Source organism: Taudactylus pleione, unplaced genomic scaffold (assembly GCF_031769625.1).
Source record: "Taudactylus pleione unplaced genomic scaffold, aTauple2 ptg000473l, whole genome shotgun sequence".
Taxonomy (NCBI): domain Eukaryota; kingdom Metazoa; phylum Chordata; class Amphibia; order Anura; family Myobatrachidae; genus Taudactylus; species Taudactylus pleione.
Window position 1 is genome coordinate 4,697,430 of NW_028284875.1, and position 144,179 is coordinate 4,841,608.

Consider the following 144,179-nt stretch of genomic DNA (forward strand, 5'->3'; position numbering starts at 1 on the left):
TAAAAGCAGACATTTATCCTAATGACATTGTGGATTAGTTTTCTGAAAAGTTTACTATCACCTGGGACAGTGGCTTCAAGTCCCATCTAGGATGCATGTTCCTTTGTTGCTCATTCTCATTCTAGAAGTTATGCTTTTTTTCAATTCAGGTGACTGTCTTAATGGTATTGCAGAAAATCCATATATACCAAAACATACCTATTAAGTTTTAATTGCAATTTAATATCAGAGTGGCTACAAAATAACAATTTCTATTGCAATTGCTGATGGGTTTCTTGAAGTCCTTTCATCCATTTCATCAAAAGGGTAATTTTCTGCCTTTTATATTTCTTTGGACACTGACTTTACTGACAATTTAGGTGCTTCAGACCAAAAAAACAATGTTTACCTTTAAATATAGAGCACAAGTGAGATTTAACTTATTTTTATTTAAAGATACTGCATTTTTTGGTATTAGAGTGTATATTTTCCCTATGCAACATTAAAGTTACATATATCTATACCAAATATTATTTAAGATAAATAAACAGGAATTATTTTACAATTTTGATAATATTGTACTGTACAACAATGGCATGAATTCATTGCAATATACACCTATGGATACATAAAACTGGGCAATAACACAAATGCACAATATAATTGATTACCTTATGATTAGAATATTACTTTTATTAGGTACTTTAGTATTGGGTGCAGTAGTTTAGTGGATTTAAAAAGTAACTAATTTAAAATTAATAAACCAAGTTAATTTACTTAGTCAACTAGATGCTAAAATCACTCAACTAATAATAATGCGCTTTGACCATGTCCTCCTGTGGCGCAATCGGTCTGTGCGCTGGACTTATAAGACAGTATCTGTTGAGCAATGCTGAGGTTGTGAGTTCAAGCCTCACCTGGAGCAAATGTAATTTTTTTTCTAATGTCATCAGTTAATGATTATCATCTGCTTCCTGAACATCCTGATATGAAGGCAGAAAAAAAACACAAACATGACTGTTTTTAAGGTACCAGTACACACAGCTGCTTTGGTTCATATGCACTGTAAACATTACTTTAGTTAGTCAACAAAATGGAATGCAAAAGACTACCTCTTTATTGGTAAAAGAGTTGCATCAATCTGTTTTGCTGCAATGTAACATGAGGGTCCACACTATTAGGTCTGGATAGTACAATCACATTTCATGCTGGGATTTGTAAAGCAAAGAACACAAATAAATGGCTTTCCTATATCGCAACAATTAATGATTATACTAATGAAAAAATCAATTTCACTCAAAGATGTTACTAAGCCCCAGTGGCCTAATGGATTGTGGGTTCAAGTCCCATCTGGGGTGATAGGCTTTATTTCATTAAAATAATATTGGAGATGTTCCTTTCATTCTTGCTTCATACTGCACAAATGGCTCCACCAGAAACTTTAATCTGCTTAACAATCTGGAACTGTTCAGCTTGCAAAATTATGGCCCAGTATCTAAAAGCAGACATTTATCCTAATGACATTGTGGATTAGTTTCCTGAAAAGTTTACTATCACCTGGGACAGTGGCTTCAAGTCCCATCTAGGATGCATGTCCCTTTGTTGCTCATACTCATTCTAGAAGTTATGCTTTTTTTCAATGCAGGTGACTGTCTTAATGGTATTGCAGAAAATCCATATATACCAAAACATACCTATTAAGTTTTAATTGCAATTTAATATCAGAGTGGCTACAAAATAACAATGTCTATTGCAATTGCTGATGGGTTTCTTGAAGTCCTTTCATCCTTGTCATCAAAAGGGTAATTTTCTGCTTTTTATATTTCTTTGGACACTGACTTTACTGACAATTTAGGTGCTACAGACCAAAAAAACAATGTTTACCTTTAGATATAGAGCACAAGTGAGATTTAACTTATTTTTATTTAAAGATACTGCATTTTTGGTAGTATAGTGTATATTTTCCCTATGCAACATTAAAGTTACATATATCTATACCAAATATTATTTAAGATAAATAAACAGGAATTATTTTACAATTTTGATAATATTGAACTGTACAACAATGGCATGAATTCATTGCAATATACACCTATGGATACATAAAACTGGGCAATAACACAAATGCACAATATAATTGATTACCTTATGATTAGAATATTACTTTTATTAGGTACTTTAGTATTGGGTGCAGTAGTTTAGTGGATTTAAAAAGTAACTAATTTAAAATTAATAAACCAAGTTAATTTACTTAGTCAACTCGATGCTAAAATCACTTAACTAAAAATAATGCGCTTTGACCATGTCCTCCTGTGGCGCAATCGGTCTGTGCACTGGACTTATAAGACAGTATCTGTTGAGCAATGCTGAGGTTGTGAGTTCAAGCCTCACCTGGAGCAAATGTAATTTTTTTTCTAATGTCATCAGTTAATGATTATCATCTGCTTCCTGAACATCCTGATATGAAGGCAGAAAAAAAACACAAACATGACTGTTTTTAAGGTACCAGTACACACAGCTGCTTTGGTTCATATGCACTGTAAACATTACTTTAGTTAGTCAACAAAATGGAATGCAAAAGACTACCTCTTTATTGGTAAAAGAGTTGCATCAATCTGTTTTGCTGCAATGTAACATGAGGGTCAACACTATTAGGTCTGGATAGTACAATCACATTTCATGTTGGGATTTGTAAAGCAAAGAACACAAATAAACGGCTTTCCTATATCGCAACAATTAATGATTATACTAATGAAAAAATCAGTTTCACTCAAAGATGTTACTAAGCCCCAGTGGCCTAATGGATTGTGGGTTCAAGTCCCATCTGGGGTGATAGGCTTTATTTCATTAAAATAATATTGGAGATGTTCCTTTCATTCTTGCTTCATACTGCACAAATGGCTCCACCAGAAACTTTAATCTGCTTAACAATCTGGAACTGTTCAGCTTGCAAAATTATGGCCCAGTATCTAAAAGCAGACATTTATCCTAATGACATTGTGGATTAGTTTCCGGATAAGTTTACTATCACCTGGGACAGTGGCTTCAAGTCCCATCTAGGATGCATGTTCCTTTGTTGCTCATTCTCATTCTAGAAGTTATGCTTTTTTTCAATACAGGTGACTGTCTTAATGGTATTGCAGAAAATCCATATATACCAAAACATACCTATTAAGTTTTAATTGCAATTTAATATCAGAGTGGCTACAAAATAACAATGTCTATTGCAATTGCTGATGGGTTTCTTGAAGTCCTTTCATCCTTGTCATCAAAAGGGTAATTTTCTGCTTTTTATATTTCTTTGGACACTGACTTTACTGACAATTTAAGTGCTACAGACCAAAAAAACAATGTTTACCTTTAAATATAGAGCACAAGTGAGATTTAACTTATTTTTAATTAAAGATACTGCACATTTTGGTAATATAGTGTATATTTTCCATATGCAACATTAAAGTTACATATATCTATACAAATATTATTTAAGATAAATAAACACTAATTATTTTACAATTTTGATAATATTGAACTGTACAACAATGGCATGAATTCATTGCAATATACACCTATGGATACATAAAACTGGGCAATAACACAAATGCACAATATAATTGATTACCTTATGATTAGAATATTACTTTTATTAGGTACTTTAGTATTGGGTGCAGTAGTTTAGTGGATTTAAAAAGTAACTAATTTAAAATTAATAAACCAAGTTAATTTACTTAGTCAACTCGATGCTAAAATCACTCAACTAAAAATAATGCGCTTTGACCATGTGCTCCTGTGGCGCAATCGGTCTGTGCGCAGGACTTATAAGACAGTATCGGTTGAGCAATTCTGAGGTTGTGAGTTCAAGCCTCACCTGGAGCAAACGTAATTTTTTTTCTTATGTCATCAGTTAATGATTATCATCTGCTTCCTGAACATCCTGATATGAAGGCAGAAAGAAAACACAAACATGACTGTTTTTAAGTACCAGTACACACAGCTGCTTTGGTTCATATGCACTGTAAACATTACTTTAGTTAGTCAACAAAATGGAATGCAAAAGACTACCTCTTTATTGGTAAAAGAGTTGCATCAATCTGTTTTGCTGCACTGTAACATGAGGGTCCACACTATCAGGTCTGGATAGTACAATCACATTTCATGCTGGGATTTGTAAAGCAAAGAAAACACATAAACGGCTTTCCTATATCGCAACAATTAATGATTATACTAATGAAAAAATCAGTTTCACTCAAAGATGTTACTAAGCCCCAGTGGCCTAATGGATATGGCACTGGCCTCCTAAACCAGGGATTGTGGGTTCAAGTCCCATCTGGGGTGATAGGCTTTATTTCATTAAAATAATTTTGGAGATGTTCCTTTTATTCTTGCTTCATACTGCACAAATGGCTCCACCAGAAACTTTTATCTGCTTATCAATCCGAAACTGTTCAGCTTGCAAAATTATGGCCCAGTATCTAAAAGCAGACATTTATCCTAATGACATTGTGGATTAGTTTTCTGAAAAGTTTACTATCACCTGGGACAGTGGCTTCAAGTCCCATCTAGGATGCATGTTCCTTTGTTGCTCATTCTCATTCTAGAAGTTATGCTTTTTTTCAATTCAGGTGACTGTCTTAATGGTATTGCAGAAAATCCATATATACCAAAACATACCTATTAAGTTTTAATTGCAATTTAATATCAGAGTGGCTACAAAATAACAATTTCTATTGCAATTGCTGATGGGTTTCTTGAAGTCCTTTCATCCATTTCATCAAAAGGGTAATTTTCTGCCTTTTATATTTCTTTGGACACTGACTTTACTGACAATTTAGGTGCTTCAGACCAAAAAAACAATGTTTACCTTTAAATATAGAGCACAAGTGAGATTTAACTTATTTTTATTTAAAGATACTGCATTTTTTGGTATTAGAGTGTATATTTTCCCTATGCAACATTAAAGTTACATATATCTATACCAAATATTATTTAAGATAAATAAACAGGAATTATTTTACAATTTTGATAATATTGTACTGTACAACAATGGCATGAATTCATTGCAATATACACCTATGGATACATAAAACTGGGCAATAACACAAATGCACAATATAATTGATTACCTTATGATTAGAATATTACTTTTATTAGGTACTTTAGTATTGGGTGCAGTAGTTTAGTGGATTTAAAAAGTAACTAATTTAAAATTAATAAACCAAGTTAATTTACTTAGTCAACTCGATGCTAAAATCACTCAAGTAAAAATAAAGCGCTTTGTCCATGTGCTCCTGTGGTGCAATCGGTCTGTGCGCGGTACTTATAAGACAGTATCTGTTGAGCAATTCTGAGGTTGTGAATTCAAGCCTCACCTGGAGCAAATGTAATTTTTTTTCTAATGTCAACAGTTAATGATTATCATCTGCTTCCTTAGCATCCTGATAGGAAGGCAGAAAAAAAACACAAACATGACTGTTTTTAAGGTACCAGTACACACAGCTGCTTTGGTTCATATGCACTGTAAACATTACTTTAGTTAGTCAACAAAATGGAATGCAAAAGACTACCTCTTTATTGGTAAAAGAGTTGCATCAATCTGTTTTGCTGCAATGTAACATGAGGGTCCACACTATTAGGTCTGGATAGTACAATCACATTTCATGCTGGGATTTGAAAAGCAAAGAACACAAATAAACGGCTTTCCTATATCGCAACAATTAATGATTATACTAATGAAAAAATCAGTTTCACTCAAAGATGTTGCTAAGCCCCAGTTGCCTAATGGATAAGACACTGGCCTCCTAAGCCAGGGATTGTGGGTTCAAGTCCCATCTGGGGAGACAGGTTTATTTCATTAAAATAATTTTGGAGATGTTCCTTTTATTCTTGCTTCATACTGCACAAATGGCTCCACCAGAAACTTTAATCTGTTTAACAATCTGGAACTGTTCAGCTTGCAAAATTATGGCCCAGTATCTAAAAGCAGACATTTATCCTAATGACATTGTGGATTAGTTTCCTGAAAAGTTTACTATCACCTGGGACAGTGGCTTCAAGTCCCATCTAGGATGCATGTCCCTTTGTTGCTCATACTCATTCTAGAAGTTATGCTTTTTTTCAATGCAGGTGACTGTCTTAATGGTATTGCAGAAAATCCATATATACCAAAACATACCTATTAAGTTTTAATTGCAATTTAATATCAGAGTGGCTACAAAATAACAATGTCTATTGCAATTGCTGATGGGTTTCTTGAAGTCCTTTCATCCTTGTCATCAAAAGGGTAATTTTCTGCTTTTTATATTTCTTTGGACACTGACTTTACTGACAATTTAGGTGCTACAGACCAAAAACACAATGTTTACCTTTAAATATAGAGCACAAGTGAGATTTAACTTATTTTTAATTAAAGATACTGCACTTTTTGGTAATATAGTGTATATTTTCCATATGCAACATTAAAGTTACATATATCTATACCAAATATTATTTAAGATAAATAAACACTAATTATTTTACAATTTTGATAATATTGAACTGTACAACAATGGCATGAATTCATTGCAATATACACCTATGGATACATAAAACTGGGCAATAACACAAATGCACAATATAATTGATTACCTTATGATTAGAATATTACTTTTATTAGGTACTTTAGTATTGGGTGCAGTAGTTTAGTGGATTTAAAAAGTAACTAATTTAAAATTAATAAACCAAGTTAATTTACTTAGTCAACTCGATGCTAAAATCACTCAACTAAAAATAATGCGCTTTGACCATGTCCTCCTGTGGCGCAATCGGTCTGTGCACTGGACTTATAAGACAGTATCTGTTGAGCAATGCTGAGGTTGTGAGTTCAAGCCTCACCTGGAGCAAATGTAATTTTTTTTCTAATGTCATCAGTTAATGATTATCATCTGCTTCCTGAACATCCTGATATGAAGGCAGAAAAAAAACACAAACATGACTGTTTTTAAGGTACCAGTACACACAGCTGCTTTGGTTCATATGCACTGTAAACATTACTTTAGTTAGTCAACAAAATGGAATGCAAAAGACTACCTCTTTATTGGTAAAAGAGTTGCATCAATCTGTTTTGCTGCAATGTAACATGAGGGTCAACACTATTAGGTCTGGATAGTACAATCACATTTCATGTTGGGATTTGTAAAGCAAAGAACACAAATAAACGGCTTTCCTATATCGCAACAATTAATGATTATACTAATGAAAAAATCAGTTTCACTCAAAGATGTTACTAAGCCCCAGTGGCCTAATGGATTGTGGGTTCAAGTCCCATCTGGGGTGATAGGCTTTATTTCATTAAAATAATATTGGAGATGTTCCTTTCATTCTTGCTTCATACTGCACAAATGGCTCCACCAGAAACTTTAATCTGCTTAACAATCTGGAACTGTTCAGCTTGCAAAATTATGGCCCAGTGTCTAAAAGCAGACATTTATCCTAATGACATTGTGGATTAGTTTCCGGATAAGTTTACTATCACCTGGGACAGTGGCTTCAAGTCCCATCTAGGATGCATGTTCCTTTGTTGCTCATTCTCATTCTAGAAGTTATGCTTTTTTTCAATACAGGTGACTGTCTTAATGGTATTGCAGAAAATCCATATATACCAAAACATACCTATTAAGTTTTAATTGCAATTTAATATCAGAGTGGCTACAAAATAACAATGTCTATTGCAATTGCTGATGGGTTTCTTGAAGTCCTTTCATCCTTGTCATCAAAAGGGTAATTTTCTGCTTTTTATATTTCTTTGGACACTGACTTTACTGACAATTTAAGTGCTACAGACCAAAAAAACAATGTTTACCTTTAAATATAGAGCACAAGTGAGATTTAACTTATTTTTAATTAAAGATACTGCACATTTTGGTAATATAGTGTATATTTTCCATATGCAACATTAAAGTTACATATATCTATACAAATATTATTTAAGATAAATAAACACTAATTATTTTACAATTTTGATAATATTGAACTGTACAACAATGGCATGAATTCATTGCAATATACACCTATGGATACATAAAACTGGGCAATAACACAAATGCACAATATAATTGATTACCTTATGATTAGAATATTACTTTTATTAGGTACTTTAGTATTGGGTGCAGTAGTTTAGTGGATTTAAAAAGTAACTAATTTAAAATTAATAAACCAAGTTAATTTACTTAGTCAACTAGATGCTAAAATCACTCAACTAATAATAATGCGCTTTGACCATGTCCTCCTGTGGCGCAATCGGTCTGTGCGCAGGACTTATAAGACAGTATCTGTTGAGCAATGCTGAGGTTGTGAGTTCAAGCCTCACCTGGAGCAAATGTAATTTTTTTTCTAATGTCATCAGTTAATGATTATCATCTGCTTCCTGAACATCCTGATATGAAGGCAGAAAAAAAACACAAACATGACTGTTTTTAAGGTACCAGTACACACAGCTGCTTTGGTTCATATGCACTGTAAACATTACTTTAGTTAGTCAACAAAATGGAATGCAAAAGACTACCTCTTTATTGGTAAAAGAGTTGCATCAATCTGTTTTGCTGCAATGTAACATGAGGGTCCACACTATTAGGTCTGGATAGTACAATCACATTTCATGCTGGGATTTGTAAAGCAAAGAACACAAATAAATGGCTTTCCTATATCGCAACAATTAATGATTATACTAATGAAAAAATCAATTTCACTCAAAGATGTTACTAAGCCCCAGTGGCCTAATGGATTGTGGGTTCAAGTCCCATCTGGGGTGATAGGCTTTATTTCATTAAAATAATATTGGAGATGTTCCTTTCATTCTTGCTTCATACTGCACAAATGGCTCCACCAGAAACTTTAATCTGCTTAACAATCTGGAACTGTTCAGCTTGCAAAATTATGGCCCAGTATCTAAAAGCAGACATTTATCCTAATGACATTGTGGATTAGTTTCCTGAAAAGTTTACTATCACCTGGGACAGTGGCTTCAAGTCCCATCTAGGATGCATGTCCCTTTGTTGCTCATACTCATTCTAGAAGTTATGCTTTTTTTCAATGCAGGTGACTGTCTTAATGGTATTGCAGAAAATCCATATATACCAAAACATACCTATTAAGTTTTAATTGCAATTTAATATCAGAGTGGCTACAAAATAACAATGTCTATTGCAATTGCTGATGGGTTTCTTGAAGTCCTTTCATCCTTGTCATCAAAAGGGTAATTTTCTGCTTTTTATATTTCTTTGGACACTGACTTTACTGACAATTTAGGTGCTACAGACCAAAAAAACAATGTTTACCTTTAAATATAGAGCACAAGTGAGATTTAACTTATTTTTATTTAAAGATACTGCATTTTTGGTAGTATAGTGTATATTTTCCCTATGCAACATTAAAGTTACATATATCTATACCAAATATTATTTAAGATAAATAAACAGGAATTATTTTACAATTTTGATAATATTGAACTGTACAACAATGGCATGAATTCATTGCAATATACACCTATGGATACATAAAACTGGGCAATAACACAAATGCACAATATAATTGATTACCTTATGATTAGAATATTACTTTTATTAGGTACTTTAGTATTGGGTGCAGTAGTTTAGTGGATTTAAAAAGTAACTAATTTAAAATTAATAAACCAAGTTAATTTACTTAGTCAACTCGATGCTAAAATCACTTAACTAAAAATAATGCGCTTTGACCATGTCCTCCTGTGGCGCAATCGGTCTGTGCACTGGACTTATAAGACAGTATCTGTTGAGCAATGCTGAGGTTGTGAGTTCAAGCCTCACCTGGAGCAAATGTAATTTTTTTTCTAATGTCATCAGTTAATGATTATCATCTGCTTCCTGAACATCCTGATATGAAGGCAGAAAAAAAACACAAACATGACTGTTTTTAAGGTACCAGTACACACAGCTGCTTTGGTTCATATGCACTGTAAACATTACTTTAGTTAGTCAACAAAATGGAATGCAAAAGACTACCTCTTTATTGGTAAAAGAGTTGCATCAATCTGTTTTGCTGCAATGTAACATGAGGGTCAACACTATTAGGTCTGGATAGTACAATCACATTTCATGTTGGGATTTGTAAAGCAAAGAACACAAATAAACGGCTTTCCTATATCGCAACAATTAATGATTATACTAATGAAAAAATCAGTTTCACTCAAAGATGTTACTAAGCCCCAGTGGCCTAATGGATTGTGGGTTCAAGTCCCATCTGGGGTGATAGGCTTTATTTCATTAAAATAATATTGGAGATGTTCCTTTCATTCTTGCTTCATACTGCACAAATGGCTCCACCAGAAACTTTAATCTGCTTAACAATCTGGAACTGTTCAGCTTGCAAAATTATGGCCCAGTATCTAAAAGCAGACATTTATCCTAATGACATTGTGGATTAGTTTCCGGATAAGTTTACTATCACCTGGGACAGTGGCTTCAAGTCCCATCTAGGATGCATGTTCCTTTGTTGCTCATTCTCATTCTAGAAGTTATGCTTTTTTTCAATACAGGTGACTGTCTTAATGGTATTGCAGAAAATCCATATATACCAAAACATACCTATTAAGTTTTAATTGCAATTTAATATCAGAGTGGCTACAAAATAACAATGTCTATTGCAATTGCTGATGGGTTTCTTGAAGTCCTTTCATCCTTGTCATCAAAAGGGTAATTTTCTGCTTTTTATATTTCTTTGGACATTGACTTTACTGACAATTTAAGTGCTACAGACCAAAAAAACAATGTTTACCTTTAAATATAGAGCACAAGTGAGATTTAACTTATTTTTAATTAAAGATACTGCACATTTTGGTAATATAGTGTATATTTTCCATATGCAACATTAAAGTTACATATATCTATACAAATATTATTTAAGATAAATAAACACTAATTATTTTACAATTTTGATAATATTGAACTGTACAACAATGGCATGAATTCATTGCAATATACACCTATGGATACATAAAACTGGGCAATAACACAAATGCACAATATAATTGATTACCTTATGATTAGAATATTACTTTTATTAGGTACTTTAGTATTGGGTGCAGTAGTTTAGTGGATTTAAAAAGTAACTAATTTAAAATTAATAAACCAAGTTAATTTACTTAGTCAACTCGATGCTAAAATCACTCAACTAAAAATAATGCGCTTTGACCATGTGCTCCTGTGGCGCAATCGGTCTGTGCGCAGGACTTATAAGACAGTATCGGTTGAGCAATTCTGAGGTTGTGAGTTCAAGCCTCACCTGGAGCAAACGTAATTTTTTTTCTTATGTCATCAGTTAATGATTATCATCTGCTTCCTGAACATCCTGATATGAAGGCAGAAAGAAAACACAAACATGACTGTTTTTAAGTACCAGTACACACAGCTGCTTTGGTTCATATGCACTGTAAACATTACTTTAGTTAGTCAACAAAATGGAATGCAAAAGACTACCTCTTTATTGGTAAAAGAGTTGCATCAATCTGTTTTGCTGCACTGTAACATGAGGGTCCACACTATCAGGTCTGGATAGTACAATCACATTTCATGCTGGGATTTGTAAAGCAAAGAAAACACATAAACGGCTTTCCTATATCGCAACAATTAATGATTATACTAATGAAAAAATCAGTTTCACTCAAAGATGTTACTAAGCCCCAGTGGCCTAATGGATATGGCACTGGCCTCCTAAACCAGGGATTGTGGGTTCAAGTCCCATCTGGGGTGATAGGCTTTATTTCATTAAAATAATTTTGGAGATGTTCCTTTTATTCTTGCTTCATACTGCACAAATGGCTCCACCAGAAACTTTTATCTGCTTATCAATCCGAAACTGTTCAGCTTGCAAAATTATGGCCCAGTATCTAAAAGCAGACATTTATCCTAATGACATTGTGGATTAGTTTTCTGAAAAGTTTACTATCACCTGGGACAGTGGCTTCAAGTCCCATCTAGGATGCATGTTCCTTTGTTGCTCATTCTCATTCTAGAAGTTATGCTTTTTTTCAATTCAGGTGACTGTCTTAATGGTATTGCAGAAAATCCATATATACCAAAACATACCTATTAAGTTTTAATTGCAATTTAATATCAGAGTGGCTACAAAATAACAATTTCTATTGCAATTGCTGATGGGTTTCTTGAAGTCCTTTCATCCATTTCATCAAAAGGGTAATTTTCTGCCTTTTATATTTCTTTGGACACTGACTTTACTGACAATTTAGGTGCTTCAGACCAAAAAAACAATGTTTACCTTTAAATATAGAGCACAAGTGAGATTTAACTTATTTTTATTTAAAGATACTGCATTTTTTGGTATTAGAGTGTATATTTTCCCTATGCAACATTAAAGTTACATATATCTATACCAAATATTATTTAAGATAAATAAACAGGAATTATTTTACAATTTTGATAATATTGTACTGTACAACAATGGCATGAATTCATTGCAATATACACCTATGGATACATAAAACTGGGCAATAACACAAATGCACAATAAAATTGATTACCTTATGATTAGAATATTACTTTTATTAGGTACTTTAGTATTGGGTGCAGTAGTTTAGTGGATTTAAAAAGTAACTAATTTAAAATTAATAAACCAAGTTAATTTACTTAGTCAACTCGATGCTAAAATCACTCAAGTAAAAATAAAGCGCTTTGTCCATGTGCTCCTGTGGCGCAATCGGTCTGTGCGCGGTACTTATAAGACAGTATCTGTTGAGCAATTCTGAGGTTGTGAATTCAAGCCTCACCTGGAGCAAATGTAATTTTTTTTCTAATGTCAACAGTTAATGATTATCATCTGCTTCCTTAGCATCCTGATAGGAAGGCAGAAAAAAAACACAAACATGACTGTTTTTAAGGTACCAGTACACACAGCTGCTTTGGTTCATATGCACTGTAAACATTACTTTAGTTAGTCAACAAAATGGAATGCAAAAGACTACCTCTTTATTGGTAAAAGAGTTGCATCAATCTGTTTTGCTGCAATGTAACATGAGGGTCCACACTATTAGGTCTGGATAGTACAATCACATTTCATGCTGGGATTTGAAAAGCAAAGAACACAAATAAACGGCTTTCCTATATCGCAACAATTAATGATTATACTAATGAAAAAATCAGTTTCACTCAAAGATGTTGCTAAGCCCCAGTTGCCTAATGGATAAGACACTGGCCTCCTAAGCCAGGGATTGTGGGTTCAAGTCCCATCTGGGGAGACAGGTTTATTTCATTAAAATAATTTTGGAGATGTTCCTTTTATTCTTGCTTCATACTGCACAAATGGCTCCACCAGAAACTTTAATCTGTTTAACAATCTGGAACTGTTCAGCTTGCAAAATTATGGCCCAGTATCTAAAAGCAGACATTTATCCTAATGACATTGTGGATTAGTTTCCTGAAAAGTTTACTATCACCTGGGACAGTGGCTTCAAGTCCCATCTAGGATGCATGTCCCTTTGTTGCTCATACTCATTCTAGAAGTTATGCTTTTTTTCAATGCAGGTGACTGTCTTAATGGTATTGCAGAAAATCCATATATACCAAAACATACCTATTAAGTTTTAATTGCAATTTAATATCAGAGTGGCTACAAAATAACAATGTCTATTGCAATTGCTGATGGGTTTCTTGAAGTCCTTTCATCCTTGTCATCAAAAGGGTAATTTTCTGCTTTTTATATTTCTTTGGACACTGACTTTACTGACAATTTAGGTGCTACAGACCAAAAAAACAATGTTTACCTTTAAATATAGAGCACAAGTGAGATTTAACTTATTTTTAATTAAAGATACTGCACTTTTTGGTAATATAGTGTATATTTTCCATATGCAACATTAAAGTTACATATATCTATACCAATTATTATTTAAGATAAATAAACACTAATTATTTTACAATTTTGATAATATTGAACTGTACAACAATGGCATGAATTCATTGCAATATACACCTATGGATACATAAAACTGGGCAATAACACAAATGCACAATATAATTGATTACCTTATGATTAGAATATTACTTTTATTAGGTACTTTAGTATTGGGTGCAGTAGTTTAGTGGATTTAAAAAGTAACTAATTTAAAATTAATAAACCAAGTTAATTTACTTAGTCAACTCGATGCTAAAATCACTCAACTAAAAATAATGCGCTTTGACCATGTCCTCCTGTGGCGCAATCGGTCTGTGCGCAGGACTTATAAGACAGTATCTGTTGAGCAATGCTGAGGTTGTGAGTTCAAGCCGCACCTGGAGTAAATGTATTTTTTTTTCTAATGTCATCAGTTAATGATTATCATCTGCTTCCTGAACATCCTGATATGAAGGCAGAAAAAAAACACAAACATGACTGTTTTTAAGGTACCAGTACACACAGCTGCTTTGGTTCATATGCACTGTAAACATTACTTTAGTTAGTCAACAAAATGGAATGCAAAAGACTACCTCTTTATTGGTAAAAGAGTTGCATCAATCTGTTTTGCTGCAATGTAACATGAGGGTCCACACTATTAGGTCTGGATAGTACAATCACATTTCATGCTGGGATTTGTAAAGCAAAGAACACAAATAAATGGCTTTCCTATATCGCAACAATTAATGATTATACTAATGAAAAAATCAGTTTCACTCAAAGATGTTACTAAGCCCCAGTGGCCTAATGGATTGTGGGTTCAAGTCCCATCTGGGGTGATAGGCTTTATTTCATTAAAATAATATTGGAGATGTTCCTTTCATTCTTGCTTCATACTGCACAAATGGCTCCACCAGAAACTTTAATCTGCTTAACAATCTGGAACTGTTCATCTTGTAAAATTATGGCCCAGTATCTAAAAGCAGACATTTATCCTAATGACATTGTGGATTAGTTTTCTGAAAAGTTTACTATCACCTGGGACAGTGGCTTCAAGTCCCATCTAGGATGCATGTTCCTTTGTTGCTCATACTCATTCTAGAAGTTATGCTTTTTTTCAATGCAGGTGACTGTCTTAATGGTATTGCAGAAAATCCATATATACCAAAACATACCTATTAAGTTTTAATTGCAATTTAATATCAGAGTGGCTACAAAATAACAATGTCTATTGCAATTGCTGATGGGTTTCTTGAAGTCCTTTCATCCTTGTCATCAAAAGGGTAATTTTCTGCTTTTTATATTTCTTTGGACACTGACTTTACTGACAATTTAGGTGCTACAGACCAAAAAAACAATGTTTACCTTTAAATATAGAGCACAAGTGAGATTTAACTTATTTTTAATTAAAGATACTGCACTTTTTGGTAATATAGTGTATATTTTCCATATGCAACATTAAAGTTACATATATCTATACCAAATATTATTTAAGATAAATAAACACTAATTATTTTACAATTTTGATAATATTGAACTGTACAACAATGGCATGAATTCATTGCAATATACACCTATGGATACATAAAACTGGGCAATAACACAAATGCACAATATAATTGATTACCTTATGATTAGAATATTACTTTTATTAGGTACTTTAGTATTGGGTGCAGTAGTTTAGTGGATTTAAAAAGTAACTAATTTAAAATTAATAAACCAAGTTAATTTACTTAGTCAACTCGATGCTAAAATCACTCAACTAAAAATAATGCGCTTTGACCATGTCCTCCTGTGGCGCAATCGGTCTGTGCGCTGGACTTATAAGACAGTATCTGTTGAGCAAAGCTGAGGTTGTGAGTTCAAGCCTCACCTGGAGCAAATGTAATTTTTTTTCTAATGTCATCAGTTAATGATTATCATCTGCTTCCTGAACATCCTGATATGAAGGCAGAAAAAAAACACAAACATGACTGTTTTTAAAGTACCAGTACACACAGCTGCTTTGGTTCATATGCACTGTAAACATTACTTTAGTTAGTCAACAAAATGGAATGCAAAAGACTACCTCTTTATTGGTAAAAGAGTTGCATCAATCTGTTTTGCTGCAATGTAACATGAGGGTCCACACTATTAGGTCTGGATAGTACAATCACATTTCATGTTGGGATTTGTAAAGCAAAGAACACAAATAAACGGCTTTCCTATATCGCAACAATTAATGATTATACTAATGTAAAAATCAGTTTCACTCAAAGATGTTACTAAGCCCCAGTGGCCTAATGGATTGTGGGTTCAAGTCCCATCTGGGGTGATAGGCTTTATTTCATTAAAATAATATTGGAGATGTTCCTTTCATTCTTGCTTCATACTGCACAAATGGCTCCACCAGAAACTTTAATCTGCTTAACAATCTGGAACTGTTCAGCTTGCAAAATTATGGCCCAGTATCTAAAAGCAGACATTTATCCTAATGACATTGTGGATTAGTTTCCGGATAAGTTTACTATCACCTGGGACAGTGGCTTCAAGTCCCATCTAGGATGCATGTTCCTTTGTTGCTCATTCTCATTCTAGAAGTTATGCTTTTTTTCAATGCAGGTGACTGTCTTAATGGTATTGCAGAAAATCCATATATACCAAAACATACCTATTAAGTTTTAATTGCAATTTAATATCAGAGTGGCTACAAAATAACAATGTCTATTGCAATTGCTGATGGGTTTCTTGAAGTCCTTTCATCCTTGTCATCAAAAGGGTAATTTTCTGCTTTTTATATTTCTTTGGACACTGACTTTACTGACAATTTAAGTGCTACAGACCAAAAAAACAATGTTTACCTTTAAATATAGAGCACAAGTGAGATTTAACTTATTTTTAATTAAAGATACTGCACTTTTTGGTAATATAGTGTATATTTTCCATATGCAACATTAAAGTTACATATATCTATACCAAATATTATTTAAGATAAATAAACACTAATTATTTTACAATTTTGATAATATTGAACTGTACAACAATGGCATGAATTCATTGCAATATACACCTATGGATACATAAAACTGGGCAATAACACAAATGCACAATATAATTGATTACCTTATGATTAGAATATTACTTTTATTAGGTACTTTAGTATTGGGTGCAGTAGTTTAGTGGATTTAAAAAGTAACTAATTTAAAATTAATAAACCAAGTTAATTTACTTAGTCAACTCGATGCTAAAATCACTCAACTAAAAATAATGTGCTTTAACCATGTCCTCCTGTGGCGCAATCGGTCTGTGCGCTGGACTTATAATACAGTATCTGTTGAGCAATGCTGAGGTTGTGAGTTCAAGCCTCACCTGGAGCAAATGTAATTTTTTTTCTAATGTCATCAGTTAATGATTATCATCTGCTTCCTGAACATCCTGATATGAAGGCAGAAAAAAAACACAAACATGACTGTTTTTAAAGTACCAGTACACACAGCTGCTTTGGTTCATATGCACTGTAAACATTACTTTAGTTAGTCAACAAAATGGAATGCAAAAGACTACCTCTTTATTGGTAAAAGAGTTGCATCAATCTGTTTTGCTGCAATGTAACATGAGGGTCCACACTATTAGGTCTGGATAGTACAATCACATTTCATGTTGGGATTTGTAAAGCAAAGAACACAAATAAATGGCTTTCCTATATCGCAACAATTAATGATTATACTAATGTAAAAATCAGTTTCACTCAAAGATGTTACTAAGCCCCAGTGGCCTAATGGATTGTGGGTTCAAGTCCCATCTGGGGTGATAGGCTTTATTTCATTAAAATAATATTGGAGATGTTCCTTTCATTCTTGCTTCATACTGCACAAATGGCTCCACCAGAAACTTTAATCTGCTTAACAATCTGGAACTGTTCAGCTTGCAAAATTATGGCCCAGTATCTAAAAGCAGACATTTATCCTAATGACATTGTGGATTAGTTTCCGGATAAGTTTACTATCACCTGGGACAGTGGCTTCAAGTCCCATCTAGGATGCATGTTCCTTTGTTGCTCATTCTCATTCTAGAAGTTATGCTTTTTTTCAATGCAGGTGACTGTCTTAATGGTATTGCAGAAAATCCATATATACCAAAACATACCTATTAAGTTTTAATTGCAATTTAATATCAGAGTGGCTACAAAATAACAATGTCTATTGCAATTGCTGATGGGTTTCTTGAAGTCCTTTCATCCTTGTCATCAAAAGGGTAATTTTCTGCTTTTTATATTTCTTTGGACACTGACTTTACTGACAATTTAAGTGCTACAGACCAAAAAAACAATGTTTAATTTAAATATAGAGCACAAGTGAGATTTAACTTATTTTTAATTAAAGATACTGCACTTTTTGGTAATATAGTGTATATTTTCCATATGCAACATTAAAGTTACATATATCTATACCAAATATTATTTAAGATAAATAAACACTAATTATTTTACAATTTTGATAATATTGAACTGTACAACAATGGCATGAATTCATTGCAATATACACCTATGGATACATAAAACTGGGCAATAACACAAATGCACAATATAATTGATTACCTTATGATTAGAATATTACTTTTATTAGGTACTTTAGTATTGGGTGCAGTAGTTTAGTGGATTTAAAAAGTAACTAATTTAAAATTAATAAACCAAGTTAATTTACTTAGTCAACTCGATGCTAAAATCACTCAACTAAAAATAATGCGCTTTGACCATGTCCTCCTGTGGCGCAATCTGTCTGTGCGCTGGACTTATAAGACAGTATCTGTTGAGCAATGCTGAGGTTGTGAGTTCAAGCCTCACCTGGAGCAAATGTAATTTTTTTTCTAATGTCATCAGTTAATGATTATCATCTGCTTCCTGAACATCCTGATATGAAGGCAGAAAAAAAACACAAACATGACTGTTTTTAAAGTACCAGTACACACAGCTGCTTTGGTTCATATGCACTGTAAACATTACTTTAGTTAGTCAACAAAATGGAATGCAAAAGACTACTTCTTTATTGGTAAAAGAGTTGCATCAATCTGTTTTGCTGCAATGTAACATGAGGGTCCACACTATTAGGTCTGGATAGTACAATCACATTTCATGTTGGGATTTGTAAAGCAAAGAACACAAATAAACGGCTTTCCTATATCGCAACAATTAATGATTATACTAATGTAAAAATCAGTTTCACTCAAAGATGTTACTAAGCCCCAGTGGCCTAATGGATTGTGGGTTCAAGTCCCATCTGGGGTGATAGGCTTTATTTCATTAAAATAATATTGGAGATGTTCCTTTCATTCTTGCTTCATACTGCACAAATGGCTCCACCAGAAACTTTAATCTGCTTAACAATCTGGAACTGTTCAGCTTGCAAATTTATGGCCCAGTATCTAAAAGCAGACATTTATCCTAATGACATTGTGGATTAGTTTCCGGATAAGTTTACTATCACCTGGGACAGTGGCTTCAAGTCCCATCTAGGATGCATGTTCCTTTGTTGCTCATTCTCATTCTAGAAGTTATGCTTTTTTTCAATGCAGGTGACTGTCTTAATGGTATTGCAGAAAATCCATATATACCAAAACATACCTATTAAGTTTTAATTGCAATTTAATATCAGAGTGGCTACAAAATAACAATGTCTATTGCAATTGCTGATGGGTTTCTTGAAGTCCTTTCATCCTTGTCATCAAAAGGGTAATTTTCTGCTTTTTATATTTCTTTGGACACTGACTTTACTGACAATTTAAGTGCTACAGACCAAAAAAACAATGTTTAATTTAAATATAGAGCACAAGTGAGATTTAACTTATTTTTAATTAAAGATACTGCACTTTTTGGTAATATAGTGTATATTTTCCATATGCAACATTAAAGTTACATATATCTATACCAAATATTATTTAAGATAAATAAACACTAATTATTTTACAATTTTGATAATATTGAACTGTACAACAATGGCATGAATTCATTGCAATATACACCTATGGATACATAAAACTGGGCAATAACACAAATGCACAATATAATTGATTACCTTATGATTAGAATATTACTTTTATTAGGTACTTTAGTATTGGGTGCAGTAGTTTAGTGGATTTAAAAAGTAACTAATTTAAAATTAATAAACCAAGTTAATTTACTTAGTCAACTCGATGCTAAAATCACTCAACTAAAAATAATGCGCTTTGACCATGTCCTCCTGTGGCGCAATCTGTCTGTGCGCTGGACTTATAAGACAGTATCTGTTGAGCAATGCTGAGGTTGTGAGTTCAAGCCTCACCTGGAGCAAATGTAATTTTTTTTCTAATGTCATCAGTTAATGATTATCATCTGCTTCCTGAACATCCTGATATGAAGGCAGAAAAAAAACACAAACATGACTGTTTTTAAAGTACCAGTACACACAGCTGCTTTGGTTCATATGCACTGTAAACATTACTTTAGTTAGTCAACAAAATGGAATGCAAAAGACTACCTCTTTATTGGTAAAAGAGTTGCATCAATCTGTTTTGCTGCAATGTAACATGAGGGTCCACACTATTAGGTCTGGATAGTACAATCACATTTCATGTTGGGATTTGTAAAGCAAAGAACACAAATAAACGGCTTTCCTATATCGCAACAATTAATGATTATACTAATGTAAAAATCAGTTTCACTCAAAGATGTTACTAAGCCCCAGTGGCCTAATGGATTGTGGGTTCAAGTCCCATCTGGGGTGATAGGCTTTATTTCATTAAAATAATATTGGAGATGTTCCTTTCATTCTTGCTTCATACTGCACAAATGGCTCCACCAGAAACTTTAATCTGCTTAACAATCTGGAACTGTTCAGCTTGCAAATTTATGGCCCAGTATCTAAAAGCAGACATTTATCCTAATGACATTGTGGATTAGTTTCCGGATAAGTTTACTATCACCTGGGACAGTGGCTTCAAGTCCCATCTAGGATGCATGTTCCTTTGTTGCTCATTCTCATTCTAGAAGTTATGCTTTTTTTCAATGCAGGTGACTGTCTTAATGGTATTGCAGAAAATCCATATATACCAAAACATACCTATTAAGTTTTAATTGCAATTTAATATCAGAGTGGCTACAAAATAACAATGTCTATTGCAATTGCTGATGGGTTTCTTGAAGTCCTTTCATCCTTGTCATCAAAAGGGTAATTTTCTGCTTTTTATATTTCTTTGGACACTGACTTTACTGACAATTTAAGTGCTACAGACCAAAAAAACAATGTTTAATTTAAATATAGAGCACAAGTGAGATTTAACTTATTTTTAATTAAAGATACTGCACTTTTTGGTAATATAGTGTATATTTTCCATATGCAACATTAAAGTTACATATATCTATACCAAATATTATTTAAGATAAATAAACACTAATTATTTTACAATTTTGATAATATTGAACTGTACAACAATGGCATGAATTCATTGCAATATACACCTATGGATACATAAAACTGGGCAATAACACAAATGCACAATATAATTGATTACCTTATGATTAGAATATTACTTTTATTAGGTACTTTAGTATTGGGTGCAGTAGTTTAGTGGATTTAAAAAGTAACTAATTTAAAATTAATAAACCAAGTTAATTTACTTAGTCAACTCGATGCTAAAATCACTCAACTAAAAATAATGTGCTTTGACCATGTCCTCCTGTGGCGCAATCTGTCTGTGCGCTGGACTTATAAGACAGTATCTGTTGAGCAATGCTGAGGTTGTGAGTTCAAGCCTCACCTGGAGCAAATGTAATTTTTTTTCTAATGTCATCAGTTAATGATTATCATCTGCTTCCTGAACATCCTGATATGAAGGCAGAAAAAAAACACAAACATGACTGTTTTTAAAGTACCAGTACACACAGCTGCTTTGGTTCATATGCACTGTAAACATTACTTTAGTTAGTCAACAAAATGGAATGCAAAAGACTACCTCTTTATTGGTAAAAGAGTTGCATCAATCTGTTTTGCTGCAATGTAACATGAGGGTCCACACTATTAGGTCTGGATAGTACAATCGCATTTCATGTTGGGATTTGTAAAGCAAAGAACACAAATAAACAGCTTTCCTATATCGCAACAATTAATGATTATACTAATGTAAAAATCAGTTTCACTCAAAGATGTTACTAAGCCCCAGTGGCCTAATGGATTGTGGGTTCAAGTCCCATCTGGGGTGATAGGCTTTATTTCATTAAAATAATATTGGAGATGTTCCTTTCATTCTTACTTCATACTGCACAAATGGCTCCACCAGAAACTTTAATCTGCTTAACAATCTGGAACTGTTCAGCTTGCAAAATTATGGCCCAGTATCTAAAAGCAGACATTTATCCTAATGACATTGTGGATTAGTTTCCGGATAAGTTTACTATCACCTGGGACAGTGGCTTCAAGTCCCATCTAGGATGCATGTTCCTTTGTTGCTCATTCTCATTCTAGAAGTTATGCTTTTTTTCAATGCAGGTGACTGTCTTAATGGTATTGCAGAAAATCCATATATACCAAAACATACCTATTAAGTTTTAATTGCAATTTAATATCAGAGTGGCTACAAAATAACAATGTCTATTGCAATTGCTGATGGGTTTCTTGAAGTCCTTTCATCCTTGTCATCAAAAGGGTAATTTTCTGCTTTTTATATTTCTTTGGACACTGACTTTACTGACAATTTAAGTGCTACAGACCAAAAAAACAATGTTTACCTTTAAATATAGAGCACAAGTGAGATTTAACTTATTTTTAATTAAAGATACTGCACTTTTTGGTAATATAGTGTATATTATCCATATGCAACATTAAAGTTACATATATCTATACAAATATTATTTAAGATAAATAAACACTAATTATTTTACAATTTTGATAATATTGAACTGTACAACAATGGCATGAATTCATTGCAATATACACCTATGGATACATAAAACTGGGCAATAACACAAATGCACAATATAATTGATTACCTTATGATTAGAATATTACTTTTATTAGGTACTTTAGTATTGGGTGCAGTAGTTTAGTGGATTTAAAAAGTAACTAATTTAAAATTAATAAACCAAGTTAATTTACTTAGTCAACTCGATGCTAAAATCACTCAACTAAAAATAATGCGCTTTGACCATGTGCTCCTGTGGCGCAATCGGTCTGTGCGCAGGACTTATAAGACAGTATCGGTTGAGCAATGCTGAGGTTGTGAGTTCAAGCCTCACCTGGAGCAAATGTAATTTTTTTTCTTATGTCATCAGTTAATGATTATCATCTGCTTCCTGAACATCCTGATATGAAGGCAGAAAAAAAACACAAACATGACTGTTTTTAAGTACCAGTACACACAGCTGCTTTGGTTCATATGCACTGTAAACATTACTTTAGTTAGTCAACAAAATGGAATGCAAAAGACTACCTCTTTATTGGTAAAAGAGTTGCATCAATCTGTTTTGCTGCACTGTAACATGAGGGTCCACACTATTAGGTCTGGATAGTACAATCACATTTCATGCTGGGATTTGTAAAGCAAAGAAAACACATAAACGGCTTTCCTATATCGCAACAATTAATGATTATACTAATGAAAAAATCAGTTTCACTCAAAGATGTTACTAAGCCCCAGTGGCCTAATGGATAAGCCAGAGATTGTGGGTTCAAGTCCCATCTGGGGTGATAGGCTTTATTTCATTAAAATAATTTTGGAGATGTTCCTTTTATTCTTGCTTCATACTGCACAAATGGCTCCACCAGAAACTTTTATCTGCTTATCAATCCGGAACTGTTCAGCTTGCAAAATTATGGCCCAGTATCTAAAAGCAGACATTTATCCTAATGACATTGTGGATTAGTTTTCTGAAAAGTTTACTATCACCTGGGACAGTGGCTTCAAGTGCCATCTAGGATGCATGTTCCTTTGTTGCTCATTCTCATTCTAGAAGTTATGCTTTTTTTCAATTCAGGTGACTGTCTTAATGGTATTGCAGAAAATCCATATATACCAAAACATACCTATTAAGTTTTAATTGCAATTTAATATCAGAGTGGCTACAAAATAACAATTTCTATTGCAATTGCTGATGGGTTTCTTGAAGTCCTTTCATCCATGTCATCAAAAGGGTAATTTTCTGCCTTTTATATTTCTTTGGACACTGACTTTACTGACAATTTAGGTGCTTCAGACCAAAAAAACAATGTTTACCTTTAAATATAGAGCACAAGTGAGATTTAACTTATTTTTATTTAAAGATACTGCATTTTTTGGTATTAGAGTGTATATTTTCCCTATGCAACATTAAAGTTACATATATCTATACCAAATATTATTTAAGATAAATAAACAGGAATTATTTTACAATTTTGATAATATTGTACTGTACAACAATGGCATGAATTCATTGCAATATACACCTATGGATACATAAAACTGGGCAATAACACAAATGCACAATATAATTGATTACTTTATGATTAGAATATTACTTTTATTAGGTACTTTAGTATTGGGTGCAGTAGTTTAGTGGATTTAAAAAGTAACTAATTTAAAATTAATAAACCAAGTTAATTTACTTAGTCAACTCGATGCTAAAATCACTCAACTAAAAATAATGCGCTTTGACCATGTGCTCCTGTGGCGCAATCGGTCTGTGCGCAGGACTTATAAGACAGTATCGGTTGAGCAATGCTGAGGTTGTGAGTTCAAGCCTCACCTGGAGCAAATGTAATTTTTTTTCTTATGTCATCAGTTAATGATTATCATCTGCTTCCTGAACATCCTGATATGAAGGCAGAAAAAAAACACAAACATGACTGTTTTTAAGTTCCAGTACACACAGCTGCTTTGGTTCATATGCACTGTAAACATTACTTTAGTTAGTCAACAAAATGGAATGCAAAAGACTACCTCTTTATTGGTAAAAGAGTTGCATCAATCTGTTTTGCTGCACTGTAACATGAGGGTCCACACTATTAGGTCTGGATAGTACAATCACATTTCATGCTGGGATTTGTAAAGCAAAGAAAACACATAAACGGCTTTCCTATATCGCAACAATTAATGATTATACTAATGAAAAAATCAGTTTCACTCAAAGATGTTACTAAGCCCCAGTGGCCTAATGTTACAGCCAGGGATTGTGGGTTCAAGTCCCATCTGGGGTGATAGGCTTTATTTCATTAAAATAATTTTGGAGATGTTCCTTTTATTCTTGCTTCATACTGCACAAATGGCTCCACCAGAAACTTTTATCTGCTTATCAATCCGGAACTGTTCAGCTTGCAAAATTATGGCCCAGTATCTAAAAGCAGACATTTATCCTAATGACATTGTGGATTAGTTTTCTGAAAAGTTTACTATCACCTGGGACAGTGGCTTCAAGTGCCATCTAGGATGCATGTTCCTTTGTTGCTCATTCTCATTCTAGAAGTTATGCTTTTTTTCAATTCAGGTGACTGTCTTAATGGTATTGCAGAAAATCCATATATACCAAAACATACCTATTAAGTTTTAATTGCAATTTAATATCAGAGTGGCTACAAAATAACAATTTCTATTGCAATTGCTGATGGGTTTCTTGAAGTCCTTTCATCCATGTCATCAAAAGGGTAATTTTCTGCCTTTTATATTTCTTTGGACACTGACTTTACTGACAATTTAGGTGCTTCAGACCAAAAAAACAATGTTTACCTTTAAATATAGAGCACAAGTGAGATTTAACTTATTTTTATTTAAAGATACTGCATTTTTTGGTATTAGAGTGTATATTTTCCCTATGCAACATTAAAGTTACATATATCTATACCAAATATTATTTAAGATAAATAAACAGGAATTATTTTACAATTTTGATAATATTGTACTGTACAACAATGGCATGAATTCATTGCAATATACACCTATGGATACATAAAACTGGGCAATAACACAAATGCACAATATAATTGATTACCTTATGATTAGAATATTACCTTTATTAGGTACTTTAGTATTGGGTGCAGTAGTTTAGTGGATTTAAAAAGTAACTAATTTAAAATTAATAAACCAAGTTAATTTACTTAGTCAACTCGATGCTAAAATCACTCAACTAAAAATAAAGCGCTTTGTCCATGTGCTCCTGTGGCGCAATCGGTCTGTGCGCGGTACTTATAAGACAGTATCTGTTGAGCAATCCTGAGGTTGTGAATTCAAGCCTCACCTGGAGCAAATGTAATTTTTTTTCTAATGTCAACAGTTAATGATTATCATCTGCTTCCTGAGCATCCTGATATGAAGGCAGAAAAAAAACACAAACGTGACTGTTTTTAAGTACCAGTACACACAGCTGCTTTGGTTCATATGCACTGTAAACATTACTTTAGTTAGTCAACAAAATGGAATGCAAAAGACTACCTCTTTATTGGTAAAAGAGTTGCATCAATCTGTTTTGCTGCACTGTAACATGAGGGTCCACACTATTAGGTCTGGATAGTACAATCACATTTCATGCTGGGATTTGTAAAGCAAAGAACACAAATAAACGGCTTTCCTATATCGCAACAATTAATGATTATACTAATGAAAAAATCAGTTTCACTCAAAGATGTTACTAAGCCCCAGTGGCCTAATGGATAAGGCACTGGCATCCTAAGCCAGGGATTGTGGGTTCAAGTCCCATCTGGGGTGAAAGGCTTTATTTCATTAAAATAATTTTGGAGATGTTCCTTTTATTCTTGCTTCATACTGCACAAATGGCTCCACCAGAAACTTTTATCTGCTTATCAATCCGGAACTGTTCAGATTGCAAAATTATGGCCCAGTATCTAAAAGCAGACATGTATCCTAATGACATTGTGGATTAGTTTTCTGAAAAGTTTACTATCACTTCGGACAGTGGCTTCAAGTCCCATCTAGGATGCATGTTCCTTTGTTGCTCATTCTCATTCTAGAAGTTATGCTTTTTTTCAATTCAGGTGACTGTCTTAATGGTATTGCAGAAAATCCATATATACCAAAACATACCTATTAAGTTTTAATTGCAATTTAATATCAGAGTGGCTACAAAATAACAATTTCTATTGCAATTGCTGATGGGTTTCTTGAAGTCCTTTCATCCATGTCATCAAAAGGGTAATTTTCTGCCTTTTATATTTCTTTGGACACTGACTTTACTGACAATTTAGGTGCTTCAGACCAAAAAAACAATGTTTACCTTTAAATATAGAGCACAAGTGAGATTTAACTTATTTTTATTTAAAGATACTGCATTTTTTGGTATTAGAGTGTATATTTTCCCTATGCAACATTAAAGTTACATATATCTATACCAAATATTATTTAAGATAAATAAACAGGAATTATTTTACAATTTTGATAATATTGTACTGTACAACAATGGCATGAATTCATTGCAATATACACCTATGGATATATAAAACTGGGCAATAACACAAATGCACAATATAATTGATTACCTTATGATTAGAATATTACTTTTATTAGGTACTTTAGTACTGGGTGCAGTAGTTTAGTGGATTTAAAAAGTAACTAATTTAAAATTAATAAACCAAGTTAATTTACTTAGTCAACTCGATGCTAAAATCACTCAACTAAAAATAAAGCGCTTTGTCCATGTGCTCCTGTGGCGCAATCGGTCTGTGCGCGGTACTTATAAGACAGTATCTGTTGAGCAATGCTGAGGTTGTGAATTCAAGCCTCACCTGGAGCAAATGTAATTTTTTTTCTAATGTCAACAGTTAATGATTATCATCTGCTTCCTGAGCATCCTTATATGAAGGCAGGAAAAAAACACAAACATGACTGTTTTTAAGGTACCAGTACACACAGCTGCTTTGGTTCATATGCACTGTAAACATTACTTTAGTTAGTCAACAAAATGGAATGCAAAAGACTACCTCTTTATTGGTAAAAGAGTTGCATCAATCTGTTTTGCTACAATGTAACATGAGGGTCCACACTATTAGGTCTGGATAGTACAATCACATTTCATGCTGGGATTTGAAAAGCAAAGAACACAAATAAAAGGCTTTCCTATATCGCAACAAATAATGATTATACTAATGAAAAAATCAGTTTCACTCAAAGATGTTACTAAGCCCCAGTGGCCTAATGGATAAGACACTGCCCTCCTAAGCCACGGATTATGGGTTCAAGTCCCATCTGGGGTGATAGGCTTTATTTCATTAAAATAAATTTGGAGATGTTCCTTTTATTCTTGCTTCATACTGCACAAATGGCTCCACCAGAAACTTTTATCTGCTTATCAATCCGGAACTGTTCAGCTTGCAAAATTATGGCCCAGTATCTAAAAGCAGACATTTATCCTAATGACATTGTGGATTAGTTTTCTGAAAAGTTTACTATCACTTGGGACAGTGGCTTCAAGTCCCATCTAGGATGCATGTTCCTTTGTTGCTCATTCTCATTCTAGAAGTTATGCTTTTTTTCAATTCAGGTGACTGTCTTAATGGTATTGCAGAAAATCCATATATACCAAAACATACCTATTAAGTTTTAATTGCAATTTAATATCAGAGTGGCTACAAAATAACAATTTCTATTGCAATTGCTGATGGGTTTCTTGAAGTCCTTTCATCCATGTCATCAAAAGGGTAATTTTCTGCCTTTTATATTTCTTTGGACACTGACTTTACTGACAATTTAGGTGCTTCAGACCAAAAAAACAATGTTTACCTTTAAATATAGAGCACAAGTGAGATTTAACTTATTTTTATTTAAAGATACTGCATTTTTTGGTATTAGAGTGTATATTTTCCCTATGCAACATTAAAGTTACATATATCTATACCAAATATTATTTAAGATAAATAAACAGGAATTATTTTACAATTTTGATAATATTGTACTGTACAACAATGGCATGAATTCATTGCAATATACACCTATGGATACATAAAACTGGGCAATAACACAAATGCACAATATAATTGATTACCTTATGATTAGAATATTACTTTTATTAGGTACTTTAGTATTGGGTGCAGTAGTTTAGTGGATTTAAAAAGTAACTAATTTAAAATTAATAAACCAAGTTAATTTACTTAGTCAACTCGATGCTAAAATCACTCAACTAAAAATAATGCGCTTTGACCATGTGCTCCTGTGGCGCAATCGGTCTGTGCGCAGGACTTATAAGACAGTATCTGTTGAGCAATGCTGAGGTTGTGAGTTCAAGCCTCACCTGGAGCAAATGTAATTTTTTTTCTAATGTCATCAGTTAATGATTATCATCTGCTTCCTGAACATCCTGATATGAGGGCATAAAAAAAACACAAACATGACTGTTTTTAAGTACCAGTACACACAGCTGCTTTGGTTCATATGCACTGTAAAAATTACTTTAGTTAGTCAACAAAATGGAATGCAAAAGACTACCTTGGTAAAAGAGTTGCATCAATCTGTTTTGCTGCAATGAAACATGAGGGTCTACACTATTAGGTCTGGATAGTACAATCACATTTCATGCTGGGATTTGAAAAGCAAAGAACACAAATAAATGGCTTTCCTATATCGCAACAATTAATGATTATACTAATGAAAAAATCAGTTTCACTCAAAGATGTTACTGAGCCCCGGTGGCCTAAAGGATAAGACACTGGCCTCCTAAGCCAGGGATTGTGGGTTCAAGTCCCATCTGGGGAGATAGGTTTATTTCATTAAAATAATATTGGAGATGTTCCTTTCATACTGCACAAATGGCTCCACCAGAAACTTTAATCTGCTTAACAATCTGGAACTGTTCAGCTTGCAAAATTATGGCCCAGTATCTAAAAGCAGACATTTATCCTAATGACATTGTGGATTAGTTTTCTGAAAAGTTTACTATCACCTGGGACAGTGGCTTCAAGTCCCATCTAGGATGCATGTTCCTTTGTTGCTCATACTCATTCTAGAAGTTATGCTTTTTTTCAATGCAGGTGACTGTCTTAATGGTATTGCAGAAAATCCATATATACCAAAACATACCTATTAAGTTTTAATTGCAATTTAATATCAGAGTGGCTACAAAATAACAATGTCTATTGCAATTGCTGATGGGTTTCTTGAAGTCCTTTCATCCTTGTCATCAAAAGGGTAATTTTCTGCTTTTTATATTTCTTTGGACACTGACTTTACTGACAATTTAGGTGCTACAGACCAAAAAAACAATGTTTACCTTTAAATATAGAGCACAAGTGAGATTTAACTTATTTTTAATTAAAGATACTGCACTTTTTGGTAATATAGTGTATATTTTCCATATGCAACATTAAAGTTACATATATCTATACCAAATATTATTTAAGATAAATAAACACTAATTATTTTACAATTTTGATAATATTGAACTGTACAACAATGGCATGAATTCATTGCAATATACACCTATGGATACATAAAACTGGGCAATAACACAAATGCACAATATAATTGATTACCTTATGATTAGAATATTACTTTTATTAGGTACTTTAGTATTGGGTGCAGTAGTTTAGTGGATTTAAAAAGTAACTAATTTAAAATTAATAAACCAAGTTAATTTACTTAGTCAACTCGATGCTAAAATCACTCAACTAAAAATAATGCACTTTGACCATGTCCTCCTGTGGCGCAATCGGTCTGTGCGCTGGACTTATAAGACAGTATCTGTTGAGCAATGCTGAGGTTATGAGTTCAAGCCTCACCTGGAGCAAATGTAATTTTTTTTCTAATGTCATCAGTTAATGATTATCATCTGCTTCCTGAACATCCTGATATGAAGGCAGAAAAAAAACACAAACATGACTGTTTTTAAGGTACCAGTACACACAGCTGCTTTGGTTCATATGCACTGTAAACATTACTTTAGTTAGTCAACAAAATGGAATGCAAAAGACTACCTCTTTATTGGTAAAAGAGTTGCATCAATCTGTTTTGCTGCAATGTAACATGAGGGTCCACACTATTAGGTCTGGATAGTACAATCACATTTCATGCTGGGATTTGAAAAGCAAAAAACACAAATAAACGGCTTTCCTATATCGCAACAATTAATGATTATACTAATGAAAAAATCAGTTTCACTCAAAGATGTTACTAAGCCCCAGTTGCCTAATGGATAAGACACTGGCCTCCTAAGCCAGGGATTGTGGGTTCAAGTCCCATCTGGGGAGACAGGTTTATTTCATTAAAATAATTTTGGAGATGTTCCTTTTATTCTTGCTTCATACTGCACAAATGGCTCTACCAGAAACTTTTATCTGCTTATCAATCCGAAACTGTTCAGCTTGCAAAATTATGGCCCAGTATCTAAAAGCAGACATTTATCCTAATGACATTGTGGATTAGTTTTCTGAAAAGTTTACTATCACCTGGGACAGTGGCTTCAAGTCCCATCTAGGATGCATGTTCCTTTGTTGCTCATTCTCATTCTAGAAGTTATGCTTTTTTTCAATTCAGGTGACTGTCTTAATGGTATTGCAGAAAATCCATATAAACCAAGACATACCTATTAAGTTTTAATTGCAATTTAATATCAGAGTGGCTACAAAATAACAATTTCTATTGCAATTGCTGATGGGTTTCTTGAAGTCCTTTCATCCATGTCATCAAAAGGGTAATTTTCTGCCTTTTATATTTCTTTGGACACTGACTTTACTGACAATTTAGGTGCTTCAGACCAAAAAAACAATGTTTACCTTTAAATATAGAGCACAAGTGAGATTTAACTTATTTTTATTTAAAGATACTGCATTTTTTGGTATTAGAGTGTATATTTTCCCTATGCAACATTAAAGTTACATATATCTATACCAAATATTATTTAAGATAAATAAACAGGAATTATTTTACAATTTTGATAATATTGTACTGTACAACAATGGCATGAATTCATTGCAATATACACCTATGGATACATAAAACTGGGCAATAACACAAATGCACAATATAATTGATTACCTTATGATTAGAATATTACTTTTATTAGGTACTTTAGTATTGGGTGCAGTAGTTTAGTGGATTTAAAAAGTAACTAATTTAAAATTAATAAACCAAGTTAATTTACTTAGTCAACTCGATGCTAAAATCACTCAACTAAAAATAAAGCGCTTTGTCCATGTGCTCCTGTGGCGCAATCGGTCTGTGCGCGGTACTTATAAGACAGTATCTGTTGAGCAATCCTGAGGTTGTGAATTCAAGCCTCACCTGGAGCAAATGTAATTTTTTTTCTAATGTCAACAGTTAATGATTATCATCTGCTTCCTGAGCATCCTGATATGAAGGCAGAAAAAAAACACAAACATGACTGTTTTTAAGGTACCAGTACACACAGCTGCTTTGGTTCATATGCACTGTAAACATTACTTTAGTTAGTCAACAAAATGGAATGCAAAAGACTACCTCTTTATTGGTAAAAGAGTTGCATCAATCTGTTTTGCTGCAATGTAACATGAGGGTCCACACTATTAGGTCTGGATAGTACAATCACATTTCATGCTGGGATTTGAAAAGCAAAGAACACAAATAAACGGCTTTCCTATATCGCAACAATTAATGATTATACTAATGAAAAAATCAGTTTCACTCAAAGATGTTACTAAGCCCCAGTTGCCTAATGGATAAGACACTGGCCTCCTAAGCCAGGGATTGTGGGTTCAAGTCCCATCTGGGGAGACAGGTTTATTTCATTAAAATAATTTTGGAGATGTTCCTTTTATTCTTGCTTCATACTGCACAAATGGCTCCACCAGAAACTTTAATCTGTTTAACAATCTGTAACTGTTCAGCTTGCAAAATTATGGCCCAATATCTAAAAGCAGACATTTATCCTAATGACATTGTGGATTAGTTTCCTGAAAAGTTTACTATCACCTGGGACAGTGGCTTCAAGTCCCATCTAGGATGCATGTCCCTTTGTTGCTCATACTCATTCTAGAAGTTATGCTTTTTTTCAATGCAGGTGACTGTCTTAATGGTATTGCAGAAAATCCATATATACCAAAACATACCTATTAAGTTTTAATTGCAATTTAATATCAGAGTGGCTACAAAATAACAATGTCTATTGCAATTGCTGATGGGTTTCTTGAAGTCCTTTCATCCTTGTCATCAAAAGGGTAATTTTCTGCTTTTTATATTTCTTTGGACACTGACTTTACTGACAATTTAGGTGCTACAGACCAAAAAAACAATGTTTACCTTTAAATATAGAGCACAAGTGAGATTTAACTTATTTTTAATTAAAGATACTGCACTTTTTGGTAATATAGTGTATATTTTCCATATGCAACATTAAAGTTACATATATCTATACAAATATTATTTAAGATAAATAAACACTAATTATTTTACAATTTTGATAATATTGAACTGTACAACAATGGCATGAATTCATTGCAATATACAGCTATGGATACATAAAACTGGGCAATAACACAAATGCACAATATAATTGATTACCTTATGATTAGAATATTACTTTTATTAGGTACTTTAGTATTGGGTGCAGTAGTTTAGTGGATTTAAAAAGTAACTAATTTAAAATTAATAAACCAAGTTAATTTACTTATTCAACTTGATGCTAAAATCACTCAACTAAAAATAATGCGCTTTGACCATGTGCTCCTGTGGCACAATCGGTCTGTGCGCAGGACTTATAAGACAGTATCGGTTGAGCAATGCTGAGGTTGTGAGTTCAAGCCTCAACTGGAACAAATGCAATTTTTTTTCTTATGTCATCAGTTAATGATTATCATCTGCTTCCTGAACATCCTGATATGAAGGCAGAAAAAAAACACAAACATGACTGTTTTTAAGTACCAGTACACACAGCTGCTTTGGTTCATATGCACTGTAAACATTACTTTAGTTAGTCAACAAAATGGAATGCAAAAGACTACCTCTTTATTGGTAAAAGAGTTGCATCAATCTGTTTTGCTGCACTGTAACATGAGGGTCCACACTATTAGGTCTGGATAGTACAATCACATTTCATGCTGGGATTTGTAAAGCAAAGAACACAAATAAACGGCTTTCCTGTATCGCAACAATTAATGATTATACTAATGAAAAAATCAGTTTCACTCAGTTTCACTCAAAGATGTTACTAAGCCCCAGTGGCCTAATGGATATGGCACTGGCCTCCTAAGCCAGTGATTGTGGGTTCAAGTCCCATCTGGGGAGATAGGTTTATTTCATTAAAATAATATTGGAGATGTTCCTTTCATACTGCACAAATGGCTCCAACAGAAACTTTAATCTGCTTAACAATCTGGAACTGTTCAGCTTGCAAAATTATGGCCCAGTATCTAAAAGCAGACATTTATCATAATGACATTGTGGATTAGTTTTCTGAAAAGTTTACTATCACCTGGGACAGTGGCTTCAAGTCCCATCTAGGATGCATGTTCCTTTGTTGCTCATACTCATTCTAGAAGTTATGCTTTTTTTCAATTCAGGTGACTGTCTTAATGGTATTGCAGAAAATCCATATATACCAAAACATACCTATTAAGTTTTAATTGCAATTTAATATCAGAGTGGCTACAAAATAACAATTTCTATTGCAATTGCTGATGGGTTTCTTGAAGTCCTTTCATCCATGTCATCAAAAGGGTAATTTTCTGCCTTTTATATTTCTTTGGACACTGACTTTACTGACAATTTAGGTGCTTCAGACCAAAAAAACAATGTTTACCTTTAAATATAGAGCACAAGTGAGATTTAACTTATTATTATTTAAAGATACTGCATTTTTTGGTATTAGAGTGTATATTTTCCCTATGCAACATTAAAGTTACATATATCTATACCAAATATTATTTAAGATAAATAAACAGGAATTATTTTACAATTTTGATAATATTCTACTGTACAACAATGGCATGAATTCATTGCAATATACACCTATGGATACATAAAACTGGGCAATAACACAAATGCACAATATAATTGATTACCTTATGATTAGAATATTACTTTTATTAGGTACTTTAGTATTGGGTGCAGTAGTTTAGTGGATTTAAAAAGTAACTAATTTAAAATTAATAAACCAAGTTAATTTACTTAGTCAACTCGATGCTAAAATCACTCAACTAAAAATAAAGCGCTTTGTCCATGTGCTCCTGTGGCGCAATCGGTCTGTGCGCGGTACTTATAAGACAGTATCTGTTGAGCAATCCTGAGGTTGTGAATTCAAGCCTCACCTGGAGCAAATGTAATTTTTTTTCTAATGTCAACAGTTAATGATTATCATCTGCTTCCTGAGCATCCTGATATGAAGGCAGAAAAAAAACACAAACATGACTGTTTTTAAGTACCAGTACACACAGCTGCTTTGGTTCATATGCACTGTAAACATTACTTTAGTTAGTCAACAAAATGGAATGCAAAAGACTACCTCTTTATTGGTAAAAGAGTTGCATCAATCTGTTTTGCTGCACTGTAACATGAGGGTCCACACTATTAGGTCTGGATAGTACAATCACATTTCATGCTGGGATTTGTAAAGCAAAGAACACAAATAAACGGCTTTCCTATATCGCAACAATTAATGATTATACTAATGAAAAAATCAGTTTCACTCAAAGATGTTACTAAGCCCCAGTGGCCTAATGGATAAGGCACTGGCCTCCTAAGCCAGGGATTGTGGGTTCAAGTCCCATCTGGGGTGAAAGGCTTTATTTCATTAAAATAATTTTGGAGATGTTCCTTTTATTCTTGCTTCATACTGCACAAATGGCTCCACCAGAAACTTTTATCTGCTTATCAATCCGGAACTGTTCAGCTTGCAAAATTATGGCCCAGTATCTAAAAGCAGACATTTATCCTAATGACATTGTGGATTAGTTTTCTGAAAAGTTTACTATCACCTAGGACAGTGGCTTCAAGTCCCATCTAGGATGCATGTTCCTTTGTTGCTCATTCTCATTCTTGAAGTTATGCTTTTTTTCAATTCAGGTGACTGTCTTAATGGTATTGCAGAAAATCCATATATACCAAAACATACCTATTAAGTTTTAATTGCAATTTAATATCAGAGTGGCTACAAAATAACAATTTCTATTGCAATTGCTGATGGGTTTCTTGAAGTCCTTTCATCCATGTCATCAAAAGGGTAATTTTCTGCCTTTTATATTTCTTTGGACACTGACTTTACTGACAATTTAGGTGCTACAGACCAAAAAAACAATGTTTACCTTTAAATATAGAGCACAAGTGAGATTTAACTTATTTTTAATTAAAGATACTGCACTTTTTGGTAATATAGTGTATATTTTCCATATGCAACATTAAAGTTACATATATCTATACAAATATTATTTAAGATAAATAAACACTAATTATTTTACAATTTTGATAATATTGAACTGTACAACAATGGCATGAATTCATTGCAATATACACCTATGGATACATAAAACTGGGCAATAACACAAATGCACAATATAATTGATTACCTTATGATTAGAATATTACTTTTATTAGGTACTTTAGTATTGGGTGCAGTAGTTTAGTGGATTTAAAAAGTAACTAATTTAAAATTAATAAACCAAGTTAATTTACTTAGTCAACTCGATGCTAAAATCACTCAACTAAAAATAATGCGTTTTGACCATGTGCTCCAGTGGCGCAATCGGTCTGTGCGCAGGACTTATAAGACAGTATCGGTTGAGCAATGCTGAGGTTGTGAGTTCAAGCCTCACCTGGAGCAAATGTAATTTTTTTTCTTATGTCATCAGTTAATGATTATCATCTGCTTCCTGAACATCCTGATATGAAGGCAGAAAAAAAACACAAACATGACTGTTTTTAAGTACCAGTACACACAGCTGCTTTGGTTCATATGCACTGTAAACATTACTTTAGTTAGTCAACAAAATGGAATGCAAAAGACTACCTCTTTATTGGTAAAAGAGTTGCATCAATCTGTTTTACTGCAATGTAACATGAGGGTCCACACTATTAGGTCTGGATAGTACAATCACATTTCATGCTGGGATTTGTAAAGCAAAGAACACAAATAAACGGCTTTCCTGTATCGCAACAATTAATGATTATACTAATGAAAAAATCAGTTTCACTCAAAGATGTTACTAAGCCCCAGTTGCCTAATGGATATGGCACTGGCCTCCTAAGCCAGGGATTGTGGGTTCAAGTCCCATCTGGGGTGATAGGCTTTATTTCATTAAAATAATTTTGGAGATGTTCCTTTTATTCTTGCTTCATACTGCACAAATGGCTCCACCAGAAACTTTTATCTGCTTATCAATCCGGAACTGTTCAGCTTGCAAAATTATGGCCCAGTATCTAAAAGCAGACATTTATCCTAATGACATTGTGGATTAGTTTTCTGAAAAGTTTACTATCACCTGGGACAGTGGCTTCAAGTCCCATCTAGGATGCATGTTCCTTTGTTGCTCATTCTCATTCTAGAAGTTATGCTTTTTTTCAATTCAGGTGACTGTCTTAATGGTATTGCAGAAAATCCATATATACCAAACCATACCTATTAAGTTTTAATTGCAATTTAATATCAGAGTGGCTACAAAATAACAATTTCTATTGCAATTGCTGATGGGTTTCTTGAAGTCCTTTCATCCATGTCATCAAAAGGGTAATTTTCTGCCTTTTATATTTCTTTGGACACTGACTTTACTGACAATTTAGGTGCTTCAGACCAAAAAAACAATGTTTACCTTTAAATATAGAGCACAAGTGAGATTTAACTTATTTTTATTTAAAGATACTGCATTTTTTGGTATTAGAGTGTATATTTTCCCTATGCAACATTAAAGTTACATATATCTATACCAAATATTATTTAAGATAAATAAACACTAATTATTTTACAATTTTGATAATATTGTACTGTACAACAATGGCATGAATTCATTGCAATATACACCTATGGATACATAAAACTGGGCAATAACACAAATGCACAATATAATTGATTACCTTATGATTAGAATATTACTTTTATTAGGTACTTTAGTATTGGGTGCAGTAGTTTAGTGGATTTAAAAAGTAACTAATTTAAAATTAATAAACCAAGTTAATTTACTTAGTCAACTCGATGCTACAATCACTCAACTAAAAATAAAGCGCTTTGTCCAAGTGCTCCTGTGGCGCAATCGGTCTGTGCGCGGTACTTATAAGACAGTATCTGTTGAGCAATCCTGAGGTTGTGAATTCAAGCCTCACCTGGAGCAAATGTAATTTTTTTTCTAATGTCAACAGTTAATGATTATCATCTGCTTCCTGAGCATCCTGATATGAAGGCAGAAAAAAAACACAAACATGACTGTTTTTAAAGTACCAGTACACACAGCTGCTTTGGTTCATATGCACTGTAAACATTACTTTAGTTAGTCAACAAAATGGAATGCAAAAGACTACCTCTTTATTGGTAAAAGAGTTGCATCAATCTGTTTTGCTGCAATGTAACATGAGGGTCCACACTATTAGGTCTGGATAGTACAATCACATTTCATGCTGGGATTTGTAAAGCAAAGAACACAAATAAATGGCTTTCCTGTATCGCAACAATTAATGATTATACTAATGAAAAAATCAGTTTCACTCAAAGATGTTACTAAGCCCCAGTTGCCTAATGGATATGGCACTGGCCTCCTAAGCCAGGGATTGTGGGTTCAAGTCCCATCTGGGGTGATAGGCTTTATTTCATTAAAATAATTTTGGAGATGTTCCTTTTATTCTTGCTTCATACTGCACAAATGGCTCCACCAGAAACTTTTATCTGCTTATCAATCCGGAACTGTTCAGCTTGCAAAATTATGGCCCAGTATCTAAAAGCAGACATTTATCCTAATGACATTGTGGATTAGTTTTCTGAAAAGTTTACTATCACCTGGGACAGTGGCTTCAAGTCCCATCTAGGATGCATGTTCCTTTGTTGCTCATTCTCATTCTAGAAGTTATGCTTTTTTTCAATTCAGGTGACTGTCTTAATGGTATTGCAGAAAATCCATATATACCAAACCATACCTATTAAGTTTTAATTGCAATTTAATATCAGAGTGGCTACAAAATAACAATTTCTATTGCAATTGCTGATGGGTTTCTTGAAGTCCTTTCATCCATGTCATCAAAAGGGTAATTTTCTGCCTTTTATATTTCTTTGGACACTGACTTTACTGACAATTTAGGTGCTTCAGACCAAAAAAACAATGTTTACCTTTAAATATAGAGCACAAGTGAGATTTAACTTATTTTTATTTAAAGATACTGCATTTTTTGGTATTAGAGTGTATATTTTCCCTATGCAACATTAAAGTTACATATATCTATACCAAATATTATTTAAGATAAATAAACACTAATTATTTTACAATTTTGATAATATTGTACTGTACAACAATGGCATGAATTCATTGCAATATACACCTATGGATACATAAAACTGGGCAATAACACAAATGCACAATATAATTGATTACCTTATGATTAGAATATTACTTTTATTAGGTACTTTAGTATTGGGTGCAGTAGTTTAGTGGATTTAAAAAGTAACTAATTTAAAATTAATAAACCAAGTTAATTTACTTAGTCAACTCGATGCTAAAATCACTCAACTAAAAATAAAGCGCTTTGTCCAAGTGCTCCTGTGGCGCAATCGGTCTGTGCGCGGTACTTATAAGACAGTATCTGTTGAGCAATCCTGAGGTTGTGAATTCAAGCCTCACCTGGAGCAAATGTAATTTTTTTTCTAATGTCAACAGTTAATGATTATCATCTGCTTCCTGAGCATCCTGATATGAAGGCAGAAAAAAAACACAAACATGACTGTTTTTAAGGTACCAGTACACACAGCTGCTTTGGTTCATATGCACTGTAAACATTACTTTAGTTAGTCAACAAAATGGAATGCAAAAGACTACCTCTTTATTGGTAAAAGAGTTGCATCAATCTGTTTTGCTGCAATGTAACATGAGGGTCCACACTATTAGGTCTGGATAGTACAATCACATTTCATGCTGGGATTTGAAAAGCAAAGAACACAAATAAACGGCTTTCCTATATCGCAACAATTAATGATTATACTAATGAAAAAATCAGTTTCACTCAAAGATGTTACTAAGCCCCAGTTGCCTAATGGATAAGACACTGGCCTATTAAGCCAGGGATTGTGGGTTCAAGTCCCATCTGGGAAGATAGGTTTATTTCATTAAAATAATTTTGGAGACGTTCCTTTTATTCTTGCTTCATACTGCACAAATGGCTCCACCAGAAACTTTAATCTGTTTAACAATCTGGAACTGTTCAGCTTGCAAAATTATGGCCCAGTATCTAAAAGCAGACATTTATCCTAATGACATTGTGGATTAGTTTCCTGAAAAGTTTACTATCACCTGGGACAGTGGCTTCAAGTCCCATCTAGGATGCATGTCCCTTTGTTGCTCATACTCATTCTAGAAGTTATGCTTTTTTTCAATGCAGGTGACTGCCTTAATGGTATTGCAGAAAATCCATATATACCAAAACATACCTATTAAGTTTTAATTGCAATTTAATATCAGAGTGGCTACAAAATAACAATGTCTATTGCAATTGCTGATGGGTTTCTTGAAGTCCTTTCATCCTTGTCATCAAAAGGGTAATTTTCTGCTTTTTATATTTCTTTGGACACTGACTTTACTGACAATTTAGGTGCTACAGACCAAAAAAACAATGTTTACCTTTAAATATAGAGCACAAGTGAGATTTAACTTATTTTTATTTAAAGATACTGCATTTTTTGGTATTAGAGTGTATATTTTCCCTATGCAACATTAAAGTTACATATATCTATACCAAATATTATTTAAGATAAATAAACAGGAATTATTTTACAATTTTGATAATATTGTACTGTACAACAATGGCATGAATTCATTGCAATATACACCTATGGATACATAAAACTGGGCAATAACACAAATGCACAATATAATTGATTACCTTATGATTAGAATATTACTTTTATTAGGTACTTTAGTATTGGGTGCAGTAGTTTAGTGGATTTAAAAAGTAACTAATTTAAAATTAATAAACCAAGTTAATTTACTTAGTCAACTCGATGCTAAAATCACTCAACTAAAAATAAAGCGCTTTGTACATGTGCTCCTGTGGCGCAATCGGTCTGTGCGCGGTACTTATAAGACAGTATCTGTTGAGCAATCCTGAGGTTGTGAATTCAAGCCTCACCTGGAGCAAATGTAATTTTTTTTCTAATGTCAACAGTTAATGATTATCATCTGCTTCCTGAGCATCCTGATATGAAGGCAGAAAAAAAACACAAACATGACTGTTTTTAAGGTACCAGTACACACAGCTGCTTTGGTTCATATGCACTGTAAACATTACTTTAGTTAGTCAACAAAATGGAATGCAAAAGACTACCTCTTTATTGGTAAAAGAGTTGCATCAATCTGTTTTGCTGCAATGTAACATGAGGGTCCACACTATTAGGTCTGGATAGTACAATCACATTTCATGCTGGGATTTGAAAAGCAAAGATCACAAATAAACGGCTTTCCTATATCGCAACAATTAATGATTATACTAATGAAAAAATCAGTTTCACTCAAAGATGTTACTAAGCCCCAGTTGCCTAATGGATAAGACACTGGCCTCTTAAGCCAGGGATTGTGGGTTCAAGTCCCATCTGGGGAGTTAGGTTTATTTCATTAAAATAATTTTGGAGACGTTCCTTTTATTCTTGCTTCATACTGCACAAATGGCTCCACCAGAAACTTTAATCTGTTTAACAATCTGGAACTGTTCAGCTTGCAAAATTATGGCCCAGTATCTAAAAGCAGACATTTATCCTAATGACATTGTGGATTAGTTTCCTGAAAAGTTTACTATCACCTGGGACAGGGGCTTCAAGTCCCATCTAGGATGCATGTCCCTTTGTTGCTCATACTCATTCTAGAAGTTATGCTTTTTTTCAATGCAGGTGACTGTCTTAATGGTATTGCAGAAAATCCATATATACCAAAACATACCTATTAAGTTTTAATTGCAATTTAATATCAGAGTGGCTACAAAATAACAATGTCTATTGCAATTGCTGATGGGTTTCTTGAAGTCCTTTCATCCTTGTCATCAAAAGGGTAATTTTCTGCTTTTTATATTTCTTTGGACACTGACTTTACTGAGAATTTAGGTGCTACAGACCAAAAAAACAATGTTTACCTTTAAATATAGAGCACAAGTGAGATTTAACTTATTTTTATTTAAAGATACTGCATTTTTGGTAGTATAGTGTATATTTTCCCTATGCAACATTAAAGTTACATATATCTATACCAAATATTATTTAAGATAAATAAACAGGAATTATTTTACAATTTTGATAATATTGAACTGTACAACAATGGCATGAATTCATTGCAATATACACCTATGGATACATAAAACTGGGCAATAACACAAATGCACAATATAATTGATTACCTTATGATTAGAATATTACTTTTATTAGGTACTTTAGTATTGGGTGCAGTAGTTTAGTGGATTTAAAAAGTAACTAATTTAAAATTAATAAACCAAGTTAATTTACTTATTCAACTCGATGCTAAAATCACTCAACTAAAAATAATGCGCTTTGACCATGTGCTCCTGTGGCGCAATCGGTCTGTGCGCAGGACTTATAAGACAGTATCGGTTGAGCAATGCTGAGGTTGTGAGTTCAAGCCTCACCTGGAGCAAATGTAATTTTTTTTCTTATGTCATCAGTTAATGATTATCATCTGCTTCCTGAACATCCTGATATGAAGGCAGAAAAAAAACACAAACATGACTGTTTTTAAGTACCAGTACACACAGCTGCTTTGGTTCATATGCACTGTAAACATTACTTTAGTTAGTCAACAAAATGGAATGCAAAAGACTACCTCTTTATTGGTAAAAGAGTTGCATCAATCTGTTTTGCTGCACTGTAACATGAGGGTCCACACTATTAGGTCTGGATAGTACAATCACATTTCATGCTGGGATTTGTAAAGCAAAGAACACAAATAAACGGCTTTCCTGTATCGCAACAATTAATGATTATACTAATGAAAAAATCAGTTTCACTCAAAGATGTTACTAAGCCCCAGTGGCCTAATGGATATGGCACTGGCCTCCTAAGCCAGTGATTGTGGGTTCAAGTCCCATCTGGGGAGATAGGTTTATTTCATTAAAATAATATTGGAGATGTTCCTTTCATACTGCACAAATGGCTCCACCAGAAACTTTAATCTGCTTAACAATCTGGAACTGTTCAGCTTGCAAAATTATGGCCCAGTATCTAAAAGCAGACATTTATCATAATGACATTGTGGATTAGTTTTCTGAAAAGTTTACTATCACCTGGGACAGTGGCTTCAAGTCCCATCTAGGATGCATGTTCCTTTGTTGCTCATACTCATTCTAGAAGTTATGCTTTTTTTCAATTCAGGTGACTGTCTTAATGGTATTGCAGAAAATCCATATATACCAAAACATACCTATTAAGTTTTAATTGCAATTTAATATCAGAGTGGCTACAAAATAACAATTTCTATTGCAATTGCTGATGGGTTTCTTGAAGTCCTTTCATCCATGTCATCAAAAGGGTAATTTTCTGCCTTTTATATTTCTTTGGACACTGACTTTACTGACAATTTAGGTGCTTCAGACCAAAAAAACAATGTTTACCTTTAAATATAGAGCACAAGTGAGATTTAACTTATTATTATTTAAAGATACTGCATTTTTTGGTATTAGAGTGTATATTTTCCCTATGCAACATTAAAGTTACATATATCTATACCAAATATTATTTAAGATAAATAAACAGGAATTATTTTACAATTTTGATAATATTCTACTGTACAACAATGGCATGAATTCATTGCAATATACACCTATGGATACATAAAACTGGGCAATAACACAAATGCACAATATAATTGATTACCTTATGATTAGAATATTACTTTTATTAGGTACTTTAGTATTGGGTGCAGTAGTTTAGTGGATTTAAAAAGTAACTAATTTAAAATTAATAAACCAAGTTAATTTACTTAGTCAACTCGATGCTAAAATCACTCAACTAAAAATAAAGCGCTTTGTCCATGTGCTCCTGTGGCGCAATCGGTCTGTGCGCGGTACTTATAAGACAGTATCTGTTGAGCAATCCTGAGGTTGTGAATTCAAGCCTCACCTGGAGCAAATGTAATTTTTTTTCTAATGTCAACAGTTAATGATTATCATCTGCTTCCTGAGCATCCTGATATGAAGGCAGAAAAAAAACACAAACATGACTGTTTTTAAGTACCAGTACACACAGCTGCTTTGGTTCATATGCACTGTAAACATTACTTTAGTTAGTCAACAAAATGGAATGCAAAAGACTACCTCTTTATTGGTAAAAGAGTTGCATCAATCTGTTTTGCTGCACTGTAACATGAGGGTCCACACTATTAGGTCTGGATAGTACAATCACATTTCATGCTGGGATTTGTAAAGCAAAGAACACAAATAAACGGCTTTCCTATATCGCAACAATTAATGATTATACTAATGAAAAAATCAGTTTCACTCAAAGATGTTACTAAGCCCCAGTGGCCTAATGGATAAGGCACTGGCCTCCTAAGCCAGGGATTGTGGGTTCAAGTCCCATCTGGGGTGAAAGGCTTTATTTCATTAAAATAATTTTGGAGATGTTCCTTTTATTCTTGCTTCATACTGCACAAATGGCTCCACCAGAAACTTTTATCTGCTTATCAATCCGGAACTGTTCAGCTTGCAAAATTATGGCCCAGTATCTAAAAGCAGACATTTATCCTAATGACATTGTGGATTAGTTTTCTGAAAAGTTTACTATCACCTGGGACAGTGGCTTCAAGTCCCATCTAGGATGCATGTTCCTTTGTTGCTCATTCTCATTCTTGAAGTTATGCTTTTTTTCAATTCAGGTGACTGTCTTAATGGTATTGCAGAAAATCCATATATACCAAAACATACCTATTAAGTTTTAATTGCAATTTAATATCAGAGTGGCTACAAAATAACAATTTCTATTGCAATTGCTGATGGGTTTCTTGAAGTCCTTTCATCCATGTCATCAAAAGGGTAATTTTCTGCCTTTTATATTTCTTTGGACACTGACTTTACTGACAATTTAGGTGCTACAGACCAAAAAAACAATGTTTACCTTTAAATATAGAGCACAAGTGAGATTTAACTTATTTTTAATTAAAGATACTGCACTTTTTGGTAATATAGTGTATATTTTCCATATGCAACATTAAAGTTACATATATCTATACAAATATTATTTAAGATAAATAAACACTAATTATTTTACAATTTTGATAATATTGAACTGTACAACAATGGCATGAATTCATTGCAATATACACCTATGGATACATAAAACTGGGCAATAACACAAATGCACAATATAATTGATTACCTTATGATTAGAATATTACTTTTATTAGGTACTTTAGTATTGGGTGCAGTAGTTTAGTGGATTTAAAAAGTAACTAATTTAAAATTAATAAACCAAGTTAATTTACTTAGTCAACTCGATGCTAAAATCACTCAACTAAAAATAATGCGTTTTGACCATGTGCTCCAGTGGCGCAATCGGTCTGTGCGCAGGACTTATAAGACAGTATTGGTTGAGCAATGCTGAGGTTGTGAGTTCAAGCCTCACCTGGAGCAAATGTAATTTTTTGTCTTATGTCATCAGTTAATGATTATCATCTGCTTCCTGAACATCCTGATATGAAGGCAGAAAAAAAACACAAACATGACTGTTTTTAAGTACCAGTACACACAGCTGCTTTGGTTCATATGCACTGTAAACATTACTTTAGTTAGTCAACAAAATGGAATGCAAAAGACTACCTCTTTATTGGTAAAAGAGTTGCATCAATCTGTTTTGCTGCAATGTAACATGAGGGTCCACACTATTAGGTCTGGATAGTACAATCACATTTCATGCTGGGATTTGTAAAGCAAAGAACACAAATAAACGGCTTTCCTGTATCGCAACAATTAATGATTATACTAATGAAAAAATCAGTTTCACTCAAAGATGTTACTAAGCCCCAGTTGCCTAATGGATATGGCACTGGCCTCCTAAGCCAGGGATTGTGGGTTCAAGTCCCATCTGGGGTGATAGGCTTTATTTCATTAAAATAATTTTGGAGATGTTCCTTTTATTCTTGCTTCATACTGCACAAATGGCTCCACCAGAAACTTTTATCTGCTTATCAATCCGGAACTGTTCAGCTTGCAAAATTATGGCCCAGTATCTAAAAGCAGACATTTATCCTAATGACATTGTGGATTAGTTTTCTGAAAAGTTTACTATCACCTGGGACAGTGGCTTCAAGTCCCATCTAGGATGCATGTTCCTTTGTTGCTCATTCTCATTCTAGAAGTTATGCTTTTTTTCAATTCAGGTGACTGTCTTAATGGTATTGCAGAAAATCCATATATACCAAACCATACCTATTAAGTTTTAATTGCAATTTAATATCAGAGTGGCTACAAAATAACAATTTCTATTGCAATTGCTGATGGGTTTCTTGAAGTCCTTTCATCCATGTCATCAAAAGGGTAATTTTCTGCCTTTTATATTTCTTTGGACACTGACTTTACTGACAATTTAGGTGCTTCAGACCAAAAAAACAATGTTTACCTTTAAATATAGAGCACAAGTGAGATTTAACTTATTTTTATTTAAAGATACTGCATTTTTTGGTATTAGAGTGTATATTTTCCCTATGCAACATTAAAGTTACATATATCTATACCAAATATTATTTAAGATAAATAAACACTAATTATTTTACAATTTTGATAATATTGTACTGTACAACAATGGCATGAATTCATTGCAATATACACCTATGGATACATAAAACTGGGCAATAACACAAATGCACAATATAATTGATTACCTTATGATTAGAATATTACTTTTATTAGGTACTTTAGTATTGGGTGCAGTAGTTTAGTGGATTTAAAAAGTAACTAATTTAAAATTAATAAACCAAGTTAATTTACTTAGTCAACTCGATGCTAAAATCACTCAACTAAAAATAAAGCGCTTTGTCCATGTGCTCCTGTGGCGCAATCGGTCTGTGCGCGGTACTTATAAGACAGTATCTGTTGAGCAATCCTGAGGTTGTGAATTCAAGCCTCACCTGGAGCAAATGTAATTTTTTTTCTAATGTCAACAGTTAATGATTATCATCTGCTTCCTGAACATCCTGATATGAAGGCAGAAAAAAAACACAAACATGACTGTTTTTAAGGTACCAGTACACACAGCTGCTTTGGTTCATATGCACTGTAAACATTACTTTAGTTAGTCAACAAAATGGAATGCAAAAGACTACCTCTTTATTGGTAAAAGAGTTGCATCAATCTGTTTTGCTGCAATGTAACATGAGGGTCCACACTATTAGGTCTGGATAGTACAATCACATTTCATGCTGGGATTTGAAAAGCAAAGAACACAAATAAACGGCTTTCCTATATCGCAACAATTAATGATTATACTAATGAAAAAATCAGTTTCACTCAAAGATGTTACTAAGCCCCAGTTGCCTAATGGATAAGACACTGGCCTCTTAAGCCAGGGATTGTGGGTTCAAGTCCCATCTGGGAAGATAGGTTTATTTCATTAAAATAATTTTGGAGACGTTCCTTTTATTCTTGCTTCATACTGCACAAATGGCTCCACCAGAAACTTTAATCTGTTTAACAATCTGGAACTGTTCAGCTTGCAAAATTATGGCCCAGTATCTAAAAGCAGACATTTATCCTAATGACATTGTGGATTAGTTTCCTGAAAAGTTTACTATCACCTGGGACAGTGGCTTCAAGTCCCATCTAGGATGCATGTCCCTTTGTTGCTCATACTCATTCTAGAAGTTATGCTTTTTTTCAATGCAGGTGACTGCCTTAATGGTATTGCAGAAAATCCATATATACCAAAACATACCTATTAAGTTTTAATTGCAATTTAATATCAGAGTGGCTACAAAATAACAATTTCTATTGCAATTGCTGATGGGTTTCTTGAAGTCCTTTCATCCATGTCATCAAAAGGGTAATTTTCTGCCTTTTATATTTCTTTGGACACTGACTTTACTGACAATTTAGGTGCTTCAGACCAAAAAAACAATGTTTACCTTTAAATATAGAGCACAAGTGAGATTTAACTTATTTTTATTTAAAGATACTGCATTTTTTGGTATTAGAGTGTATATTTTCCCTATGCAACATTAAAGTTACATATATCTATACCAAATATTATTTAAGATAAATAAACACTAATTATTTTACAATTTTGATAATATTGTACTGTACAACAATGGCATGAATTCATTGCAATATACACCTATGGATACATAAAACTGGGCAATAACACAAATGCACAATATAATTGATTACCTTATGATTAGAATATTACTTTTATTAGGTACTTTAGTATTGGGTGCAGTAGTTTAGTGGATTTAAAAAGTAACTAATTTAAAATTAATAAACCAAGTTAATTTACTTAGTCAACTCGATGCTAAAATCACTCAACTAAAAATAAAGCGCTTTGTCCATGTGCTCCTGTGGCGCAATCGGTCTGTGCGCGGTACTTATAAGACAGTATCTGTTGAGCAATCCTGAGGTTGTGAATTCAAGCCTCACCTGGAGCAAATGTAATTTTTTTTCTAATGTCAACAGTTAATGATTATCATCTGCTTCCTGAGCATCCTGATTTGAAGGCAGAAAAAAAACACAAACATGACTGTTTTTAAGGTACCAGTACACACAGCTGCTTTGGTTCATATGCACTGTAAACATTACTTTAGTTAGTCAACAAAATGGAATGCAAAAGACTACCTCTTTATTGGTAAAAGAGTTGCATCAATCTGTTTTGCTGCAATGTAACATGAGGGTCCACACTATTAGGTCTGGATAGTACAATCACATTTCATGCTGGGATTTGAAAAGCAAAGAACACAAATAAACGGCTTTCCTATATCGCAACAATTAATGATTATACTAATGAAAAAATCAGTTTCACTCAAAGATGTTACTAAGCACCAGTTGCCTAATGGATAAGACACTGGCCTCTTAAGCCAGGGATTGTGGGTTCAAGTCCCATCTGGGGAGATAGGTTTATTTCATTAAAATAATTTTGGAGACGTTCCTTTTATTCTTGCTTCATACTGCACAAATGGCTCCACCAGAAACTTTAATCTGTTTAACAATCTGGAACTGTTCAGCTTGCAAAATTATGGCCCAGTATCTAAAAGCAGACATTTATCCTAATGACATTGTGGATTAGTTTCCTGAAAAGTTTACTATCACCTGGGACAGTGGCTTCAAGTCCCATCTAGGATGCATGTCCCTTTGTTGCTCATACTCATTCTAGAAGTTATGCTTTTTTTCAATGCAGGTGACTGCCTTAATGGTATTGCAGAAAATCCATATATACCAAAACATACCTATTAAGTTTTAATTGCAATTTAATATCAGAGTGGCTACAAAATAACAATGTCTATTGCAATTGCTGATGGGTTTCTTGAAGTCCTTTCATCCTTGTCATCAAAAGGGTAATTTTCTGCTTTTTATATTTCTTTGGACACTGACTTTACTGACAATTTAGGTGCTTCAGACCAAAAAAACAATGTTTACCTTTAAATATAGAGCACAAGTGAGATTTAACTTATTTTTATTTAAAGATACTGCATTTTTTGGTATTAGAGTGTATATTTTCCCTATGCAACATTAAAGTTACATATATCTATACCAAATATTATTTAAGATAAATAAACAGGAATTATTTTACAATTTTGATAATATTGTACTGTACAACAATGGCATGAATTCATTGCAATATACACCTATGGATACATAAAACTGGGCAATAACACAAATGCACAATATAATTGATTACCTTATGATTAGAATATTACTTTTATTAGGTACTTTAGTATTGGGTGCAGTAGTTTAGTGGATTTAAAAAGTAACTAATTTAAAATTAATAAACCAAGTTAATTTACTTAGTCAACTCGATGCTAAAATCACTCAACTAAAAATAAAGCGCTTTGTACATGTGCTCCTGTGGCGCAATCGGTATGTGCGCGGTACTTATAAGACAGTATCTGTTGAGCAATCCTGAGGTTGTGAATTCAAGCCTCACCTGGAGCAAATGTAATTTTTTTTCTAATGTCAACAGTTAATGATTATCATCTGCTTCCTGAGCATCCTGATATGAAGGCAGAAAAAAAACACAAACATGACTGTTTTTAAGGTACCAGTACACACAGCTGCTTTGGTTCATATGCACTGTAAACATTACTTTAGTTAGTCAACAAAATGGAATGCAAAAGACTACCTCTTTATTGGTAAAAGAGTTGCATCAATCTGTTTTGCTGCAATGTAACATGAGGGTCCACACTATTAGGTCTGGATAGTACAATCACATTTCATGCTGGGATTTGAAAAGCAAAGATCACAAATAAACGGCTTTCCTATATCGCAACAATTAATGATTATACTAATGAAAAAATCAGTTTCACTCAAAGATGTTACTAAGCCCCAGTTGCCTAATGGATAAGACACTGGCCTCTTAAGCCAGGGATTGTGGGTTCAAGTCCCATCTGGGGAGATAGGTTTATTTCATTAAAATAATTTTGGAGACGTTCCTTTTATTCTTGCTTCATACTGCACAAATGGCTCCACCAGAAACTTTAATCTGTTTAACAATCTGGAACTGTTCAGCTTGCAAAATTATGGCCCAGTATCTAAAAGCAGACATTTATCCTAATGACATTGTGGATTAGTTTCCTGAAAAGTTTACTATCACCTGGGACAGGGGCTTCAAGTCCCATCTAGGATGCATGTCCCTTTGTTGCTCATACTCATTCTAGAAGTTATGCTTTTTTTCAATGCAGGTGACTGTCTTAATGGTATTGCAGAAAATCCATATATACCAAAACATACCTATTAAGTTTTAATTGCAATTTAATATCAGAGTGGCTACAAAATAACAATGTCTATTGCAATTGCTGATGGGTTTCTTGAAGTCCTTTCATCCTTGTCATCAAAAGGGTAATTTTCTGCTTTTTATATTTCTTTGGACACTGACTTTACTGAGAATTTAGGTGCTACAGACCAAAAAAACAATGTTTACCTTTAAATATAGAGCACAAGTGAGATTTAACTTATTTTTATTTAAAGATACTGCATTTTTGGTAGTATAGTGTATATTTTCCCTATGCAACATTAAAGTTACATATATCTATACCAAATATTATTTAAGATAAATAAACAGGAATTATTTTACAATTTTGATAATATTGAACTGTACAACAATGGCATGAATTCATTGCAATATACACCTATGGATACATAAAACTGGGCAATAACACAAATGCACAATATAATTGATTACCTTATGATTAGAATATTACTTTTATTAGGTACTTTAGTATTGGGTGCAGTAGTTTAGTGGATTTAAAAAGTAACTAATTTAAAATCAATAAACCAAGTTAATTTACTTAGTCAACTCGAAGCTAAAATCACTCAACTAAAAATAATGCGCTTTGACCATGTGCTCCTGTGGTGCAATCGGTCTGTGCACAGGACTTATAAGACAGTATCTGTTGAGCAATGCTGAGGTTGTGAGTTCAAGCCTCACCTGGAGCAAATGTAATTTTTTTTCTAATGTCATCAGTTAATGATTATCATCTGCTTCCTGAACATCCTGATATGAAGGCAGAAAAAAACCACAAACATGACTGTTTTTAAGTACCAGTACACACAGCTGCTTTGGTTCATATGCACTGTAAACATTACTTTAGTTAGTCAACAAAATGGAATGCAAAAGACTACCTCTTTATTGGTAAAAGAGTTGCATCAATCTGTTTTGCTGCACTGTAACATGAGGGTCCACACTATTAGGTCTGGATAGTACAATCACATTTCATGCTGGGATTTGTAAAGCAAAGAACACAAATAAACGGCTTTCCTATATCGCAACAATTAATGATTATACTAATGAAAAAATCAGTTTCACTCAAAGATGTTACTAAGCGCCAGTTGCCTAATGGATAAGACACTGGCCTCTTAAGCCAGGGATTGTGGGTTCAAGTCCCATCTGGGAAGATAGGTTTATTTCATTAAAATAATTTTGGAGACGTTCCTTTTATTCTTGCTTCATACTGCACAAATGGCTCCACCAGAAACTTTAATCTGTTTAACAATCTGGAACTGTTCAGCTTGCAAAATTATGGCCCAGTATCTAAAAGCAGACATTTATCCTAATGACATTGTGGATTAGTTTCCTGAAAAGTTTACTATCACCTGGGACAGTGGCTTCAAGTCCCATCTAGGATGCATGTCCCTTTGTTGCTCATACTCATTCTAGAAGTTATGCTTTTTTTCAATGCAGGTGACTGCCTTAATGGTATTGCAGAAAATCCATATATACCAAAACATACCTATTAAGTTTTAATTGCAATTTAATATCAGAGTGGCTACAAAATAACAATTTCTATTGCAATTGCTGATGGGTTTCTTGAAGTCCTTTCATCCATGTCATCAAAAGGGTAATTTTCTGCCTTTTATATTTCTTTGGACACTGACTTTACTGACAATTTAGGTGCTTCAGACCAAAAAAACAATGTTTACCTTTAAATATAGAGCACAAGTGAGATTTAACTTATTTTTATTTAAAGATACTGCATTTTTTGGTATTAGAGTGTATATTTTCCCTATGCAACATTAAAGTTACATATATCTATACCAAATATTATTTAAGATAAATAAACACTAATTATTTTACAATTTTGATAATATTGTACTGTACAACAATGGCATGAATTCATTGCAATATACACCTATGGATACATAAAACTGGGCAATAACACAAATGCACAATATAATTGATTACCTTATGATTAGAATATTACTTTTATTAGGTACTTTAGTATTGGGTGCAGTAGTTTAGTGGATTTAAAAAGTAACTAATTTAAAATTAATAAACCAAGTTAATTTACTTAGTCAACTCGATGCTAAAATCACTCAACTAAAAATAAAGCGCTTTGTCCATGTGCTCCTGTGGCGCAATCGGTCTGTGCGCGGTACTTATAAGACAGTATCTGTTGAGCAATCCTGAGGTTGTGAATTCAAGCCTCACCTGGAGCAAATGTAATTTTTTTTCTAATGTCAACAGTTAAAGATTATCATCTGCTTCCTGAGCATCCTGATTTGAAGGCAGAAAAAAAACACAAACATGACTGTTTTTAAGGTACCAGTACACACAGCTGCTTTGGTTCATATGCACTGTAAACATTACTTTAGTTAGTCAACAAAATGGAATGCAAAAGACTACCTCTTTATTGGTAAAAGAGTTGCATCAATCTGTTTTGCTGCACTGTAACATGAGGGTCCACACTATTAGGTCTGGATAGTACAATCACATTTCATGCTGGGATTTGTAAAGCAAAGAACACAAATAAACGGCTTTCCTGTATCGCAACAATTAATGATTATACTAATGAAAAAATCAGTTTCACTCAAAGATGTTACTAAGCCCCAGTGGCCTAATGGATATGGCACTGGCCTCCTAAGCCAGTGATTGTGGGTTCAAGTCCCATCTGGGGAGATAGGTTTATTTCATTAAAATAATATTGGAGATGTTCCTTTCATACTGCACAAATGGCTCCACCAGAAACTTTAATCTGCTTAACAATCTGGAACTGTTCAGCTTGCAAAATTATGGCCCAGTATCTAAAAGCAGACATTTATCATAATGACATTGTGGATTAGTTTTCTGAAAAGTTTACTATCACCTGGGACAGTGGCTTCAAGTCCCATCTAGGATGCATGTTCCTTTGTTGCTCATACTCATTCTAGAAGTTATGCTTTTTTTCAATTCAGGTGACTGTCTTAATGGTATTGCAGAAAATCCATATATACCAAAACATACCTATTAAGTTTTAATTGCAATTTAATATCAGAGTGGCTACAAAATAACAATTTCTATTGCAATTGCTGATGGGTTTCTTGAAGTCCTTTCATCCATGTCATCAAAAGGGTAATTTTCTGCCTTTTATATTTCTTTGGACACTGACTTTACTGACAATTTAGGTGCTTCAGACCAAAAAAACAATGTTTACCTTTAAATATAGAGCACAAGTGAGATTTAACTTATTATTATTTAAAGATACTGCATTTTTTGGTATTAGAGTGTATATTTTCCCTATGCAACATTAAAGTTACATATATCTATACCAAATATTATTTAAGATAAATAAACAGGAATTATTTTACAATTTTGATAATATTCTACTGTACAACAATGGCATGAATTCATTGCAATATACACCTATGGATACATAAAACTGGGCAATAACACAAATGCACAATATAATTGATTACCTTATGATTAGAATATTACTTTTATTAGGTACTTTAGTATTGGGTGCAGTAGTTTAGTGGATTTAAAAAGTAACTAATTTAAAATTAATAAACCAAGTTAATTTACTTAGTCAACTCGATGCTAAAATCACTCAACTAAAAATAAAGCGCTTTGTCCATGTGCTCCTGTGGCGCAATCGGTCTGTGCGCGGTACTTATAAGACAGTATCTGTTGAGCAATCCTGAGGTTGTGAATTCAAGCCTCACCTGGAGCAAATGTAATTTTTTTTCTAATGTCAACAGTTAATGATTATCATCTGCTTCCTGAGCATCCTGATATGAAGGCAGAAAAAAAACACAAACATGACTGTTTTTAAGTACCAGTACACACAGCTGCTTTGGTTCATATGCACTGTAAACATTACTTTAGTTAGTCAACAAAATGGAATGCAAAAGACTACCTCTTTATTGGTAAAAGAGTTGCATCAATCTGTTTTGCTGCACTGTAACATGAGGGTCCACACTATTAGGTCTGGATAGTACAATCACATTTCATGCTGGGATTTGTAAAGCAAAGAACACAAATAAACGGCTTTCCTATATCGCAACAATTAATGATTATACTAATGAAAAAATCAGTTTCACTCAAAGATGTTACTAAGCCCCAGTGGCCTAATGGATAAGGCACTGGCCTCCTAAGCCAGGGATTGTGGGTTCAAGTCCCATCTGGGGTGAAAGGCTTTATTTCATTAAAATAATTTTGGAGATGTTCCTTTTATTCTTGCTTCATACTGCACAAATGGCTCCACCAGAAACTTTTATCTGCTTATCAATCCGGAACTGTTCAGCTTGCAAAATTATGGCCCAGTATCTAAAAGCAGACATTTATCCTAATGACATTGTGGATTAGTTTTCTGAAAAGTTTACTATCACCTGGGACAGTGGCTTCAAGTCCCATCTAGGATGCATGTTCCTTTGTTGCTCATTCTCATTCTTGAAGTTATGCTTTTTTTCAATTCAGGTGACTGTCTTAATGGTATTGCAGAAAATCCATATATACCAAAACATACCTATTAAGTTTTAATTGCAATTTAATATCAGAGTGGCTACAAAATAACAATTTCTATTGCAATTGCTGATGGGTTTCTTGAAGTCCTTTCATCCATGTCATCAAAAGGGTAATTTTCTGCCTTTTATATTTCTTTGGACACTGACTTTACTGACAATTTAGGTGCTACAGACCAAAAAAACAATGTTTACCTTTAAATATAGAGCACAAGTGAGATTTAACTTATTTTTAATTAAAGATACTGCACTTTTTGGTAATATAGTGTATATTTTCCATATGCAACATTAAAGTTACATATATCTATACAAATATTATTTAAGATAAATAAACACTAATTATTTTACAATTTTGATAATATTGAACTGTACAACAATGGCATGAATTCATTGCAATATACACCTATGGATACATAAAACTGGGCAATAACACAAATGCACAATATAATTGATTACCTTATGATTAGAATATTACTTTTATTAGGTACTTTAGTATTGGGTGCAGTAGTTTAGTGGATTTAAAAAGTAACTAATTTAAAATTAATAAACCAAGTTAATTTACTTAGTCAACTCGATGCTAAAATCACTCAACTAAAAATAATGCGTTTTGACCATGTGCTCCAGTGGCGCAATCGGTCTGTGCGCAGGACTTATAAGACAGTATTGGTTGAGCAATGCTGAGGTTGTGAGTTCAAGCCTCACCTGGAGCAAATGTAATTTTTTGTCTTATGTCATCAGTTAATGATTATCATCTGCTTCCTGAACATCCTGATATGAAGGCAGAAAAAAAACACAAACATGACTGTTTTTAAGTACCAGTACACACAGCTGCTTTGGTTCATATGCACTGTAAACATTACTTTAGTTAGTCAACAAAATGGAATGCAAAAGACTACCTCTTTATTGGTAAAAGAGTTGCATCAATCTGTTTTGCTGCAATGTAACATGAGGGTCCACACTATTAGGTCTGGATAGTACAATCACATTTCATGCTGGGATTTGTAAAGCAAAGAACACAAATAAACGGCTTTCCTGTATCGCAACAATTAATGATTATACTAATGAAAAAATCAGTTTCACTCAAAGATGTTACTAAGCCCCAGTTGCCTAATGGATATGGCACTGGCCTCCTAAGCCAGGGATTGTGGGTTCAAGTCCCATCTGGGGTGATAGGCTTTATTTCATTAAAATAATTTTGGAGATGTTCCTTTTATTCTTGCTTCATACTGCACAAATGGCTCCACCAGAAACTTTTATCTGCTTATCAATCCGGAACTGTTCAGCTTGCAAAATTATGGCCCAGTATCTAAAAGCAGACATTTATCCTAATGACATTGTGGATTAGTTTTCTGAAAAGTTTACTATCACCTGGGACAGTGGCTTCAAGTCCCATCTAGGATGCATGTTCCTTTGTTGCTCATTCTCATTCTAGAAGTTATGCTTTTTTTCAATTCAGGTGACTGTCTTAATGGTATTGCAGAAAATCCATATATACCAAACCATACCTATTAAGTTTTAATTGCAATTTAATATCAGAGTGGCTACAAAATAACAATTTCTATTGCAATTGCTGATGGGTTTCTTGAAGTCCTTTCATCCATGTCATCAAAAGGGTAATTTTCTGCCTTTTATATTTCTTTGGACACTGACTTTACTGACAATTTAGGTGCTTCAGACCAAAAAAACAATGTTTACCTTTAAATATAGAGCACAAGTGAGATTTAACTTATTTTTATTTAAAGATACTGCATTTTTTGGTATTAGAGTGTATATTTTCCCTATGCAACATTAAAGTTACATATATCTATACCAAATATTATTTAAGATAAATAAACACTAATTATTTTACAATTTTGATAATATTGTACTGTACAACAATGGCATGAATTCATTGCAATATACACCTATGGATACATAAAACTGGGCAATAACACAAATGCACAATATAATTGATTACCTTATGATTAGAATATTACTTTTATTAGGTACTTTAGTATTGGGTGCAGTAGTTTAGTGGATTTAAAAAGTAACTAATTTAAAATTAATAAACCAAGTTAATTTACTTAGTCAACTCGATGCTAAAATCACTCAACTAAAAATAAAGCGCTTTGTCCATGTGCTCCTGTGGCGCAATCGGTCTGTGCGCGGTACTTATAAGACAGTATCTGTTGAGCAATCCTGAGGTTGTGAATTCAAGCCTCACCTGGAGCAAATGTAATTTTTTTTCTAATGTCAACAGTTAATGATTATCATCTGCTTCCTGAACATCCTGATATGAAGGCAGAAAAAAAACACAAACATGACTGTTTTTAAGGTACCAGTACACACAGCTGCTTTGGTTCATATGCACTGTAAACATTACTTTAGTTAGTCAACAAAATGGAATGCAAAAGACTACCTCTTTATTGGTAAAAGAGTTGCATCAATCTGTTTTGCTGCAATGTAACATGAGGGTCCACACTATTAGGTCTGGATAGTACAATCACATTTCATGCTGGGATTTGAAAAGCAAAGAACACAAATAAACGGCTTTCCTATATCGCAACAATTAATGATTATACTAATGAAAAAATCAGTTTCACTCAAAGATGTTACTAAGCCCCAGTTGCCTAATGGATAAGACACTGGCCTCTTAAGCCAGGGATTGTGGGTTCAAGTCCCATCTGGGAAGATAGGTTTATTTCATTAAAATAATTTTGGAGACGTTCCTTTTATTCTTGCTTCATACTGCACAAATGGCTCCACCAGAAACTTTAATCTGTTTAACAATCTGGAACTGTTCAGCTTGCAAAATTATGGCCCAGTATCTAAAAGCAGACATTTATCCTAATGACATTGTGGATTAGTTTCCTGAAAAGTTTACTATCACCTGGGACAGTGGCTTCAAGTCCCATCTAGGATGCATGTCCCTTTGTTGCTCATACTCATTCTAGAAGTTATGCTTTTTTTCAATGCAGGTGACTGCCTTAATGGTATTGCAGAAAATCCATATATACCAAAACATACCTATTAAGTTTTAATTGCAATTTAATATCAGAGTGGCTACAAAATAACAATTTCTATTGCAATTGCTGATGGGTTTCTTGAAGTCCTTTCATCCATGTCATCAAAAGGGTAATTTTCTGCCTTTTATATTTCTTTGGACACTGACTTTACTGACAATTTAGGTGCTTCAGACCAAAAAAACAATGTTTACCTTTAAATATAGAGCACAAGTGAGATTTAACTTATTTTTATTTAAAGATACTGCATTTTTTGGTATTAGAGTGTATATTTTCCCTATGCAACATTAAAGTTACATATATCTATACCAAATATTATTTAAGATAAATAAACACTAATTATTTTACAATTTTGATAATATTGTACTGTACAACAATGGCATGAATTCATTGCAATATACACCTATGGATACATAAAACTGGGCAATAACACAAATGCACAATATAATTGATTACCTTATGATTAGAATATTACTTTTATTAGGTACTTTAGTATTGGGTGCAGTAGTTTAGTGGATTTAAAAAGTAACTAATTTAAAATTAATAAACCAAGTTAATTTACTTAGTCAACTCGATGCTAAAATCACTCAACTAAAAATAAAGCGCTTTGTCCATGTGCTCCTGTGGCGCAATCGGTCTGTGCGCGGTACTTATAAGACAGTATCTGTTGAGCAATCCTGAGGTTGTGAATTCAAGCCTCACCTGGAGCAAATGTAATTTTTTTTCTAATGTCAACAGTTAATGATTATCATCTGCTTCCTGAGCATCCTGATTTGAAGGCAGAAAAAAAACACAAACATGACTGTTTTTAAGGTACCAGTACACACAGCTGCTTTGGTTCATATGCACTGTAAACATTACTTTAGTTAGTCAACAAAATGGAATGCAAAAGACTACCTCTTTATTGGTAAAAGAGTTGCATCAATCTGTTTTGCTGCAATGTAACATGAGGGTCCACACTATTAGGTCTGGATAGTACAATCACATTTCATGCTGGGATTTGAAAAGCAAAGAACACAAATAAACGGCTTTCCTATATCGCAACAATTAATGATTATACTAATGAAAAAATCAGTTTCACTCAAAGATGTTACTAAGCACCAGTTGCCTAATGGATAAGACACTGGCCTCTTAAGCCAGGGATTGTGGGTTCAAGTCCCATCTGGGGAGATAGGTTTATTTCATTAAAATAATTTTGGAGACGTTCCTTTTATTCTTGCTTCATACTGCACAAATGGCTCCACCAGAAACTTTAATCTGTTTAACAATCTGGAACTGTTCAGCTTGCAAAATTATGGCCCAGTATCTAAAAGCAGACATTTATCCTAATGACATTGTGGATTAGTTTCCTGAAAAGTTTACTATCACCTGGGACAGTGGCTTCAAGTCCCATCTAGGATGCATGTCCCTTTGTTGCTCATACTCATTCTAGAAGTTATGCTTTTTTTCAATGCAGGTGACTGCCTTAATGGTATTGCAGAAAATCCATATATACCAAAACATACCTATTAAGTTTTAATTGCAATTTAATATCAGAGTGGCTACAAAATAACAATGTCTATTGCAATTGCTGATGGGTTTCTTGAAGTCCTTTCATCCTTGTCATCAAAAGGGTAATTTTCTGCTTTTTATATTTCTTTGGACACTGACTTTACTGACAATTTAGGTGCTTCAGACCAAAAAAACAATGTTTACCTTTAAATATAGAGCACAAGTGAGATTTAACTTATTTTTATTTAAAGATACTGCATTTTTTGGTATTAGAGTGTATATTTTCCCTATGCAACATTAAAGTTACATATATCTATACCAAATATTATTTAAGATAAATAAACAGGAATTATTTTACAATTTTGATAATATTGTACTGTACAACAATGGCATGAATTCATTGCAATATACACCTATGGATACATAAAACTGGGCAATAACACAAATGCACAATATAATTGATTACCTTATGATTAGAATATTACTTTTATTAGGTACTTTAGTATTGGGTGCAGTAGTTTAGTGGATTTAAAAAGTAACTAATTTAAAATTAATAAACCAAGTTAATTTACTTAGTCAACTCGATGCTAAAATCACTCAACTAAAAATAAAGCGCTTTGTACATGTGCTCCTGTGGCGCAATCGGTATGTGCGCGGTACTTATAAGACAGTATCTGTTGAGCAATCCTGAGGTTGTGAATTCAAGCCTCACCTGGAGCAAATGTAATTTTTTTTCTAATGTCAACAGTTAATGATTATCATCTGCTTCCTGAGCATCCTGATATGAAGGCAGAAAAAAAACACAAACATGACTGTTTTTAAGGTACCAGTACACACAGCTGCTTTGGTTCATATGCACTGTAAACATTACTTTAGTTAGTCAACAAAATGGAATGCAAAAGACTACCTCTTTATTGGTAAAAGAGTTGCATCAATCTGTTTTGCTGCAATGTAACATGAGGGTCCACACTATTAGGTCTGGATAGTACAATCACATTTCATGCTGGGATTTGAAAAGCAAAGATCACAAATAAACGGCTTTCCTATATCGCAACAATTAATGATTATACTAATGAAAAAATCAGTTTCACTCAAAGATGTTACTAAGCCCCAGTTGCCTAATGGATAAGACACTGGCCTCTTAAGCCAGGGATTGTGGGTTCAAGTCCCATCTGGGGAGATAGGTTTATTTCATTAAAATAATTTTGGAGACGTTCCTTTTATTCTTGCTTCATACTGCACAAATGGCTCCACCAGAAACTTTAATCTGTTTAACAATCTGGAACTGTTCAGCTTGCAAAATTATGGCCCAGTATCTAAAAGCAGACATTTATCCTAATGACATTGTGGATTAGTTTCCTGAAAAGTTTACTATCACCTGGGACAGGGGCTTCAAGTCCCATCTAGGATGCATGTCCCTTTGTTGCTCATACTCATTCTAGAAGTTATGCTTTTTTTCAATGCAGGTGACTGTCTTAATGGTATTGCAGAAAATCCATATATACCAAAACATACCTATTAAGTTTTAATTGCAATTTAATATCAGAGTGGCTACAAAATAACAATGTCTATTGCAATTGCTGATGGGTTTCTTGAAGTCCTTTCATCCTTGTCATCAAAAGGGTAATTTTCTGCTTTTTATATTTCTTTGGACACTGACTTTACTGAGAATTTAGGTGCTACAGACCAAAAAAACAATGTTTACCTTTAAATATAGAGCACAAGTGAGATTTAACTTATTTTTATTTAAAGATACTGCATTTTTGGTAGTATAGTGTATATTTTCCCTATGCAACATTAAAGTTACATATATCTATACCAAATATTATTTAAGATAAATAAACAGGAATTATTTTACAATTTTGATAATATTGAACTGTACAACAATGGCATGAATTCATTGCAATATACACCTATGGATACATAAAACTGGGCAATAACACAAATGCACAATATAATTGATTACCTTATGATTAGAATATTACTTTTATTAGGTACTTTAGTATTGGGTGCAGTAGTTTAGTGGATTTAAAAAGTAACTAATTTAAAATCAATAAACCAAGTTAATTTACTTAGTCAACTCGAAGCTAAAATCACTCAACTAAAAATAATGCGCTTTGACCATGTGCTCCTGTGGTGCAATCGGTCTGTGCACAGGACTTATAAGACAGTATCTGTTGAGCAATGCTGAGGTTGTGAGTTCAAGCCTCACCTGGAGCAAATGTAATTTTTTTTCTAATGTCATCAGTTAATGATTATCATCTGCTTCCTGAACATCCTGATATGAAGGCAGAAAAAAACCACAAACATGACTGTTTTTAAGTACCAGTACACACAGCTGCTTTGGTTCATATGCACTGTAAACATTACTTTAGTTAGTCAACAAAATGGAATGCAAAAGACTACCTCTTTATTGGTAAAAGAGTTGCATCAATCTGTTTTGCTGCACTGTAACATGAGGGTCCACACTATTAGGTCTGGATAGTACAATCACATTTCATGCTGGGATTTGTAAAGCAAAGAACACAAATAAACGGCTTTCCTATATCGCAACAATTAATGATTATACTAATGAAAAAATCAGTTTCACTCAAAGATGTTACTAAGCGCCAGTTGCCTAATGGATAAGACACTGGCCTCTTAAGCCAGGGATTGTGGGTTCAAGTCCCATCTGGGAAGATAGGTTTATTTCATTAAAATAATTTTGGAGACGTTCCTTTTATTCTTGCTTCATACTGCACAAATGGCTCCACCAGAAACTTTAATCTGTTTAACAATCTGGAACTGTTCAGCTTGCAAAATTATGGCCCAGTATCTAAAAGCAGACATTTATCCTAATGACATTGTGGATTAGTTTCCTGAAAAGTTTACTATCACCTGGGACAGTGGCTTCAAGTCCCATCTAGGATGCATGTCCCTTTGTTGCTCATACTCATTCTAGAAGTTATGCTTTTTTTCAATGCAGGTGACTGCCTTAATGGTATTGCAGAAAATCCATATATACCAAAACATACCTATTAAGTTTTAGTTGCAATTTAATATCAGAGTGGCTACAAAATAACAATTTCTATTGCAATTGCTGATGGGTTTCTTGAAGTCCTTTCATCCATGTCATCAAAAGGGTAATTTTCTGCCTTTTATATTTCTTTGGACACTGACTTTACTGACAATTTAGGTGCTTCAGACCAAAAAAACAATGTTTACCTTTAAATATAGAGCACAAGTGAGATTTAACTTATTTTTATTTAAAGATACTGCATTTTTTGGTATTAGAGTGTATATTTTCCCTATGCAACATTAAAGTTACATATATCTATACCAAATATTATTTAAGATAAATAAACACTAATTATTTTACAATTTTGATAATATTGTACTGTACAACAATGGCATGAATTCATTGCAATATACACCTATGGATACATAAAACTGGGCAATAACACAAATGCACAATATAATTGATTACCTTATGATTAGAATATTACTTTTATTAGGTACTTTAGTATTGGGTGCAGTAGTTTAGTGGATTTAAAAAGTAACTAATTTAAAATTAATAAACCAAGTTAATTTACTTAGTCAACTCGATGCTAAAATCACTCAACTAAAAATAAAGCGCTTTGTCCATGTGCTCCTGTGGCGCAATCGGTCTGTGCGCGGTACTTATAAGACAGTATCTGTTGAGCAATCCTGAGGTTGTGAATTCAAGCCTCACCTGGAGCAAATGTAATTTTTTTTCTAATGTCAACAGTTAAAGATTATCATCTGCTTCCTGAGCATCCTGATTTGAAGGCAGAAAAAAAACACAAACATGACTGTTTTTAAGGTACCAGTACACACAGCTGCTTTGGTTCATATGCACTGTAAACATTACTTTAGTTAGTCAACAAAATGGAATGCAAAAGACTACCTCTTTATTGGTAAAAGAGTTGCATCAATCTGTTTTGCTGCAATGTAACATGAGGGTCCACACTATTAGGTCTGGATAGTACAATCACATTTCATGCTGGGATTTGAAAAGCAAAGAACACAAATAAACGGCTTTCCTATATCGCAACAATTAATGATTATACTAATGAAAAAATCAGTTTCACTCAAAGATGTTACTAAGCACCAGTTGCCTAATGGATAAGACACTGGCCTCTTAAGCCAGGGATTGTGGGTTCAAGTCCCATCTGGGGAGATAGGTTTATTTCATTAAAATAATTTTGGAGACGTTCCTTTTATTCTTGCTTCATACTGCACAAATGGCTCCACCAGAAACTTTAATCTGTTTAACAATCTGGAACTGTTCAGCTTGCAAAATTATGGCCCAGTATCTAAAAGCAGACATTTATCCTAATGACATTGTGGATTAGTTTCCTGAAAAGTTTACTATCACCTGGGACAGTGGCTTCAAGTCCCATCTAGGATGCATGTCCCTTTGTTGCTCATACTCATTCTAGAAGTTATGCTTTTTTTCAATGCAGGTGACTGCCTTAATGGTATTGCAGAAAATCCATATATACCAAAACATACCTATTAAGTTTTAATTGCAATTTAATATCAGAGTGGCTACAAAATAACAATGTCTATTGCAATTGCTGATGGGTTTCTTGAAGTCCTTTCATCCTTGTCATCAAAAGGGTAATTTTCTGCTTTTTATATTTCTTTGGACACTGACTTTACTGACAATTTAGGTGCTTCAGACCAAAAAAACAATGTTTACCTTTAAATATAGAGCACAAGTGAGATTTAACTTATTTTTATTTAAAGATACTGCATTTTTTGGTATTAGAGTGTATATTTTCCCTATGCAACATTAAAGTTACATATATCTATACCAAATATTATTTAAGATAAATAAACAGGAATTATTTTACAATTTTGATAATATTGTACTGTACAACAATGGCATGAATTCATTGCAATATACACCTATGGATACATAAAACTGGGCAATAACACAAATGCACAATATAATTGATTACCTTATGATTAGAATATTACTTTTATTAGGTACTTTAGTATTGGGTGCAGTAGTTTAGTGGATTTAAAAAGTAACTAATTTAAAATTAATAAACCAAGTTAATTTACTTAGTCAACTCGATGCTAAAATCACTCAACTAAAAATAAAGCGCTTTGTACATGTGCTCCTGTGGCGCAATCGGTATGTGCGCGGTACTTATAAGACAGTATCTGTTGAGCAATCCTGAGGTTGTGAATTCAAGCCTCACCTGGAGCAAATGTAATTTTTTTTCTAATGTCAACAGTTAATGATTATCATCTGCTTCCTGAGCATCCTGATATGAAGGCAGAAAAAAAACACAAACATGACTGTTTTTAAGGTACCAGTACACACAGCTGCTTTGGTTCATATGCACTGTAAACATTACTTTAGTTAGTCAACAAAATGGAATGCAAAAGACTACCTCTTTATTGGTAAAAGAGTTGCATCAATCTGTTTTGCTGCAATGTAACATGAGGGTCCACACTATTAGGTCTGGATAGTACAATCACATTTCATGCTGGGATTTGAAAAGCAAAGATCACAAATAAACGGCTTTCCTATATCGCAACAATTAATGATTATACTAATGAAAAAATCAGTTTCACTCAAAGATGTTACTAAGCCCCAGTTGCCTAATGGATAAGACACTGGCCTCTTAAGCCAGGGATTGTGGGTTCAAGTCCCATCTGGGGAGATAGGTTTATTTCATTAAAATAATTTTGGAGACGTTCCTTTTATTCTTGCTTCATACTGCACAAATGGCTCCACCAGAAACTTTAATCTGTTTAACAATCTGGAACTGTTCAGCTTGCAAAATTATGGCCCAGTATCTAAAAGCAGACATTTATCCTAATGACATTGTGGATTAGTTTCCTGAAAAGTTTACTATCACCTGGGACAGGGGCTTCAAGTCCCATCTAGGATGCATGTCCCTTTGTTGCTCATACTCATTCTAGAAGTTATGCTTTTTTTCAATGCAGGTGACTGTCTTAATGGTATTGCAGAAAATCCATATATACCAAAACATACCTATTAAGTTTTAATTGCAATTTAATATCAGAGTGGCTACAAAATAACAATGTCTATTGCAATTGCTGATGGGTTTCTTGAAGTCCTTTCATCCTTGTCATCAAAAGGGTAATTTTCTGCTTTTTATATTTCTTTGGACACTGACTTTACTGAGAATTTAGGTGCTACAGACCAAAAAAACAATGTTTACCTTTAAATATAGAGCACAAGTGAGATTTAACTTATTTTTATTTAAAGATACTGCATTTTTGGTAGTATAGTGTATATTTTCCCTATGCAACATTAAAGTTACATATATCTATACCAAATATTATTTAAGATAAATAAACAGGAATTATTTTACAATTTTGATAATATTGAACTGTACAACAATGGCATGAATTCATTGCAATATACACCTATGGATACATAAAACTGGGCAATAACACAAATGCACAATATAATTGATTACCTTATGATTAGAATATTACTTTTATTAGGTACTTTAGTATTGGGTGCAGTAGTTTAGTGGATTTAAAAAGTAACTAATTTAAAATCAATAAACCAAGTTAATTTACTTAGTCAACTCGAAGCTAAAATCACTCAACTAAAAATAATGCGCTTTGACCATGTCCTCCTGTGGCGCAATCGGTCTGTGCACAGGACTTATAAGACAGTATCTGTTGAGCAATGCTGAGGTTGTGAGTTCAAGCCTCACCTGGAGCAAATGTAATTTTTTTTCTAATGTCATCAGTTAATGATTATCATCTGCTTCCTGAACATCCTGATATGAAGGCAGAAAAAAACCACAAACATGACTGTTTTTAAGTACCAGTACACACAGCTGCTTTGGTTCATATGCACTGTAAACATTACTTTAGTTAGTCAACAAAATGGAATGCAAAAGACTACCTCTTTATTGGTAAAAGAGTTGCATCAATCTGTTTTGCTGCAATGTAACATGAGGGTCCACACTATTAGGTCTGGATAGTACAATCACATTTCATGCTGGGATTTGTAAAGCAAAGAACACATATAAACGGCTTTCCTATATCGCAACAATTAATGATTATACTAATGAAAAAATCAGTTTCACTCAAAGATGTTACTAAGCCCCAGTGGCCTAATGGATTGTGGGTTCAAGTCCCATCTGGGGTGATAGGCTTTATTTCATTAAAATAATATTGGAGATGTTCCTTTCATTCTTGCTTCATACTGCACAAATGGCTCCACCAGAAACTTTAATCTGCTTAACAATCTGGAACTGTTCAGCTTGCAAAATTATGGCCCAGTATCTAAAAGCAGACATTTATCCTAATGACATTGTGGATTAGTTTCCGGATAAGTTTACTATCACCTGGGACAGTGGCTTCAAGTCCCATCTAGGATGCATGTTCCTTTGTTGCTCATTCTCATTCTAGAAGTTATGCTTTTTTTCAATGCAGGTGACTGTCTTAATGGTATTGCAGAAAATCCATATATACCAAAACATACCTATTAAGTTTTAATTGCAATTTAATATCAGAGTGGCTACAAAATAACAATGTCTATTGCAATTGCTGATGGGTTTCTTGAAGTCCTTTCATCCTTGTCATCAAAAGGGTAATTTTCTGCTTTTTATATTTCTTTGGACACTGACTTTACTGACAATTTAGGTGCTACAGACCAAAAAAACAATGTTTACCTTTAAATATAGAGCACAAGTGAGATTTAACTTATTTTTAATTAAAGATACTGCACTTTTTGGTAATATAGTGTATATTTTCCATATGCAACATTAAAGTTACATATATCTATACAAATATTATTTAAGATAAATAAACACTAATTATTTTACAATTTTGATAATATTGAACTGTACAACAATGGCATGAATTCATTGCAATATACACCTATGGATACATAAAACTGGGCAATAACACAAATGCACAATATAATTGATTACCTTATGATTAGAATATTACTTTTATTAGGTACTTTAGTATTGGGTGCAGTAGTTTAGTGGATTTAAAAAGTAACTAATTTAAAATTAATAAACCAAGTTAATTTACTTAGTCAACTCGATGCTAAAATCACTCAACTAAAAATAATGCACTTTGACCATGTGCTCCTGTGGCGCAATCGGTCTGTGCGCAGGACTTATAAGACAGTATCGGTTGAGCAATGCTGAGGTTGTGAGTTCAAGCCTCACCTGGAGCAAATGTAATTTTTTTTCTTATGTCATCAGTTAATGATTATCATCTGCTTCCTGAACATCCTGATATGAAGGCAGAAAAAAAACACAAACATGACTGTTTTTAAGTACCAGTACACACAGCTGCTTTGGTTCATATGCACTGTAAACATTACTTTAGTTAGTCAACAAAATGGAATGCAAAAGACTACCTCTTAATTGGTAAAAGAGTTGCATCAATCTGTTTTGCTGCACTGTAACATGAGGGTCCACACTATTAGGTCTGGATAGTACAATCACATTTCATGCTGGGATTTGTAAAGCAAAGAAAACACATAAACGGCTTTCCTATATCGCAACAATTAATGATTATACTAATGAAAAAATCAGTTTCACTCAAAGATGTTACTAAGCCCCAGTGGCCTAATGGATTGTGGGTTCAAGTCCCATCTGGGGTGATAGGCTTTATTTCATTAAAATAATATTGGAGATGTTCCTTTCATTCTTGCTTCATACTGCACAAATGGCTCCACCAGAAACTTTAATCTGCTTAACAATCTGGAACTGTTCAGCTTGCAAAATTATGGCCCAGTATCTAAAAGCAGACATTTATCCTAATGACATTGTGGATTAGTTTCCGGATAAGTTTACTATCACCTGGGACAGTGGCTTCAAGTCCCATCTAGGATGCATGTTCCTTTGTTGCTCATTCTCATTCTAGAAGTTATGCTTTTTTTCAATGCAGGTGACTGTCTTAATGGTATTGCAGAAAATCCATATATACCAAAACATACCTATTAAGTTTTAATTGCAATTTAATATCAGAGTGGCTACAAAATAACAATGTCTATTGCAATTGCTGATGGGTTTCTTGAAGTCCTTTCATCCTTGTCATCAAAAGGGTAATTTTCTGCTTTTTATATTTCTTTGGACACTGACTTTACTGACAATTTAGGTGCTACAGACCAAAAAAACAATGTTTACCTTTAAATATAGAGCACAAGTGAGATTTAACTTATTTTTAATTAAAGATACTGCACTTTTTGGTAATATAGTGTATATTTTCCATATGCAACATTAAAGTTACATATATCTATACAAATATTATTTAAGATAAATAAACACTAATTATTTTACAATTTTGATAATATTGAACTGTACAACAATGGCATGAATTCATTGCAATATACACCTATGGATACATAAAACTGGGCAATAACACAAATGCACAATATAATTGATTACCTTATGATTAGAATATTACTTTTATTAGGTACTTTAGTATTGGGTGCAGTAGTTTAGTGGATTTAAAAAGTAACTAATTTAAAATTAATAAACCAAGTTAATTTACTTAGTCAACTCGATGCTAAAATCACTCAACTAAAAATAATGCGCTTTGACCATTTGCTCCTGTGGCGCAATCGGTCTGTGCGCAGGACTTATAAGACAGTATCGGTTGAGCAATGCTGAGGTTGTGAGTTCAAGCCTCACCTGGAGCAAATGTAATTTTTTTTCTTATGTCATCAGTTAATGATTATCATCTGCTTCCTGAACATCCTGATATGAAGGCAGAAAAAAAACACAAACATGACTGTTTTTAAGTACCAGTACACACAGCTGCTTTGGTTCATATGCACTGTAAACATTACTTTAGTTAGTCAACAAAATGGAATGCAAAAGACTACCTTGGTAAAAGAGTTGCATCAATCTGTTTTGCTGCAATGAAACATGAGGGTCTACACTATTAGGTCTGGATAGTACAATCACATTTCATGCTGGGATTTGAAAAGCAAAGAACACAAATAAACGGCTTTCCTATATCGCAACAATTAATGATTATACTAATGAAAAAATCAGTTTCACTCAAAGATGTTACTAAGCCCCAGTGGCCTAAAGGATAAGACACTGGCCTCCTAAGCCAGGGATTGTGGGTTCAAGTCCCATCTGGGGAGATAGGTTTATTTCATTAAAATAATATTGGAGATGTTCCTTTCATACTGCACAAATGGCTCCACCAGAAACTTTAATCTGCTTAACAATCTGGAACTGTTCATCTTGCAAAATTATGGCCCAGTATCTAAAAGCAGACATTTATCCTAATGACATTGTGGATTAGTTTTCTGAAAAGTTTACTATCACCTGGGACAGTGGCTTCAAGTCCCATCTAGGATGCATGTTCCTTTGTTGCTCATACTCATTCTAGAAGTTATGCTTTTTTTCAATGCAGGTGACTGTCTTAATGGTATTGCAGAAAATCCATATATACCAAAACATACCTATTAAGTTTTAATTGCAATTTAATATCAGAGTGGCTACAAAATAACAATGTCTATTGCAATTGCTGATGGGTTTCTTGAAGTCCTTTCATCCTTGTCATCAAAAGGGTAATTTTCTGCTTTTTATATTTCTTTGGACACTGACTTTACTGACAATTTAGGTGCTACAGACCAAAAAAACAATGTTTACCTTTAAATATAGAGCACAAGTGAGATTTAACTTATTTTTAATTAAAGATACTGCACTTTTTGGTAATATAGTGTATATTTTCCATATGCAACATTAAAGTTACATATATCTATACCAAATATTATTTAAGATAAATAAACACTAATTATTTTACAATTTTGATAATATTGAACTGTACAACAATGGCATGAATTCATTGCAATATACACCTATGGATACATAAAACTGGGCAATAACACAAATGCACAATATAATTGATTACCTTATGATTAGAATATTACTTTTATTAGGTACTTTAGTATTATGTGCAGTAGTTTAGTGGATTTAAAAAGTAACTAATTTAAAATTAATAAACCAAGTTAATTTACTTAGTCAACTCGATGCTAAAATCACTCAACTAAAAATAATGCGCTTTGACCATGTCCTCCTGTGGCGCAATCGGTCTGTGCGCTGGACTTATAAGACAGTATCTGTTGAGCAATGCTGAGGTTGTGAGTTCAAGCCTCACCTGGAGCAAATGTAATTTTTTTTCTAATGTCATCAGTTAATGATTATCATCTGCTTCCTGAACATCCTGATATGAAGGCAGAAAAAAAACACAAACATGACTGTTTTTAAGGTACCAGTACACACAGCTGCTTTGGTTCATATGCACTGTAAACATTACTTTAGTTAGTCAACAAAATGGAATGCAAAAGACTACCTCTTTATTGGTAAAAGAGTTGCATCAATCTGTTTTGCTGCAATGTAACATGAGGGTCCACACTATTAGGTCTGGATAGTACAATCACATTTCATGTTGGGATTTGTAAAGCAAAGAACACAAATAAACGGCTTTCCTATATCGCAACAATTAATGATTATACTAATGAAAAAATCAGTTTCACTCAAAGATGTTACTAAGCCCCAGTGGCCTAATGGATTGTGGGTTCAAGTCCCATCTGGGGTGATAGGCTTTATTTCATTAAAATAATATTGGAGATGTTCCTTTCATTCTTGCTTCATACTGCACAAATGGCTCCACCAGAAACTTTAATCTGCTTAACAATCTGGAACTGTTCAGCTTGCAAAATTATGGCCCAGTATCTAAAAGCAGACATTTATCCTAATGACATTGTGGATTAGTTTCTGGATAAGTTTACTATCACCTGGGACAGTGGCTTCAAGTCCCATCTAGGATGCATGTTCCTTTGTTGCTCATTCTCATTCTAGAAGTTATGCTTTTTTTCAATGCAGGTGACTGTCTTAATGGTATTGCAGAAAATCCATATATACCAAAACATACCTATTAAGTTTTAATTGCAATTTAATATCAGAGTGGCTACAAAATAACAATTTCTATTGCAATTGCTGATGGGTTTCTTGAAGTCCTTTCATCCATGTCATCAAAAGGGTAATTTTCTGCCTTTTATATTTCTTTGGACACTGACTTTACTGACAATTTAGGTGCTTCAGACCAAAAAAACAATGTTTACCTTTAAATATAGAGCACAAGTGAGATTTAACTTATTTTTATTTAAAGATACTGCATTTTTTGGTATTAGAGTGTATATTTTCCCTATGCAACATTAAAGTTACATATATCTATACCAAATATTATTTAAGATAAATAAACAGGAATTATTTTACAATTTTGATAATATTGTACTGTACAACAATGGCATGAATTCATTGCAATATACACCTATGGATACATAAAACTGGGCAATAACACAAATGCACAATATAATTGATTACCTTATGATTAGAATATTACTTTTATTAGGTACTTTAGTATTGGGTGCAGTAGTTTAGTGGATTTAAAAAGTAACTAATTTAAAATTAATAAACCAAGTTAATTTACTTAGTCAACTCGATGCTAAAATCACTCAACTAAAAATAAAGCGCTTTGTCCATGTGCTCCTGTGGCGCAATCGGTCTGTGCGCTGGACTTATAAGACAGTATCTGTTGAGCAATGCTGAGGTTGTGAGTTCAAGCCTCACCTGGAGCAAATGTAATTTTTTTTCTAATGTCATCAGTTAATGATTATCATCTGCTTCCTGAGCATCCTGATATGAAGGCAGAAAAAAAACACAAACATGACTGTTTTTAAGGTACCAGTACACACAGCTGCTTTGGTTCATATGCACTGTAAACATTACTTTAGTTAGTCAACAAAATGGAATGCAAAAGACTACCTCTTTATTGGTAAAAGAGTTGCATCAATCTGTTTTGCTGCAATGTAACATGAGGGTCCACACTATTAGGTCTGGATAGTACAATCACATTTCATGTTGGGATTTGTAAAGCAAAGAACACAAATAAACGGCTTTCCTATATCGCAACAATTAATGATTATACTAATGAAAAAATCAGTTTCACTCAAAGATGTTACTAAGCCCCAGTGGCCTAATGGATTGTGGGTTCAAGTCCCATCTGGGGTGATAGGCTTTATTTCATTAAAATAATATTGGAGATGTTCCTTTCATTCTTGCTTCATACTGCACAAATGGCTCCACCAGAAACTTTAATCTGCTTAACAATCTGGAACTGTTCAGCTTGCAAAATTATGGCCCAGTATCTAAAAGCAGACATTTATCCTAATGACATTGTGGATTAGTTTCTGGATAAGTTTACTATCACCTGGGACAGTGGCTTCAAGTCCCATCTAGGATGCATGTTCCTTTGTTGCTCATTCTCATTCTAGAAGTTATGCTTTTTTTCAATGCAGGTGACTGTCTTAATGGTATTGCAGAAAATCCATATATACCAAAACATACCTATTAAGTTTTAATTGCAATTTAATATCAGAGTGGCTACAAAATAACAATTTCTATTGCAATTGCTGATGGGTTTCTTGAAGTCCTTTCATCCATGTCATCAAAAGGGTAATTTTCTGCCTTTTATATTTCTTTGGACACTGACTTTACTGACAATTTAGGTGCTTCAGACCAAAAAAACAATGTTTACCTTTAAATATAGAGCACAAGTGAGATTTAACTTATTTTTATTTAAAGATACTGCATTTTTTGGTATTAGAGTGTATATTTTCCCTATGCAACATTAAAGTTACATATATCTATACCAAATATTATTTAAGATAAATAAACAGGAATTATTTTACAATTTTGATAATATTGTACTGTACAACAATGGCATGAATTCATTGCAATATACACCTATGGATACATAAAACTGGGCAATAACACAAATGCACAATATAATTGATTACCTTATGATTAGAATATTACTTTTATTAGGTACTTTAGTATTGGGTGCAGTAGTTTAGTGGATTTAAAAAGTAACTAATTTAAAATTAATAAACCAAGTTAATTTACTTAGTCAACTCGATGCTAAAATCACTCAACTAAAAATAAAGCGCTTTGTCCATGTGCTCCTGTGGCGCAATCGGTCTGTGCGCTGTACTTATAAGACAGTATCTGTTGAGCAATCCTGAGGTTGTGAATTCAAGCCTCACCTGGAGCAAATGTAATTTTTTTTCTAATGTCAACAGTTAATGATTATCATCTGCTTCCTGAGCATCCTGATAGGAAGGCAGAAAAAAAACACAAACATGACTGTTTTTAAGGTACCAGTACACACAGCTGCTTTGGTTCATATGCACTGTAAACATTACTTTAGTTAGTCAACAAAATGGAATGCAAAAGACTACCTCTTTATTGGTAAAAGAGTTGCATCAATCTGTTTTGCTGCAATGTAACATGAGGGTCCACACTATTAGGTCTGGATAGTACAATCACATTTCATGCTGGGATTTGAAAAGCAAAGAACACAAATAAACGGCTTTCCTATATCGCAACAATTAATGATTATACTAATGAAAAAATCAGTTTCACTCAAAGATGTTACTAAGCCCCAGTTGCCTAATGGATAAGACACTGGCCTCCTAAGCCAGGTATTGTGGGTTCAAGTCCCATCTGGGGTGATAGGCTTTATTTCATTAAAATAATATTGGAGATGTTCCTTTCATTCTTGCTTCATACTGCACAAATGGCTCCACCAGAAACTTTAATCTGCTTAACAATCTGGAACTGTTCAGCTTGCAAAATTATGGCCCAGTATCTAAAAGCAGACATTTATCCTAATGACATTGTGGATTAGTTTCCAGATAAGTTTACTATCACCTGGGACAGTGGCTTCAAGTCCCATCTAGGATGCATGTTCCTTTGTTGCTCATTCTCATTCTAGAAGTTATGCTTTTTTTCAATGCAGGTGACTGTCTTAATGGTATTGCAGAAAATCCATATATACCAAAACATACCTATTAAGTTTTAATTGCAATTTAATATCAGAGTGGCTACAAAATAACAATGTCTATTGCAATTGCTGATGGGTTTCTTGAAGTCCTTTCATCCTTGTCATCAAAAGGGTAATTTTCTGCTTTTTATATTTCTTTGGACACTGACTTTACTGACAATTTAAGTGCTACAGACCAAAAAAACAATGTTTACCTTTAAATATAGAGCACAAGTGAGATTTAACTTATTTTTAATTAAAGATACTGCACTTTTTGGTAATATAGTGTATATTTTCCATATGCAACATTAAAGTTACATATATCTATACAAATATTATTTAAGATAAATAAACACTAATTATTTTACAATTTTGATAATATTGAACTGTACAACAATGGCATGAATTCATTGCAATATACACCTATGGATACATAAAACTGGGCAATAACACAAATGCACAATATAATTGATTACCTTATGATTAGAATATTACTTTTATTAGGTACTTTAGTATTGGGTGCAGTAGTTTAGTGGATTTAAAAAGTAACTAATTTAAAATTAATAAACCAAGTTAATTTACTTAGTCAACTCGATGCTAAAATCACTCAACTAAAAATAATGCACTTTGACCATGTGCTCCTGTGGCGCAATCGGTCTGTGCGCAGGACTTATAAGACAGTATCGGTTGAGCAATGCTGAGGTTGTGAGTTCAAGCCTCACCTGGAGCAAATGTAATTTTTTTTCTTATGTCATCAGTTAATGATTATCATCTGCTTCCTGAACATCCTGATATGAAGGCAGAAAAAAAACACAAACATGACTGTTTTTAAGTACCAGTACACACAGCTGCTTTGGTTCATATGCACTGTAAACATTACTTTAGTTAGTCAACAAAATGGAATGCAAAAGACTACCTCTTTATTGGTAAAAGAGTTGCATCAATCTGTTTTGCTGCACTGTAACATGAGGGTCCACACTATTAGGTCTGGATAGTACAATCACATTTCATGCTGGGATTTGTAAAGCAAAGAAAACACATAAACGGCTTTCCTATATCGCAACAATTAATGATTATACTAATGAAAAAATCAGTTTCACTCAAAGATGTTACTAAGCCCCAGTGGCCTAATGGATATGGCACTGGCCTCCTAAGCCAGGGATTGTGGGTTCAAGTCCCATCTGGGGTGATAGGCTTTATTTCATTAAAATAATTTTGGAGATGTTCCTTTTATTCTTGCTTCATACTGCACAAATGGCTCCACCAGAAATTTTTATCTGCTTATCAATCCGGAACTGTTCAGCTTGCAAAATTATGGCCCAGTATCTAAAAGCAGACATTTATCCTAATGACATTGTGGATTAGTTTTCTGAAAAGTTTACTATCACCTGGGACAGTGGCTTCAAGTGCCATCTAGGATGCATGTTCCTTTGTTGCTCATTCTCATTCTAGAAGTTATGCTTTTTTTCAATTCAGGTGACTGTCTTAATGGTATTGCAGAAAATCCATATATACCAAAACATACCTATTAAGTTTTAATTGCAATTTAATATCAGAGTGGCTACAAAATAACAATTTCTATTGCAATTGCTGATGGGTTTCTTGAAGTCCTTTCATCCATGTCATCAAAAGGGTAATTTTCTGCCTTTTATATTTCTTTGGACACTGACTTTACTGACAATTTAGTTGCTTCAGACCAAAAAAACAATGTTTACCTTTAAATATAGAGCACAAGTGAGATTTAACTTATTTTTATTTAAAGATACTGCATTTTTTGGTATTAGAGTGTATATTTTCCCTATGCAACATTAAAGTTACATATATCTATACCAAATATTATTTAAGATAAATAAACAGGAATTATTTTACAATTTTGATAATATTGTACTGTACAACAATGGCATGAATTCATTGCAATATACACCTATGGATACATAAAACTGGGCAATAACACAAATGCACAATATAATTGATTACCTTATGATTAGAATATTACCTTTATTAGGTACTTTAGTATTGGGTGCAGTAGTTTAGTGGATTTAAAAAGTAACTAATTTAAAATTAATAAACCAAGTTCATTTACTTAGTCAACTCGATGCTAAAATCACTCAACTAAAAATAAAGCGCTTTGTCCATGTGCTCCTGTGGCGCAATCGGTCTGTGCGCGGTACTTATAAGACAGTATCTGTTGAGCAATCCTGAAGTTGTGAATTCAAGCCTCACCTGGAGCAAATGTAAATTTTTTTCTAATGTCAACAGTTAATGATTATCATCTGATTCCTGAGCATCCTGATATGAAGGCAGAAAAAAAACACAAACATGACTGTTTTTAAGTACCAGTACACACAGCTGCTTTGGTTCATATGCACTGTAAACATTACTTTAGTTAGTCAACAAAATGGAATGCAAAAGACTACCTCTTTATTGGTAAAAGAGTTGCATCAATCTGTTTTGCTGCACTGTAACATGAGGGTCCACACTATTAGGTCTGGATAGTACAATCACATTTCATGCTGGGATTTGTAAAGCAAAGAACACAAATAAACGGCTTTCCTATATCGCAACAATTAATGATTATACTAATGAAAAAATCAGTTTCACTCAAAGATGTTACTAAGCCCCAGTGGCCTAATGGATAAGGCACTGGCCTCCTAAGCCAGGGATTGTGGGTTCAAGTCCCATCTGGGGAGACAGGTTTATTTCATTAAAATAATTTTGGAGATGTTCCTTTTATTCTTGCTTCATACTGCACAAATGGCTCCACCAGAAACTTTTATCTGCTTATCAATCCGAAACTGTTCAGCTTGCAAAATTATGGCCCAGTATCTAAAAGCAGACATTTATCCTAATGACATTGTGGATTAGTTTTCTGAAAAGTTTACTATCACCTGGGACAGTGGCTTCAAGTCCCATCTAGGATGCATGTTCCTTTGTTGCTCATTCTCATTCTAGAAGTTATGCTTTTTTTCAATTCAGGTGACTGTCTTAATGGTATTGCAGAAAATCCATATATACCAAAACATACCTATTAAGTTTTAATTGCAATTTAATATCAGAGTGGCTACAAAATAACAATTTCTATTGCAATTGCTGATGGGTTTCTTGAAGTCCTTTCATCCATGTCATCAAAAGGGTAATTTTCTGCCTTTTATATTTCTTTGGACACTGACTTTACTGACAATTTAGGTGCTTCAGACCAAAAAAACAATGTTTACCTTTAAATATAGAGCACAAGTGAGATTTAACTTATTTTTATTTAAAGATACTGCATTTTTTGGTATTAGAGTGTATATTTTCCCTATGCAACATTAAAGTTACATATATCTATACCAAATATTATTTAAGATAAATAAACAGGAATTATTTTACAATTTTGATAATATTGTACTGTACAACAATGGCATGAATTCATTGCAATATACACCTATGGATACATAAAACAGGGCAATAACACAAATGCACAATATAATTGATTACCTTATGATTAGAATATTACTTTTATTAGGTACTTTAGTATTGGGTGCAGTAGTTTAGTGGATTTAAAAAGTAACTAATTAAAAATTAATAAACCAAGTTAATTTACTTAGTCAACTCGATGCTAAAATCACTCAACTAAAAATAAAGCGCTTTGTCCATGTGCTCCTGTGGCGCAATCGGTCTGTGCGCGGTACTTATAAGACAGTATCTGTTGAGCAATCCTGAGGTTGTGAATTCAAGCCTCACCTGGAGCAAATGTAATTTTTTTTCTAATGTCAACAGTTAATGATTATCATCTGCTTCCTGAGCATCCTGATATGAAGGCAGAAAAAAAACACAAACATGACTGTTTTTAAGGTACCAGTACACACAGCTGCTTTGGTTCATATGCACTGTAAACATTACTTTAGTTAGTCAACAAAATGGAATGCAAAAGACTACCTCTTTATTGGTAAAAGAGTTGCATCAATCTGTTTTGCTGCAATGTAACATGAGGGTCCACACTATTAGGTCTGGATAGTACAATCACATTTCATGCTGGGATTTGAAAAGCAAAGAACACAAATAAACGGCTTTCCTATATCGCAACAATTAATGATTATACTAATGAAAAAATCAGTTTCACTCAAAGATGTTACTAAGCCCCAGTGGCCTAATGGATAAGGCACTGGCCTTCTAAGCCAGGGATTGTGGGTTCAAGTCCCATCTGGGGAGACAGGTTTATTTCATTAAAATAATTTTGGAGATGTTCCTTTTATTCTTGCTTCATACTGCACAAATGGCTCCACCAAAAAAATTTTTATCTGCTTATCAATCCGGAACTGTTCAGCTTGCAAAATTATGGCCCAGTATCTAAAAGCAGACATTTATCCTAATGACATTGTGGATTAGTTTTCTGAAAAGTTTACTATCACCTGGGACAGTGGCTTCAAGTCCCATCTAGGATGCATGTTCCTTTGTTGCTCATTCTCATTCTAGAAGTTATGCTTTTTTTCAATTCAGGTGACTGTCTTAATGGTATTGCAGAAAATCCATATATACCAAAACATACCTATTAAGTTTTAATTGCAATTTAATATCAGAGTGGCTACAAAATAACAATTTCTATTGCAATTGCTGATGGGTTTCTTGAAGTCCTTTCATCCATGTCATCAAAAGGGTAATTTTCTGCCTTTTATATTTCTGTGGACACTGACTTTACTGACAATTTAGGTGCTTCAGACCAAAAAAACAATGTTTACCTTTAAATATAGAGCACAAGTGAGATTTAACTTATTTTTATTTAAAGATACTGCATTTTTTGGTATTAGAGTGTATATTTTCCCTATGCAACATTAAAGTTACATATATCTATACCAAATATTATTTAAGATAAATAAACAGGAATTATTTTACAATTTTGATAATATTGTACTGTACAACAATGGCATGAATTCATTGCAATATACACCTATGGATACATAAAACTGGGCAATAACACAAATGCACAATATAATTGATTACCTTATGATTAGAATATTACCTTTATTAGGTACTTTAGTATTGGGTGCAGTAGTTTAGTGGATTTAAAAAGTAACTAATTTAAAATTAATAAACCAAGTTAATTTACTTAGTCAACTCGATGCTAAAATCACTCAACTAAAAATAAAGCGCTTTGTCCATGTGCTCCTGTGGCGCAATCGGTCTGTGCGCGGTACTTATAAGACAGTATCTGTTGAGCAATCCTGAAGTTGTGAATTCAAGCCTCACCTGGAGCAAATGTAAATTTTTTTCTAATGTCAACAGTTAATGATTATCATCTGATTCCTGAGCATCCTGATATGAAGGCAGAAAAAAAACACAAACATGACTGTTTTTAAGTACCAGTACACACAGCTGCTTTGGTTCATATGCACTGTAAACATTACTTTAGTTAGTCAACAAAATGGAATGCAAAAGACTACCTCTTTATTGGTAAAAGAGTTGCATCAATCTGTTTTGCTGCACTGTAACATGAGGGTCCACACTATTAGGTCTGGATAGTACAATCACATTTCATGCTGGGATTTGTAAAGCAAAGAACACAAATAAACGGCTTTCCTATATCGCAACAATTAATGATTATACTAATGAAAAAATCAGTTTCACTCAAAGATGTTACTAAGCCCCAGTGGCCTAATGGATAAGGCACTGGCCTCCTAAGCCAGGGATTGTGGGTTCAAGTCCCATCTGGGGAGACAGGTTTATTTCATTAAAATAATTTTGGAGATGTTCCTTTTATTCTTGCTTCATACTGCACAAATGGCTCCACCAGAAACTTTTATCTGCTTATCAATCCGAAACTGTTCAGCTTGCAAAATTATGGCCCAGTATCTAAAAGCAGACATTTATCCTAATGACATTGTGGATTAGTTTTCTGAAAAGTTTACTATCACCTGGGACAGTGGCTTCAAGTCCCATCTAGGATGCATGTTCCTTTGTTGCTCATTCTCATTCTAGAAGTTATGCTTTTTTTCAATTCAGGTGACTGTCTTAATGGTATTGCAGAAAATCCATATATACCAAAACATACCTATTAAGTTTTAATTGCAATTTAATATCAGAGTGGCTACAAAATAACAATTTCTATTGCAATTGCTGATGGGTTTCTTGAAGTCCTTTCATCCATGTCATCAAAAGGGTAATTTTCTGCCTTTTATATTTCTTTGGACACTGACTTTACTGACAATTTAGGTGCTGCAGACCAAAAAAACAATGTTTACCTTTAAATATAGAGCACAAGTGAGATTTAACTTATTTTTATTTAAAGATACTGCATTTTTTGGTATTAGAGTGTATATTTTCCCTATGCAACATTAAAGTTACATATATCTATACCAAATATTATTTAAGATAAATAAACAGGAATTATTTTACAATTTTGATAATATTGTACTGTACAACAATGGCATGAATTCATTGCAATATACACCTATGGATACATAAAACTGGGCAATAACACAAATGCACAATATAATTGATTACCTTATGATTAGAATATTACTTTTATTAGGTACTTTAGTATTGGGTGCAGTAGTTTAGTGGATTTAAAAAGTAACTAATTAAAAATTAATAAACCAAGTTAATTTACTTAGTCAACTCGATGCTAAAATCACTCAACTAAAAATAAAGCGCTTTGTCCATGTGCTCCTGTGGCGCAATCGGTCTGTGCGCGGTACTTATAAGACAGTATCTGTTGAGCAATCCTGAGGATGTGAATTCAAGCCTCACCTGGAGCAAATGTAATTTTTTTTCTAATGTCAACAGTTAATGATTATCATCTGCTTCCTGAGCATCCTGATATGAAGGCAGAAAAAAAACACAAACATGACTGTTTTTAAGGTACCAGTACACACAGCTGCTTTGGTTCATATGCACTGTAAACATTACTTTAGTTAGTCAACAAAATGGAATGCAAAAGACTACCTCTTTATTGGTAAAAGAGTTGCATCAATCTGTTTTGCTGCAATGTAACATGAGGGTCCACACTATTAGGTCTGGATAGTACAATCACATTTCATGCTGGGATTTGAAAAGCAAAGAACACAAATAAACGGCTTTCCTATATCGCAACAATTAATGATTATACTAATGAAAAAATCAGTTTCACTCAAAGATGTTACTAAGCCCCAGTTGCCTAATGGATAAGACACTGGCCTCCTAAGCCAGGGATTGTGGGTTCAAGTCCCATCTGGGGAGACAGGTTTATTTCATTAAAATAATTTTGGAGATGTTCCTTTTATTCTTGCTTCATACTGCACAAATGGCTCCACCAGAAACTTTTATCTGCTTATCAATCCGGAACTGTTCAGCTTGCAAAATTATGGCCCAGTATCTAAAAGCAGACATTTATCCTAATGACATTGTGGATTAGTTTTCTGAAAAGTTTACTATCACCTGGGACAGTGGCTTCAAGTCCCATCTAGGATGCATGTTCCTTTGTTGCTCATTCTCATTCTAGAAGTTATGCTTTTTTTCAATTCAGGTGACTGTCTTAATGGTATTGCAGAAAATCCATATATACCAAAACATACCTATTAAGTTTTAATTGCAATTTAATATCAGAGTGGCTACAAAATAACAATTTCTATTGCAATTGCTGATGGGTTTCTTGAAGTCCTTTCATCCATGTCATCAAAAGGGTAATTTTCTGCCTTTTATATTTCTTTGGACACTGACTTTACTGACAATTTAGGTGCTTCAGACCAAAAAAACAATGTTTACCTTTAAATATAGAGCACAAGTGAGATTTAACTTATTTTTATTTAAAGATACTGCATTTTTTGGTATTAGAGTGTATATTTTCCCTATGCAACATTAAAGTTACATATATCTATACCAAATATTATTTAATATAAATAAACACTAATTATTTTACAATTTTGATAATATTCTACTGTACAACAATGGCATGAATTCATTGCAATATACACCTATGGATACATAAAACTGGGCAATAACACAAATGCACAATATAATTGATTACCTTATGATTAGAATATTACTTTTATTAGGTACTTTAGTATTGGGTGCAGTAGTTTAGTGGATTTAAAAAGTAACTAATTTAAAATTAATAAACCAAGTTAATTTACTTAGTCAACTCGATGCTAAAATCACTCAACTAAAAATAAAGCGCTTTGTCCATGTGCTCCTGTGGCGCAATCGGTCTGTGCGCGGTACTTATAAGACAGTATCTGTTGAGCAATCATGAGGTTGTGAATTCAAGCCTCACCTGGAGCAAATGTAATTTTTTTTCTAATGTCAACAGTTAATGATTATCATCTGCTTCCTGAGCATCCTGATATGAAGGCAGAAAAAAAACACAAACATGACTGTTTTTAAGTACCAGTACACACAGCTGCTTTGGTTCATATGCACTGTAAACATTACTTTAGTTAGTCAACAAAATGGAATGCAAAAGACTACCTCTTTATTGGTAAAAGAGTTGCATCAATCTGTTTTGCTGCACTGTAACATGAGGGTCCACACTATTAGGTCTGGATAGTACAATCACATTTCATGCTGGGATTTGTAAAGCAAAGAACACAAATAAACGGCTTTCCTATATCGCAACAATTAATGATTATACTAATGAAAAAATCAGTTTCACTCAAAGATGTTACTAAGCCCCAGTGGCCTAATGGATAAGATACTGGCCTCCTAAGCCAGGGATTGTGGGTTCAAGTCCCATCTGGGGTGAAAGGCTTTATTTCATTAAAATAATTTTGGAGATGTTCCTTTTATTCTTGCTTCATACTGCACAAATGGCTCCACCAGAAACTTTTATCTGCTTATCAATCCGGAACTGTTCAGCTTGCAAAATTATGGCCCAGTATCTAAAAGCAGACATTTATCCTAATGACATTGTGGATTAGTTTTCTGAAAAGTTTACTATCACCTGGGACAGTGGCTTCAAGTCCCATCTAGGATGCATGTTCCTTTGTTGCTCATTCTCATTCTAGAAGTTATGCTTTTTTTCAATTCAGGTGACTGTCTTAATGGTATTGCAGAAAATCCATATATACCAAAACATACCTATTAAGTTTTAATTGCAATTTAATATCAGAGTGGCTACAAAATAACAATTTCTATTGCAATTGCTGATGGGTTTCTTGAAGTCCTTTCATCCATGTCATCAAAAGGGTAATTTTCTGCCTTTTATATTTCTTTGGACACTGACTTTACTGACAATTTAGGTGCTACAGACCAAAAAAACAATGTTTACCTTTAAATATAGAGCACAAGTGAGATTTAACTTATTTTTAATTAAAGATACTGCACTTTTTGGTAATATAGTGTATATTTTCCATATGCAACATTAAAGTTACATATATCTATACCAAATATTATTTAAGATAAATAAACACTAATTATTTTACAATGTTGATAATATTGAGCTGTACAACAATGGCATGAATTCATTGCAATATACACCTATGGATACATAAAACTGGGCAATAACACAAATGCACAATATAATTGATTACCTTATGATTAGAATATTACTTTTATTAGGTACTTTAGTATTGGGTGCAGTAGTTTAGTGGATTTAAAAAGTAACTAATTTAAAATTAATAAACCAAGTTAATTTACTTAGTCAACTCGATGCTAAAATCACTCAACTAAAAATAATGCGCTTTGACCATGTGCTCCTGTGGCGCAATCGGTCTGTGCGCAGGACTTATAAGACAGTATCGGTTGAGCAATGCTGAGGTTGTGAGTTCAAGCCTCACCTGGAGCAAATGTAATTTTTTTTCTTATGTCATCAGTTAATGATTATCATCTGCTTCCTGAACATCCTGATATGAAGGCAGAAAAAAAACACAAACATGACTGTTTTTAAGTACCAGTACACACAGCTGCTTTGGTTCTTATGCACTGTAAACATTACTTTAGTTAGTCAACAAAATGGAATGCAAAAGACTACCTCTTTATTGGTAAAAGAGTTGCATCAATCTGTTTTGCTGCAATGTAACATGAGGGTCCACACTATTAGGTCTGGATAGTACAATCACATTTCATGCTGGGATTTGTAAAGCAAAGAACACAAATAAACGGCTTTCCTGTATCGCAACAATTAATGATTATACTAATGAAAAAATCAGTTTCACTCAAAGATGTTACTAAGCACCAGTTGCCTAATGGATAAGACACTGGCCTCTTAAGCGAGGGATTGTGGGTTCAAGTCCCATCTGGGGAGATAGGTTTATTTCATTAAAATAATTTTGGAGACGTTCCTTTTATTCTTGCTTCATACTGCACAAATGGCTCCACCAGAAACTTTAATCTGTTTAACAATCTGGAACTGTTCAGCTTGCAAAATTATGGCCCAGTATCTAAAAGCAGACATTTATCCTAATGACATTGTGGATTAGTTTCCTGAAAAGTTTACTATCACCTCGGACAGTGGCTTCAAGTCCCATCTAGGATGCATGTCCCTTTGTTGCTCATACTCATTCTAGAAGTTATGCTTTTTTTCAATGCAGGTGACTGTCTTAATGGTATTGCAGAAAATCCATATATACCAAAACATACCTATTAAGTTTTAATTGCAATTTAATATCAGAGTGGCTACAAAATAACAATGTCTATTGCAATTGCTGATGGGTTTCTTGAAGTCCTTTCATCCTTGTCATCAAAAGGGTAATTTTCTGCTTTTTATATTTCTTTGGACACTGACTTTACTGACAATTTAGGTGCTACAGACCAAAAAAACAATGTTTACCTTTAAATATAGAGCACAAGTGAGATTTAACTTATTTTAAATTAAAGATACTGCACTTTTTGGTAATATAGTGTATATTTTCCATATGCAACATTAAAGTTACATATATCTATACCAAATATTATTTAAGATAAATAAACACTAATTATTTTACAATTTTGATAATATTGAACTGTACAACAATGGCATGAATTCATTGCAATATACACCTATGGATACATAAAACTGGGCAATAACACAAATGCACAATATAATTGATTACCTTATGATTAGAATATTACTTTTATTAGGTACTTTAGTATTGGGTGCAGTAGTTTAGTGGATTTAAAAAGTAACTAATTTAAAATTAATAAACCAAGTTAATTTACTTAGTCAACTCGATGCTAAAATCACTCAACTAAAAATAAAGCGCTTTGTCAATGTGCTCCTGTGGCGCAATCGGTCTGTGCGCGGTACTTATAAGACAGTATCTGTTGAGCAATCCTGAGGTTGTGAATTCAAGCCTCACCTGGAGCAAATGTAATTTTTTTTCTAATGTCAACAGTTAATGATTATCATCTGCTTCCTGAGCATCCTGATATGAAGGCAGAAAAAAAACACAAACATGACTGTTTTTAAGGTACCAGTACACACAGCTGCTTTGGTTCATATGCACTGTAAACATTACTTTAGTTAGTCAACAAAATGGAATGCAAAAGACTACCTCTTTATTGGTAAAAGAGTTGCATCAATCTGTTTTGCTGCAATGTAACATGAGGGTCCACACTATTAGGTCTGGATAGTACAATCACATTTCATGCTGGGATTTGTAAAGCAAAGAACACAAATAAACGGCTTTCCTGTATCGCAACAATTAATGATTATACTAATGAAAAAATCAGTTTCACTCAAAGATGTTGCTAAGCCCCAGTGGCCTAATGGATATTGCACTGCCCTCCTAAGCCACGGATTGTGGGTTCAAGTCCCATCTGGGGTGATAGGCTTTATTTCATTAAAATAATTTTGGAGATGTTCCTTTTATTCTTGCTTCATACTGCACAAATGGCTCCACCAGAAACTTTTATCTGCTTATCAATCCGGAACTGTTCAGCTTGCAAAATTATGGCCCAGTATCTAAAAGCAGACATTTATCCTAATGACATTGTGGATTAATTTTCTGAAAAGTTTACTATCACCTGGGACAGTGGCTTCAAGTCCCATCTAGGATGCATGTTCCTTTGTTGCTCATTCTCATTCTAGAAGTTATGCTTTTTTTCAATTCAGGTGACTGTCTTAATGGTATTGCAGAAAATCCATATATACCAAAACATACCTATTAAGTTTTAATTGCAATTTAATATCAGAGTGGCTACAAAATAACAATTTCTATTGCAATTGCTGATGGGTTTCTTGAAGTCCTTTCATCCATGTCATCAAAAGGGTAATTTTCTGCCTTTTATATTTCTTTGGACACTGACTTTACTGACAATTTAGGTGCTTCAGACCAAAAAACAATGTTTACCTTTAAATATAGAGCACAAGTGAGATTTAACTTATTTTTATTTAAAGATACTGCATTTTTTGGTATTAGAGTGTATATTTTCCCTATGCAACATTAAAGTTACATATATCTATACCAAATATTATTTAAGATAAATAAACAGGAATTATTTTACAATTTTGATAATATTGTACTGTACAACAATGGCATGAATTCATTGCAATATACACCTATGGATACATAAAACTGGGCAATAACACAAATGCACAATATAATTGATTACCTTATGATTAGAATATTACTTTTATTAGGTACTTTAGTATTGGGTGCAGTAGTTTAGTGGATTTAAAAAGTAACTAATTTAAAATTAATAAACCAAGTTAATTTACTTAGTCAACTCGATGCTAAAATCACTCAACTAAAAATAAAGCGCTTTGTCCATGTGCTCCTGTGGCGCAATCGGTCTGTGCGCGGTACTTATAAGACAGTATCTGTTGAGCAATCCTGAGGTTGTGAATTCAAGCCTCACCTGGAGCAAATGTAATTTTTTTTCTAATGTCAACAGTTAATGATTATCATCTGCTTCCTGAGCATCCTGATATGAAGGCAGAAAAAAAACACAAACATGACTGTTTTTAAGGTACCAGTACACACAGCTGCTTTGGTTCATATGCACTGTAAACATTACTTTAGTTAGTCAACAAAATGGAATGCAAAAGACTACCTCTTTATTGGTAAAAGAGTTGCATCAATCTGTTTTGCTGCAATGTAACATGAGGGTCCACACTATTAGGTCTGGATAGTACAATCACATTTCATGCTGGGATTTGAAAAGCAAAGAACACAAATAAACGGCTTTCCTATATCGCAACAATTAATGATTATACTAATGAAAAAATCAGTTTCACTCAAAGATGTTACTAAGCCCCAGTTGCCTAATGGATAAGACACTGGCCTCTTAAGCCAGGGATTGTGGGTTCAAGTCCCATCTGGGGAGATAGGTTTATTTCATTAAAATAATTTTGGAGACGTTCCTTTTATTCTTGCTTCATACTGCACAAATGGCTCCACCAGAAACTTTAATCTGTTTAACAATCTGGAACTGTTCAGCTTGCAAAATTATGGCCCAGTATCTAAAAGCAGACATTTATCCTAATGACATTGTGGATTAGTTTCCTGAAAAGTTTACTATCACCTGGGACAGGGGCTTCAAGTCCCATCTAGGATGCATGTCCCTTTGTTGCTCATACTCATTCTAGAAGTTATGCTTTTTTTCAATGCAGGTGACTGTCTTAATGGTATTGCAGAAAATCCATATATACCAAAACATACCTATTAAGTTTTAATTGCAATTTAATATCAGAGTGGCTACAAAATAACAATGTCTATTGCAATTGCTGATGGGTTTCTTGAAGTCCTTTCATCCTTGTCATCAAAAGGGTAATTTTCTGCTTTTTATATTTCTTTGGACACTGACTTTACTGACAATTTAGGTGCTACAGACCAAAAAAACAATGTTTACCTTTAAATATAGAGCACAAGTGAGATTTAACTTATTTTTATTTAAAGATACTGCATTTTTGGTAGTATAGTGTATATTTTCCCTATGCAACATTAAAGTTACATATATCTATACCAAATATTATTTAAGATAAATAAACAGGAATTATTTTACAATTTTGATAATATTGAACTGTACAACAATGGCATGAATTCATTGCAATATACACCTATGGATACATAAAACTGGGCAATAACACAAATGCACAATATAATTGATTACCTTATGATTAGAATATTACTTTTATTAGGTACTTTAGTATTGGGTGCAGTAGTTTAGTGGATTTAAAAAGTAACTAATTTAAAATTAATAAACCAAGTTAATTTACTTAGTCAACTCGAAGCTAAAATCACTCAACTAAAAATAATGCGCTTTGACCATGTGCTCCTGTGGCGCAATCGGTCTGTGCACAGGACTTATAAGACAGTATCTGTTGAGCAATGCTGAGGTTGTGAGTTCAAGCCTCACCTGGAGCAAATGTAATTTTTTTTCTAATGTCATCAGTTAATGATTATCATCTGCTTCCTGAACATCCTGATATGAAGGCAGAAAAAAACCACAAACATGACTGTTTTTAAGTACCAGTACACACAGCTGCTTTGGTTCATATGCACTGTAAACATTACTTTAGTTAGTCAACAAAATGGAATGCAAAAGACTACCTCTTTATTGGTAAAAGAGTTGCATCAATCTGTTTTGCTGCACTGTAACATGAGGGTCCACACTATTAGGTCTGGATAGTACAATCACATTTCATGCTGGGATTTGTAAAGCAAAGAACACAAATAAACGGCTTTCCTATATCGCAACAATTAATGATTATACTAATGAAAAAATCAGTTTCACTCAAAGATGTTACTAAGCCCCAGTTGCCTAATGGATAAGACACTGGCCTCCTAAGCCAGGGATTGTGGGTTCAAGTCCCTTCTGGGGAGATATGTTTATTTCATTAAAATAATGTTGGAGATGTTCCTTTTATTCTTGCTTCATACTGCACAAATGGCTCCACCAGAAACTTTAATCTGCTTAACAATCTGGAACTGTTCAGCTTGCAAAATTATGGCCCAGTATCTAAAAGCAGACATTTATCCTAATGACATTGTGGATTAGTTTCCTGAAAAGTTTACTATCACCTGGGACAGTGGCTTCAAGTCCCATCTAGGATGCATGTCCCTTTGTTGCTCATACTCATTCTAGAAGTTATGCTTTTTTTCAATGCAGGTGACTGTCTTAATGGTATTGCAGAAAATCCATATATACCAAAACATACCTATTAAGTTTTAATTGCAATTTAATATCAGAGTGGCTACAAAATAACAATGTCTATTGCAATTGCTGATGGGTTTCTTGAAGTCCTTTCATCCTTGTCATCAAAAGGGTAATTTTCTGCTTTTTATATTTCTTTGGACACTGACTTTACTGACAATTTAGGTGCTACAGACCAAAAAAACAATGTTTACCTTTAAATATAGAGCACAAGTGAGATTTAACTTATTTTTATTTAAAGATACTGCATTTTTGGTAGTATAGTGTATATTTTCCCTATGCAACATTAAAGTTACATATATCTATACCAAATATTATTTAAGATAAATAAACAGGAATTATTTTACAATTTTGATAATATTGAACTGTACAACAATGGCATGAATTCATTGCAATATACACCTATGGATACATAAAACTGGGCAATAACACAAATGCACAATATAATTGATTACCTTATGATTAGAATATTACTTTTATTAGGTACTTTAGTATTGGGTGCAGTAGTTTAGTGGATTTAAAAAGTAACTAATTTAAAATTAATAAACCAAGTTAATTTACTTAGTCAACTCGAAGCTAAAATCACTCAACTAAAAATAATGCGCTTTGACCATGTGCTCCTGTGGCGCAATCGGTCTGTGCACAGGACTTATAAGACAGTATCTGTTGAGCAATCCTGAGGTTGTGAATTCAAGCCTCACCTGGAGCAAATGTAATTTTTTTTCTAATGTCATCAGTTAATGATTATCATCTGCTTCCTGAACATCCTGATATGAAGGCAGAAAAAAAACACAAACATGACTGTTTTTAAGTACCAGTACACACAGCTGCTTTGGTTCATATGCACTGTAAACATTACTTTAGTTAGTCAACAAAATGGAATGCAAAAGACTACCTCTTTATTGGTAAAAGAGTTGCATCAATCTGTTTTGCTGCACTGTAACATGAGGGTCCACACTATTAGGTCTGGATAGTACAATCACATTTCATGCTGGGATTTGTAAAGCAAAGAACACAAATAAACGGCTTTCCTGTATCGCAACAATTAATGATTATACTAATGAAAAAATCAGTTTCACTCAAAGATGTTACTAAGCCCCAGTGGCCTAATGGATGTGGCACTGGCCTCCTAAGCCAGGGATTGTGGGTTCAAGTCCCATCTGGGGTGATAGGCTTTATTTCATTAAAATAATTTTGGAGATGTTCCTTTTATTCTTGCTTCATACTGCACAAATGGCTCCACCAGAAACTTTTATCTGCTTATCAATCCGGAACTGTTCAGCTTGCAAAATTATGGCCCAGTATCTAAAAGCAGACATTTATCCTAATGACATTGTGGATTAGTTTTCTGAAAAGTTTACTATCACCTGGGACAGTGGCTTCAAGTCCCATCTAGGATGCATGTTCCTTTGTTGCTCATTCTCATTCTAGAAGTTATGCTTTTTTTCAATTCAGGTGACTGTCTTAATGGTATTGCAGAAAATCCATATATACCAAAACATACCTATTAAGTTTTAATTGCAATTTAATATCAGAGTGGCTACAAAATAACAATTTCTATTGCAATTGCTGATGGGTTTCTTGAAGTCCTTTCATCCATGTCATCAAAAGGGTAATTTTCTGCCTTTTATATTTCTTTGGACACTGACTTTACTGACAATTTAGGTGCTTCAGACCAAAAAAACAATGTTTACCTTTAAATATAGAGCACAAGTGAGATTTAACTTATTTTTATTTAAAGATACTGCATTTTTTGGTATTAGAGTGTATATTTTCCCTATGCAACATTAAAGTTACATATATCTATACCAAATATTATTTAATAAAGCGCTTTGTCCATGTGCTCCTGTGGCGCAATCGGTCTGTGCGCGGTACTTATAAGACAGTATCTGTTGAGCAATCCTGAGGTTGTGAATTCAAGCCTCACCTGGAGCAAATGTAATTTTTTTTCTAATGTCAACAGTTAATGATTATCATCTGCTTCCTGAGCATCCTGATATGAAGGCAGAAAAAAAACACAAACATGACTGTTTTTAAGGTACCAGTACACACAGCTGCTTTGGTTCATATGCACTGTAAACATTACTTTAGTTAGTCAACAAAATGGAATGCAAAAGACTACCTCTTTATTGGTAAAAGAGTTGCATCAATCTGTTTTGCTGCAATGTAACATGAGGGTCCACACTATTAGGTCTGGATAGTACAATCACATTTCATGCTGGGATTTGAAAAGCAAAGAACACAAATAAACGGCTTTCCTATATCGCAACAATTAATGATTATACTAATGAAAAAATCAGTTTCACTCAAAGATGTTACTAAGCACCAGTTGCCTAATGGATAAGACACTGGCCTCTTAAGCCAGGGATTGTGGGTTCAAGTCCCATCTGGGGAAATAGGTTTATTTCATTAAAATACTTTTGGAGACGTTCCTTTTATTCTTGCTTCATACTGCACAAATGGCTCCACCAGAAACTTTAATCTGTTTAACAATCTGGAACTGTTCAGCTTGCAAAATTATGGCCCAGTATCTAAAAGCAGACATTTATCCTAATGACATTGTGGATTAGTTTCCTGAAAAGTTTACTATCACCTGGGACAGTGGCTTCAAGTCCCATCTAGGATGCATGTCCCTTTGTTGCTCATACTCATTCTAGAAGTTATGCTTTTTTTCAATGCAGGTGACTGTTTTAATGGTATTGCAGAAAATCCATATATACCAAAACATACCTATTAAGTTTTAATTGCAATTTAATATCAGAGTGGCTACAAAATAACAATGTCTATTGCAATTGCTGATGGGTTTCTTGAAGTCCTTTCATCCTTGTCATCAAAAGGGTAATTTTCTGCTTTTTATATTTCTTTGGACACTGACTTTACTGACAATTTAGGTGCTACAGACCAAAAAAACAATGTTTACCTTTAAATATAGAGCACAAGTGAGATTTAATTTATTTTTAATTAAAGATACTGCACTTTTTGGTAATATAGTGTATATTTTCCCTATGCAACATTAAAGTTACATATATCTATACCAAATATTATTTAAGATAAATAAACAGGAATTATTTTACAATTTTGATAATATTGAACTGTACAACAATGGCATGAATTCATTGCAATATACACCTATGGATACATAAAACTGGGCAATAACACAAATGCACAATATAATTGATTACCTTATGATTAGAATATTACTTTTATTAGGTACTTTAGTATTGGGTGCAGTAGTTTAGTGGATTTAAAAAGTAACTAATTTAAAATTAATAAACCAAGTTAATTTACTTAGTCAACTCGATGCTAAAATCACTCAACTAAAAATAATGCGCTTTGACCATGTCCTCCTGTGGCGCAATCGGTCTGTGCGCAGGACTTATAAGACAGTATCTGTTGAGCAATGCTGAGGTTGTGAGTTCAAGCCTCACCTGGAGCAAATGTAATTTTTTTTCTAATGTCATCAGTTAATGATTATCATCTGCTTCCTGAACATCCTGATATGAAGGCAGAAAAAAAACACAAACATGACTGTTTTTAAGGTACCAGTACACACAGCTGCTTTGGTTCATATGCACTGTAAACATTACTTTAGTTAGTCAACAAAATGGAATGCAAAAGACTACCTCTTTATTGGTAAAAGAGTTGCATCAATCTGTTTTGCTGCACTGTAACATGAGGGTCCACACCATTAGGTCTGGATAGTACAATCACATTTCATGCTGGGATTTGTAAAGCAAAGAACACAAATAAACGGCTTTCCTATATCGCAACAATTAATGATTATACTAATGAAAAAATCAGTTTCACTCAAAGATGTTACTAAGCCCCAGTGGCCTAATGGATTGTGGTTTCAAGTCCCATCTGGGGTGATAGGCTTTATTTCATTAAAATAATATTGGAGATGTTCCTTTCATTCTTGCTTCATACTGCACAAATGGCTCCACCAGAAACTTTAATCTGCTTAACAATCTGGAATTGTTCAGCTTGCAAAATTATGGCCCAGTATCTAAATGCAGACATTTATCCTAATGACATTGTGGATTAGTTTCCTGAAAAGTTTACTATCACCTGGGACAGTGGCTTCAAGTCCCATCTAGGATGCATGTTCCTTTGTTGCTCATACTCATTCTAGAAGTTATGCTTTTTTTCAATGCAGATGACTGTCTTAATGGTATTGCAGAAAATCCATATATACCAAAACATACCTATTAAGTTTTAATTGCAATTTAATATCAGAGTGGCTACAAAATAACAATGTCTATTGCAATTGCTGATGGGTTTCTTGAAGTCCTTTCATCCTTGTCATCAATAGGGTAATTTTCTGCTTTTTATATTTCTTTGGACACTGACTTTACTGACAATTTAGGTGCTTCAGACCAAAAAAACAATGTTTACCTTTAAATATTGAGCACAAGTGAGATTTAACTTATTTTTATTTAAAGATACTGCATTTTTTGGTATTAGAGTGTATATTTTCCCTATGCAACATTAAAGTTACATATATCTATACCAAATATTATTTAAGATAAATAAACAGGAATTATTTTACAATTTTGATAATATTGTACTGTACAACAATGGCATGAATTCATTGCAATATACACCTATGGATACATAAAACTGGGCAATAACACAAATGCACAATATAATTGATTACCTTATGATTAGAATATTACTTTTATTAGGTACTTTAGTATTGGGTGCAGTAGTTTAGTGGATTTAAAAAGTAACTAATTTAAAATTAATAAACCAAGTTAATTTACTTAGTCAACTCGATGCTAAAATCACTCAACTAAAAATAAAGCGCTTTGTCCATGTGCTCCTGTGGCACAATCGGTCTGTGCGCGGTACTTATAAGACAGTATCTGTTGAGCAATCCTGAGGTTGTGAATTCAAGCCTCACCTGGAGCAAATGTAATATTTTTTTCTAATGTCAACAGTTAATGATTATCATCTGCTTCCTGAGCATCCTGATATGAAGGCAGAAAAAAAACACAAACATGACTGTTTTTAAGGTACCAGTACACACAGCTGCTTTGGTTCATATGCACTGTAAACATTACTTTAGTTAGTCAACAAAATGGAATGCAAAAGACTACCTCTTTATTGGTAAAAGAGTTGCATCAATCTGTTTTGCTGCAATGTAACATGAGGGTCCACACTATTAGGTCTGGATAGTACAATCACATTTCATGCTGGGATTTGAAAAGCAAAGAACACAAATAAACGGCTTTCCTATATCGCAACAATTAATGATTATACTAATGAAAAAATCAGTTTCACTCAAAGATGTTACTAAGCACCAGTTGCCTAATGGATAAGACACTGGCCTCTTAAGCCAGGGATTGTGGGTTCAAGTCCCATCTGGGGAAATAGGTTTATTTCATTAAAATACTTTTGGAGACGTTCCTTTTATTCTTGCTTCATACTGCACAAATGGCTCCACCAGAAACTTTAATCTGTTTAACAATCTGGAACTGTTCAGCTTGCAAAATTATGGCCCAGTATCTAAAAGCAGACATTTATCCTAATGACATTGTGGATTAGTTTCCTGAAAAGTTTACTATCACCTGGGACAGTGGCTTCAAGTCCCATCTAGGATGCATGTCCCTTTGTTGCTCATACTCATTCTAGAAGTTATGCTTTTTTTCAATGCAGGTGACTGTTTTAATGGTATTGCAGAAAATCCATATATACCAAAACATACCTATTAAGTTTTAATTGCAATTTAATATCAGAGTGGCTACAAAATAACAATGTCTATTGCAATTGCTGATGGGTTTCTTGAAGTCCTTTCATCCTTGTCATCAAAAGGGTAAATTTCTGCTTTTTATATTTCTTTGGACACTGACTTTACTGACAATTTAGGTGCTACAGACCAAAAAAACAATGTTTACCTTTAAATATAGAGCACAAGTGAGATTTAATTTATTTTTAATTAAAGATACTGCACTTTTTGGTAATATAGTGTATATTTTCCCTATGCAACATTAAAGTTACATATATCTATACCAAATATTATTTAAGATAAATAAACAGGAATTATTTTACAATTTTGATAATATTGAACTGTACAACAATGGCATGAATTCATTGCAATATACACCTATGGATACATAAAACTGGGCAATAACACAAATGCACAATATAATTGATTACCTTATGATTAGAATATTACTTTTATTAGGTACTTTAGTATTGGGTGCAGTAGTTTAGTGGATTTAAAAAGTAACTAATTTAAAATTAATAAACCAAGTTAATTTACTTAGTCAACTCGATGCTAAAATCACTCAACTAAAAATAATGCGCTTTGACCATGTCCTCCTGTGGCGCAATCGGTCTGTGCGCAGGACTTATAAGACAGTATCTGTTGAGCAATGCTGAGGTTGTGAGTTCAAGCCTCACCTGGAGCAAATGTAATTTTTTTTCTAATGTCATCAGTTAATGATTATCATCTGCTTCCTGAACATCCTGATATGAAGGCAGAAAAAAAACACAAACATGACTGTTTTTAAGGTACCAGTACACACAGCTGCTTTGGTTCATATGCACTGTAAACATTACTTTAGTTAGTCAACAAAATGGAATGCAAAAGACTACCTCTTTATTGGTAAAAGAGTTGCATCAATCTGTTTTGCTGCACTGTAACATGAGGGTCCACACCATTAGGTCTGGATAGTACAATCACATTTCATGCTGGGATTTGTAAAGCAAAGAACACAAATAAACGGCTTTCCTATATCGCAACAATTAATGATTATACTAATGAAAAAATCAGTTTCACTCAAAGATGTTACTAAGCCCCAGTTGCCTAATGGATAAGACACTGGCCTCCTAAGCCAGGGATTGTGGGTTCAAGTCCCTTCTGGGGAGATAGGTTTATTTCATTAAAATAATTTTGGAGATGTTCCTTTTATTCTTGCTTCATACTGCACAAATGGCTCCACCAGAAACTTTAATCTGCTTAACAATCTGGAACTGTTCAGCTTGCAAAATTATGGCCCAGTATCTAAAAGCAGACATTTATCCTAATGACATTGTGGATTAGTTTCCTGAAAAGTTTACTATCACCTGGGACAGTGGCTTCAAGTCCCATCTAGGATGCATGTTCCTTTGTTGCTCATACTCATTCTAGAAGTTATGCTTTTTTTCAATGCAGGTGACTGTCTTAATGGTATTGCAGAAAATCCATATATACCAAAACATACCTATTAAGTTTTAATTGCAATTTAATATCAGAGTGGCTACAAAATAACAATGTCTATTGCAATTGCTGATGGGTTTCTTGAAGTCCTTTCATCCTTGTCATCAAAAGGGTAATTTTCTGCTTTTTATATTTCTTTGGACACTGACTTTACTGACAATTTAGGTGCTACAGACCAAAAAAACAATGTTTACCTTTAAATATAGAGCACAAGTGAGATTTAACTTATTTTTATTTAGAGATACTGCATTTTTGGTAGTATAGTGTATATTTTCCCTATGCAACATTAAAGTTACATATATCTATACCAAATATTATTTAAGATAAATAAACAGGAATTATTTTACAATTTTGATAATATTGAACTGTACAACAGTGGCATGAATTCATTGCAATATACACCTATGGATACATAAAACTGGGCAATAACACAAATGCACAGTATAATTGATTACCTTATGATTAGAATATTACTTTTATTAGGTACTTTAGTATTGGGTGCAGTAGTTTAGTGGATTTAAAAAGTAACTAATTTAAAATTAATAAACCAAGTTAATTTACTTAGTCAACTCGAAGCTAAAATCACTCAACTAAAAATAATGCGCTTTGACCATGTGCTCCTGTGGCGCAATCGGTCTGTGCACAGGACTTATAAGACAGTATCTGTTGAGCAATGCTGAGGTTGTGAGTTCAAGCCTCACCTAGAGCAAATGTAATTTTTTTTCTAATGTCATCAGTTAATGATTATCATCTGCTTCCTGAACATCCTGATATGAAGGCAGAAAAAAAACACAAACATGACTGTTTTTAAGTACCAGTACACACAGCTGCTTTGGTTCATATGCACTGTAAACATTACTTTAGTTAGTCAACAAAATGGAATGCAAAAGACTACCTCTTTATTGGTAAAAGAGTTGCATCAATCTGTTTTGCTGCACTGTAACATGAGGGTCCACACTATTAGGTCTGGATAGTACAATCAAATTTCATGCTGGGATTTGTAAAGCAAAGAACACAAATAAACGGCTTTCCTATATCGCAACAATTAATGATTATACTAATGAAAAAATTAGTTTCACTCAAAGATGTTACTAAGCCCCAGTTGCCTAATGGATAAGACACTGGCCTCCTAAGCCAGGGATTGTGGGTTCAAGTCCCATCTGGGGAGAAAGGTTTATTTCATTAAAATAATTTTGGAGATGTTCCTTTTATTCTTGCTTCATACTGCACAAATGGCTCCACCAGAAACTTTAATCTGCTTAACAATCTGGAACTGTTCAGCTTGCAAAATTATGGCCCAGTATCTAAAAGCAGATATTTATCCTAATGACATTGTGGATTAGTTTCCTGAAAAGTTTACTATCCCCTGGGACAGTGGCTTCAAGTCCCATCTAGGATGCATGTCCCTTTGTTGCTCATACTCATTCTAGAAGTTATGCTTTTTTTCAATGCAGGTGACTGTCTTAATGGTATTGCAGAAAATCCATATATACCAAAACATACCTATTAAGTTTTAATTGCAATTTAATATCAGAGTGGCTACAAAATAACAATGTCTATTGCAATTGCTGATGGGTTTCTTGAAGTCCTATCATCCTTGTCATCAAAAGGGTAATTTTCTGCTTTTTATATTTCTTTGGACACTGACTTTACTGACAATTTAGGTGCTACAGACCAAAAAAACAATGTTTACCTTTAAATATAGAGCACAAGTGAGATTTAACTTATTTTTATTTAAAGATACTGCATTTTTGGTAGTATAGTGTATATTTTCCCTATGCAACATTAAAGTTACATATATCTATACCAAATATTATTTAAGATAAATAAACAGGAATTATTTTACAATTTTGATAATATTGAACTGTACAACAATGGCATGAATTCATTGCAATATACACCTATGGATACATAAAACTGGGCAATAACACAAATGCACAATATAATTGATTACCTTATGATTAGAATATTACTTTTATTAGGTACTTTAGTATTGGGTGCAGTAGTTTAGTGGATTTAAAAAGTAACTAATTTAAAATTAATAAACCAAGTTAATATACTTAGTCAACTCGATGCTAAAATCACTCAACTAAAAATAAAGTGCTTTGTCCATGTGCTCCTGTGGCGCAATCGGTCTGTGCGCGGTACTTATAAGACAGTATCTGTTGAGCAATGCTGAGGTTGTGAGTTCAAGCCTCACCTGGAGCAAATGTAATTTTTTTTCTAATGTCATCAGTTAATGATTATCATCTGCTTCCTGAACATCCTGATATGAAGGCAGAAAAAAAACACAAACATGACTGTTTTTAAGTACCAGTACACACAGCTGCTTTGGTTCATATGCACTGTAAACATTACTTTAGTTAGTCAACAAAATGGAATGCAAAAGACTACCTCTTTATTGGTAAAAGAGTTGCATCAATCTGTTTTGCTGCACTGTAACATGAGGGTCCACCCTATTAGGTCTGGATAGTACAATCAAATTTCATGCTGGGATTTGTAAAGCAAAGAACACAAATAAATGGCTTTCCTATATCGCAACAATTAATGATTATACTAATGAAAAAATCAGTTTCACTCAAAGATGTTACTAAGCCCCAGTGGCCTAATGGATAAGGCACTGGCCTCCTAAGCTAGGGATTGTGGGTTCAAGTCCCGTCTGGGGTGATAGGCTTTATTTCATTAAAATAATTTTGGAGATGTTCCTTTTATTCTTGCTTCATACTGCACAAATGGCTCCACCAGAAACTTTTATCTGCTTATCAATCCGGAACTGTTCAGCTTGCAAAATTATGGCCCAGTATCTAAAAGCAGACATTTATCCTAATGACATTGTGGATTAGTTTTCTGAAAAGTTTACTATCACCTGGGACAGTGGCTTCAAGTCCCATCTAGGATGCATGTTCCTTTGTTGCTCATTCTCATTCTAGAAGTTATGCTTTTTTTCAATTCAGGTGACTGTCTTAATGGAATTGCAGAAAATCCATATATAACAAAACATACCTATTAAGTTTTAATTGCAATTTAATATCAGAGTGGCTACAAAATAACAATTTCTATTGCAATTGCTGATGGGTTTCTTGAAGTCCTTTCATCAATGTCATCAAAAGGGTAATTATCTGCCATTTATATTTCTTTGGACACTGACTTTACTGACAATTTAGGTGCTTCAGACCAAAAAAACAATGTTTACCTTTAAATATAGAGCACAAGTGAGATTTAACTTATTTTTATTTAAAGATACTGCATTTTTGGTAGTATAGTGTATATTTTCCCTATGCAACATTAAAGTTACATATATCTATACCAAATATTATTTAAGATAAATAAACAGGAATTATTTTACAATTTTGATAATATTGAACTGTACAACAATGGCATGAATTCATTGCAATATACACCTATGGATACATAAAACTGGGCAATAACACAAATGCACAATATAATTGATTACCTTATGATTAGAATATTACTTTTATTAGGTACTTTAGTATTGGGTGCAGTAGTTTAGTGGATTTAAAAAGTAACTAATTTAAAATTAATAAACCAAGTTAATTTACTTAGTCAACTCGAAGCTAAAATCACTCAACTAAAAATAATGCGCTTTGGCCATGTGCTCCTGTGGTGCAATCGGTCTGTGCACAGGACTTATAAGACAGTATCTGTTGAGCAATGCTGAGGTTGTGAGTTCAAGCCTCACCTGGAGCAAATGTAATTTTTTTTCTAATGTCATCAGTTAATGATTATCATCTGCTTCCTGAACATCCTGATATGAAGGCAGAAAAAAAACACAAACATGACTGTTTTTAAGTACCAGTACACACAGCTGCTTTGGTTCATATGCACTGTAAACATTACTTTAGTTAGTCAACAAAATGGAATGCAAAAGACTACCTCTTTATTGGTAAAAGAGTTGCATCAATCTGTTTTGCTGCACTGTAACATGAGGGTCTACACTATTAGGTCTGGATAGTACAATCAAATTTCATGCTGGGATTTGTAAAGCAAAGAACACAAATAAATGGCTTTCCTATATCGCAACAATGATTATACTAATGAAAAAATCAGTTTCACTCAAAGATGTTACTAAGCCCCAGTGGCCTAAAGGATAAGACACTGGCCTCCTAAGCCAGGGATTGTGGGTTCAAGTCCCGTCTGGGGTGATAGGCTTTATTTCATTAAAATAATTTTGGAGATGTTCCTTTTATTCTTGCTTCATACTGCACAAATGGCTCCACCAGAAACTTTTATCTGCTTATCAATCCGGAACTGTTCAGCTTGCAAAAATATGGCCCATTATCTAAAAGCAGACATTTATCCTAATGACATTGTGGATTAGTTTTCTGAAAAGTTTACTATCACCTGGGACAGTGGCTTCAAGTCCCATCTAGGATGCATGTTCCTTTGTTGCTCATTCTCATTCTAGAAGTTATGCTTTTTTTCAATTCAGGTGACTGTCTTAATGGTATTGCAGAAAATCCATATATAACAAAACATACCTATAAAGTTTTAATTGCAATTTAATATCAGAGTGGCTACAAAATAACAATGTCTATTGCAATTGCTGATGGGTTTCTTGAAGTCCTTTCATCCTTGTCATCAAAAGGGTAATTTTCTGCTTTTTATATTTCTTTGGACACTGACTTTACTGACAATTTAGGTGCTACAGACCAAAAAAACAATGTTTACCTTTAAATATAGAGCACAAGTGAGATTTAACTTATTTTTATTTAGAGATACTGCATTTTTGGTAGTATACTGTATATTTTCCCTATGCAACATTAAAGTTACATATATCTATACCAAATATTATTTAAGATAAATAAACAGGAATTATTTTACAATTTTGATAATATTGAACTGTACAACAGTGGCATGAATTCATTGCAATATACACCTATGGATACATAAAATTGGGCAATAACACAAATGCACAATATAATTGATTACCTTATGATTAGAATATTACTTTTATTAGGTACTTTAGTATTGGGTGCAGTAGTTTAGTGGATTTAAAAAGTAACTAATTTAAAATTAATAAACCAAGTTAATTTACTTAGTCAACTCGAAGCTAAAATCACTCAACTAAAAATAATGCGCTTTGACCATGTGCTCCTGTGGCGCAATCGGTCTGTGCACAGGACTTATAAGACAGTATCTGTTGAGCAATGCTGAGGTTGTGAGTTCAAGCCTCACCTGGAGCAAATGTAATTTTTTTTCTAATGTCATCAGTTAATGATTATCATCTGCTTCCTGAACATCCTGATATGAAGGCAGAAAAAAAACACAAACATGACTGTTTTTAAGTACCAGTACACACAGCTGCTTTGGTTCATATGCACTGTAAACATTACTTTAGTTAGTCAACAAAATGGAATGCAAAAGACTACCTCTTTATTGGTAAAAGAGTTGCATCAATCTGTTTTGCTGCACTGTAACATGAGGGTCCACACTATTAGGTCTGGATAGTACAATCAAATTTCATGCTGGGATTTGTAAAGCAAAGAACACAAATAAACGGCTTTCCTATATCGCAACAATTAATGATTATACTAATGAAAAAATTAGTTTCACTCAAAGATGTTACTAAGCCCCAGTTGCCTAATGGATAAGACACTGGCCTCCTAAGCCAGGGATTGTGGGTTCAAGTCCCATCTGGGGAGAAAGGTTTATTTCATTAAAATAATTTTGGAGATGTTCCTTTTATTCTTGCTTCATACTGCACAAATGGCTCCACCAGAAACTTTAATCTGCTTAACAATCTGGAACTGTTCAGCTTGCAAAATTATGGCCCAGTATCTAAAAGCAGATATTTATCCTAATGACATTGTGGATTAGTTTCCTGAAAAGTTTACTATCCCCTGGGACAGTGGCTTCAAGTCCCATCTAGGATGCATGTCCCTTTGTTGCTCATACTCATTCTAGAAGTTATGCTTTTTTTCAATGCAGGTGACTGTCTTAATGGTATTGCAGAAAATCCATATATACCAAAACATACCTATTAAGTTTTAATTGCAATTTAATATCAGAGTGGCTACAAAATAACAATGTCTATTGCAATTGCTGATGGGTTTCTTGAAGTCCTTTCATCCTTGTCATCAAAAGGGTAATTTTCTGCTTTTTATATTTCTTTGGACACTGACTTTACTGACAATTTAGGTGCTACAGACCAAAAAAACAATGTTTACCTTTAAATATAGAGCACAAGTGAGATTTAACTTATTTTTATTTAGAGATACTGCATTTTTGGTAGTATACTGTATATTTTCCCTATGCAACATTAAAGTTACATATATCTATACCAAATATTATTTAAGATAAATAAACAGGAATTATTTTACAATTTTGATAATATTGAACTGTACAACAGTGGCATGAATTCATTGCAATATACACCTATGGATACATAAAATTGGGCAATAACACAAATGCACAATATAATTGATTACCTTATGATTAGAATATTACTTTTATTAGGTACTTTAGTATTGGGTGCAGTAGTTTAGTGGATTTAAAAAGTAACTAATTTAAAATTAATAAACCAAGTTAATTTACTTAGTCAACTCGAAGCTAAAATCACTCAACTAAAAATAATGCGCTTTGACCATGTGCTCCTGTGGCGCAATCGGTCTGTGCACAGGACTTATAAGACAGTATCTGTTGAGCAATGCTGAGGTTGTGAGTTCAAGCCTCACCTGGAGCAAATGTAATTTTTTTTCTAATGTCATCAGTTAATGATTATCATCTGCTTCCTGAACATCCTGATATGAAGGCAGAAAAAAAACACAAACATGACTGTTTTTAAGTACCAGTACACACAGCTGCTTTGGTTCATATGCACTGTAAACATTACTTTAGTTAGTCAACAAAATGGAATGCAAAAGACTACCTCTTTATTGGTAAAAGAGTTGCATCAATCTGTTTTGCTGCACTGTAACATGAGGGTCCACACTATTAGGTCTGGATAGTACAATCAAATTTCATGCTGGGATTTGTAAAGCAAAGAACACAAATAAACGGCTTTCCTATATCGCAACAATTAATGATTATACTAATGAAAAAATTAGTTTCACTCAAAGATGTTACTAAGCCCCAGTTGCCTAATGGATAAGACACTGGCCTCCTAAGCCAGGGATTGTGGGTTCAAGTCCCATCTGGGGAGAAAGGTTTATTTCATTAAAATAATTTTGGAGATGTTCCTTTTATTCTTGCTTCATACTGCACAAATGGCTCCACCAGAAACTTTAATCTGCTTAACAATCTGGAACTGTTCAGCTTGCAAAATTATGGCCCAGTATCTAAAAGCAGATATTTATCCTAATGACATTGTGGATTAGTTTCCTGAAAAGTTTACTATCCCCTGGGACAGTGGCTTCAAGTCCCATCTAGGATGCATGTCCCTTTGTTGCTCATACTCATTCTAGAAGTTATGCTTTTTTTCAATGCAGGTGACTGTCTTAATGGTATTGCAGAAAATCCATATATACCAAAACATACCTATTAAGTTTTAATTGCAATTTAATATCAGAGTGGCTACAAAATAACAATGTCTATTGCAATTGCTGATGGGTTTCTTGAAGTCCTATCATCCTTGTCATCAAAAGGGTAATTTTCTGCTTTTTATATTTCTTTGGACACTGACTTTACTGACAATTTAGGTGCTACAGACCAAAAAAACAATGTTTACCTTTAAATATAGAGCACAAGTGAGATTTAACTTATTTTTATTTAAAGATACTGCATTTTTGGTAGTATAGTGTATATTTTCCCTATGCAACATTAAAGTTACATATATCTATACCAAATATTATTTAAGATAAATAAACAGGAATTATTTTACAATTTTGATATTATTGAACTGTACAACAATGGCATGAATTCATTGCAATATACACCTATGGATACATAAAACTGGGCAATAACACAAATGCACAATATAATTGATTACCTTATGATTAGAATATTACTTTTATTAGGTACTTTAGTATTGGGTGCAGTAGTTTAGTGGATTTAAAAAGTAACTAATTTAAAATTAATAAACCAAGTTAATTTACTTAGTCAACTCGAAGCTAAAATCACTCAACTAAAAATAATGCGCTTTGACCATGTGCTCCTGTGGCGCAATCGGTCTGTGCACAGGACTTATAAGACAGTATCTGTTGAGCAATGCTGAGGTTGTGAGTTCAAGCCTCACCTGGAGCAAATGTAATTTTTTTTCTAATGTCATCAGTTAATGATTATCATCTGCTTCCTGAATATCCTGATATGAAGGCAGAAAAAAAACACAAACATGACTGTTTTTAAGTACCAGTACACACAGCTGCTTTGGTTCATATGCACTGTAAACATTACTTTAGTTAGTCAACAAAATGGAATGCAAAAGACTACCTCTTTATTGGTAAAAGAGTTGCATCAATCTGTTTTGCTGCACTGTAACATGAGGGTCCACACTATTAGGTCTGGATAGTACAATCAAATTTCATGCTGGGATTTGTAAAGCAAAGAACACAAATAAACGGCTTTCCTATATCGCAACAATTAATGATTATACTAATGAAAAAATTAGTTTCACTCAAAGATGTTACTAAGCCCCAGTTGCCTAATGGATAAGACACTGGCCTCCTAAGCCAGGGATTGTGGGTTCAAGTCCCATCTGGGGAGAAAGGTTTATTTCATTAAAATAATTTTGGAGATGTTCCTTTTATTCTTGCTTCATACTGCACAAATGGCTCCACCAGAAACTTTAATCTGCTTAACAATCTGGAACTGTTCAGCTTGCAAAATTATGGCCCAGTATCTAAAAGCAGATATTTATCCTAATGACATTGTGGATTAGTTTCCTGAAAAGTTTACTATCCCCTGGGACAGTGGCTTCAAGTCCCATCTAGGATGCATGTCCCTTTGTTGCTCATACTCATTCTAGAAGTTATGCTTTTTTTCAATGCAGGTGACTGTCTTAATGGTATTGCAGAAAATCCATATATACCAAAACATACCTATTAAGTTTTAATTGCAATTTAATATCAGAGTGGCTACAAAATAACAATGTCTATTGCAATTGCTGATGGGTTTCTTGAAGTCCTATCATCCTTGTCATCAAAAGGGTAATTTTCTGCTTTTTATATTTCTTTGGACACTGACTTTACTGACAATTTAGGTGCTACAGACCAAAAAAACAATGTTTACCTTTAAATATAGAGCACAAGTGAGATTTAACTTATTTTTATTTAAAGATACTGCATTTTTGGTAGTATAGTGTATATTTTCCCTATGCAACATTAAAGTTACATATATCTATACCAAATATTATTTAAGATAAATAAACAGGAATTATTTTACAATTTTGATAATATTGAACTGTACAACAATGGCATGAATTCATTGCAATATACACCTATGGATACATAAAACTGGGCAATAACACAAATGCACAATATAATTGATTACCTTATGATTAGAATATTACTTTTATTAGGTACTTTAGTATTGGGTGCAGTAGTTTAGTGGATTTAAAAAGTAACTAATTTAAAATTAATAAACCAAGTTAATATACCTAGTCAACTCGATGCTAAAATCACTCAACTAAAAATAAAGTGCTTTGTCCATGTGCTCCTGTGGCGCAATCGGTCTGTGCGCGGTACTTATAAGACAGTATCTGTTGAGCAATGCTGAGGTTGTGAGTTCAAGCCTCACCTGGAGCAAATGTAATTTTTTTTCTAATGTCATCAGTTAATGATTATCATCTGCTTCCTGAACATCCTGATATGAAGGCAGAAAAAAAACACAAACATGACTGTTTTTAAGTACCAGTACACACAGCTGCTTTGGTTCATATGCACTGTAAACATTACTTTAGTTAGTCAACAAAATGGAATGCAAAAGACTACCTCTTTATTGGTAAAAGAGTTGCATCAATCTGTTTTGCTGCACTGTAACATGAGGGTCCACCCTATTAGGTCTGGATAGTACAATCACATTTCATGCTGGGATTTGTAAAGCAAAGAACACAAATAAATGGCTTTCCTATATCGCAACAATTAATGATTATACTAATGAAAAAATCAGTTTCACTCAAAGATGTTACTAAGCCCCAGTGGCCTAATGGATAAGGCACTGGCCTCCTAAGCTAGGGATTGTGGGTTCAAGTCCCGTCTGGGGTGATAGGCTTTATTTCATTAAAATAATTTTGGAGATGTTCCTTTTATTCTTGCTTCATACTGCACAAATGGCTCCACCAGAAACTTTTATCTGCTTATCAATCCGGAACTGTTCAGCTTGCAAAATTATGGCCCAGTATCTAAAAGCAGACATTTATCCTAATGACATTGTGGATTAGTTTTCTGAAAAGTTTACTATCACCTGGGACAGTGGCTTCAAGTCCCATCTAGGATGCATGTTCCTTTGTTGCTCATTCTCATTCTAGAAGTTATGCTTTTTTTCAATTCAGGTGACTGTCTTAATGGTATTGCAGAAAATCCATATATAACAAAACATACCTATTAAGTTTTAATTGCAATTTAATATCAGAGTGGCTACAAAATAACAATTTCTATTGCAATTGCTGATGGGTTTCTTGAAGTCCTTTCATCAATGTCATCAAAAGGGTAATTATCTGCCATTTATATTTCTTTGGACACTGACTTTACTGACAATTTAGGTGCTTCAGACCAAAAAAACAATGTTTACCTTTAAATATAGAGCACAAGTGAGATTTAACTTATTTTTATTTAAAGATACTGCATTTTTGGTAGTATAGTGTATATTTTCCCTATGCAACATTAAAGTTACATATATCTATACCAAATATTATTTAAGATAAATAAACAGGAATTATTTTACAATTTTGATAATATTGAACTGTACAACAATGGCATGAATTCATTGCAATATACACCTATGGATACATAAAACTGGGCAATAACACAAATGCACAATATAATTGATTACCTTATGATTAGAATATTACTTTTATTAGGTACTTTAGTATTGGGTGCAGTAGTTTAGTGGATTTAAAAAGTAACTAATTTAAAATTAATAAACCAAGTTAATTTACTTAGTCAACTCGAAGCTAAAATCACTCAACTAAAAATAATGCGCTTTGGCCATGTGCTCCTGTGGTGCAATCGGTCTGTGCACAGGACTTATAAGACAGTATCTGTTGAGCAATGCTGAGGTTGTGAGTTCAAGCCTCACCTGGAGCAAATGTAATTTTTTTTCTAATGTCATCAGTTAATGATTATCATCTGCTTCCTGAACATCCTGATATGAAGGCAGAAAAAAAACACAAACATGACTGTTTTTAAGTACCAGTACACACAGCTGCTTTGGTTCATATGCACTGTAAACATTACTTTAGTTAGTCAACAAAATGGAATGCAAAAGACTACCTCTTTATTGGTAAAAGAGTTGCATCAATCTGTTTTGCTGCACTGTAACATGAGGGTCTACACTATTAGGTCTGGATAGTACAATCAAATTTCATGCTGGGATTTGTAAAGCAAAGAACACAAATAAATGGCTTTCCTATATCGCAACAATGATTATACTAATGAAAAAATCAGTTTCACTCAAAGATGTTACTAAGCCCCAGTGGCCTAAAGGATAAGACACTGGCCTCCTAAGCCAGGGATTGTGGGTTCAAGTCCTGTCTGGGGTGATAGGCTTTATTTCATTAAAATAATTTTGGAGATGTTCCTTTTATTCTTGCTTCATACTGCACAAATGGCTCCACCAGAAACTTTTATCTGCTTATCAATCCGGAACTGTTCAGCTTGCAAAAATATGGCCCATTATCTAAAAGCAGACATTTATCCTAATGACATTGTGGATTAGTTTTCTGAAAAGTTTACTATCACCTGGGACAGTGGCTTCAAGTCCCATCTAGGATGCATGTTCCTTTGTTGCTCATTCTCATTCTAGAAGTTATGCTTTTTTTCAATTCAGGTGACTGTCTTAATGGTATTGCAGAAAATCCATATATAACAAAACATACCTATAAAGTTTTAATTGCAATTTAATATCAGAGTGGCTACAAAATAACAATGTCTATTGCAATTGCTGATGGGTTTCTTGAAGTCCTTTCATCCTTGTCATCAAAAGGGTAATTTTCTGCTTTTTATATTTCTTTGGACACTGACTTTACTGACAATTTAGGTGCTACAGACCAAAAAAACAATGTTTACCTTTAAATATAGAGCACAAGTGAGATTTAACTTATTTTTATTTAGAGATACTGCATTTTTGGTAGTATACTGTATATTTTCCCTATGCAACATTAAAGTTACATATATCTATACCAAATATTATTTAAGATAAATAAACAGGAATTATTTTACAATTTTGATAATATTGAACTGTACAACAGTGGCATGAATTCATTGCAATATACACCTATGGATACATAAAATTGGGCAATAACACAAATGCACAATATAATTGATTACCTTATGATTAGAATATTACTTTTATTAGGTACTTTAGTATTGGGTGCAGTAGTTTAGTGGATTTAAAAAGTAACTAATTTAAAATTAATAAACCAAGTTAATTTACTTAGTCAACTCGAAGCTAAAATCACTCAACTAAAAATAATGCGCTTTGACCATGTGCTCCTGTGGCGCAATCGGTCTGTGCACAGGACTTATAAGACAGTATCTGTTGAGCAATGCTGAGGTTGTGAGTTCAAGCCTCACCTGGAGCAAATGTAATTTTTTTTCTAATGTCATCAGTTAATGATTATCATCTGCTTCCTGAACATCCTGATATGAAGGCAGAAAAAAAACACAAACATGACTGTTTTTAAGTACCAGTACACACAGCTGCTTTGGTTCATATGCACTGTAAACATTACTTTAGTTAGTCAACAAAATGGAATGCAAAAGACTACCTCTTTATTGGTAAAAGAGTTGCATCAATCTGTTTTGCTGCACTGTAACATGAGGGTCCACACTATTAGGTCTGGATAGTACAATCAAATTTCATGCTGGGATTTGTAAAGCAAAGAACACAAATAAACGGCTTTCCTATATCGCAACAATTAATGATTATACTAATGAAAAAATTAGTTTCACTCAAAGATGTTACTAAGCCCCAGTTGCCTAATGGATAAGACACTGGCCTCCTAAGCCAGGGATTGTGGGTTCAAGTCCCATCTGGGGAGAAAGGTTTATTTCATTAAAATAATTTTGGAGATGTTCCTTTTATTCTTGCTTCATACTGCACAAATGGCTCCACCAGAAACTTTAATCTGCTTAACAATCTGGAACTGTTCAGCTTGCAAAATTATGGCCCAGTATCTAAAAGCAGATATTTATCCTAATGAAATTGTGGATTAGTTTCCTGAAAAGTTTACTATCCCCTGGGACAGTGGCTTCAAGTCCCATCTAGGATGCATGTCCCTTTGTTGCTCATACTCATTCTAGAAGTTATGCTTTTTTTCAATGCAGGTGACTGTCTTAATGGTATTGCAGAAAATCCATATATACCAAAACATACCTATTAAGTTTTAATTGCAATTTAATATCAGAGTGGCTACAAAATAACAATGTCTATTGCAATTGCTGATGGGTTTCTTGAAGTCCTATCATCCTTGTCATCAAAAGGGTAATTTTCTGCTTTTTATATTTCTTTGGACACTGACTTTACTGACAATTTAGGTGCTACAGACCAAAAAAACAATGTTTACCTTTAAATATAGAGCACAAGTGAGATTTAACTTATTTTTATTTAAAGATACTGCATTTTTGGTAGTATAGTGTATATTTTCCCTATGCAACATTAAAGTTACATATATCTATACCAAATATTATTTAAGATAAATAAACAGGAATTATTTTACAATTTTGATAATATTGAACTGTACAACAATGGCATGAATTCATTGCAATATACACCTATGGATACATAAAACTGGGCAATAACACAAATGCACAATATAATTGATTACCTTATGATTAGAATATTACTTTTATTAGGTACTTTAGTATTGGGTGCAGTAGTTTAGTGGATTTAAAAAGTAACTAATTTAAAATTAATAAACCAAGTTAATATACTTAGTCAACTCGATGCTAAAATCACTCAACTAAAAATAAAGTGCTTTGTCCATGTGCTCCTGTGGCGCAATCGGTCTGTGCGCGGTACTTATAAGACAGTATCTGTTGAGCAATGCTGAGGTTGTGAGTTCAAGCCTCACCTGGAGCAAATGTAAATTTTTTTCTAATGTCATCAGTTAATGATTATCATCTGCTTCCTGAACATCCTGATATGAAGGCAGAAAAAAAACACAAACATGACTGTTTTTAAGTACCAGTACACACAGCTGCTTTGGTTCATATGCACTGTAAACATTACTTTAGTTAGTCAACAAAATGGAATGCAAAAGACTACCTCTTTATTGGTAAAAGAGTTGCATCAATCTGTTTTGCTGCACTGTAACATGAGGGTCCACCCTATTAGGTCTGGATAGTACAATCAAATTTCATGCTGGGATTTGTAAAGCAAAGAACACAAATAAATGGCTTTCCTATATCGCAACAATTAATGATTATACTAATGAAAAAATCAGTTTCACTCAAAGATGTTACTAAGCCCCAGTGGCCTAATGGATAAGGCACTGGCCTCCTAAGCTAGGGATTGTGGGTTCAAGTCCCGTCTGGGGTGATAGGCTTTATTTCATTAAAATAATTTTGGAGATGTTCCTTTTATTCTTGCTTCATACTGCACAAATGGCTCCACCAGAAACTTTTATCTGCTTATCAATCCGGAACTGTTCAGCTTGCAAAATTATGGCCCAGTATCTAAAAGCAGACATTTATCCTAATGACATTGTGGATTAGTTTTCTGAAAAGTTTACTATCACCTGGGACAGTGGCTTCAAGTCCCATCTAGGATGCATGTTCCTTTGTTGCTCATTCTCATTCTAGAAGTTATGCTTTTTTTCAATTCAGGTGACTGTCTTAATGGTATTGCAGAAAATCCATATATACCAAAACATACCTATTAAGTTTTAATTGCAATTTAATATCAGAGTGGCTACAAAATAACAATTTCTATTGCAATTGCTGATGGGTTTCTTGAAGTCCTTTCATCAATGTCATCAAAAGGGTAATTATCTGCCATTTATATTTCTTTGGACACTGACTTTACTGACAATTTAGGTGCTTCAGACCAAAAAAACAATGTTTACCTTTAAATATAGAGCACAAGTGAGATTTAACTTATTTTTATTTAAAGATACTGCATTTTTGGTAGTATAGTGTATATTTTCCCTATGCAACATTAAAGTTACATATATCTATACCAAATATTATTTAAGATAAATAAACAGGAATTATTTTACAATTTTGATAATATTGAACTGTACAACAATGGCATGAATTCATTGCAATATACACCTATGGATACATAAAACTGGGCAATAACACAAATGCACAATATAATTGATTACCTTATGATTAGAATATTACTTTTATTAGGTACTTTAGTATTGGGTGCAGTAGTTTAGTGGATTTAAAAAGTAACTAATTTAAAATTAATAAACCAAGTTAATTTACTTAGTCAACTCGAAGCTAAAATCACTCAACTAAAAATAATGCGCTTTGGCCATGTGCTCCTGTGGCGCAATCGGTCTGTGCACAGGACTTATAAGACAGTATCTGTTGAGCAATGCTGAGGTTGTGAGTTCAAGCCTCACCTGGAGCAAATGTAATATTTTTTCTAATGTCATCAGTTAATGATTATCATCTGCTTCCTGAACATCCTGATATGAAGGCAGAAAAAAAACACAAACATGACTGTTTTTAAGTACCAGTACACACAGCTGCTTTGGTTCATATGCACTGTAAACATTACTTTAGTTAGTCAACAAAATGGAATGCAAAAGACTACCTCTTTATTGGTAAAAGAGTTGCATCAATCTGTTTTGCTGCACTGTAACATGAGGGTCTACACTATTAGGTCTGGATAGTACAATCAAATTTCATGCTGGGATTTGTAAAGCAAAGAACACAAATAAACGGCTTTCCTATATCGCAACAATTAATGATTATACTAATGAAAAAATCAGTTTCACTTAAAGATGTTACTAAGCCCCAGTGGCCTAATGGATAAGACACTGGCCTCCTAAGCCAGGGATTGTGGGTTCAAGTCCCATCTGGGGAGAAAGGTTTATTTCATTAAAATAATTTTGGAGATGTTCCTTTTATTCTTGCTTCATACTGCACAAATGGCTCCACCAGAAACTTTAATCTGCTTAACAATCTGGAACTGTTCAGCTTGCAAAATTATGGCCCAGTATCTAAAAGCAGACATTTATCCTAATGACATTGTGGATTAATTTCCTGAAAAGTTTACTATCACCTTGGACAGTGGCTTCAAGTCCCATCTAGGATGCATGTCCCTTTGTTGCTCATACTCATTCTAGAAGTTATGCTTTTTTTCAATGCAGGTGACTGTCTTAATGGTATTGGAGAAAATCCATATATACCAAAACATACCTATTAAGTTTTAATTGCAATTTAATATCAGAGTGGCTACAAAATAACAATGTCTATTGCAATTGCTGATGGGTTTCTTGAAGTCCTTTCATCCTTGTCATCAAAAGGGTAATTTTCTGCTTTTTATATTTCTTTGGACACTGACTTTACTGACAATTTAGGTGCTACAGACCAAAAAAACAATGTTTACCTTTAAATATAGAGCACAAGTGAGATTTAACTTATTTTTATTTAAAGATACTGCATTTTTGGTAGTATAGTGTATATTTCACCTATGCAACATTAAAGTTACATATATCTATACCAAATATTATTTAAGATAAATAAACAGGAATTATTTTACAATTTTGATAATATTGAACTGTACAACAATGGCATGAATTCATTGCAATATACACCTATGGATACATAAAACTGGGCAATAACACAAATGCACAATATAATTGATTACCTTATGATTAGAATATTACTTTTATTAGGTACTTTAGTATTGGGTGCAGTAGTTTAGTGGATTTAAAAAGTAACTAATTTAAAATTAATAAACCAAGTTAATTTACTTAGTCAACTCGATGCTAAAATCACTCAACTAAAAATAATGCGCTTTGACCATGTGCTCCTGTGGCGCAATCGGTCTGTGCGCAGGACTTATAAGACAGTATCTGTTGAGCAATGCTGAGGTTGTGAGTTCAAGCCTCACCTGGAGCAAATGTAATTTTTTTTCTAATGTCATCAGTTAATGATTATCATCTGCTTCCTGAACATCCTGATATGAAGGCAGAAAAAAAACACAAACATGACTGTTTTTAAGTACCAGTACACACAGCTGCTTTGGTTCATATGCACTGTAAACATTACTTTAGTTAGTCAACAAAATGGAATGCAAAAGACTACCTCTTTATTGGTAAAAGAGTTGCATCAATCTGTTTTGCTGCAATGTAACATGAGGGTCCACACTATTAGGTCTGGATAGTACAATCACATTTCATGCTGGGATTTGTAAAGCAAAGAACACAAATAAACGGCTTTCCTATATCGCAACAATTAATGATTATACTAATGAAAAAATCAGTTTCACTCAAAGATGTTACTAAGCCCCAGTGGCCTAATGGATTGTGGTTTCAAGTCCCTTCTGGGGTGATAGGCTTTATTTCATTAAAATAATATTGGAGATGTTCCTTTCATTCTTGCTTCATACTGCACAAATGGCTCCACCAGAAACTTTAATCTGCTTAACAATCTGGAATTGTTCAGCTTGCAAAATTATGGCCCAGTATCTAAAAGCAGACATTTATCCTAATGACATTGTGGATTAGTTTCCTGAAAAGTTTACTATCACCTGGGACAGTGGCTTCAAGTCCCATCTAGGATGCATATTCCTTTGTTGCTCATACTCATTCTAGAAGTTATGCTTTTTTTCAATGCAGGTGACTGTCTTAATGGTATTGCAGAAAATCCATATATACCAAAACATACCTATTAAGTTTTAATTGCAATTTAATATCAGACTGGCTACAAAATAACAATGTCTATTGCAATTGCTGATGGGTTTCTTGAAGTCCTTTCATCCTTGTCATCAAAAGGGTAATTTTCTGCTTTTTATATTTCTTTGGACACTGACTTTACTGACAATTTAGGTGCTACAGACCAAAAAAACAATGTTTACCTTTAAATATAGAGCACAAGTGAGATTTAACTTATTTTTAATTAAAGATACTGCACTTTTTGGTAATATAGTGTATATTTTCGATATGCAACATTAAAGTTACATATATCTATACCAAATATTATTTAAGATAAATAAACAGTAATTATTTTACAATTTTGATAATATTGAACTGTACAACAGTGGCATGAATTCATTGCAATATACACCTATGGATACATAAAACTGGGCAATAACACAAACCCATCAGCAATTGCAATAGACATTGTTATTTTGAAGCCACTCTGATATTAAATTGCAATTAAAACTTAATAGGTATGTTTTGGTATATATGGATTTTCTGCAATACCATTAAGACAGTCACCTGCATTGAAAAAAAGCATAACTTCTAGAATGAGTATGAGCAACAAAGGAACATGCATCCTAGATGGGACTTGAAGCCACTGTCCCAGGTGATAGTAAACTTTTCAGAAAACTAATCCACAATGTCATTAGGATAAATGTCTGCTTTTAGATACTGGGCCATAATTTTGCAAGCTGAACAATTCCAGATTGTTAAACAGATTAAAGTTTCTGGTGGAGCCATTAGTGCAGTATGAAGCAAGAATGAAAGGAACATCTCCAATATTATTTTAATGAAATAAAGCCTATCACCCCAGATGGGACTTGAAAACACAATCCATTAGGCCACTGGGGCTTAGTAACATCTTTGAGTGAAACTGATTTTTTCATTAGTATAATCATTAATTGTTGCGATATAGGAAAGCCGTTTATTTGTGTTCTTTGCTTTACAAATCCCAGCATGAAATTTGATTGTACTATCCAGACCTAATAGTGTGGACCCTCATGTTACAGTGCAGCAAAACAGATTGATGCAACTCTTTTACCAATAAAGTGGTAGTCTTTTGCATTCCATTTTGTTAACTAACTAAAGTAATGTTTAAAGTGCATATGAACCAAAGCAGCTGTGTGTACTGGTACTTAAAAACAGTCATGTTTGTGTTTTTTTTCTGCCTTCATATCAGGATGTTCAGGAAGCAGATGATAATCATTAACTGATGACATTAGAAAAAAAATTACATTTGCTGCAGGTGAGGCTTGAATTCACAACCTCAGGATTGCTCAACAGATACTGTCTTATAAGTCCTGTGCACAGACCGATTGCGCCACAGGAGCACATGGTCAAAGTGCATTATTTTTAGTTGAGTGATTTTAGCTTCGAGTTGACTAAGTAAATTAACTTGGTTTATTAATTTTAAATTAGTTACTTTTTAAATCCACTAAACTACTGCACCCAATACTAAAGTACCTAATAAAAGTAATATTCTAATCATAAGGTAATCAATTATATTGTGCATTTGTGTTATTGCCCAGTTTTATGTATCCATAGGTGTATATTGCAATGAATTCATGCCATTGTTGTACAGTACAATATTATCAAAATTGTAAAATAATTCCTGTTTATTTATCTTAAATAATATTTGGTATAGATATATGTAACTTTAATGTTGCATATTGAAAATATACACTCTAATACCAAAAAATGCAGTATCTTTAAATAAAAATAAGTTAAATCTCACTTGTGCTCTATATTTAAATGTAAACATTGTTTTTTTGGTCTGAAGCACCTAAATTGTCAGTAAAGTCAGTGTCCAAAGAAATATAAAAGGCAGAAAATTACCCTTTTGATGACATGGATGAAAGGACTTCAAGAAACCCATCAGCAATTTCAATAGAAATTGTTATTTTGTAGCCACTCTGATATTAAATTGCAATTAAAACTTAATAGGTATGTTTTGTTATATATGGATTTTCTGCAATACCATTAAGACAGTCACCTGAATTGAAAAAAAGCATAACTTCTAGAATGAGAATGAGCAACAAAGGAACATGCATCCTAGATGGGACTTGAAGCCACTGTCCCAGGTGATAGTAAACTTTTCAGAAAACTAATCCACAATGTCATTAGGATAAATGTCTGCTTTTAGATACTGATTATGATTAGAATATTACTTTTATTAGGTACTTTAGTATTGGGTGCAGTAGTTTAGTGGATTTAAAAAGTAACTAATTTAAAATTAATAAACCAAGTTAATTTACTTAGTCAACTCGATGCTAAAATCACTCAACTAAAAATAATGCGCTTTGACCATGTGCTCCTGTGGCGCAATCGGTCTGTGTGCAGGACTTATAAGACAGTATCTGTTGAGCAATGCTGAGGTTGTGAGTTCAAGCCTCACCTGGAGCAAATGTAATTTTTTTTCTAATGTCATCAGTTAATGATTATCATCTGCTTCCTGAACATCCTGATATGAAGGCAGAAAAAAAACACAAACATGACTGTTTTTAAGTACCAGTACACACAGCTGCTTTGGTTCATATGCACTGTAAACATTACTTTAGTTAGTCAACAAAATGGAATGCAAAAGACTACCTCTTTATTGGTAAAAGAGTTGCATCAATCTGTTTTGCTGCAATGTAACATGAGGGTCCACACTATTAGGTCTGGATAGTACAATCACATTTCATGCTGGGATTTGTAAAGCAAAGAACACAAATAAACGGCTTTGCTATATCGCAACAATTAATGATTATACTAATGAAAAAATCAGTTTCACTCAAAGATGTTACTAAGCCCCAGTGGCCTAATGGATTGTGGGTTCAAGTCCCATCTGGGGTGATAGGCTTTATTTCATTAAAATAATATTGGAGATGTTCCTTTCATTCTTGCTTCATACTGCACAAATGGCTCCACCAGAAACTTTAATCTTCTTAACAATCTGGAATTGTTCAGCTTGCAAAATTATGGCCCAGTATCTAAAAGCAGACATTTATCCTAATGACATTGTGGATTAGTTTCCTGAAAAGTTTACTATCACCTGGGACAGTGGCTTCAAGTCCCATCTAGGATGCATGTTCCTTTGTTGCTCATACTCATTCTAGAAGTTATGCTTTTTTTCAATGCAGGTGACTGTCTTAATGGTATTGCAGAAAATCCATATATACCAAAACATACCTATTAAGTTTTAATTGCAATTTAATATCAGAGTGGCTACAAAATAACAATGTCTATTGCAATTGCTGATGGGTTTCTTGAAGTCCTTTCATCCTTGTCATCAAAAGGGTAATTTTCTGCTTTTTATATTTCTTTGGACACTGACTTTACTGACAATTTAGGTGCTACAGACCAAAAAAACAATGTTTACCTTTAAATATAGAGCACAAGTGAGATTTAACTTATTTTTAATTAAAGATACTGCACTTTTTGGTAATATAGTGTATATTTTCGATATGCAACATTAAAGTTACATATATCTATACCAAATATTATTTAAGATAAATAAACAGGAATTATTTTACAATTTTGATAATATTGAACTGTACAACAATGGCATGAATTCATTGCAATATACACCTATGGATACATAAAACTGGGCAATAACACAAATGCACAATATAATTGATTACCTTATGATTAGAATATTACTTTTATTAGGTACTTTAGTATTGGGTGCAGTAGTTTAGTGGATTTAAAAAGTAACTAATTTAAAATTAATAAACCAAGTTAATTTACTTAGTCAACTCGATGCTAAAATCACTCAACTAAAAATAATGCGCTTTGACCATGTACTCCTGTGGCGCAATCGGTCTGTGCGCAGGACTTATAAGACAGTATCTGTTGAGCAATGCTGAGGTTGTGAGTTCAAGCCTCACCTGGAGCAAATGTAATTTTTTTTCTAATGTCATCAGTTAATGATTATCATCTGCTTCCTGAACATCCTGATATGAAGGCAGAAAAAAAACACAAACATGACTGTTTTTAAGTACCAGTACACACAGCTGCTTTGGTTCATATGCACTGTAAACATTACTTTAGTTAGTCAACAAAATGGAATGCAAAAGACTACCACTTTATTGGTAAAAGAGTTGCATCAATCTGTTTTGCTGCACTGTAACATGAGGGTCCACACTATTAGGTCTGGATAGTACAATCAAATTTCATGCTGGGATTTGTAAAGCAAAGAACACAAATAAACGGCTTTCCTATATCGCAACAATTAATGATTATACTAATGAAAAAATCAGTTTCACTCAAAGATGTTACTAAGCCCCAGTGGCCTAATGGATTGTGGTTTCAAGTCCCATCTGGGGTGATAGGCTTTATTTCATTAAAATAATATTGGAGATGTTCCTTTCATTCTTGCTTCATACTGCACAAATGGCTCCACCAGAAACTTTAATCTGCTTAACAATCTGGAATTGTTCAGCTTGCAAAATTATGGCCCAGTATCTAAAAGCAGACATTTATCCTAATGACATTGTGGATTAGTTTCCTGAAAAGTTTACTATCACCTGGGACAGTGGCTTCAAGTCCCATCTAGGATGCATGTTCCTTTGTTGCTCATACTCATTCTAGAAGTTATGCTTTTTTTCAATGCAGGTGACTGTCTTAATGGTATTGCAGAAAATCCATATATACCAAAACATACCTATTAAGTTTTAATTGCAATTTAATATCAGAGTGGCTACAAAATAACAATGTCTATTGCAATTGCTGATGGGTTTCTTGAAGTCCTTTCATCCTTGTCATCAAAAGGGTAATTTTCTGCTTTTTATATTTCTTTGGACACTGACTTTACTGACAATTTAGGTGCTACAGACCAAAAAAACAATGTTTTCCTTTAAATATAGAGCACAAGTGAGATTTAACTTATTTTTAATTAAAGATACTGCACTTTTTGGTAATATAGTGTATATTTTCGATATGCAACATTAAAGTTACATATATCTATACCAAATATTATTTAAGATAAATAAATAGTAATTATTTTACAATTTTGATAATATTGAACTGTACAACAGTGGCATGAATTCATTGCAATATACACCTATGGATACATAAAACTGGGCAATAACACAAATGCACAATATAATTGATTACCTTATGATTAGAATATTACTTTTATTAGGTACTTTAGTATTGGGTGCAGTAGTTTAGTGGATTTAAAAAGTAACTAATTTAAAATTAATAAACCAAGTTAACTTACTTAGTCAACTCGAAGCTAAAATCACTCAACTACAAATAATGCGCTTTGACCATGTGCTCCTGTGGCGTAATCGGTCTGTGCACAGGACTTATAAAACAGTATCTGTTGAGCAATGCTGAGGTTGTGAGTTCAAGCCTCACCTGGAGCAAATGTACTTTTTTTTCTAATGTCATCAGTTAATGATTATCATCTGCTTCCTGAACATCCTGAAATGAAGGCAGAAATAAAATACAAACATGACTGTTTTTAAGTACCAGTACACACAGCTGCTTTGGTTCATATGCACTGTAAACATTACTTTAGTTAGTCAACAAAATGGAATGCAAAAGACTACCACTTTATTGGTAAAAGAGTTGCATCAATCTGTTTTGCTGCACTGTAACATGAGGGTCCACACTATTAGGTCTGGATAGTACAATCAAATTTCATGCTGGGATTTGTAAAGCAAAGAACACAAATAAACGGCTTTCCTATATCTCAACAATTAATGATTATACTAATGAAAAAATCAGTTTCACTCAAAGATGTTACTAAGCCCCAGTGGCCTAATGGATAAGAGAATGGCCTCCTAAGCCGGGTATAGTGGGTTCAAGTCCCATCTGGGGTGATAGGCTTTATTTCATTAAAATAATTTTGGAGATGTTCCTTTTATTCTTGCTTCATACTGCACAAATGGCTCCACCAGAAACTTTTATCTGCTTATCAATCCGGAACTGTTCAGCTTGCAAAATTATGGCCCAGTATCTAAAAGCAGACATTTATCCTAATGACATTGTGGATTAGTTTTCTGAAAAGTTTACTATCACCTGGGACAGTGGCTTCAAGTCCCATCTAGGATGCATGTTCCTTTGTTGCTCATTCTCATTCTAGAAGTTATGCTTTTTTTCAATTCAGGTGACTGTCTTAATGGTATTGCAGAAAATTCATATATAACAAAACATACCTATTAAGTTTTAATTGCAATTTAATATCAGAGTGGCTACAAAATAACAATTTCTATTGCAATTGCTGATGGGTTTCTTGAAGTCCTTTCATCCATGTCATCAAAAGGGTAATTTTCTGCCTTTTAAATTTCTTTGGACACTGACTTTACTGACAATTTAGGTGCTACAGACCAAAAAAACAATGTTTACATTTAAATATAGAGCACAAGTGAGATTTAACTTATTTTTATTTAAAGATACTGCATTTTTTGGTATTAGAGTGTATATTTTCCCTATGCAACATTAAAGTTACATATATCTATACCAAATATTATTTAAGATAAATAAACAGGAATTATTTTACAATTTTGATAATATTGTACTGTACAACAATGGCATGAATTCATTGCAATATACACCTATGGATACATAAAACTGGGCAATAACACAAATGCACAATATAATTGATTACCTTATGATTAGAATATTACTTTTATTAGGTACTTTAGTATTGGGTGCAGTAGTTTAGTGGATTTAAAAAGTAACTAATTTAAAATTAATAAACCAAGTTAATTTACTTAGTCAACTCGATGCTAAAATCACTCAACTAAAAATAAAGCGCTTTGTCCATGTGCTCCTGTGGCGCAATTGGTCTGTGCCCGGTACTTATAAGACAGTATCTGTTGAGCAATCCTGAGGTTGTGAATTCAAGCCTCACCTGGAGCAAATGTAATTTTTTTTCTAATGTCAACAGTTAATGATTATCATCTGCTTCCTGAACATCCTGATATGAAGGCAGAAAAAAAACACAAACATGACTGTTTTTAAGGTACCAGTACACACAGCTGCTTTGGTTCATATGCACTGTAAACATTACTTTAGTTAGTCAACAAAATGGAATGCAAAAGACTACCTCTTTATTGGTAAAAGAGTTGCATCAATCTGTTTTGCTGCAATGTAACATGAGGGTCCACACTATTAGGTCTGGATAGTACAATCACATTTCATGCTGGGATTTGAAAAGCAAAGAACACAAATAAACGGCTTTCCTATATCGCAACAATTAATGATTATACTAATGAAAAAATCAGTTTCACTCAAAGATGTTACTAAGCCCCAGTTGCCTAATGGATAAGACACTGGCCTCCTAAGCCAGGGATTGTGGGTTCAAGTACCATCTGGTTAGATAGGTTTATTTCATTAAAATAATTTTGGAGATGTTCCTTTTATTCTTGCTTCATACTGCACAAATGGCTCCACCAGAAACTTTAATCTGCTTAACAATCTGGAACTGTTCAGCTTGCAAAATTATGGCCCAGTATCTAAAAGCAGACATTTATCCTAATGACATTGTGGATTAGTTTCCTGAAAAGTTTACTATCACCTGGGACAGTGGCTTCAAGTCCCATCTCGGATGCATGTCCCTTTGTTGCTCATACTCATTCTAGAAGTTATGCTTTTTTTCAATGCAGGTGACTGTCTTAATGGTATTGCAGAAAATCCATATATACCAAAACATACCTATTAAGTTTTAATTGCAATTTAATATCAGAGTGGCTACAAAATAACAATGTCTATTGCAATTGCTGATGGGTTTCTTGAAGTCCTTTCATCCTTGTCATCAAAAGGGTAATTTTCTGCTTTTTATATTTCTTTGGACACTGACTTTACTGACAATTTAGGTGCTACAGACCAAAAAAACAATGTTTACCTTTAAATATAGAGCACAAGTGAGATTTAACTTATTTTTATTTAAAGATACTGCATTTTTGGTAGTATAGTGTATATTTTCCCTATGCAACATTAAAGTTACATATATCTATACCAAATATTATTTAAGATAAATAAACAGGAATTATTTTACAATTTTGATAATATTGTACTGTACAACAATGGCATGAATTCATTGCAATATACACCTATGGATACATAAAACTGGGCAATAACACAAATGCACAATATAATTGATTACCTTATGATTAGAATATTACTTTTATTAGGTACTTTAGTATTGGGTGCAGTAGTTTAGTGGATTTAAAAAGTAACTAATTTAAAATTAATAAACCAAGTTAATTTACTTAGTCAACTCGATGCTAAAATCACTCAACTAAAAATAAAGCGCTTTGTCCATGTGCTCCTGTGGCGCAATTGGTCTGTGCGCGGTACTTATAAGACAGTATCTGTTGAGCAATCCTGAGGTTGTGAATTCAAGCCTCACCTGGAGCAAATGTAATTTTTTTTCTAATGTCAACAGTTAATGATTATCATCTGCTTCCTGAACATCCTGATATGAAGGCAGAAAAAAAACACAAACATGACTGTTTTTAAGGTACCAGTACACACAGCTGCTTTGGTTCATATGCACTGTAAACATTACTTTAGTTAGTCAACAAAATGGAATGCAAAAGACTACCTCTTTATTGGTAAAAGAGTTGCATCAATCTGTTTTGCTGCAATGTAACATGAGGGTCCACACTATTAGGTCTGGATAGTACAATCACATTTCATGCTGGGATTTGAAAAGCAAAGAACACAAATAAACGGCTTTCCTATATCGCAACAATTAATGATTATACTAATGAAAAAATCAGTTTCACTCAAAGATGTTACTAAGCCCCAGTTGCCTAATGGATAAGACACTGGCCTCCTAAGCCAGGGATTGTGGGTTCAAGTACCATCTGGTTAGATAGGTTTATTTCATTAAAATAATTTTGGAGATGTTCCTTTTATTCTTGCTTCATACTGCACAAATGGCTCCACCAGAAACTTTAATCTGCTTAACAATCTGGAACTGTTCAGCTTGCAAAATTATGGCCCAGTATCTAAAAGCAGACATTTATCCTAATGACATTGTGGATTAGTTTCCTGAAAAGTTTACTATCACCTGGGACAGTGGCTTCAAGTCCCATCTCGGATGCATGTCCCTTTGTTGCTCATACTCATTCTAGAAGTTATGCTTTTTTTCAATGCAGGTGACTGTCTTAATGGTATTGCAGAAAATCCATATATACCAAAACATACCTATTAAGTTTTAATTGCAATTTAATATCAGAGTGGCTACAAAATAACAATGTCTATTGCAATTGCTGATGGGTTTCTTGAAGTCCTTTCATCCTTGTCATCAAAAGGGTAATTTTCTGCTTTTTATATTTCTTTGGACACTGACTTTACTGACAATTTAGGTGCTACAGACCAAAAAAACAATGTTTACCTTTAAATATAGAGCACAAGTGAGATTTAACTTATTTTTATTTAAAGATACTGCATTTTTGGTAGTATAGTGTATATTTTCCCTATGCAACATTAAAGTTACATATATCTATACCAAATATTATTTAAGATAAATAAACAGGAATTATTTTACAATTTTGATAATATTGAACTGAACAACAATGGCATGAATTCATTGCAATATACACCTATGGATACATAAAACTGGGCAATAACACAAATGCACAATATAATTGATTACCTTATGATTAGAATATTACTTTTATTAGGTACTTTAGTATTGGGTGCAGTAGTTTAGTGGATTTAAAAAGTAACTAATTTAAAATTAATAAACCAAGTTAATTTACTTAGTCAACTCGAAGCTAAAATCACTCAACTAAAAATAATGCGCTTTGACCATGTGCTCCTGTGGCGCAATCGGTCTGTGCACAAGACTTATAAGACAGTATCTGTTGAGCAATGCTGAGGTTGTGAGTTCAAGCCTCACCTGGAGAAAATGTAATTTTTTTTCTAATGTCATCAGTTAATGATTATCATCTGCTTCCTGAACATCCTGATATGAAGGCAGAAAAAAAACACAAACATGACTGTTTTTAAGTACCAGTACACACAGCTGCTTTGGTTCATATGCACTGTAAACATTACTTTAGTTAGTCAACAAAATGGAATGCAAAAGACTACCTCTTTATTGGTAAAAGAGTTGCATCAATCTGTTTTGCTGCAATGTAACATGAGGGTCCACACTATTAGGTCTGGATAGTACAATCACATTTCATGCTGGGATTTGTAAAGCAAAGAACACAAATAAACGGCTTTCCTATATCGCAACAATTAATGATTATACTAATGAAAAAATCAGTTTCACTCAAAGATGTTACTAAGCCCCAGTGGCTTAATGGATTGTGGTTTCAAGTCCCATCTGGGGAGATAGGTTTATTTCATTAAAATAATTTTGGAGATGTTCCTTTTATTCTTGCTTCATACTGCACAAATGGCTCCACCAGAAACTTTAATCTGCTTAACAATCTGGAACTGTTCAGCTTGCAAAATTATGGCCCAGTTTCTAAAAGCAGACATTTATCCTAATGACATTGTGGATTAGTTTCCTGAAAAGTTTACTATCACCTGGGACAGTGGCTTCAAGTCCCATCTAGGATGCATGTCCCTTTGTTGCTCATACTCATTCTAGAAGTTATGCTTTTTTTCAATTCAGGTGACTGTCTTAATGGTATTTCAGAAAAACCATATATACCAAAACATACCTATTAAGTTTTAATTGCAATTTAATATCAGAGTGGCTACAAAATAACAATGTCTATTGCAATTGCTGATGGGTTTCTTGAAGTCCTTTCATCCTTGTCATCAAAAGGGTAATTTTCTGCTTTTTATATTTCTTTGGACACTGACTTTACTGACAATTTAGGTGCTACAGACCAAAAAAACAATGTTTACCTTTAAATATAGAGCACAAGTGAGATTTAACTTATTTTTATTTAAAGATACTGCATTTTTGGTAGTATAGTGTATATTTTCCATATGCAACATTAAAGTTACATATATCTATACCAAATATTATTTAAGATAAATAAACAGGAATTATTTTACAATTTTGATAATATTGAACTGTACAACAGTGGCATGAATTCATTGCAATATACACCTATGGATACATAAAACTGGGCAATAACACAAATGCACAATATAATTGATTACCTTATGATTAGACTATTACTTTTATTAGGTAATTTAGTATTGGGTGCAGTAGTTTAGTGGATTTAAAAAGTAACTAATTTAAAATTAATAAACCAAGTTAATTTACTTAGTCAACTCGAAGCTAAAATCACTCAACTAAAAATAATGCGCTTTGACCATGTGCTCCTGTGGCGCAATCGGTCTGTGCACAGGTCTTATAAGACAGTATCTGTTGAGCAATGCTGAGGTTGTGAGTTCAAGCCTCACCTGGAGAAAATGTAATTTTTTTTCTAATGTCATCAGTTAATGATTATCATCTGCTTCCTGAACATCCTGATATGAAGGCAGAAAAAAAACACAAACATGACTGTTTTTAAGTACCAGTACACACAGCTGCTTTGGTTCATATGCACTGTAAACATTACTTTAGTTAGTCAACAAAATGGAATGCAAAAGACTACCTCTTTATTGGTAAAAGAGTTGCATCAATCTGTTTTGCTGCACTGTAACATGAGGGTCCACACTATTAGGTCTGGATAGTACAATCAAATTTCATGCTGGGATTTGTAAAGCAAAGAACACAAATAAACGGCTTTCCTATATTGCAACAATTAATGATTATACTAATGAAAAAATCAGTTTCACTCAAAGATGTTACTAAGCCCCAGTGGCCTAATGGATTGTGGTTTCAAGTCCCATCTGGGGTGATAGGCTTTATTTCATTAAAATAATATTGGAGATGTTCCTTTCATTCTTGCTTCATACTGCACAAATGGCTCCACCAGAAACTTTAATCTGCTTAACAATCTGGAATTGTTGAGCTTGCAAAATTATGGCCCAGTATCTAAATGCAGACATTTATCCTAATGACATTGTGGATTAGTTTCCTGAAAAGTTTACTATCACCTGGGACAGTGGCTTCAAGTCCCATCTAGGATGCATGTTCCTTTGTTGCTCATACTCATTCTAGAAGTTATGCTTTTTTTCAATGCAGGTGACTGTCTTAATGGTATTGCAGAAAATCCATATATACCAAAACATACCTATTAAGTTTTAATTGCAATTTAATATCAGAGTGGCTACAAAATAACAATGTCTATTGCAATTGCTGATGGGTTTCTTGAAGTCCTTTCATCCTTGTCATCAAAAGGGTAATTTTCTGCTTTTTATATTTCTTTGGACACTGACTTTACTGACAATTTAAGTGCTACAGACCAAAAAAACAATGTTTACCTTTAAATATAGAGCACAAGTGAGATTTAACTTATTTTTAATTAAAGATACTGCACTTTTTGGTAATATAGTGTATATTTTCCATATGCAACATTAAAGTTACATATATCTATACCAAATATTATTTAAGATAAATAAACAGTAATTATTTTACAATTTTGATAAAATTGAACTGTACAACAATGGCATGAATTCATTGCAATATACACCTATGGATACATAAAACTGGGCAATAACTCAAATGCACAATATAATTGATTACCTTATGATTAGAATATTACTTTTATTAGGTACTTTAGAATTGGGTGCAGTAGTTTAGTGGATTTAAAAAGTAACTCATTTAAAATTAATAAACCAAGTTAATTTACTTAGTCATCTCGATGCTAAAATCACTCAACTAAAAATAATGCGCTTTGACCATGTGCTCCTGTGGCGCAATCGGTCTGTGCGCAGGAATTATAAGACAGTATCTGTTGAGCAATGCTGAGGTTGTGAGTTCAAGCCTCACCTGGAGCAAATGTAATTTTTTTTCTAATGTCATCAGTTAATGATTATCATCTGCTTCCTGAACATCCTGATATGAAGGCAGAAAAAAAACACAAACATGACTGTTTTTAAGTACCAGTACACACAGCTGCTTTGGTTCATATGCACTGTAAACATTACTTTAGTTAGTCAACAAAATGGAATGCAAAAGACTACCTCTTTATTGGTAAAAGAGTTGCATCAATCTGTTTTGCTGCAATGTAACATGAGGGTCCACACTATTAGGTCTGGATAGTACAATCACATTTCATGCTGGGATTTGAACAGCAAAGAACACAAATAAACGGCTTTCCTATATCGCAACAATTAATGATTATACTAATGAAAAAATCAGTTTCACTCAAAGATGTTACTAAGCCCCAGTGGCCTAATGGATAAGACAATGGCCTCCTAAGCTGGGTATAGTGGGTTCAAGTCCCATCTGGGGTGATAGGCGTTATTTCATTAAAATAATTTTGGAGATGTTCCTTTTATTCTTGCTTGATACTGCACAAATGGCTCCACCAGAAACTTTAGTCTGCTTAACAATCTGGAACTGTTCAGCTTGCAAAATTATGGCCCAGTATCTAAAAGCAGACATTTATCCTAATGACATTGTGGATTAGTTTCCTGAAAAGTTTACTATCACCTGGGACAGTGGCTTCAAGTCCCATCTAGGATGCATGTCCCTTTGTTGCTCATACTCATTCTAGAAGTTATGCTTTTTTTCAATGCAGGTGACTGTCTTAATGGTATTGCAGAAAATCCATATATACCAAAACATACCTATTAAGTTTTAATTGCAATTTAATATCAGAGTGGCTACAAAATAACAATGTCTATTGCAATTGCTGATGGGTTTCTTGAAGTCCTTTCATCCTTGTCATCAAAAGGGTAATTTTCTGCTTTTTATATTTCTTTGGACACTGACTTTACTGACAATTTAGGTGCTACAGACCAAAAAAACAATGTTTACCTTTAAATATAGAGCACAAGTGAGATTTAACTTATTTTTATTTAAAGATACTGCATTTTTGGTAGTATAGTGTATATTTTCCCTATGCAACATTAAAGTTACATATATCTATACCAAATATTATTTAAGATAAATAAACAGGAATTATTTTACAATTTTGATAATATTGAACTGTACAACAATGGCATGAATTCATTGCAATATACACCTATGGATACATAAAACTGGGCAATAACACAAATGCACAATATAATTGATTACCTTATGAGTAGAATATTACTTTTATTAGGTACTTTAGTATTGGGTGCAGTAGTTTAGTGGATTTAAAAAGTAACTAATTTAAAATTAATAAACCAAGTTAATTTACTTAGTCAACTCGATGCTAAAATCACTCAACTAAAAATAATGCACTTTGACCATGTGCTCCTGTGGCGCAATCGGTCTGTGCACAGGACTTATAAGACAGTATCTGTTGAGCAATGCTGAGGTTGTGAGTTCAAGCCTCACCTGGAGCAAATGTAATTTTTTTTCTAATGTCATCAGTTAATGATTATCATCTGCTTCCTGAACATCCTGATATGAAGGCAGAAAAAAAACACAAACATGACTGTTTTTAAGTACCAGTACACACAGCTGCTTTGGTTCATATGCACTGTAAACATTACTTTAGTTAGTCAACAAAATGGAATGCAAAAGACTACCTCTTTATTGGTAAAAGAGTTGCATCAATCTGTTTTGCTGCAATGTAACATGAGGGTCCACACTATTAGGTCTGGATAGTACAATCACATTTCATGCTGGGATTTGTAAAGCAAAGAACACAAATAAACGGCTTTCCTATATCGCAACAATTAATGATTATACTAATGAAAAAATCAGTTTCACTCAAAGATGTTACTAAGCCCCAGTGGCCTAATGGATTGTGGGTTCAAGTCCCATCTGGGGAGATAGGTTTATTTCATTAAAATAATTTTGGAGATGTTCCTTTTATTCTTGCTTCATACTGCACAAATGGCTCCACCAGAAACTTTAATCTGCTTAACAATCTGGAACTGTTCAGCTTGCAAAATTATGGCCCAGTATCTAAAAGCAGACATTTATCCTAATGACATTGTGGATTAGTTTCCTGAAAAGTTTACTATCACCTTGGACAGTGGCTTCAAGTCCCATCTAGGATGCATGTCCCTTTGTTGCTCATACTCATTCTAGAAGTTATGCTTTTTTTCAATGCAGGTGACTGTCTTAATGGTATTGCAGAAAATCCATATATACCAAAACATACCTATTAAGTTTTAATTGCAATTTAATATCAGAGTGGCTACAAAATAACAATGTCTATTGCAATTGCTGATGGGTTTCTTGAAGTCCTTTCATCCTTGTCATCAAAAGGGTAATTTTCTGCTTTTTATATTTCTTTGGACACTGACTTTACTGACAATTTAGGTGCTACAGACCAAAAAAACAATGTTTACCTTTAAATATAGAGCACAAGTGAGATTTAACTTATTTTTATTTAAAGATACTGCATTTTTGGTAGTATAGTGTATATTTTCCCTATGCAACATTAAAGTTACATATATCTATACCAAATATTATTTAAGATAAATAAACAGGAATTATTTTACAATTTTGATAATATTGAACTGTACAACAATGGCATGAATTCATTGCAATATACACCTATGGATACATAAAACTGGGCAATAACACAAATGCACAATATAATTGATTACCTTATGATTAGAATATTACTTTTATTAGGTACTTTAGTATTGGGTGCAGTAGTTTAGTGGATTTAAAAAGTAACTAATTTAAAATTAATAAACCAAGTTAATTTACTTAGTCAACTCGATGCTAAAATCACTCAACTAAAAATAATGCGCTTTGACCATGTGCTCCTGTGGTGCAATTGGTCTGTGCGCAGGACTTATAAGACAGTATCTGTTGAGCAATGCTGAGGTTGTGAGTTCAAGCCTCACCTGGAGCAAATGTAATTTTTTTTTCTAATGTCATCAGTTAATGATTATCATCTGCTTCCTGAACATCCTGATATGAAGGCAGAAAAAAAACACAAACATGACTGTTTTTAAGTACCAGTACACACAGCTGCTTTGGTTCATATGCACTGTAAACATTACTTTAGTTAGTCAACAAAATGGAATGCAAAAGACTACCTCTTTATTGGTAAAAGAGTTGCATCAATCTGTTTTGCTGCAATGTAACATGAGGGTCCACACTATTAGGTCTGGATAGTACAATCACATTTCATGCTGGGATTTGAAAAGCAAAGAACACAAATAAACGGCTTTCCTATATCGCAACAATTAATGATTATACTAATGAAAAAATCAGTTTCACTCAAAGATGTTACTAAGCCCCAGTTGCCTAATGGATAAGACACTGGCCTACTAAGCCAGGGATTGTGGGTTCAAGTCCCATCTGGGGAGATAGGTTTATTTCATTAAAATAATTTTGGAGATGTTCCATTTATTCTTGCTTGATACTGCACAAATGGCTCCACCAGAAACTTTAGTCTGCTTAACAATCTGGAACTGTTCAGCTTGCAAAATTATGGCCCAGTATCTAAAAGCAGACATTTATCCTAATGACATTGTGGATTAGTTTCCTGAAAAGTTTACTATCACCTGGGACAGTGGCTTCAAGTCCCATCTAGGATGCATGTCCCTTTGTTGCTCATACTCATTCTAGAAGTTATGCTTTTTTTCAATGCAGGTGACTGTCTTAATGGTATTGCAGAAAATCCATATATACCAAAACATACCTATTAAGTTTTAATTGCAATTTAATATCAGAGTGGCTACAAAATAACAATGTCTATTGCAATTGCTGATGGGTTTCTTGAAGTCCTTTCATCCTTGTCATCAAAAGGGTAATTTTCTGCTTTTTATATTTCTTTGGACACTGACTTTACTGACAATTTAGGTGCTACAGACCAAAAAAACAATGTTTACCTTTAAATATAGAGCACAAGTGAGATTTAACTTATTTTTATTTAAAGATACTGCATTTTTGGTAGTATAGTGTATATTTTCCCTATGCAACATTAAAGTTACATATATCTATACCAAATATTATTTAAGATAAATAAACAGGAATTATTTTACAATTTTGATAATATTGAACTGTACAACAATGGCATGAATTCATTGCAATATACACCTATGGATACATAAAACTGGGCAATAACACAAATGCACAATATAATTGATTACCTTATGATTAGAATATTACTTTTATTAGGTACTTTAGTATTGGGTGCAGTAGTTTAGTGGATTTAAAAAGTAACTAATTTAAAATTAATAAACCAAGTTAATTTACTTAGTCAACTCGATGCTAAAATCACTCAACTAAAAATAATGCACTTTGACCATGTGCTCCTGTGGCGCAATCGGTCTGTGCACAGGACTTATAAGACAGTATCTGTTGAGCAATGCTGAGGTTGTGAGTTCAAGCCTCACCTGGAGCAAATGTAATTTTTTTTCTAATGTCATCAGTTAATGATTATCATCTGCTTCCTGAACATCCTGATATGAAGGCAGAAAAAAAACACAAACATGACTGTTTTTAAGTACCAGTACACACAGCTGCTTTGGTTCATATGCACTGTAAACATTACTTTAGTTAGTCAACAAAATGGAATGCAAAAGACTACCTCTTTATTGGTAAAAGAGTTGCATCAATCTGTTTTGCTGCAATGTAACATGAGGGTCCACACTATTAGGTCTGGATAGTACAATCACATTTCATGCTGGGATTTGTAAAGCAAAGAACACAAATAAACGGCTTTCCTATATCGCAACAATTAATGATTATACTAATGAAAAAATCAGTTTCACTCAAAGATGTTACTAAGCCCCAGTGGCCTAATGGATTGTGGGTTCAAGTCCCATCTGGGGAGATAGGTTTATTTCATTAAAATAATTTTGGAGATGTTCCTTTTATTCTTGCTTCATACTGCACAAATGGCTCCACCAGAAACTTTAATCTGCTTAACAATCTGGAACTGTTCAGCTTGCAAAATTATGGCCCAGTATCTAAAAGCAGACATTTATCCTAATGACATTGTGGATTAGTTTCCTGAAAAGTTTACTATCACCTTGGACAGTGGCTTCAAGTCCCATCTAGGATGCATGTCCCTTTGTTGCTCATACTCATTCTAGAAGTTATGCTTTTTTTCAATGCAGGTGACTGTCTTAATGGTATTGCAGAAAATCCATATATACCAAAACATACCTATTAAGTTTTAATTGCAATTTAATATCAGAGTGGCTACAAAATAACAATGTCTATTGCAATTGCTGATGGGTTTCTTGAAGTCCTTTCATCCTTGTCATCAAAAGGGTAATTTTCTGCTTTTTATATTTCTTTGGACACTGACTTTACTGACAATTTAGGTGCTACAGACCAAAAAAACAATGTTTACCTTTAAATATAGAGCACAAGTGAGATTTAACTTATTTTTATTTAAAGATACTGCATTTTTGGTAGTATAGTGTATATTTTCCCTATGCAACATTAAAGTTACATATATCTATACCAAATATTATTTAAGATAAATAAACAGGAATTATTTTACAATTTTGATAATATTGAACTGTACAACAATGGCATGAATTCATTGCAATATACACCTATGGATACATAAAACTGGGCAATAACACAAATGCACAATATAATTGATTACCTTATGATTAGAAAATTACTTTTATTAGGTACTTTAGTATTGGGTGCAGTAGTTTAGTGGATTTAAAAAGTAACTAATTTAAAATTAATAAACCAAGTTAATTTACTTAGTCAACTCGATGCTAAAATCACTCAACTAAAAATAATGCACTTTGACCATGTGCTCCTGTGGCGCAATCGGTCTGTGCGCAGGACTTATAAGACAGTATCTGTTGAGCAATGCTGAGGTTGTGAGTTCAAGCCTCACCTGGAGCAAATGTAATTTTTTTTCTAATGTCATCAGTTAATGATTATCATCTGCTTCCTGAACATCCTGATATGAAGGCAGAAAAAAAACACAAACATGACTGTTTTTAAGTACCAGTACACACAGCTGCTTTGGTTCATATGCACTGTAAACATTACTTTAGTTAGTCAACAAAATGGAATGCAAAAGACTACCTCTTTATTGGTAAAAGAGTTGCATCAATCTGTTTTGCTGCAATGTAACATGAGGGTCCACACTATTAGGTCTGGATAGTACAATCACATTTCATGCTGGGATTTGTAAAGCAAAGAACACAAATAAACGGCTTTCCTATATCGCAACAATTAATGATTATACTAATGAAAAAATCAGTTTCACTCAAAGATGTTACTAAGCCCCAGTGGCCTAATGGATTGTGGTTTCAAGTCCCATCTGGGGTGATAGGCTTTATTTCATTAAAATAATATTGGAGATGTTCCTTTCATTCTTGCTTCATACTGCACAAATGGCTCCACCAGAAACTTTAATCTGCTTAACAATCTGGAACTGTTCAGCTTGCAAAATTATGGCCCAGTATCTAAAAGCAGACATTTATCCTAATGACATTGTGGATTAGTTTCCTGAAAAGTTTACTATCACCTTGGACAGTGGCTTCAAGTCCCATCTAGGATGCATGTCCCTTTGTTGCTCATACTCATTCTAGAAGTTATGCTTTTTTTCAATGCAGGTGACTGTCTTAATGGTATTGCAGAAAATCCATATATACCAAAACATACCTATTAAGTTTTAATTGCAATTTAATATCAGAGTGGCTACAAAATAACAATGTCTATTGCAATTGCTGATGGGTTTCTTGAAGTCCTTTCATCCTTGTCATCAAAACGGTAATTTTCTGCTTTTTATATTTCTTTGTACACTGACTTTACTGACAATTTAGGTGCTACAGACCAAAAAAACAATGTTTACCTTTAAATATAGAGCACAAGTGAGATTTAACTTATTTTTATTTAAAGATACTGCATTTTTGGTAATATAGTGTATATTTTCGATATGCAACATTAAAGTTACATATATCTATACCAAATATTATTTAAGATAAATAAACAGTAATTATTTTACAATTTTGATAATATTGAACTGTACAACAATGGCATGAATTCATTGCAATATACACCTATGGATACATAAAACTGGGCAATAACTCAAATGCACAATATAATTGATTACCTTATGATTAGAATATTACTTTTATTAGGTTCTTTAGAATTGGGTGCAGTAGTTTAGTGGATTTAAAAAGTAACTAATTTAAAATTAATAAACCAAGTTAATTTACTTAGTCAACTCGATGCTAAAATCACTCAACTAAAAATAATGCGCTTTGACCATGTGCTCCTGTGGCGCAATCGGTCTGTGCGCAGGACTTATAAGACAGTATCTGTTGAGCAATGCCGAGGTTGTGAGTTCAAGCCTCCCCTGGAGCAAATGTAATTTTTTTTCTAATGTCAACAGTTAATGATTATCATCTGCTTCCTGAACATCCTGATATGAAGGCAGAAAAAAAACACAAACATGACTGTTTTTAAGTACCAGTACACACAGCTGCTTTGGTTCATATGCACTTTAAACATTACTTTAGTTAGTCAACAAAATGGAATGCAAAAGGCTACCTCTTTATTGGTAAAAGAGTTGCATCAATCTGTTTTGCTGCACTGTAACATGAGGGTCCACACTATTAGGTCTGGATAGTACAATCACATTTCATGCTGGGATTTGTAAAGCAAAGAACACAAATAAACGGCTTTCCTATATCGCAACAATTAATGATTATACTAATGAAAAAATCAGTTTCACTCAAAGATGTTACTAAGCCCCAGTGGCTTAATGGATAAGCAAAGGATTGTGGGTTCAAGTCCCATCTGGGGTGATAGGCTTTATTTCATTAAAATAATTTTGGAGATGTTCCTTTTATTCTTGCTTCATACTGCACAAATGGCTCCACCAGAAACTTTAATCTGCTTAACAATCTGGAACTGTTCAGCTTGCAAAATTATGGCCCAGTATCTAAAAGCAGACATTTATCCTAATGACATTGTGGATTAGTTTCCTGATAAGTTTACTATCACCTGGGACAGTGGCTTCAAGTCCCATCTAGGATGCATGTCCCTTTGTTGCTCATACTCATTCTAGAAGTTATGCTTTTTTTCAATGCAGGTGACTGTCTTAATGGTATTGCAGAAAATCCATATATACCAAAACATACCTATTAAGTTTTAATTGCAATTTAATATCAGAGTGGCTACAAAATAACAATGTCTATTGCAATTGCTGATGGGTTTCTTGAAGTCCTTTCATCCTTGTCATCAAAAGGGTAATTTTCTGCTTTTTATATTTCTTTGGACACTGACTTTACTGACAATTTAGGTGCTACAGACCAAAAAAACAATGTTTACCTTTAAATATAGAGCACAAGTGAGATTTAACTTATTTTTATTTAAAGATACTGCATTTTTGGTAGTATAGTGTATATTTTCCCTATGCAACATTAAAGTTACATATATCTATACCAAATATTATTTAAGATAAATAAACAGGAATTATTTTACAATTTTGATAATATTGAACTGTACAACAATGGCATGAATTCATTGCAATATACACCTATGGATACATAAAACTGGGCAATAACACAAATGCACAATATAATTGATTACCTTATGATTAGAATATTACTTTTATTAGGTACTTTAGTATTGGGTGCAGTAGTTTAGTGGATTTAAAAAGTAACTAATTTAAAATTAATAAACCAAGTTAATTTACTTAGTCAACTCGATGCTAAAATCACTCAACTAAAAATAATGCACTTTGACCATGTGCTCCTGTGGCGCAATCGGTCTGTGCGCAGGACTTATAAGACAGTATCTGTTGAGCAATGCTGAGGTTGTGAGTTCAAGCCTCACCTGGAGCAAATGTAATTTTTTTTCTAATGTCATCAGTTAATGATTATCATCTGCTTCCTGAACATCCTGATATGAAGGCAGAAAAAAAACACAAACATGACTGTTTTTAAGTACCAGTACACACAGCTGCTTTGGTTCATATGCACTGTAAACATTACTTTAGTTAGTCAACAAAATGGAATGCAAAAGACTACCTCTTTATTGGTAAAAGAGTTGCATCAATCTGTTTTGCTGCAATGTAACATGAGGGTTCACACTATTAGGTCTGGATAGTACAATCACATTTCATGCTGGGATTTGTAAAGCAAAGAACACAAATAAACGGCTTTCCTATATCGCAACAATTAATGATTATACTAATGAAAAAATCAGTTTCACTCAAAGATGTTACTAAGCCCCAGTGGCCTAATGGATTGTGGTTTCAAGTCCCATCTGGGGTGATAGGCTTTATTTCATTAAAATAATATTGGAGATGTTCCTTTCATTCTTGCTTCATACTGCACAAAAGGCTCCACCAGAAACTTTAATCTGCTTAACAATCTGGAATTGTTCAGCTTGCAAAATTATGGCCCAGTGTCTAAAAGCAGACATTTATCCTAATGACATTGTGGATTAGTTTCCTGAAAAGTTTACTATCACCTGGGACAGTGGCTTCAAGTCCCATCTAGGATGCATGTTCCTTTGTTGCTCATACTCATTCTAGAAGTTATGCTTTTTTTCAATGCAGGTGACTGTCTTAATGGTATTGCAGAAAATCCATATATACCAAAACATACCTATTAAGTTTTAATTGCAATTTAATATCAGAGTGGCTACAAAATAACAATGTCTATTGCAATTGCTGATGGGTTTCTTGAAGTCCTTTCATCCTTGTCATCAAAAGGGTAATTTTCTGCTTTTTATATTTCTTTGGACACTGACTTTACTGACAATTTAGGTGCTACAGACCAAAAAAACAATGTTTACCTTTAAATATAGAGCACAAGTGAGATTTAACTTATTTTTAATTAAAGATACTGCACTTTTTGGTAATATAGTGTATATTTTCGATATGCAACATTAAAGTTACATATATCTATACCAAATATTATTTAAGATAAATAAACAGTAATTATTTTACAATTTTGATAATATTGAACTGTACAACAATGGCATGAATTCATTGCAATATACACCTATGGATACATAAAACTGGGCAATAACTCAAATGCACAATATAATTGATTACCTTATGATTAGAATATTACTTTTATTAGGTTCTTTAGAATTGGGTGCAGTAGTTTAGTGGATTTAAAAAGTAACTAATTTAAAATTAATAAACCAAGTTAATTTACTTAGTCAACTCGATGCTAAAATCACTCAACTAAAAATAATGCACATTGACCATGTGCTCCTGTGGCGCAATCGGTCTGTGCGCAGGACTTATAAGACAGTATCTGTTGAGCAATGCCGAGGTTGTGAGTTCAAGCCTCACCTGGAGCAAATGTAATTTTTTTTCTAATGTCAACAGTTAATGATTATCATCTGCTTCCTGAACATCCTGATATGAAGGCAGAAAAAAAACACAAACATGACTGTTTTTAAGTACCAGTACACACAGCTGCTTTGGTTCATATGCACTTTAAACATTACTTTAGTTAGTCAACAAAATGGAATGCAAAAGACTACCTCTTTATTGGTAAAAGAGTTGCATCAATCTGTTTTGCTGCACTGTAACATGAGGGTCCACACTATTAGGTCTGGATAGTACAATCACATTTCATGCTGGGATTTGTAAAGCAAAGAACACAAATAAACGGCTTTCCTATATCGCAACAATTAATGATTATACTAATGAAAAAATCAGTTTCACTCAAAGATGTTACTAAGCCCCAGTGGCTTAATGGATAAGCAAAGGATTGTGGGTTCAAGTCCCATCTGGGGTGATAGGCTTTATTTCATTAAAATAATTTTGGAGATGTTCCTTTTATTCTTGCTTCATACTGCACAAATGGCTCCACCAGAAACTTTTATCTGCTTATCAATCCGGAACTGTTCAGCTTGCAAAATTATGGCCCAGTATCTAAAAGCAGACATTCATCCTAATGACATTGTGGATTAGTTTTCTGAAAAGTTTACTATCACCTGGGACAGTGGCTTCAAGTCCCATCTAGGATGCATGTTCCTTTGTTGCTCATTCTCATTCTAGAAGTTATGCTTTTTTTCAATTCAGGTGACTGTCTTAATGGTATTGCAGAAAATCCATATATACCAAAACATACCTATTAAGTTTTAATTGCAATTTAATATCAGAGTGGCTACAAAATAACAATTTCTATTACAATTGCTGATGGGTTTCTTGAAGTCCTTTCATCCATGTCATCAAAAGGGTAATTTTCTGCCTTTTATATTTCTTTGGACACTGACTTTACTGACAATTTAGGTGCTTCAGACCAAAAAAACAATGTTTACCTTTAAATATAGAGCACAAGTGAGATTTAACTTATTTTTATTTAAAGATACTGCATTTTTTGGTATTAGAGTGTATATTTTCCCTATGCAACATTAAAGTTACATATATGTATACCAAATATTATTTAAGATAAATAAACAGGAATTATTTTACAATTTTGATAATATTGTACTGTACAACAATGGCATGAATTCATTGCAATATACACCTATGGATACATAAAACTGGGCAATAACACAAATACACAATATAATTGATTACCTTATGATTAGAATATTACTTTTATTATGTACTTTAGTATTGGGTGCAGTAGTTTAGTGGATTTAAAAAGTAACTAATTTAAAATTAATAAACCAAGCTAATTTACTTAGTCAACTCGATGCTAAAATCACTCAACTAAAAATAAAGCGCTTTGTCCATGTGCTCCTGTGGCGCAATCAGTCTGTGCGCGGTACTTATAAGACAGTATCTGTTGAGCAATCCTGAGGTTGTGAATTCAAGCCTCACCTGGAGCAAATGTAATTTTTTTTCTAATGTCAACAGTTAATGATTATCATCTGCTTCCTGAACATCCTGATATGAAGGCAGAAAAAAAACACAAACATGACTGTTTTTAAGGTACCAGTACACACAGCTGCTTTGGTTCATATGCACTGTAAACATTACTTTAGTTAGTCAACAAAATGGAATGCAAAAGACTACCTCTTTATTGGTAAAAGAGTTGCATCAATCTGTTTTGCTGCAATGTAACATGAGGGTCCACACTATTAGGTCTGGATAGTACAATCACATTTCATGCTGGGATTTGTAAAGCAAAGAACACAAATAAACGGCTTTCCTATATCGCAACAATTAATGATTATACTAATGAAAAAATCAGTTTCACTCAAAGATGTTACTAAGCCCCAGTTGCCTAATGGATAAGACACTGGCCTCCTAAGCCAGGGATTGTGGGTTCAAGTCCCATCTGGGGAGATAGACTTTATTTCATTAAAATAATTTTGGAGATGTTCCTTTTATTCTTGCTTCATACTGCACAAATGGCTCCACCAGAAACTTTAATCTGCTTAACAATCTGGAACTGTTCAGCTTGCAAAATTATGGCCCAGTATCTAAAAGCAGACATTTATCCTAATGACATTGTGGATTAGTTTCCTGATAAGTTTACTATCACCTGGGACAGTGGCTTCAAGTCCCATCTAGGATGCATGTCCCTTTGTTGCTCATACTCATTCTAGAAGTTATGCTTTTTTTCAATGCAGGTGACTGTCTTAATGGTATTGCAGAAAATCCATATATACCAAAACATACCTATTAAGTTTTAATTGCAATTTAATATCAGAGTGGCTACAAAATAACAATGTCTATTGCAATTGCTGATGGGTTTCTTGAAGTCCTTTCATCCTTGTCATCAAAAGGGTAATTTTCTGCTTTTTATATTTCTTTGGACACTGACTTTACTGACAATTTAGGTGCTACAGACCAAAAAAACAATGTTTACCTTTAAATATAGAGCACAAGTGAGATTTAACTTATTTTTATTTAAAGATACTGCATTTTTGGTAGTATAGTGTATATTTTCCCTATGCAACATTAAAGTTACATATATCTATACCAAATATTATTTAAGATAAATAAACAGGAATTATTTTACAATTTTGATAATATTGAACTGTACAACAATGGCATGAATTCATTGCAATATACACCTATGGATACATAAAACTGGGCAATAACACAAATGCACAATATAATTGATTACCTTATGATTAGAATATTACTTTTATTAGGTACTTTAGTATTGGGTGCAGTAGTTTAGTGGATTTAAAAAGTAACTAATTTAAAATTAATAAACCAAGTTAATTTACTTAGTCAACTCGATGCTAAAATCACTCAACTAAAAATAATGCGCTTTGACCATGTGCTCCTGTGGCGCAATCGGTCTGTGCGCAGGACTTATAAGACAGTATCTGTTGAGCAATGCTGAGGTTGTGAGTTCAAGCCTCACCTGGAGCAAATGTAATTTTTTTTCTAATGTCATCAGTTAATGATTATCATCTGCTTCCTGAACATCCTGATATGAAGGCAGAAAAAAAACACAAACATGACTGTTTTTAAGTACCAGTACACACAGCTGCTTTGGTTCATATGCACTGTAAACATTACTTTAGTTAGTCAACAAAATGGAATGCAAAAGACTACCTCTTTATTGGTAAAAGAGTTGCATCAATCTGTTTTGCTGCAATGTAACATGAGGGTTCACACTATTAGGTCTGGATAGTACAATCACATTTCATGCTGGGATTTGTAAAGCAAAGAACACAAATAAACGGCTTTCCTATATCGCAACAATTAATGATTATACTAATGAAAAAATCAGTTTCACTCAAAGATGTTACTAAGCCCCAGTGGCCTAATGGATTGTGGTTTCAAGTCCCATCTGGGGTGATAGGCTTTATTTCATTAAAATAATATTGGAGATGTTCCTTTCATTCTTGCTTCATACTGCACAAAAGGCTCCACCAGAAACTTTAATCTGCTTAACAATCTGGAATTGTTCAGCTTGCAAAATTATGGCCCAGTGTCTAAAAGCAGACATTTATCCTAATGACATTGTGGATTAGTTTCCTGAAAAGTTTACTATCACCTGGGACAGTGGCTTCAAGTCCCATCTAGGATGCATGTTCCTTTGTTGCTCATACTCATTCTAGAAGTTATGCTTTTTTTCAATGCAGGTGACTGTCTTAATGGTATTGCAGAAAATCCATATATACCAAAACATACCTATTAAGTTTTAATTGCAATTTAATATCAGAGTGGCTACAAAATAACAATGTCTATTGCAATTGCTGATGGGTTTCTTGAAGTCCTTTCATCCTTGTCATCAAAAGGGTAATTTTCTGCTTTTTATATTTCTTTGGACACTGACTTTACTGACAATTTAGGTGCTACAGACCAAAAAAACAATGTTTACCTTTAAATATAGAGCACAAGTGAGATTTAACTTATTTTTAATTAAAGATACTGCACTTTTTGGTAATATAGTGTATATTTTCGATATGCAACATTAAAGTTACATATATCTATACCAAATATTATTTAAGATAAATAAACAGTAATTATTTTACAATTTTGATAATATTGAACTGTACAACAATGGCATGAATTCATTGCAATATACACCTATGGATACATAAAACTGGGCAATAACTCAAATGCACAATATAATTGATTACCTTATGATTAGAATATTACTTTTATTAGGTTCTTTAGAATTGGGTGCAGTAGTTTAGTGGATTTAAAAAGTAACTAATTTAAAATTAATAAACCAAGTTAATTTACTTAGTCAACTCGATGCTAAAATCACTCAACTAAAAATAATGCACATTGACCATGTGCTCCTGTGGCGCAATCGGTCTGTGCGCAGGACTTATAAGACAGTATCTGTTGAGCAATGCCGAGGTTGTGAGTTCAAGCCTCACCTGGAGCAAATGTAATTTTTTTTCTAATGTCAACAGTTAATGATTATCATCTGCTTCCTGAACATCCTGATATGAAGGCAGAAAAAAAACACAAACATGACTGTTTTTAAGTACCAGTACACACAGCTGCTTTGGTTCATATGCACTTTAAACATTACTTTAGTTAGTCAACAAAATGGAATGCAAAAGACTACCTCTTTATTGGTAAAAGAGTTGCATCAATCTGTTTTGCTGCACTGTAACATGAGGGTCCACACTATTAGGTCTGGATAGTACAATCACATTTCATGCTGGGATTTGTAAAGCAAAGAACACAAATAAACGGCTTTCCTATATCGCAACAATTAATGATTATACTAATGAAAAAATCAGTTTCACTCAAAGATGTTACTAAGCCCCAGTGGCTTAATGGATAAGCAAAGGATTGTGGGTTCAAGTCCCATCTGGGGTGATAGGCTTTATTTCATTAAAATAATTTTGGAGATGTTCCTTTTATTCTTGCTTCATACTGCACAAATGGCTCCACCAGAAACTTTTATCTGCTTATCAATCCGGAACTGTTCAGCTTGCAAAATTATGGCCCAGTATCTAAAAGCAGACATTCATCCTAATGACATTGTGGATTAGTTTTCTGAAAAGTTTACTATCACCTGGGACAGTGGCTTCAAGTCCCATCTAGGATGCATGTTCCTTTGTTGCTCATTCTCATTCTAGAAGTTATGCTTTTTTTCAATTCAGGTGACTGTCTTAATGGTATTGCAGAAAATCCATATATACCAAAACATACCTATTAAGTTTTAATTGCAATTTAATATCAGAGTGGCTACAAAATAACAATTTCTATTACAATTGCTGATGGGTTTCTTGATGTCCTTTCATCCATGTCATCAAAAGGGTAATTTTCTGCCTTTTATATTTCTTTGGACACTGACTTTACTGACAATTTAGGTGCTTCAGACCAAAAAAACAATGTTTACCTTTAAATATAGAGCACAAGTGAGATTTAACTTATTTTTATTTAAAGATACTGCATTTTTTGGTATTAGAGTGTATATTTTCCCTATGCAACATTAAAGTTACATATATGTATACCAAATATTATTTAAGATAAATAAACAGGAATTATTTTACAATTTTGATAATATTGTACTGTACAACAATGGCATGAATTCATTGCAATATACACCTATGGATACATAAAACTGGGCAATAACACAAATACACAATATAATTGATTACCTTATGATTAGAATATTACTTTTATTAGGTACTTTAGTATTGGGTGCAGTAGTTTAGTGGATTTAAAAAGTAACTAATTTAAAATTAATAAACCAAGCTAATTTACTTAGTCAACTCGATGCTAAAATCACTCAACTAAAAATAAAGCGCTTTGTCCATGTGCTCCTGTGGCGCAATCAGTCTGGGCGCGGTACTTATAAGACAGTATCTGTTGAGCAATGCTGAGGTTGTGAGTTCAAGCCTCACCTGGAGCAAATGTAATTTTTTTTCTAATGTCATCAGTTAATGATTATCATCTGCTTCCTGAACATCCTGATATGAAGGCAGAAAAAAAACACAAACATGACTGTTTTTAAGTACCAGTAC

At 33.4% G+C, this 144,179-nt stretch overlaps 24 non-coding genes across 24 annotated transcripts; all 24 read left to right on the plus strand.

Moving 5' to 3' along the window:
* Nucleotides 1-3,759: 3,759 nt before the first annotated feature.
* On the plus strand, nucleotides 3,760-3,852 carry TRNAI-UAU (transfer RNA isoleucine (anticodon UAU)). The gene is given in 2 exon segments: nucleotides 3,760-3,797; nucleotides 3,817-3,852. It is a non-coding gene; the product is annotated as a tRNA-Ile (tRNA).
* A 386-nt stretch (nucleotides 3,853-4,238) lies between these two features.
* On the plus strand, nucleotides 4,239-4,311 carry TRNAR-CCU (transfer RNA arginine (anticodon CCU)). Its single transcript has one exon. It is a non-coding gene; the product is annotated as a tRNA-Arg (tRNA).
* A 6,872-nt stretch (nucleotides 4,312-11,183) lies between these two features.
* On the plus strand, nucleotides 11,184-11,276 carry TRNAI-UAU (transfer RNA isoleucine (anticodon UAU)). The gene is given in 2 exon segments: nucleotides 11,184-11,221; nucleotides 11,241-11,276. It is a non-coding gene; the product is annotated as a tRNA-Ile (tRNA).
* A 386-nt stretch (nucleotides 11,277-11,662) lies between these two features.
* On the plus strand, nucleotides 11,663-11,735 carry TRNAR-CCU (transfer RNA arginine (anticodon CCU)). Its single transcript has one exon. It is a non-coding gene; the product is annotated as a tRNA-Arg (tRNA).
* Nucleotides 11,736-26,480: 14,745 nt separating this feature from the next.
* On the plus strand, nucleotides 26,481-26,553 carry TRNAR-CCU (transfer RNA arginine (anticodon CCU)). Its single transcript has one exon. It is a non-coding gene; the product is annotated as a tRNA-Arg (tRNA).
* Nucleotides 26,554-33,977: 7,424 nt separating this feature from the next.
* On the plus strand, nucleotides 33,978-34,050 carry TRNAR-CCU (transfer RNA arginine (anticodon CCU)). Its single transcript has one exon. It is a non-coding gene; the product is annotated as a tRNA-Arg (tRNA).
* A 1,416-nt stretch (nucleotides 34,051-35,466) lies between these two features.
* On the plus strand, nucleotides 35,467-35,539 carry TRNAR-CCU (transfer RNA arginine (anticodon CCU)). The gene has a single exon. It is a non-coding gene; the product is annotated as a tRNA-Arg (tRNA).
* Nucleotides 35,540-36,966: 1,427 nt separating this feature from the next.
* On the plus strand, nucleotides 36,967-37,039 carry TRNAR-CCU (transfer RNA arginine (anticodon CCU)). The gene has a single exon. It is a non-coding gene; the product is annotated as a tRNA-Arg (tRNA).
* Nucleotides 37,040-38,468: 1,429 nt separating this feature from the next.
* On the plus strand, nucleotides 38,469-38,541 carry TRNAR-CCU (transfer RNA arginine (anticodon CCU)). Its single transcript has one exon. It is a non-coding gene; the product is annotated as a tRNA-Arg (tRNA).
* Nucleotides 38,542-42,970: 4,429 nt separating this feature from the next.
* TRNAR-CCU (transfer RNA arginine (anticodon CCU)) lies at nucleotides 42,971-43,043 on the plus strand. Its single transcript has one exon. It is a non-coding gene; the product is annotated as a tRNA-Arg (tRNA).
* A 1,416-nt stretch (nucleotides 43,044-44,459) lies between these two features.
* TRNAR-CCU (transfer RNA arginine (anticodon CCU)) lies at nucleotides 44,460-44,532 on the plus strand. The gene has a single exon. It is a non-coding gene; the product is annotated as a tRNA-Arg (tRNA).
* Nucleotides 44,533-45,959: 1,427 nt separating this feature from the next.
* Nucleotides 45,960-46,032, plus strand: TRNAR-CCU (transfer RNA arginine (anticodon CCU)). Its single transcript has one exon. It is a non-coding gene; the product is annotated as a tRNA-Arg (tRNA).
* A 7,431-nt stretch (nucleotides 46,033-53,463) lies between these two features.
* TRNAR-CCU (transfer RNA arginine (anticodon CCU)) lies at nucleotides 53,464-53,536 on the plus strand. Its single transcript has one exon. It is a non-coding gene; the product is annotated as a tRNA-Arg (tRNA).
* Nucleotides 53,537-54,952: 1,416 nt separating this feature from the next.
* Nucleotides 54,953-55,025, plus strand: TRNAR-CCU (transfer RNA arginine (anticodon CCU)). Its single transcript has one exon. It is a non-coding gene; the product is annotated as a tRNA-Arg (tRNA).
* A 1,427-nt stretch (nucleotides 55,026-56,452) lies between these two features.
* On the plus strand, nucleotides 56,453-56,525 carry TRNAR-CCU (transfer RNA arginine (anticodon CCU)). The gene has a single exon. It is a non-coding gene; the product is annotated as a tRNA-Arg (tRNA).
* Nucleotides 56,526-75,836: 19,311 nt separating this feature from the next.
* On the plus strand, nucleotides 75,837-75,909 carry TRNAR-CCU (transfer RNA arginine (anticodon CCU)). The gene has a single exon. It is a non-coding gene; the product is annotated as a tRNA-Arg (tRNA).
* Nucleotides 75,910-77,337: 1,428 nt separating this feature from the next.
* On the plus strand, nucleotides 77,338-77,413 carry TRNAR-CCU (transfer RNA arginine (anticodon CCU)). Its single transcript has one exon. It is a non-coding gene; the product is annotated as a tRNA-Arg (tRNA).
* Nucleotides 77,414-78,838: 1,425 nt separating this feature from the next.
* On the plus strand, nucleotides 78,839-78,914 carry TRNAR-UCU (transfer RNA arginine (anticodon UCU)). Its single transcript has one exon. It is a non-coding gene; the product is annotated as a tRNA-Arg (tRNA).
* Nucleotides 78,915-80,340: 1,426 nt separating this feature from the next.
* Nucleotides 80,341-80,416, plus strand: TRNAR-CCU (transfer RNA arginine (anticodon CCU)). Its single transcript has one exon. It is a non-coding gene; the product is annotated as a tRNA-Arg (tRNA).
* A 2,925-nt stretch (nucleotides 80,417-83,341) lies between these two features.
* TRNAR-CCU (transfer RNA arginine (anticodon CCU)) lies at nucleotides 83,342-83,414 on the plus strand. Its single transcript has one exon. It is a non-coding gene; the product is annotated as a tRNA-Arg (tRNA).
* A 7,428-nt stretch (nucleotides 83,415-90,842) lies between these two features.
* TRNAR-CCU (transfer RNA arginine (anticodon CCU)) lies at nucleotides 90,843-90,915 on the plus strand. The gene has a single exon. It is a non-coding gene; the product is annotated as a tRNA-Arg (tRNA).
* An 8,630-nt stretch (nucleotides 90,916-99,545) lies between these two features.
* TRNAR-CCU (transfer RNA arginine (anticodon CCU)) lies at nucleotides 99,546-99,618 on the plus strand. The gene has a single exon. It is a non-coding gene; the product is annotated as a tRNA-Arg (tRNA).
* Nucleotides 99,619-107,038: 7,420 nt separating this feature from the next.
* Nucleotides 107,039-107,111, plus strand: TRNAR-CCU (transfer RNA arginine (anticodon CCU)). Its single transcript has one exon. It is a non-coding gene; the product is annotated as a tRNA-Arg (tRNA).
* Nucleotides 107,112-111,533: 4,422 nt separating this feature from the next.
* Nucleotides 111,534-111,606, plus strand: TRNAR-CCU (transfer RNA arginine (anticodon CCU)). Its single transcript has one exon. It is a non-coding gene; the product is annotated as a tRNA-Arg (tRNA).
* The last annotated feature ends 32,573 nt before the right edge of the window (nucleotides 111,607-144,179 follow it).